Below are 121,276 nucleotides of genomic sequence, written 5' to 3'. Positions count from 1 at the left end.
GTAGGGCTAGAATCAGCAGACATGGTTGATTGGTATGGAGAAGTGAGGTATGTGCGGTGTGATTCAAATTGCCAAACTGAGATTTTGGCTGCTTAAGACATATACAGAATCAGTGGTAAGCCATGGCTTGGTCAGCTGTAGTCTCTGTATTTGGAGTACCTCTGGAACATCTCATCATATAATGTAAATGTGATCTATGACATCACTTCCTTTACCCTCATACTAGATTCAGCTGATCTGGCTGACTGGACAGTCCCTTTCCACACTCACCACTCTTTTGTGTTCCTCCCAATTTTCCCAACATGCTGGAAAAGAACAAATTTCTCACTAGTGGAAAATTATTCTTTGGTCAAAGATATGAAACTAGTTCCATAAAAAATAATAGGCATTCTATACACGTTATCGTATATTCTTAGAGCAGTCCTACAAATTAGCTCTCATTTTCCTTTTCTTTTGGAAAAGACTGATGCTGGGAAGGATTAAGGGCAAGGAGAGAAGGGGGTGACCGAGGATTAGATAGTTGGATGGTATCACTGACTCGATAGACTCAAGTTTGAGCAAACTCCAGGAAATAGTGGAGGACAGAGGAGCCTGGCGTGCTGCAGTCCATGAGGTTGCAAAAAGTCGGACATAACTTAGTGATGAACAACAACATCCTGTTTAGTAAATGGAAACACTGAAGATCAGAGTGGCAACTGTCTTGCCCAAGGCTATACTAATATGTGCCTTTACCTTTCTGCACTGCTTGAAACTTCAAATGAGTTTACATTGTTTCTTAGTGATTTTTAGAAAAAATAAACTGAATGGCCTACATAATTTTTGGAAGAGAAACGCCAAAATGAGGGCCCTCACACTAAATATCACTATTCCATCGTGGCTTTGCCTCACCTGTATGAGCAGGAGCTATTAGGGGGTGAGGTGAGGCTTGAATGCAGTCTTTAATTAGTTTCATCAAGCTGTTTGTGTTGCATTTTCTTCCCAACTTACCTCTGCTCTTGGAGAGAAAAAAGGAATAAAATGGAAATGGCTCCAGAATCCTGATTAGCAGATCAGAAGGAAAGGAATGTTGCCAGAATTTTCTGTCATCCTGCCTTATGGTGGCAGTCATCTTTATTTTTAATATAAATTTTTTTAATTGGAGGTTAATTACTTTACAATATTGTATTGGTTTTGCCATACATCAACATGAATCCGCCACGGGTATACACATGTTCCCCATCCTGAACCCCCCTCCCACCACCCTCCCCATACCATCCCTCTAGGTCGTCCCAGTGCACCAGCCCCAAGCATCCAGTATCATGCATGGAACCTGGACTGGCGATTCATTTCATATATGATATTATACATGTTTCAATGCCATTCTCCCAAATCATCCCACCCTCTCCCTCTCCCACAGAGTCCAAAAGACTGCTATATATATCTGTGTCTCTTTTGCTGTCTTGCATACAGGGTTATCGTTACCATCTTTCTAAATTCCATGTATTGGTGTTTTTCTTTCTGGCTTACTTCACTCTGTGTAATAGGCTTCAGTTTCATCCACCTCATTACAACTGATTAAAATGGATTCTTTTTAATGGCTGAGTAATACTCCATTGTGTATATGTACCACTGCTTTCTTATCCATTCATCTGCTGATGGATATCTAGGTTGCTTCCATGCCCTGGCTATTAGAAACAGTGCTGCGATGAACATTGGGGTACATCTGTCTCTTTCAATTCTGGTTTCCTCAGTGTGTATGCCCAGTAGTGGGACTGCTGGGTCATAAGGCAGTTCTATCTCCAGTTTTTTAAGGAATCTCCACACTGTTCTCCATAGTGGCTGTACTAGTTTGCATTCCCACCAACAGTGTAAGAAGGTTCCCTCTTCTCCACACCCTCTCCAGCATTTATTGCTTGTAGACTTTTGGATAGCAGCCATTCTGACTAGCGTGAAATGGTACCTTATTGTGGTTTTGATTTGCATTTCTCTGATGAGTGATGTTGAGCATCTTTTCATGTGTTTGTTAGCCATCTGTATGTCTTCTTTGGAGAAATGTCTGTTTAGTTCTTTGGCCCATTTTTTGATTGGGTCGTTTATTTTTCTGGAATTGAGCTGCAGGTGTTGCTTGTATATTTTTGAGATTAGTCCTTTGTCAGTTGCTTCATTTGCTATTATTTTCTCCCATTCTGAAGGCTGTCTTTTCACCTTGCTTATAGTTTCCTTTGTTGTGCAAAAGCTTTTAATTAGGTCCCGTTTGTTTATTTTTGCTTTTCTCTCCAATATTCTGGGAGATGGGTCATAGAGGATCCTGCTGTGATTTATGTCAAAGATTGTTTTGCCTATGTTCTCTCCTCTAGGAGTTTTATAGTTTCTGGTCTTACGTTTAGATCGTTAATCCATCTTGAGTTTATTTTTGTGTATGGTGTTAGAAAGTGTTCTAGTTTCATTCTTTTACAAGTGGTTGACCAGTTTTCCCAGCACCACTTGTTAAAGAGATTATCTTTAATCCATTGTATATTCTTGCCTCCTATATCTTGCCTCCTTAAAGATAAGGTGTCCATAGGTGTGTGGATTTATCTCTGGGCTATTTTGTTCCATTGGTCTATATTTCTGTCTTTGTGCCAGTACCATACTGTCTTGATGACTGTGGCTTTGTAGTAGAGCCTGAAGTCAGGCAGGTTGATTCCTCCAGTTCCTTTCTTCTTTCTCAAGATTGCTTTGGCTATTCGAGGCTTTTTTTGTATTTCCATACAAATTGTGAAATTATTTGTTCTAGCTCTGTGAAAAATACAGTTGGTAGCTTGATAGGGATTGCACTGAATCTATAGATTGCTTTGGATAGTATACTCATTTTCACTATATTGATTCTTCTGATCCATGAACATGGTATATTTCTCCATCTATTAGTGTCCTCTTTGATTTCTTTCACCAGTGTTTTATAGTTTTCTATATATAGGTCTTTAGTTTCTTAGGTCTTTAATTTCTTTAGGTAGATATATTCCTAAGTATTTTATTCTTTTCATTGCAATGGTGAATGGAATTGTTTCCTTAATTTTTCTATTTTCTCATTATTAGTGTATAGGAATGCAAGGGATTTCTGTGTGTTGATTTTATATCCTGCAACTTTACTATATTGATTAGCTCTAGTAATTTTCTGGTGACCTTCCAGAGGCAAAGTTGCTGATTTCACAGCCACCAGTGGAGGAGGATGGGTGTGAAACCCTTCAGTACTACAGACTATTTGAAGAAATAAGATTAATCAAGATGGTTTTTAAATGACTTTTAAATGCTCCATTACGCATAGTTTATGCTTTATTTTTGTGCAATATACAAAAGCCGTATTATTTGATGCAATCAGGGCTAGTAGTTGGTGAATCAAAAAAGTAGGTCAAGAGACAAAATCAATATATTTAAAACATATTTTAAAAGAAGCATATATTCACTTACTAACCTTTTGATATAGGGTCAATAATTTTTTTTTTTTAACCAAACCCCAAGAGTTTGAAGTAGTAAACCACAATTACAATGAATGCCTATTACTTGAAGTTTTCGGCTAAGTGGAAGTTCTTAAAAGCTCTTGTCAAGCAGTTTGAATGCCAAATCTTTCTATTTGTAATTTCTCTCCAATTTTACAATTTCCTCACCCACTTTTTTTTCATAGAAAAATATACTTAAATTTATATTTCATCCATTCCATGTAACACATAGAACTGCCAAAAAAAAAAAATTGTGTAAACAAACATAACTGACTTTCAGCATACATACAGGCCAACTGATGGGGACAAAACCAAGTAGATGCTGACAAAGGGGTGTCCTGCCAACTGCATGTACTATACCTGCCAGCCAGTGTGTTTTACAAATGGATGGAAGGTGCTAGTTAATCTAGGAAATTATTTTCAATTCTTAATCCATGATACTGTTCATGTTTATGGTGTTATTCAGTCACTAAGTCATGTCCGACTCTGCGACCCCATAGACTGCAGCACACCAGGCTCCTCTATCTTCCTCTCTCTTGGAGTTTGCTCAAATTCATGTCCGTTGAGTCAGTGATGCTATCTAACCATCTCATCCTCTGCCACCCCCTTCTCCCTTTGTCTTCAATCTTTCCCAGCATCAGGGTCTTTTCCAGAGTTGGCTCTTTGCATCAGGTGGCCAAAGTATTGGAGCTTCAGCAACAGTCCTTGCAATGAATATTCAGGGTTGATATCCTTTAGGATTGACTGGTTTGATCTTGCAGTCCAAGAGATTCTCAAGAGTCTTCTCCAGTACAATTCAAAAGCATCACTTCTCCAGTGCTCAGCCTTCTTTATGGTCCAACTCTCATATATAATGTAATCACTAATGTTAGAACTTTGTTTTTATAAACATACTGCAGGAGCCATCAGAAAGAGTATAATACCATACATATTCTATATAATAATTCTTCCCTGCTTAAGATCTCCTGGTACTTCACTATTGCTCTTAGCAAAATATCCAAAATCCCCAACAAATTGACAAAGCTCTTTACAATATATCCTTTGACTATGCACAGAGATGGGGGTTCTTGGGAGGAGAGAAGGGAAGGGAAGGGTATATTTTATTCCCTTGAGCTAGAACTGAACTATTTGAGTTGAAGATACTTATTTCCTCTGCCTAGACCTCTACTCCCTCATGTCGTTAACTGACAAGCCCCCACAGACACTGAAGGTTAGCTTATGTATTACTTTCTTGAGGCTACTTTGCCTGATATCCTTAGCTTTGATTAGGAACCCCTGCTATGAACTTTCACAACACCTCTTCTTTCCCCTTAGGATTCTTGTTACATAAAATGGATATTTTCTTGCCTGTATCCTCGCTAGTGTAGGTTCCACAAGACCAGGGCCATCTTGTTCACAGCTATATTTCCAGTTCCTGCCACAAGGCCCAACACTGACTGTTTGATAACTTGGTTGATTAAATCAACAAATCAAAATTTTTCTTACTTGAACATACATGTTTATTACAGAAAGTTGATAGGCAGGTAGATAAATTTCAATTTTTTATGAATTTTTATTGGAATATAGTTACTTTACAATGTTGCATTAGTTTCTGCTGTACAGCAAAGTGAATCAGCTATACGTTTACATATACCCCTCCTTTTTTGGATTTCCTTCCCATTTACGTCACCACAGAGCACTGAGTAGAGTTCTCTAAGCTATACAGTAAGTTCTCATTAGTGATCTATTTTATACACAGTGTCAATAGTGTATGTATGTCAACCTCCACCTCCCAACTAACACTGCTAAGAATTGGGACTTTTAAAGAGATGTGCCACCTCTTTGAGGTCATCCTTTTAGTGCATTGTTGCTGGCTCCTGTGATTAAAAAAAAGCAACATCACAGAAGGAAAATAGAACATCCACGCACAAAAGTGGCACCACATGCTCAAGTTTATTGAACAGACACAAGTTACACATTGGAAACTAATAAGAAGAACACTGTACCAGTTTTCACTAACTCAAATCAAGTTAGCAAATCATAAATTTTAGAACACACTCATTTTATGCCTCACCCAATGTGGGTGATCACAAGAGAGCTAAAGAAAGAAAATGAGTTTCTATGTTACCTAGGTAGGAAATTAATTGATATACACAACTTCCAAGTAACTTTAAGATACTGTAAAGTGTTTCAAAACTAGCAGGGAACAGTTCACATCCAGCCTGAAATAAAGTGTAGAATGAATAAAGGGTAGAATGACCTTTTAGGGGCAAATAACTTCATTCATATATCCATCTCAGAATCCTTCCTTCCTGCTTACAAAAATACTAATAAATTCTTTTAGATTAGGTTTACTAAATTAGACTTTGAAATATCTAGGTTTGGTTACATTGTTATATTGCACTTGAGAAGAACAACAGCAAAAAAAAATCAAAGATTCAGTACCTCTGCCAAAAAATTCATTATGTATGAGAAATTACAATGAAATACAAGCATACATGCATGCTACATGATACGTTCATTGGCCAAACTAGCCTACCAACAAGTTAAAAGAAATACTCTCTACAACACTGAGCACTACATCATTTCATTCTCTATTTTTGATCTTATATTCAATTTTCAAATTTTGTATTTTTCTTATTAATCAAGCTATCGCATATATAAGCTATCCAAGAGCACTAACACAGTGATACTGAGATAAGCAACAGTTGTACACAAATATTCCAAGAATGGCTTATTCTTTGCAAGCTCAACACTACATTCTGTAACACAGGGACATCTATCAATTTACAGACTGTATGCCTTATAAAAAACCCGCTGATCTTATTATACACTATACTTTTGCCACATACATCTCTCTTAGGGTTATGATTCACTATCAGAAACCTTTCACATCCTCTTAAAGAAGTCAGTAGAGCCTCTAACACTTGAATTTTCTCTTTATATAAAGTATTAATGAGAATTTACTATGAATAATTAGTTTCAAAACATGTAGAATTGTGGCACTAATATTTTGATTAACTGTTTTACAACTCAGTATTAAGAACTTAATCAGAATTATAATAATCACTAATTACAACAGAAAGGTAAAGGGAAGAAAAGGAAAGAGCATCCCTCACACAAATGTTTCGCAAAATATTAAGTCTGAAATAAATGCCTACATAAGAAATCAACAACATAATCAATTTCTTACCAATATCATATATTTTATGATATTCCCAACTCCAACGATATGTGATTTCTTAAACTGAACCAGATTATAAGAATTTTACAGTCAAAACAGCTTTCAGTTCTCAATAAATCACAAATACAGCAGTGATTATTTTTTGACATTTTAACCAAACATTTACATTACTTTAATCCCAACATTTTGCCAAATATTTTCTTCAAAGACTAGGTTTTTAGTCTTCAAAGTCTAGACTACCATATTTTTGTAGAGATAAAAATTTTTTTAAAAAAGAAAATACTATTGCTTTAAATTACAGTTCATAAGAGCAATTTAAAACATGTTAATTTTCATGACAAGACCCTTCAGTCTCCTCTAGTCTAATGCTCTCCCAACTGAGCTATCTTGGCTCCTCCTTCAATCGCTCATAAAAAATTATATCTTGAGAGAAAAGGCCATGAAAGGAACAGATTGTGCAAAAGCAAATAGTAACATTTAACTTTTTGAAAGAGTGACTTTCTATCCAACAGATATTTCCAGGAATGACCGCTAATAGATGGGAAAACAGGTGAGGTAAATGCTGTTCTAGACCAACTTAGCAACTGTCTTGGGGCAGGCCCTATGATAAAAAAATTTTTATTTAAAAAACTTTAAATTTATTGGTAACAAAAGTACTTATTGTGTATGACTACCTACGATCTTTTAAGCTACTAGTAAAATCTATATTATAACACCGATTTTGAAAATCACTAAAGCTAAATATAGGGTCTTGTCAATGTTCTAACTTGTTTGTACAACTCACCTACATATGCCTCTATTTTATGAATGTATTCTAGTTTAGCCACTTGTGTAGGGAGTTATAACACAAGCCATGGCAAGAAAATTTCAATTATTTTTAAAACATGGAGAAATATTCAATTATCTAAGGGAAATATTTATCATCACCTAATGAAGGCAGTAGTTAAAAAGCTATTGAACTCTCAATTTGTAATGCACAATATGATGTAATTACACAAAAATAGGTATAATTAACAGTTATCCCCAGGCCTGGAGGAACTGTGAATAATTCACATAATCTTCTAGTAAGATTCATCACCCTACAGACTTAAAAAACTACAACTTGCCACCTGTACAGCTTTTATTTAAAAATCCTAGAAAAGTAGTTCATATTAATAAAACTAAGAAAATTTTAAAAGGTTTCCAATAACTTGAATTGCCTATAAAATAACCTCTAAGAAGTTATTATGATAGCTGAGACTGGTTTTACATGTTATACCTGGTTTCAACTGAGGTAATATCCATGTGAGTAGCATCATGCTATTGCTAGAAGTAAACCAGTGAGCTACCTTAGCATTTCTTGTGGGATTCAGAGGTTGAGTGCACGTTCTTATAAACTGTAAAGTTTTCTCAATGATCTTGACACATTCTCAATAACAGTTTTGAAAATATAAGGAAAAATACATATATAGGAGGAAAATAAATTAATCCCAACTTAAAAACTCTTGCTCTAATCTAAGAACAAACTATTCAATAAGCAACTCTGTCAAAGAACTACATAGCCTTTTAATTTAAATGCTTTTTTTTTTTCCTGGTATTGTCTACAGCCAGACTAATGCAATAGAATATACTTTGGAAACAATTTCCAATTCCATCTAACTTCAAGCATCATGATGTTTAGCAGAAATTAAACAATTACGCAAAAGAGGCAATTTTGATTATAAAACTAATTTTTAGTATAAGCTGACTTAAAGGATTTGAAATATAACTTGTGTGTGTATTAGTCGCTCAGTCAAGTCCAACTCTTTGCGACACCATGGACTGTAGCCTGCCAGGCTCCTCTATCCATGGAATTTTCCAGGCAAGAGAACTCCAATACTGGAGTGGGTTGCCATGCCCTCCTCCAGGGAATCTTCCTGACGCGGGGATGAAACCCGCATCTCCTGCATTGCAGGTAGATTCTTTACTGCTGAGCTACCAGGAAAAACTAATTTTTTAGTATAAGTTGACTTAAAGGATTTGAAATAGAATTTAAACTTATACAAAATAAAATGTAATCAAATGGACTGTGGATAAAAATATAAATACAAGTTTAATAGCATGTACTCAATTTTCACATTAAAACAAAAATCTGTACCTTTGCAGTTACAAGAAAGAGTTTTGATGGGATCATGCGTTTTTCTTTTTTAAAAAGTCCTACCATATAGGTAATATTAAAATCCAAGTTTATACAGCTATGAAGTTAGCTTGAAAACTCAAGTGTAGTGTAACGTGTATTAACATCATATATCTGCACAAAAGATGTGGATCCTAAGGTCCAAATTTGGATTGCTTTAAAACAACAAAAAAGACAAACAAAATCCAACATACAAAATCAGAAACAGTAATTGTAGGAGGTACTATTTTAGATAAAGTGGTAACTCAGGCACTATCTTATGTACACTGAAGAAGACCTATCACTTGAAATGTTATTATTTAAATACCTAAAAACACAAGTCAGTAGGGGTATTAAATGTATGTATGAACTTAATCATAATGAAAAGGATGACAAATATTGCTCTCACTTTGTGGTTAACACCAATGGGCACCATCAGCAGTACGGTCTTGGAATTTTATTCCTCAGGAAGGAAATTAAAATCTAAACTGAAGTTGGAACTTCTAATGGATCAGGATGTAGCGTAACTTAAAAATTACAGTTAAGTTTCTGAGTTTCCTTCACCATTTTCATGAGGCTGAAGCTGTTCCCTTTCTTGTTCTTCTTGAGGTGGCCGTACACGCTTAAAAAAGCCCATCTGTCAGTTAAAAAAAAAAAGAAGAAATAACATCACTGCTACAATCATCACTTCATCAATGAAGAATACAGAAAGTATTCTGAGTGGCCATAATATGGCCAAGAAAATTTAACATGGTACTTAGTTCAACTTTTCTTCCTTCAAACAATAAGGAGTGCTCATCATAACTCATTATTAAATGTCCAACTCCTCTGTCCCTCCCTTTTTTCTCTCCCTTTTTTCTTCTCTCCCTTCTTCTTTTCTTCTGCTTCCCCTCCCTCCCTCTCTTCCTAAGTCCATCACTTACCCTGTACATTACAAAGACTAAAACAGCCAGTAACAACAATCCTGCTAGAACAGCTAAAATGATCACCCACACAGGTACAGGCATGGGTGCCGGCTGAATGCCCCAGGTGACATTTGTGGTGACCTGTTGAGGAGAAAAAGTTCTTGAGTCTTAAAAATAGTTCACTGAGTTATTCAACAAATATCTGAATATATACTGCATTTTAAGTTAATGTTACTGACATTATTTTCTAGTATAAGTACATTTCTTATACATATGAGTACATATGTATAAGTACATTTCTTATATGTATGAGTACCTATGTATAAGTACATTTCTTATACATAAGTACATTTTCTAGTATAAGTACATTTCTAGTATAAGTACATTTCTAGTATAAGTACATTTCTAGTATAAGTACATAGTATCATTACACATCTGGCATCAATAGCATATACACACATGAAACTCTCAACTTCAGGTTAACTTCTGACTGTCTCTGAAATGATTTTTTAAATAATCTGACCACCCACTTTATGATGCATTGGTTTCATTTTAATCCTCAAATTAAAGATCTATAAAATGCCCTCACTTACTGCAGTTAATTTCCAACTTTCTAACTTTGTGGAGAGAGATTCCCCAAATTTTCCCACATGAAATTCAGTATATGCTAAGTATATTACACACAATAAGATGCTAAAGTCTACCTTTAATAATTCTGGGATGGGGGAGTAAAATAGTATTAAACTAAGTTATAATCCATTCAAATAACTCAATTACTTTACGAAAATAGCTAACTGCTAATACTTAAAATAAAAACAACTACAGTATTTAACTGAATGCACTTATTTCATTTCCCAAAATCAATGACTTACCAATGTGGAGTTGAAGATGTCCTCAATTGGAAGGTTTTTATAAGGAAACTCTATGACATTAAATGAAGCAGATGACTTCAAAGAATATGAATGATTCTGGTTTTCCTTCTATATGGGAATAACAATAAGATGATTTTCTAGATGTCAGGCCTTTTTATTTCTTTGAAAAAGTGGATAAATTTGCTGAATGCCGCCTTTCCCCACTTACATTCATAAAGGTCTCGGTCCACAGGAGAGACCTCACATACAGGATTGCACTCTTTCCTCTGTCTAGTCGCCCCACCTGGCAGACAATCTTCAAGCATTCAGCAATTCCACAACCCTGCCAAAAAAATTACTTACTTAAAAGAAAAGATCATTCCATCATCTCTTCAACATATAAAAGTTAGACATTTGTCTTGTTTTATATGAAAGCTAAAGAGATCTAGATTCTTTTGCCTTACAGCAATAATGTTCAAAATGAGCAGGCTAACAGCTGAACCTATGAATGTTTCTTGTTATGAAGGGATTGGTTTTACTGTGATTTGTTATGGAAGGATAAACTTTATAATATTAAAATATTTACTTTTATAGCTAGAATTTAACATTCTAAAGAACCCAGAGCATGGTTATTTTAGTAAGACATGAAAATCAGATCACAATATGCCTGTGGAAAAGAAAGAGAAATGGGGTGAATCTTTAGTAGTTATTCCATGTCACATCTGTAGAAATCAAGTGGCATGCTGATGGTCTTTGCCACATTTGACGTTTTTAACGGTAACTTGAAGGCAGACAGAAGTAACAAATATTCACCACCTTTCATATGCTGGTCAACCTGCATTAGACATAAACTGTAATGTCATATGCATACACCTCACAACAGTGCTATCCAGTAACTGACCCCTCCGGTTGATGATAGAATTAGAAGCAAACTCCTCTGACCTGATAAAAGGTATCTATGAAAAGCACACAGCTAATACCATACTTACTGGTGAAAGAATGGATGCTTTTCCCATAAGATTAGGAACTGTATGACAATGTCCGTTCATGATACTTCTACTCTACACTGTTCAGAAGGTTCTCACCAGTGCAATTAAGCAAGAAAAAAAAATTTAAAAAAAGGTATCCAGATCAGAAAGAAAAAAGTAAAACTATCTCTATTCAGATGATAGAATACTTACAGAAAACTTTAAAGAACCCAAAATAAAACTACTAAAGCTAATAAACAAGAATAGAAAAGGTACAGAACACAAGATCAGTATACAAATGTGAATTATTTTTATATAAACTGTCAATGAAAAATAAAATGAAAAAAAAATTTAAATTCTATTTTAAACAGAATTCAAAAAGAATAAAATATGTAGAAGTTACTTAACCAAGGAAGTGTAAGATTTGTACACGGAAAACTACAAAATATTTTTGAAATAAAGAAGACTTAAATAAAGAAGATAGCTCATATTCAAGGACTGAAAGACTTAACATCAAAATAGCAATACTCTCAAAGTGACAGAGGTAATAAAACTGCTATCAAAATTTCACCAAGTGTTTTTATAGAAATGGACAAGCTGGTCCTAAAATTCACATGGAATTGCCAGGAACCCCAACTAGCCAGGGCTTCCCTTGTAGCTCAGTCGGTAAAGAATCTGCCTACAAGGCAGGAGACCTGGGTTCGATTCCTGGGGCTGGGAAGAGTCCCTGAAGAAAGAAATGGCAACCCACTCCAGTATTCTTGCCTGGAGAATCCCATGGACAGAGAAGCGAGGCAGGCTACAGTCCATGGGGTCACAAGAGTCGGACATGAGTTAGCGACTAAACCACCACCACCAACAACCAGCCAAAACGCTCTTAAAAAAGAAGAAATACTGTGCAGGGGGCGCTCACACCCCTCAACTTCAAAACTTACTGCAGAAAAACAATAATCAAAAAATTTTGATACTGACATTAGGATACATGTGTAGATCAATGGGACAAAATTAAGAGTCAAGAAATAAACCCATATATTCACAGTCAATTCATTTTCAACAAGGGAGTCAGGACCATTTAAAGGGAAGAGCTAGGTCTTTCCAACAAATGATGTTGCAAGAACTGGAAAACCACATGCAGAAGAATGAATCTGGGCTTCTATTTCACACCATATACAAAAATTAATTCTGTATGGATCAGAGATATAAAAGTAAGAGCTAAGATTATAGAACTCAGAAAACCAGAAAATTTAGGTGTAAATCTCCAGGACTCTGGGGTAGAAAATGGTTTTTAAAATATGACAGTAAAAATATAAGCAACACACAAAAAAAGTATACTTGAGAAATTTGGACTTCTTCAAATTTAAAAGCTTTTTTGCATCAAAGGCTACTATCAAGAAAGTAAAAAGACAATTTACAGAATGAGAGAAAACATCTGCAGGGTAGCATCTAGAACACTTCACAACTCAACAAGAAAAAGCAAACAACCCCATTTAAATATGGGTAAGCGGTTTGCATAGAGATTCCTCAAAAGAAGATACAGAAATGAAAAAATGCTCAGCACCATTAGGAAATCCAAATAAAACTACAATGAGGTACTACTTCACTCCAATAAGGAGGACTACAAAATAAATTTCTTTGAAGGCAATAGCAAGTGAAGGCAAGAATGTGGAGAAATTGGGACCCTCTTATACTGCTGGTTGGGAATGTAAAATGGTACAACCACTTTGGAAAACAGTTTTGCAGTTCTTCAAAAGTTAAATCAAGTTTGGCTGTATGACCATATGACACAGCAACTGGACCCCTAGATTTATTCTCAAAAAAATTAAAATATATGTTCACACAAACGTTTACAGTGGCACTATTCAAAATAGCAAAAACCGGAAACAACACAAACACTCATCAACTGATGAATGCATAAACAAAATGTGGTATTATCCACAGAATGGAATATTATCCAGCCACAAAACGACTGAAGTACTAATGCATGCTTCACGATGAACCTCAAAAACACTATGCTAAGTCAAAGAAGCCAAACACAAGAGGCCACATTTTATATGATTTCGTTGATAGGATATGTTCAAAACAGATGAATCCTCAGAGCGAGCAAGCAGATAGTGGTCTCCAGAGACGGGTGGTAGGCAAGAAGGCAGTTGGCTGCTTAGTGCATAGTGTTTCTTTTTGAAGTGATGAAAACGTTTTAGAGTTAGATAATGTACAGTGTTGTGAATACACTAGAGATTACTAAATCATGTATTTTAAAATGGGTAAAATGGCAAATTTTATCTAAGTTTTATCTCAAATATTTTAAAAATGTGATTCTGTACGAGGCCAGAAAGAACAGGATCAAAAGTGGGATGAAGGTAGAAGGTAACTTCGAATTCACATGGGTTGGTCAGGCAAGTCCAATCTGCCACTTAAGAACAGCAGGATATGGGGGAGTAAGCCACAGAGAGAGTTGGGCGAAGAGCATTTTAGGAGGAGAGCAATTTTCAAAATTAGGAGGTAGAAACAGGCTTGGGGCTGTCTGTTCAATGAAAAGCAAGGTGACCAAAATGGGAAGAGCAGAGTAAGGAGAGGAAATGCAGGCAGCAAGGCAGAAGGACCCAGATCCTGTTTGCCTTGAAGGCTTTTTAGGCTCTGGTTTTCTCCTGAGTTAGATGGGAAGACACAGTAGTAGTGTTCATTGCTCAGTCATACCTAACTCTTTGCAATCCCACAGACTGTAGCCCACCAGGCTCCTCTGTCCATGGCATTCTCCAGGCAAGAATACTGGAGTGGGCTGCCATTCCCTTCTCCAGGGGATCTTCCCGACCCAGGGATCGAATCTAGGTCTCCTGCATTGCAGGTAGATTTTTTTACTGTCTGAGCTATAGGGAAGTCCTTGGGAGTGACATGACTTGAACAATTTTTAAAAAGAGTCACTATGGCTCCTATGTGGCAAATACACTGTCATGGGGATAAGGGCAGAAACATGGAGTCTAACGGGAGGTTTGGCAATAACAGTTCAAGTGCAAGAGGAAGGTGGCCTGGGTTAGATTGTGGCAGTGATACAGATGGCAACAAGGGGTCACTTTCTGTGTGTTGTGAAAGTAGATAATGACAGAATTTGCTGATATGTCAGATATGAAGTTTGAGAGAAAAAAAAAGAGTCAAGCACAACACCCATGTTTTGGACAGAGATACGAGCTGGTATTTACTAAAACGTGCGACATCACAAAAAGATTAGCGTTGGGAAAACTCAAGGGTATATTCTCAGCATTAAGTGTAAGATTCCTATTTAAGAAGAGTTCCAGTAGATAGCTGGATAATAAGAGTCTGGAGTTCAATGCAGAGGATTGGGTTGGAAATATAAATCAAAGTCATCTACACAGAAACAGTACTTAATAGCCCTGAGAATGATTAAGGTCATCTCACATGGAACTGTGGGATATAACCTCTACAGTGACAGAAATCATCAGTGTGGATATACCTGCACTTCTCTAAGTGGTAGCCACTAGCCACACGTGGCCAATGAATACCTGAAATGCGGCTGCTATTTACAAAACTGGACCACATAGATCTAATGAATGACTGGAAGTGGATCAGCAAGAAATCTGAGCCCTGAAAATCCTCTCGGGAGCTTAAAAGCCTAGATATGGAGAGTAAACAGTCGAGAGTTGTGGTAGGAAGACAACCAAGAGAGTAGTGCTCTAGAAGTAAGACAGGAATGTTTCATTACGGAGGAAGTGCTTAATGTGCCCAAAAATCACTGAGCAGTTAAACTGAAAGAGAGCTAAGAAGAACCATGGAATTAGGAGATATGAAGGTAACTGGTGATTGCAAGTGAACAGAAACACTATACCAGGTGCTCTGCTAGCTGTGGTTTGCAGCTGTTAAATTTTAACATCTTTTAACACATTAAATTTTAAGGACTGGAGTGACAAACCTCTCTATAATATTGTAGTCATTAGGCTGACTCAACAAAAGATGATCATAATGTTAATTATTCTCACATTTTTGTTGAGGCCTTCTGGGTTTTTCCTACAGTACTGCACATAAGTTGCAAAGATTAGAATGAGACGGAGAAAGAGGTCAGTTAAAGGAGTGCAGTCAGAAAAATAAGTTAGAATATAAAACATTTTTATTAGCAATCTATAAAGACAGATCCTTTGAATAAAATGTGGTGTTAATCCAGTTAGGAAGAGGAAAGTAAGAGGAGTGAATGGTATTAAAATATATAGCTCTTTCCAGCACAGCTGTTGTTATTTTTGAAATGTTCTTTGGCATCAGTTCTATAATCACTTATTTTAAAAACATTTAAAGTGCTTGTTGTTGGAATGGCACTTACCAAAGTGTGAACGTCTCCTTCATTGAGGGTGAGATCCCGCTTCGTGATGAGATGGTTCCGGTCGCCTTGCCCACCAACTGTATCATTCTTTTCACTTGTTTGTGAATTTGAGATCTAGGATTACATTAATAAACTGGTGGTAAATAACAGTGGAAAATATTTTGCATAAAAATTTTGGCATAAACTGTTACATGTGATTAAAATACAAAGCCACTAAAAATTTGGTATGATAGAAAATTCACCACTTACTATATGGCTAACACTAAGCACAGAAAATAAAGATGAGTCCTTAATATGTGGGGAAAAATTACCTCTGCCTAGCCATCATTTTCTCCCCTTGCTTAGTGAGAGGAGAAACTGATAAAATATACAAAACAGTCAGAAATTTCACAGTGTACATCTGTGATGTGTGTCAAGAGTATACATTTTTTTGTTTTGTTTTCTTAACCCTTCTTTTTCCCAACTGCAACAGCTTCCTATCCAAAGATACATGCTAGGATGGAGAGGACTATACCTAAAAGTAAATGGAATTCCATAAAATGAGATTTTCTAGGTCAAGTCAAAAAAGCCAAGAGTAAAATGTTACATCTTACCCCAAAGACAAAAATTTGGACATCCAAACGTCCTTGATATAATATCACATGTGGATAAAACCACTCTGTGATGAAACCGAAGTCAAACTGGATCACTTAAGAATATCTCCAGAGGCTCACTAAATACTACATAAACAAATGGTTCAGTAGAACGTCATAGAATTCATCCTTACTCATTACACAAATAAACAATCTAATCCATAGCATACTGGTTATGAACTAAAATATTTTTGCAGAATGGATTTATTACTAAAACAATTGCTTTATTTTATGCATTTCTTTTATAGATTTAGAAAGAAAAGCAATAAAACATCAGCATAATAAATGGCTGCTATGAAGCATATTACCTTAATTCTCAAAGGGTTAATCTCCATATCTGAAGTGCAGTTCATTGGCCCATCAATATCATATTGAAGGATGTACAACAAGGTGTTATTGTTATATCTGTAAGGCCACTGAAGATGTAGCATTGCCTTGCTGAATGAACTCGGACCGTTGTTTCTCAGCTAATGAGGAAAAAAAAAATGTAAATACTCTGGGCAAAAATCTATAATCCGTCCCCTACATCATCTTTAGGAATCCTAAAGCAACAGCATTTGACTAACAGCAGAGTTTCCATAGTGACTCTAATATTACATCATGATCATTAATATGCAAAAGAATCAAACTCAACATCTGCCTCCGAATAGGGCAGTATGTGTTAGGATAAGAATATAAACAAAAGAGGAAAACATGAGAAAGTTACTGAGAAGTGGCATAGAAAATTTTCTTCCCACAGAATCAAAATTTTACTCATCGACCTATTCCTTTTACCCAAGTACAACTAATTGGTTTTAAACAACAGTTTGTATAAACAGCTTTCTTTTACCACTTGAAGTTACTTGTCTAATGGTAATGAGCTTCAGAATGGGGAAAAAATTCTAAGAAATCTCTGGTACAAAATTAAACTATGCAGAGTTCACATAAAAGTTACATAGATTTGTTTTCTTTTTGTTCTTTGGACTTGTTTTTTAAAAGCAGCCTATCTGTTCCTCCCTCTGTTGTCTCTCTACCAGGTATCAATTAAATCCAACGCAAACCTCATAGATGTGCTGAACAACTGGCCCAACATCTTCTTCAGTCTCAGGGTTCTCTTTGTACTTCCAATTTGGAATCGGAAGAAAGATATGATCAGGACTTGAGACTCTAAACAATGACCAAAGAAAACCTACCATGAATATCAAAATGATATGGTCAGTTCATTTTCAAAAGTACCTAGTATCCAAATGAATAAAATCAGAATTTTTAAAAAAACACCAAAGACAAGAAAAATTATACTTGTATGTGTACATGCACAGCTGGACATACAAACTCTTCTTTACTGAATCCAGTGTAACAGATGAATTGGTAATAGGCAAACATTTCTGCATTAAAGTTCAATAAATTTACTTTATGCTGCTTTTGCCATGTCTGGTTTATTACCAGAGAATTAGCAAATAAATATTTGGGGCTTTGGAATAAACCCAGAGCCTTCTTATTCCTACAGAAGCTATAGTTCTAGCTTCTGTAGGAATAAGAACATATACTATCCAAAAGAAGTTAGGTGGCCTAAGACTTGGACATGAGTTATGTGCTGCGTTTAGTCGCTCAGTTGTGTCTGACCCACTGTAGCCTGCCAGGCTCCTCTGTCCATGAGGATTCTCCAAGCAAGAACACTAGAGTGGGTTGCCATGTCCTCCTCCAGGGGATTCTTCCCAACCCAGGGATTGAGCCCAGGTCTCCCATATTGCAGACGGATTCTTTACCGTCTGAGCCACCAGGGAAGCCCTGGACATATCTATGCCTATGGCTGATTCATGTTGATATTTGGCAGAAAACCACAAAATTCTGTACAGTAATTATCCTTCAATTAAAAAATAAATAATTTTTTTAATGTAAAAAAAAAGTAACTACTTTTTAAAGTAGTTTAAATCATGAGAATAAGATACTCAACTGGGTAATCATACTGACCCTCTTATCTCAACAGCAGCTAAAACAGCAAGGTCAACTTTGTAAGATACAACCGGGCTTACTTTATCAAAAAGATTGGAGCTGAAAAAGAAAAAAAATAAATTTAGGACTGAATTTATTGATGAGCATAATTATCATCAAAATCATACAGAGGCAAAGGCAGTGAAACTAAAAGTGAACAAATGAAAAGCAATAAAGAAATGACAAAGTGCACAAAATAATTATTTTCATTAGCATTTAATTCTAAGAAGATGAGTTTTATTTAACTTTTATTTTTGTCTTAAAACTCAAAAATAATAAAATTATTCTTATCATATAAATATTGTTCTTAAAATTTGAAAACTAAGTACTAAAATTTTAGTCTACCTTATTCCATAATACTTAAGTATACTGCAAAATATATTTATAACAAACGCTATTTCCTCAAAAGTTATTATAGACAGAAAAAAGTTGTCTTCACACCTTTGAATTTGTAAATCAAATTTCACAGACGTATCCATCTCTGATTGCTGGTGCACACTGAAACGGAGACCAGCTAAGAGCTAAAGGAGGAAGAGAAGGTTAATGTTAGTTAGAAACATGTCAAACAAGTGAAATTTCAAATCCAATGTCCAAAGAAAAAAGAATGGTCTAACACAGGGTTTTTCTGAACTTAAAACTGAAAGTACTCTGGCAAAAATAACTAAGCCTGCTGCTGCTGCTGCTGTTCAGTCACTTCAGTCATGTCTGACCCTCTGCGACCCCATGGACTGTAGAATGCCAGGGCCCTATGTCCGTGGAATTCTCCAGGCAAGAATAATGGAGTGAGCTGCCATGCCCTTCTCCATAGGATCTTCTTGACCCAGCAATCGAACCGCGTCTGTGTCTCCTGCATTACAGGCAGATTCTTTACCAGTGAGCCACCAGGGAAGCCCTAAGTCTGATCTTCTATTAAGATACTCAGACCAATCCATAATGGAGCCTGTTTAACAACAATGATTAATCATATCTCCTTATAATATTAACTTATTATCTCCTTATAATGTCAACTAATATTAACTTTCTGAAAAATGCAAGAGGAACCACTGATCCAATGAAAGTACAGTAGTTATGCACAAGATTTAGTGACAGGAAGCTAATACCTGAACTTGTTTTAATAGAGCAGGAAGAAATAGATGGTTTACAAGACTCAGAGAGCCTGACTAAAAAGGAGAGAAGTAGGGCCAGAAGCCGAATTTCTCTACGCCACCCACAAGTCCATCAGTAACAAACATCTTAACTTCTGCGGGCAGAAAATTATTTTAAAGAAAACAACTGAGCTACAAAGTTAGAGAAAGCAGGCTTCTTGGAAGTCATATAAAAGACATCTAAAAGTGGCCCTTCCAGGGGACTTCATGAAACCACCTCTCACTTTACAAAGCCTGGAGCCGGCCGTAAGAATTAACCTGGAATTATCTTTCCTGAATACACAGGGAGTAAGAAAGTCAGAGAGAATGAGTGTATGAGAAAATAAAAGGCACGTTCACTTCTTAATAAAACACTGCATTAAACACAACTTTGAAATGTAACTTTGAGGACTCTGTTCAAGCCATCTTCCCCAAGAGACCATACATCTAGAAATAATTATGACTTTTAAGGGGAAAATATATTTAAAGAAATACGGAATATTTATTTTTTATTGAAATATATTAATATTTGACACACAACGCTGTGTAAAGTTAAGATATACAACATGTTGATTTCATACATTACATGATTACCATTGCAGCAATAACTGTAACTCTGTCACATTACAAAATTATAACTTCTTTATTTGTGGTCCGAAGAATTAAGATCTAATCTCTCACAAGTTTGACACCATACTCTTGTCTATAATCATATACCGCACATTAGATCTCTAGGACTTATTTACTAGTCATTGAAAGGCTGTACCCTTAAAAACACCTAATAGGACACTGTCTGTAAGGGTAGATATGGAATTTGCAGTCCCATATTATCACAGATAATGCCAGGCTGGATGAAGCTCAGATTGGAATCAAGATCGCATCCAGTCCCATCACTTCATGGCAAACAGATGAGACAAAAATGGAAACAGTAATAGACTTTATTTCCTTGGGTGCCAAAATCAACTCAGACAATGACTGCAACCATGAAATTAAGACACTTGCTTCCTGGAAGAAAAGCTATGACAAACCTAGACAGCATATTAAAAAATCAGAGACATCATTTTGCCAACAAAGGTCCCTATTGTCAAAGCTACAGTTTTTCCAGGAATCATGTACGGATGCGAGAGTTGGGCCATGAAGGTGGCTGAGCACCTAAGAATTGCTACTTTTGAACTACAGAAGTGCTAGAGAAGACTCCAGAGTCCCTTGGACAGCAAGGAGACCAAACCAGTCAATCCTAAAGGAAATCAGCCCTGAATATTCATTGGAAGGACTGATGCTAAAGCTGAAGCTCTAATACTTTGGCCACCTGATGTGAAGGGCCGACTCATTAGAAAAGACCCTGATGCTGGGAAAGGCTCAAGGCAGGAGGAAAAGGGGACGATAGAGGACGAGATGGTTGGATGGCATCAGTGACTCAATGGACATGAGTTTGAGTAAACTCCAGGAGATAGTGAAGGACAGGGAAGCCCGGCATGCTGCAGTCCATGGGGTAGCAAAGAGTCAGATATGACTGAGCGGCTGAATAGCAATTATCACAGATCTTCTAAGAGAGTTCCAGAAAAACATCTATTTCTGCTTTATTGATTATGCCAAAGCCTTTGACTGTGTGGATCACAATAAACTGTGGAAAATTCTGAAAGAGATGGGAATACCAGACCACCTGATCTGCCTCTTGAGAAACCTATATGCAGGTCAGGAAGCAACAGTTAGAACTGGACATGGAACAACAGACTGGTTCCAAATAGGAAAAGGAGTACATCAAGGCTATATATTGTCACCCTGCTTATCTAACTTATATGCAGAGTACATCATGAGAAACGCTGGGCTGGAAGAAGCACAGGCTGGAATCAAGACTGCCGGGAGAAATATCAATAACCTCAGATATGCAGATGACACCACCCTTATGGCAGAAAGTGAAGAGGAACTAAAAAGCCTCTTGATGAAAGTGGAAGAGGAGAGTGAAAAAGTTGGCTTAAAGCTCAACATTCAGAAAACTAAGATCATGGCATCTGGTCCCATCACTTCATGGGAAATAGATGGGCAAACAGTGGAAACAGTGTCAGACTTTATTTTTGGGAGCTCCAAAATCACTACAGATGATGACTGCAGCCATGAAATTAAAAGATGCTTACTCCTTGGAAGGAAAGTTATGACCAACCTAGATAGCATATTCAAAAGCAGAGATATTACTTTGCCAACAGAGGTCTGTCTAGTCAAGGCTATGGTTTTTCCAGTGGTCATGTATGGATGTGAGAGTTGGACTGTGAAGAGGGCTGAGTGCCGAAAAATTGATGTTTTTGAACTGTGGTATTGGAGAAGACTCTTGAGAGTCCCTTGGACTGCAAGGAGATCCAACCAGTCCATCCTAAAGGAGATCAGTCCTGGGTGTTCTTTGGAAGGAATGATGCTAAAGCTGAAACTCCAGTACTGTGGCCACCTCATGCGAAGAGTTGACTCATTGGAAAAGACTGACGCTGGGAGGGATTGGGGGCGAGAGGAGAAGGGGATGACATAGGATGAGATGGCTGGATGGCATCACCGACTCAGTGGACATGAGTTTGGGTTAACTCCGGGAGTTGGTGATGGACAGGGAGGCCTGGCGTGCTGCGATTCATGGGGTCGCAAAGAGACGGACATGACTGAGTGACTGAACTGAACTGAACTGATGTGTCATTATTAATAAATTAAATTCTACTGAAAAGGTAACAAGAAATATACTGCTTTCTTCCCCCTTGATACTAACAATTCAAAAAGGTATATTTTGTCTCCTTTTTTAGAAGATTTGGGAAGCAATCCAGTGAGTGCTTCTTCTCAAGCTTCTGGGCTCCCTTCTCCACCACCTAAAGAGAAGTCTGATCCAACCAATGTGCAGTTTGATCCTAATGGGATGACCTTACAGGTTTCATGTTAATAAAGTGTGAAGTGAAAGTGTTAGTCATTCAGTCGTGTCTGACTCTTTGTTACCCTACGGACTGTAGCTCACCAGGCTCCTCTGTCCATGGAATTCTGCAAGGAAGAATACTGGAGTGGGTAGCCATTCCCTTCTCCAGGGGATATTCCCAACCCAGGGATAGGACTTGGGCCTACCTGCATTGCAGGCAGATTCTTTATAGTCTGAGCCACCAGGGAAGCCCCAGTTAATGAGATCACTCTAACTCACCTAATAACAACAGTCTCGGTATTTGTCAGAGTAGCTTTGAGGATGCATTAAAGCATCAGTTTAAAACATCAAAGTTACAATCTATCCTTAGTTTAAACCATGTTCTCATCCATTCACCAAACTGAAGGCAAAGAGGAGCTTACTGAATACAGGTAATAGCACAACTCACTACTCTGGTATCTTAATCAAAACTAAGCTCTAATAATCGTTACATTCTAAATCAAAACCAACTGAAATACTATTTTGAAGTTTTTATTTAAAAAAAAAAAAAATTACTATGGGACTTCCCTGGTGGTCCAATGGTTGAGAATCTGCCTTGCAATATAGGTGATACCAGTTCAATCCCAGGTCCCGGAAGAGCCCATATGCTACAGAGCACTATGCACCACAACTGCTGAGCCCATGCTCCAGAGCCCACGAGCCACAACTACTTCTCCCACGTGCTGCAGCTACTGGAGCCCAAGCTCCGCGACAGGAGAAGCCACTGCAGGGAGAAGTCCGAGCACCACAGAAAGGAGTGGCCTCTGCTCATGACTGGAGAGGGCCACATGCAGCAACAGAGACCCACCATAATCAAAACATAAATAAAAAACAATCAAACAAATGACTGTGGACAAACCCACAGAAAAATATGCTAATCTCTATGAAAGAACAAAAGAGACCCATTTAATTAAAATGTCTTACTTGAGTTCCAGCCTTCATTGGGTTTCCAAGGTCACAAACCACCTGGCGGGTTTGGTTTTCTGTCTTAAACGCACAGGAAAGTCTTGCTAAGGCCTTTGATAGACGAAGAAAGAGGATTGAAGGGAAAATAAATTAATCACTAAAAAAAAAAAAAAGCAGAAGTCATACTAAAACTGTAAAGTTTCTAGACAATATCATACATTTGGATGTTTGGGTTTCTTGCTTTACAAAGCAAACAGATCTATTTGAATAATGAGGGATATGGGGGAACCAGAACTGTGTTTAGTTGCCACATATACATGCAGAAGTGTTTCTGAACGATCCCTAGAGGACTCAGACACATAACCATATTATTTCTGACAAATTATTTGATGGCCAGGCTTAGACCCTTTATCCATCTGACCTTGTGTCAGGCACTTAGCTAGCAATTTTTAAAAAGTCATATCAATGCATTATGCAAAGTACTAGGCTTGAAAAGAATTATGTAAGACAGGCACTCTATTGTCTAGCAATTTAGCCTTAGGTAGAACAGCTAAGCTGTAGTATAATAAATAGGGTAGCTGCTCATTAATGTTAATGTGAACCATGAGTGCATTTCGATTTTTAAAGAGGCAGCTTGCTTACTTCACTGTTACGGACAACCCCGATGAAATCAGCCTGCAGTGGGATGGAAACGATGAGCTCGGCTTCATAGGCACCTTCCCCCTGATTCTGAGCCTTAACAATCAAGGTCAGAGGGTTGTCGTCCCCAATATAGATCTTCTTTTGATCACTACAAGTTAATATAAATCTAGTCAATGAAGAAAGACTACATAGCAAGAGCATGACTGTTCAAAGCACTGATGATGTTCAACAGCATCTCAGGATATTTTGAGACCACTGCACAGATCAACACTGAACTGGAAATAGCACACTGGGTGCAAACTCAACGTTTCTCCCAATCAAAGAAAACACTGATGCCTTTCTCATATCACTATCACTCAAATCTACTTATGGAAGTAATTTTATATCCCTTTGTACTTATTAATTTCCTGATTTTTTTCTAAAAGTTGAACTAATCCCCTGGTCATGATACTTTGCTATAATTTATACATCATATAAAATGGTAATACGTCCTTTAGTCAAGAGACAATCTTTAAGAGAATACAATGCTACTTTGTGACACTACTCCATACTGATGAAAAAAGATCTGTTAAACTAGGCAGCTGGTGAAACATACAGCCTATTTTTCTAAAGCTCAACATTCACTCCTTTACTGAAAATCATGCATTATCCTCCAGTTTAACTAATTCTCATTGCTATTACTTTAATAGAAAAATGTGCTCTTTCATTTCAATTTCTTATTATACAGTCTATTATTTGGAACAAAACTTACCTATCTACAGAAACCTCCAGTTTGGGCTTACAGACATTGTCTTCACCACAGTCAAGTAGAATATGAGCCTAGAAAAAAGTTTTTTAATTTTTTCTACATGAATAAATACCAATACAGGTCACACACAGTGTATATTAATATATATATGGATGTATATGAATATACATGTATATATTTATATACACTCAACTTATATATACCTGAATGCAAAAGGGATCATGGCTGCCTGTTTTTAAACAGGTCAGTGTTAGCTAGTAAGAATGAAAAGGAAGGAAAAGATTCATAGGGTATAATACAATTAGTTGGAACCTTTTAGGTCTATCTCGAATTAAGCTGTTATGACTTTGGAATGAAGTGTAGAATAGAAAGTAATACTGAATTTAGAGTTTAGCTTTAATCTGCTACTGCTAAGTTGTGTGATCCTGGGCCAAAGAAGCTCCTTTACAGAATTTCTCATTACAGACTATGCCTCTGGAGAGCACAGAATAAGGAGTAAAAGAATAAGGAGCTGTGGAGGCATAGCAGCAATTCAGACAGACAGACCAAACGGAACAGAAACTGGATGAAAGGAGTTCCGTGTTGGCATGGCCATCTGGAAAGAGATAAAGAAGAAGGACCCAGAAGCATTAAGTTAGCAGATCCAGGACAGATACAATAAGCAAAGACCTCAACACTTTCTCCCTCTAGATATGACCATATGACGTGTCAGCCGGAACACTGTGGAAAACCCAGCAGAAAGACACAGTGGAGGAAGCAGAAGAAGTTGGGCAGGATGTGAAATAAGAAACATAAAAATTAATAAAAGAGGAAAGAAAAAAATGATTAAGCCATTCTTGGTTTGTCTATTGTTAACATCCAAAGGGCTTCAGGTCCTAAGGCAAACAGAAAAGAAAAAGATTTAAAGGGGAAAAATAGTGACAGGCTTTCTTGAAAACAACAACAAAACTGTATGCTTTCAAGTTACAGGGATGTATGGCTTCCAAGAATAAAATTATATGATAGAGATCTTAACTGACAACGTAACTGGGATGAAACCCAACAATACATGTTAACTAATTCACTGACCTAGATGTAAACAGCTGCTATGTGCTTCAAGAAGTTGGGGGGAAAAGGCCAGGATCATTAGAAGAACTTTGAGGTAACTGCACAAGTCATATCAAAGACAATCAACTGCTAACTTAGTTCATGAACTAAGACTGGATTTAATGATATGTGATAGTTGGCCACCTCATGTGAAGAGTTGACTCGTTGGAAAAGACTCTGATGATGGGAGGGATTGGGGGCAGGAGGAGAAGGGGACGACAGAGGATGAGATGGCTGGATGGCATCACTGACTCGATGGATGTGAGTCTGGGTGAACTCCGGGAGTTGGTGATGGACAGGGAGGCCTGGCGTGCTGCGATTCATGGGGTCGCAGAGAGTCGGACACGACTGAGTGACTGATCTGATCTGATCTGATCTGATCTTACACAGTTAAGAACTTAATACACATTTGAATTAACAACCAGGAGGCGGTGGGGGGGTGGGGAGCTGCTAAGTCGCTACAGTCGTGTCCAACTCTGTGCGACGCCATAGACGGCAGCCCACGAGGCTCCCCCGTCCCTGGTATTCTCCAGGCAAGAACACTGGCCTGAACAGTTCTTGCCAACACAGGCAAGAACATTGCCTTCTCCAGGGCGGGGTGGGGGGGTGGGGTGGTTAAAAAGCACGTTTTCTGCAGAAAGCACTAACTCCAAGGGATAAGGGTACAGAAAGGAAAACTCAAGAGCTGCTTTGTCCAATAGAAAAGCCACAGCAAGCTGCACGTGGCTTTTGAGCACTTGAAATGTACCTAGTATGACGGGGCGTCGTGGGGGCGGGCGCGGGAGGGAGTTGTTTGAGTTTTACATTTCATTTAATATTAATTTATTTAAATTTAAAAACTGATATTTGATTCTGCCACTGGAAAACTTTTAGTATAACTTTTAGAATAACTTGCCTATGTTATTCTAAAAGTTATACTAAAAGTTTTCCAGTTGCAAATTCTATGACTTCTAAATGCAGAAAAAATATCTGACGAAGCTTTAGCATCCGAATTGAGATGTGCTATAGTATAATAAACTCTGGATTTTGAAGACAGTAAAAAACAATATAAAGAATTTCATAGAAAAATGTGACTATTTGGAAATATAGTTTTTAAAGGGTAATTAAGTTAAAAAGACATCGTTAGGGTGGGCCCTAATCCAATATGGTGGTGGTGGTGGTTAAATCGCTAAGTCATGTCCAACTCTTGCAGCCGCATGGACTGTGGCCTGCCAGGCTCCTCTGTCCATGGGATTCTCCAGGCAAGAATATTGGAGTGGGGTGCCATTTCCTTCTCCAGGGGATCTTCCCAACCCAGGATCGAACGCAGGTCTCTTGCATTGCAAGCAGATTCTTTACTGACTGAGCTATGAGGGAAGCCCTAATCAAATATGACCAGTGCTTTATAAGGAGATTAGAACACAGACACAGAGGGGAGACCACATAGAGACACAGGGAGAAAGTGACCACTACAAGCCAGTGGGAAAAGCTTCAGAGGAAACCAATAACCCACACTTTGATCTCTGACTTTAAGCCTCCAGAATTGTGAGAAAATAAATTTCCATTATTTCACCACCCATTCTGTGGCACTTTGTAATAGCAGTCAGTCCTAGCAAACTAATACAGATATATTATTAAAATTACAGTCACCAGTTTTCTATTTTTTTTAATGTTACTGATCAGTAAATTTAAATTATGAATGTGTCTCACATTATATTTCTACTAGAAAGCAGTACTTTAAAGAGTGTACAGTAAAAAAAAGTGAGTAATATGATCAGGGAAATAAAGGGCCATTTTAGAGAGAAGTAAATAAGCATGGTGGGGTAGGTAATTAACACAGAAATGAGAGTTTATAATAAAACTAAGAATAGAGAAAGAAAGATGCCTGAGAATAGGTAATGTCCTTGTTGAAACAAAAGTAGAACACAGAGGAAACAAAGATTCAAATAATGAAGAAATGGAGGTAGAGAAAGGGAAGAAAGTCAAATATTAAAGTTATTATTTCCCTCAAATCAGATTCCAAAGTTAGCCAGTTTGATAAGCTGCCTTTAAATTATATTGGTATCAAAGAGATTGGTGATCCCAGTAAACTAATGTTAACACTAATAAATAGTTTCCGAAAAAATTCCACAATTATAAACAGAAAATAATCATAACCCATATATCAAAATGCATAATGTAAAATTAACAATTAACTTTTTTAAAAACTGTAAAACTGAACAACAGACTATAAGAGGCTCATATGTTCATTATTAAATTAATCAAAGTAAGACTGTGCATCCCCTAAAAATATAAATTGTAAAAAATACGAACTAAGAACAATGTTTGTAAGTTCTATACTAATGGGTAGTGGAAAGCAGCATCTGTACTATTTACATGCAAAATAAATATAAGATAGCTATATAAAATAAATTATAAAATTAAAACTATAAAATGTAGCAAACATATAAAATATGTTCCTTATAAAATTCTGTGTTGCTGTATTTGATTTTATCAAAAGAATGATTTATATACTATATATGCATATGTGTGTATATACACTAGCTTTTAAAATATAAATCAAAGATAACATAAACTTGTTCAGCAAAATACTAAAATACTATGTATTACTTAGCATCTTGTTGTTTTCCTTGAATTACTTTATTGTTTTATGTATTCAAAATGCGACCTTGTCTTCCTCTGCATATAAGCTGAGTGGCTTTGAATGTCTCCTCCCCTCTGACTTCTCTGACTAAAAAGGCAACATTATAGAAGCAATCTTTGTACAGCTGAGTCCCTTTGCTGTGCACCTGAAACCATCTCAATATTGTTAATCTGCTATACTCCAATGCAAAAAGATTAAAAATATAAAATAAAAGCCATCCTTTATGCTATTTAAAAAATGAATTATAATATTTTTTAAAAAGATAAAAGAATAAAAAAGTACAGTACCTGTCGACTAACATTGGCAGGAGTAAATTGGTTAAGAATAGGTTGCAACCCTGTTGCATCAGCAGCTGTTCTATAATCCAACCAATACTCCATAAAAATAGTAATTGGAGTGAGTTTGTCTCTAAATTCAGATTCATCCTAAAAATGGAAAAGCTTTGAATTAATTACAACATCAACCTAAGTAAGACATCAAGCTATCTGTAGAAATCCGTAAGCACACAATACAAAGCCAGCTGTACTCAGCCCTTGATCCAGTTCTACCAAAACTCTCTGTAAAACTACACTTACATAAGAATAGGATATCCATAAAGAAGACTATCATTATCCATTGAGAATCCTTAACCAACTTTGTTTTGCAATGTAATATTTGATTCACACAAAAATATATGAGACCTGTTAATAAAATGAGCACTCTGACACACACCCAATATAAATAATAACTAGGACATTACCTATATTGCTTAAGCTACCTACATGCTCTTTTCATCCCTCTGTCTTCCTTCCAGAGGTAATCATTCCATTAGCTTGCTCACAGTAGTGTATAGGTCTCTAAAACAGCATGTTCTTCAGATTGCTTTTCCTGTTCATTTTAAAATGAGACCATACGTATTCTTCTGTTATTTGCTTCAACACTTTTTTAGAAGATTCATTTGCATTATTGCATGTAGCAAGGTTAATTTTTATTGCTGAGTAACTGGAGTGGGTAGCCTTTCCCTTCTCAAGGGGATCTTCCCAACCCAGGGATCAAACCCAGATCTCCCACGTTGCAGGATTCTTTACCAGCTGAGCCACAAGGGAAGCCCAAGAATACTGGAGTGGGGTAGCCCATCCCTTCCTCAGGGGATCTTCCCAACCCAGGAATTGAACCGGGGTCTCCTGCATTGCAGGCAGATTCTTTACCAACTGAGCTATCAGGGAAGCCCATGTTGAGTAATACTTATAATAAATCCACAATTTATCAATTATTTTTTGGATTTCTTTGGGTTTTTGGTTTATTTTTGCTATTACAAAAAAAAAATGTATCATTCTACACAGTGGAAAGGAGATTTGTCGGCTAAGATAATACCATATTATCTTCCAAAATCTTCACAGCATTTACACTGCCATCAGCAACACATAAGAATTCTCATTAATTCACAGCTGGACCAAGCAATAGGTACTGGTAGACTTTGCGTATAAAATGGTATTTCTTCATAGTTGAAGCTTGAGGTATTTGTCTTGTTTGCAAATATCATGAACAGTTATTTAATCAAAAACCTTTCCTGCACTTCAAGTAAGATGCCCATGTTTTCAGTCTATTCATGTATGAAGTTGTACTTCTATACTTTTAATGTTAACCCACTCTAGGATACATGCAAGTTGGTCTGTTTTTTAATCTTCTTTATAAACAGCTTGGATTGAGTTTGCTTATATTTGGTTAGTAATTCTTTATCTATGTCTTTGTGTAAGACTCATGAATTCTTGTTTATACTATCCTTGGCCAGTCTAGGTATCAATTACACTAGCTTCAGAGAATAAACTGGAAATACATCTTGTTTTTCTATTCTTTCTAAGAGCTTAATATTGGAATATCTCATTCCTGACAGCTTAGACATTATTGCCTATAAAATTATTTAGGTCTTGTGATCTGTTTGTGTAAAGACTTTTAAACTGCCAGTTCAATTTTCAGAATGGTTTATATGGTTAGTTTATATGGTTAAGTGGATTGTTTGGGTTTTCTATTTCTTCAAGTAACAGTTGTATCATGTTTTTCTAAGAATGTTTTTGTTTTCTTGGTACAAGGTTGTTCATAATATTCTATTATTTTAATTCCTCCATTATCTATGTGCCTGCGAGCAAAGTTGCTTCAGTCATATCCGACTCTTTGCTGCCCCACAGACTGTACCCCTTCAGACTCCTCTGTCCATGGGATTTTCCAGGCAAGAATACCGGAGTGGGTAACCATTCTCTTCTCCTGGGCATCTTCCCAACCCAGGGATCGAACCCAGGGTCTCCCACACTCTAGGTAGATTTTTTACTGCTGAGTCACCAGGAATGTCCTTTTTTAATTTTTAATTTTGTGGAGGTTTTTGGGTTTTTTTCCCTTCATTTTTTCCCTCAAGCTTTCATTTAAACAGCATTTAAGGCTATATACATTTACCTCTATATTATGCTTTTGGGATATCCTACATATTCTGATATTTCCATTATAATTTACTTCTAAGTAAATATCTAGTATGATCTTTTTTTTAATCCATAAGTTGCTTAAAATCACAATTCCTAATTCTCAATTTAAATTTGTTACTGATTTCTAAATATTGCACTATAATCAAACAGCATATATTCTATGATTTCAATTTTATTAAATTTGTTCAGACTTCCTATATGTATATTGGGAACTTTTATATTCTCTAAATGTTGGATGCCAAGTTCTATATAGAGTTTATTAATTATGTTGAGTCTTCTATATCTTTACTGATATCTTTGTCTTTTAAATCAAAGTTCACCCTTTATTTCTTTCAATATTTTATATACATTTATACTTTGTAACTGATAATTCTAAATCTCAAGTCTTTCCATGGGGTGGCAAAGAGTCGGAGATGACTGAGCAACTTTCACTTTACTTTTCCAGGACTAAGATTTGTTTGCTGTGTCTTCTAATGGCTTACTCTCTGTTTCTTTAGTACTTTAGAAATGAATTCCTATTTGATTTGAGCTTAACCTGTGGGACCTGTACTAGATTGTTCCAGTGAAAACTTGCATTTACTCTTGCAAGAGTCAGGGGCATCTTTGTTTTGGGGACACTTTAGCCCTGTGGAAAAATCTAGACCTAATACAGAGGTTCAGGTCAGACCCCTAGCTTGCAACAGGCCCCAGGTGACTCTGAACCCCCATAATGGTGTTGGCAAGTACTGCTCCCCTCTGCCCAGGTTCCATCCCTCCCTCTCTAGCTACCCTGACTCATACACTTGCTTACAACTCACAAGTCAGGTTTGCCAATGGAGTTTTTTAATTGATTACTTGGGGAGGGGTAGATTTATTTTACGGTCTTGAGAGTCCAGTTAATACGTTTGTCATAATTTAATAAGGCCACCTGACAAGAGTAGATGTCCATTACTCAAGTCTGACTCTTTAAAAAGCCCTGTTTCCTCAACTGCATTTTTCTGTTTTCTTGTTTATTCACCACCAAAAAAACTTTTACAGAAAGGAAAAATCATTCAGATGAAAAAATAATACATAGAAAGATAAGAAACATAAAAGTATGTCTTACCCGCAGATATGCGATCAGCTCCTCACACTGCATCTGTCCCCCCCTTGAGATGGTCATGTTCTTGGAGTGACCCGGGGACCTGTTATGGAGAAAGAGTGCTCGTCGAATTGCTCCTTTCTGCTTGAGTTTATCCAAAAGAAGCTCCACCTGGAAGTCTATACAAACCAAAGGATTTATAACCAACATAATCTTTATGGACACCTACCTGTCCTAAATATCTCAAGTTTTCATGTAAAGAGAGATATACAGACATTTCTTAAGAAGTAACTTCCTTCTAATTCATTCTTAAAAAGTCTATCTGGTATAGTGAGACCACAACATATTAATTCTGAATAAATATTTAATAATTAATTAATCCAACCATTCCCAGCTTAATGTCATCTAATAATTCAGACACTAGATAATGATAAAACAACTAGCAGATAGAAGGGAATTTCTTTTTCTTTTCACTTAAGCTGAGAGGAGGAAGTTCAGAAATAAGATATGTGAATAATTAAGACTTCCACCACTAATGCAGGTAGCAGCACTCCTGCTGATTGTGAGTAAGAAATGTTTACTAATCTGCACCCATACATTCACTACCGTGATGAATGAGCAGTTTGTATCAATTCCAACTCCTACTTCTAATAAAGCTACCATATCAAACTATCAGGTAAATATGTCTCTTGTGAAGCAAATGACCAAACAAAGCTGACCAGGTCAGGAATCATCTTAAAAAGAATGTGCAGCCAAGAATCAAGCATAGTTGCTAGATTACTAGCTTTTAAGATTCAGTTCTTCTTAAATAGTTTCTTCAAAGGAGATAAGAATGTAGATCTTTAAAACCACAAGTCTCCTTTCAAGTTCCTCTAAATGCTCAACTTCATAACAAATCTGAGTGAAAAAACCCAGGATTATTTTGCTTCCAGTTCTGTTCCATCCACTCTTTGAGAGACAGCAAGCGCCTGCCTCTAGCCTCTTGAAACTGCCATTTCCTCCGCAAAATACGTGTCCAGGTAATCCCTTAGCTCCTTCATTTCCTTCAGGTCTTTACTGAAAAATTACCTTCCTTGCCACCCTATGTGAACTTCAGACACAAACACACCTCCCAACAGACTCAGTCCTCTGTTAAGAGCTTCACTGTTATTTCTTAGCATTTACACTGAAAAATCTCCACAATAGTTACTGAACTCTCCTACCCTGCTTTCAGAATCACATAAACAATTTTTTGGAAAAAAAGAGTGAAGTTAGTATTTTCTGTGTGGGTTAAACTTAGTGGTCAAAACTTTTTCTCCTTCTCTCTTTCTAAATTTCTTCTCTCTTTCTACTCCTGAAATTACCAGGGTTTCTCCGGCACATAAAATATAAACTTCTCAGTAGGTAACTGACTTTATAAGCAATGATATTCATTTTTCCTGAAGTTCATTTGTCTCACATTTGTAACTTTAACTTTCTCAAGGCCGTATTTATCACTAATTTTTCAGAATGCCAATAAATAAATGTATTATCTCTGAACTGGCTTAAGAGCTGCCAAACAAAATAATTATGTTGTAATTTTAAATGTCTTTTACATAAACATTCAAATAAAAAAAAAATAACAACTATCTGAATAGTTATTCAGATATCCTAGAACTTTTTTAAGTGCTGCATACGCAGCACCATTATATATAATTTTTCCATGGAACACTTACCAAGCTTCGTAGGAAGTGCTCCTTTGCCATCTGCCTTTAAGCAGAACCTGACATTAAAACTGTAAAAAAATAAAAAATACATACAAATCCCATAATCCAGTTTAAACATTTTTTAATATCATCCAAATCTCACATTTCTTCTTTTTTAAATCTCACATTTCTAATACTTAGTTTACACTGTGAAGCCTTGTATCTTTCTTTACATCTTAATATTATTTTTATACATTAAACTATACAGAATATTCTAACTCATTCTTCAGTAACAGGCACATTTCCTTTCACAATACTTTAATGAGACAAAAAAGAAAAAAAGTTCCTAACCTCCTCTCAAGTTTATAGAATCTCTTTGACAAATCTAAATGAGGAAAATGACAGTCCAGATTTAAAATAAATATCTCACTTATTTAAAAGCCCCGCAAAGCTCCCTTTAATTAGTGAGCTCCTCTAGAATAGCATTTTTCGCAGCTTATTACTAGGTCATGACATCAGTTTACTGGGCTGTGGCCAGCATCTTAAAAAAACGAATGTATGTGTAAAATTGATGTAAGTATCAAGGGTAAGATTTCATGAAACTTAAGTTTAAAAATGTATGTTTACTGGATTATGATGTAAAATGTGTTTCATCCTATAATCAAAAACATGTGAAAGCTACTGCTCTAGTTAATGTATTCAAAGCCTTCACACTGTTACCAGAATAAGCAAAACCTTGAAAATGTCACTGCCAATCAATGAAAATGAAGACCAAATACTATTGAACTTTTAAAGCACTCTGATGAAAGAAATAAAATTTTTATTGTATACATGTTTTTTTATATATTATAAACAAAATTTTGAAAAATGATTTTAATAATAACAATACTTCAAAAACAAAATCAGGAAAAATATCTTTCCATTAGATCATTTGAAGTAAAATTTTCCCAGCTTCCAATCATTCAACCCTTCATATATAAGTTCTCTTTGATTTTTCTGTGTAAATAAGAAACACGAACATTGTTTCCCAAAGTTGGGTACTTATAGTCAGTTTATATGGATCAGGACTTTTCATTACTAATTTTATATTTATGTTGACATGCATGAGAAAGACTGGTTTCTCCATTTTATTTTAATATGTTTTAAAGTAAAACATGAGTCAGTTTAAAGGAAAAAAATCTTAAATTATAAATACAAATAAAATAAAAAATAGTAAAAAAAAAATCACATGATATAGTGAAAAGTAATAAAAAATGTAAACTTGAAAAATAGAGAAGAATTTCAGACATTAAGTTTACAGAAAAAGTTACATTTTTCTTCAGAAATTAGTAAAAGAACAAATAGAAGACCAATACCTTCAAGCAAAATAATTCTTTTCATACAATGAGTCACAGATACTAAATCTGAAAAACATCATTAGTTTTTAAAAATCAAAATCAAAATCAAAATGTTCACTGGTTTTTTTATTTTTGATATATTCATTTTTCAAAAATTAGTTTTATACTAGTTTATAGAATATTTCTAGAGGCTTATATGTACCCTCTTTGGAACAATATTTGTAAACTCAATCTATGACAAGAAAATAGAGTATATCCATAGAAACTGTTTTAGTAATATTTCAGCCCACTCCCCCATTTTCAATTAATTTTATAATGATTGAACCAATAATTATAACTATTATTAAACAAAAACCCTTACCAGGAAACTTTGAGATCTGTCCCAGGCAGAGGGCAGGTTTTATTTTCTTGATTTAAAATGCTAGGGTACACTTCAAGGCCAGCATTTACAGTGATAACTGGTCTGGCCCTGGTTTTAAAAAAAAAGAAAAAAAGTTATTTAAAATGATACACTGATCTAAGTACTTCAGGATCACGTTCATGGTGTATACAGCGCAATGTTCACTAAAGCAGTGTCTGTAATAGCACAAAGAATAGAAACAATCTAAACGTAGAAAGACCAAACAGCTCAGTTTGCCCCAGACTGTCTTGATTTTATCAGTGAAAGTTCCATGACCTGGTAAAGCCCCCTCAATTCCAGGCAAAGCAGGACCACTGGTCACAACCTATCTGAACACAGCCCATTAAAGCAGGATGATTAAACAAGTCGGGGGATAGCTACCTAATGCAGCTGCAATACAAGAGGGAGATGAGTGCTGTAAAGCCATCTGCACTAATATGGGATGATATTAGCCAGGAGAGAATTTTAGTATGACAGGAAAAAAAACCACCATGTAAAAAGGATGCGTGCACACATTTACACACAATTTTGTAATGCACAGAATGTTTCTGGTAGGATATACTAATGAACTAGTAACTGGTGTGAGAGGAAGTATATATTTTTTATTGTATGCCCTTTTTATATTGCTTGACATTTTACCACATGCCTGTATTACTGCTATTACTATTAATAGCAATTTTTAAAACTAAACAATAAATTAAAATAAATATAGTTTTCCAAAGTTCAGATGTACATGTTTATGCTCTGTAAAAAAAATACAGCAGGCTCAGGTCAGTGTGCTTGTTCCAATCATGACAAATCCAAGAACCTGTATGGTCGCAAGCTGCTCTGAGAGGCACAATCAAGTTGACCTACACTACACAAGAGTGTTAGTTTTCCTGCCAGATATAAGCACAGTCCATAGAAGTGTAAACATCTTAATCTACTTGCGAAGCCAGATGATACCGTAAGGCATGAGGAACTGATGAAACACAGAGAATTACTGGAAATACGGATGAAGCTGGGAACTAGAGACATGTAGATTTACACATATTACTCTGATAAAAATATTTATTTTGGGAGTCATTACATCCTTCCCCAGTGGTCTCAGAATACTGTGGCACAAATACCAAGTTAATTTCTTGTCTCTTAGAGGAAAATGTAACTTTTATACTTTTAAATGTAACTCATATACTTTTAAATTCATAAAATCTAAAACACAGGAGAACATCTTTGAACAAATTTAAAGAACAAAGATGGAAAATTCTTAATGCTTTTCTAATAAAAAACAATCTACTGCTTTCTCTTTTCTGGGGATCTCCTTGTATCACTCCTCCTTGCCTGAAGTGAATCTTGAATAGAAAGAACAAATTTTATCATTAATTCAAGAAAATTAAAATGAAATTTAAGCACTGGTACTTAACTATAAAACTTCCATATAATTCATAACACTCCTGTAGTATCAGATATGGAAAGTCTTACCTGTATAATACAGCTCTATCGACACCAAAAGCTCCTACAATTAAGTCTTAAAAGAGAATAGAAAAAATATGTTAATAATAATAGTTTTTTAAAATTCACATACCATTCTATAAAGCTCTCCATGTACATAATAAAGATTAGATTTAGACATAGACTCAAAGTTCTTCATCAGTGATTTTAAGACAACATCTAAAAGGCTAAAATTTATATGAAAACTTTACACTATTATCAATGACAAACACTTTCATAACACTAATTTTTTCATCCATCCAGGTAGATAAGAATCTTCTGAATAGATACTGAGTAAAAATCAGCACCAATGAAGAAGGATATACCACCCAAACACACATTCCCAAAGGTAAAAGCTTTATAGATGCCTGTGGATTTTTTTAATTTAGTTTTTATTTATTTCCTTTTAACTGAAGGGTAACTATAATATTGTGTTGGTTTCTGCCATATATCAACATGCATCAGCCATAGGGATACATTTGCCTGTGGACTTAAATTTCTCTTTCTCTGAAACAAAAAAATTTTTGAATTTTGTGTTTTGAAACAAAACAAAATTTTTTTCTGTTTTTGAAACAAAATAAAACCAAAATACAAACACAGTTGATTCTTGAACAACATGGGTTTGAACTGTGAAAATCTACTTATACATGGATTTTTTTTTTTTCACAGAAAGTACTACAGCACTACACAACCCGAGGTTGGTTCACAACCAGAACTGTTGATACAGAGGTCGAGTGTAGTCAGTTATAGATGAACTTTTGAGTGTGCAGAGGGTCAGCACCCTTAACACACTGTCCAAGGATCAACTGTACCTAGAATCCTTAGAATGACAGCAGATAGCATCCAAATCAACAAGAACAGAATGCGTTAGTCTTCACACGTATCTTTACACGTAGCTAGTACCACTGGTTCACAATCAGGAAAAATGAAATCAGAACTCTATCTCACAGTATATGCATGCGTGTGTGCTAAGTCACTTCAGTGTGTCTGACTTTGTGATCCCATGGACTGTAGTCCAATAGGCTTACCCAAGCTAAATTTGACAAAGCTCTTTCTAAGCAGAAAAGTACATGAGAAACCATAAAGACAGGTACAATGGATCACAAAAGAATTAGGAACTTTTTTATGCCCCTAAAGAAAACATCACAGGGAACAGAGCTGTCTGTGCTCCGTACCCCCTCAGTGATGACCATCTGCCTTGAACAATGGCAGGGCTTGAACAGCAGCTGAAATACTGAATTAAACTGACTTATAACATAGAATCAAGAGAGGAGTAATTAATATTAGGTTGGTGCAAAAGTAATTAATATTAGGTTGGTGCCATTTGATACTGGAATATATCCTTAAATGAATGGGGTTATGTTATACATCATTTCAATGTGCATTTCTCGCTTTACGTTTTTTTGCTAATGACTTAATACTTGCTGTATATTTTATTTTAGACTATGGAAATGATGTTAGACAAAAAGCAAAATTGAGTGACTTTCTTATTCAAGTTCAAAGTGGGTCACAGACAGCAGCGGAGACAATTCACAACATCAACAAAGCATTTGGCCAAGGAACTGTTGATGAACATACAGGCCGTTGGTAATTCAAGAAGTTTTCCAAATGAGATGAGAGCCTTGAAGATTAGGAGCGTAGTGGCCGGCCATCAGAAGTTGACAACCACCAACTGAAAGGATCATCAAAGTGGATCCTCTTACAACTACACAAGAAGTTGAAGAACTCAACGCTGACCATTCTATACTTGTCTGGCATTTGAAGCAAATTGGAAAGGTGAAAAAGCTAGATAAGTACGTGCCTTGTGAGCTGACCGAAAATCAAAATAATAGTTCTTTTGAAGTGTCATCTTCTCTTATTCTATGCAACAACAATGAACCATTTCTCAATCATATTGTTACCTGTGATGAAAAGTGGATTTTATACAAAACTGGTGACAATCAGCTCAGTGGTTAGACTGAGAAGAAACTCCAAATCACTTTCCAAAGCCAAATTGCACCAAAAAAGGTCATGGTCACTATATTTGGTGGTCTGCTGCTGGTCTGATCCACTATAGCTTTCTAAATCCCAGTGAAACCATTATATCTGAGAAGTATGCTCAGCAAATTGATGAGATGTATGGAGAACTACATCACTTGCAGCAGGCATTGCTCAACAGAAAGGGCCCAATTCTTCTTCACAACGACCCCTGACTATATGTTGCACAATCAATGCTTCTAAAGTTGAACAAATTGGGCTACAAGTTTTCCCTCATCTTCCATATTCACCTGATCTCTCACAACTGACTACCACTTCTTCAAGCATCTTGACCACTTAATGCAGCGAAAATGCTTCCACAACCAGCAGGAAACAGAAAATGCTTTCCGAGAGGTTCGTCAAATCCTGAAGCACAGATTTTTACACTACAGGATTAAACAAACTTATTTCTCACTGGCAAAAATGTGTTTATTGTAATGGTTCCTATTTTGATTAACAAAGATGTGTTTGAACCTAGTTATAATGATTTAAAGTCCACGGTCTGAAACTCCAATTACATTTGCACCAACCTACTACTACTGGCTGTTAGGACTGAAAAATCTAAGATGCACTATTTATTTCTAGGAAGCACCTGGATATCCATTCTTGTCTATATCCGTGGCTCCTTTCATGGAATAGCCAAAGCTTGGTGGCATGCTCCGAGCTGCCCACTTCCCTTCAAGGATCTGAGACGGTACTGCATTCAAGCCTGTGGGTCTTCCATTGAAAATATAAACAATTCCTTTTTTATCTTCACCCCCATATGGAGCAGCAATTGCAATATCTGAGGGGGAAAAGGAAGAGGGGGAGAGTAAGGAGGGGGGAAAGGGGTAGGGGGAAGGTAAAGAAGATATGAGAGTGGGAGGGAGGAGAGAATAGATGGAGAAAATAAGTCATAGTACTCATCATTATTTCTGTGGAGAAGATCCTAACATCTTTAGAATCCATGTATTGATACCATGATAAATATCAAACTTCAGTAGGGTACTCTTAAAAGCAAAAACCAAACTCAAGGAGATTCAAGCAAACAGTATGGAAATGACATTAACTTGGAGCCATATATTCTGGGTCTGATCTTGGACAAATCACTTAACTTTTCTTGACCTCAAATGACTCATCCTTAAAACAGAGAGGAGGGGACATGTCCAAATATTCATCTAAGGTTCATTCTAGCTCTCAAAATTCTTGTTAATTTAATTGGGCATGGTTTGGGGGTTTTTTGTTTTGTTTTTTGAGAAGTCAATCTGGTTCAGAGACATGAACGCTATGATTTCATCTCTATCTTAATCAATTTATACTGAAATTTTTTTTAAAGTTTGAAATTCTTAAAAAGAAAAAAAAAAAAAAAAAACAACCAACCAACCAACCAAATGGTCACTATAACCTTTCTTAACTCCAGAATATATTATGAATACTATATCCACTTCCCTCTACCTTTCTGGCCCCACACTGGACAAGCCATTCTCATCCTTTGCCTGGACCCCTAAAGGAGTCTAAGTGCCTCCCACTTCTACTCTTGCCTCTATAATCCATTCTCCTCAAGACTGCCAAATGTTAATATCATGTCACTTTCCTTCTTAAAAATCCTTCAATTATTTCCCCAAGCATTCAAATGCCACCTAGTTTGTCCATTCATCACCCCACCTCTAACCCAACCCCAGATCTTCCTACCAATCCTGGCCTTTAAACTCACCAGGTTAGCCCCCATCTCTGGATTTATACTTGCTGTGCCCTCTGCTTTATAGGCTCTTGCTCCAGAGCTTTTCAAGCTTTGCTCCTACTGTTTGTCCAAACTGGCAGAGCGTTCTTCCCTGGCCCGTCTGTGGAGTAACAGCTTCTCCTTCCTCTGTCTAGGCACTCTCTATCACATCACCTTGCCTTTGTTTGTCTAAACCCACGGCCTTTATCACTACCTGAATTTCCCCTTTATGTGTTTACTCTATTGGTCCTCTACAAAACATAAATTTCCTAAGAACAAAGATGTGTTCATCTTGCTTATAACAGCCCCTAAATACCAGCCATTTCAAACTGCCTCAGTTTTCTTAATATACCTGAAGTGGTTTCACCCCCCTCAACGTAACCTCCCGAGACATCAAAGACACCTCGTCACTCATTTTTTAAGACGGTTATACCCAGGAATATCTCAAACACTGTGATGACTACTTTCTAGTGTTTACTTGTTCATATTAAACTTTCTCCTATTGATGCTAAATTCCTTAAGGACATGGATGGGCTCTAATTCATCCTCTCATTTTTAGCACTTACTACAGTGCTTAGCTTGCAGTAAGCACCAACTAAGAATTTGTTATCCTTAAATAAAAAGTAGTTTTAAAATTACGTAAAAGTTCTTCTTTATCTTTCTTTAAGTTTTAAAAGATAAATATAAATTCTAAATTGACATATGCACTAAGAAAGTTTTTATTAAAATACAATTTTCCAACAGAAGATGGCTCTACTACTGAGAGACAGTTTAAAAAAAATTCTCTTTACCTTTCCTAAACCTTTGTTATTTTGTATATTCTAATCATGTCTTCTCTTGGCTGGTATCTGTCTAGTCTGGAGAGCCCTCCTTTTTCATGTAATCAATCTACTCCTTTGATCATTTTAGTTTCTTTTTCTGTGCTTTTCCCCCTCTGCCTTTCTGGAGAAGTATTGACAAAAACTCCACGTAATTGTGGAACATAATTTTATTATTGTTTTCAGTATCCCTCTTGATCATACCTAGGGTTTTCCCAGTGGGTGTTAAGTGGAAAGAGAGGAAAATAGGAGCAAAGACAAAAAAAGAGTCAATGTGATCAGGTCTGAATAAGGAAAAGATCCAGGTTATAACTAATACACACACACATACAGACTATATGGGACAATAAGACCTCAGGAGACACTTTGGGAGCAAAAAAAGAAAAAATCATCCTCAATGGTATCTAGCTCTAAAAGTAAAATCTCTTTGTAAAACTGTTATAAAACTTTGATATTTTTTAGCTATCACTGCTTATAATTTTTGTGTTCACAGTACATTTTAATAGGAATAGGGAAAGCAAGATGAGACGCTATCTGGATTACGATATTAAAGAAACGTTCTTTAAAGTGGCTGGAATATTCTCAAAACAGGGTGAAGGCAAACATGTCCAGGTTTTCCCAAAATGCCTGGAGACAGGCCCATCCTCAGCAAAGAACCTGTTAAATTTACTCAAGGTAGAACTTCGAATCTGGCCCTGTTTTCTAGGTAGTTTTTGTTATCAAAAGTTAATGATTTGATCTGTTCTATAGTATTCTTCTCAAGTTCTACATTGAGTTTTATACTAGAATTCCATTTATGTTCTCCTGGTGGTAAAAAACAACCTTTAAGATTATTTTAGGAGGCAAAATGTCCCCTTGAGTAGTTTTTCCACTAACAATGAAAACTTCTAGGGTGAGAGATGATACTTTCAGCACGTGACATAACACTACCCACGTGGCAGGAGGAGTCTTGAGGCCAAACAAACATTTTCCTTTTCTACTACTAATTGGGAGATTTGAGAGTCATCTGTCTTTTTTGAGGTTTTCATCTTAATTTATAACTTTCTTGTCATTTTGGGGGGGATATCCCTATATACTGTTGATTATACAAACAAACCCATGGTTCAACTCTCCATTTTGTGACCTCTGGGAAGATTATTAGTATCATTCCTTTTTGAAAAAAATCTTGGTGATTTGTAATCTACATTTCACTCTATAGCAGAAGCCAACTTTGATTTTTAAAGCTATCTATAGCTATTAATTAAATTATTAAGTGGGACTGTGATAAAAGTGAACGTATACCTTTTTTATCTGTCCCTGTGAAGGGAGATACAACCTCCCTCAGAATATTCTGGATAGCCACAACAAAATTACGGCTTTAAAAATATTAGTATCAAATCATACCTTTGAAGGAGGCATTAGGGTCAGCACTGCCTTGACAATAGGCCTGGGAGCATTTTTTACACTTGTATCTGAATGGACAGCAGAGGGCACTGCTGCTAAGCAGGACATAAACAAAAAAATCACCAGCTCACACTGGGCTCCCTGGGAATGCAAGTGCCTTTCAAAAATTAACCACTCTGATGCTCTAATTTGAGCTGCATGTATAACTCATGAGAGTCAGTTTTTGAAAATTCCCCTCTGATTTTTAAGGGAAATGAACAACCTGTCGTTGAACCTAGTGTGTCACTCAAATCCTTCCTTCCAGGAAGGAGGTTTGCTCGTGTGAGCTTCTATAAATAGGGTATAGGACTTTTTCAAGTGGCCACAGAAAATCAGGGACCTTCGGCTCTTCACACTCCTTACCATTGAAGCCATCCTGGTCTAGATCTCCCAAAGGGGCTATGGCGCTGCCGAACCTTGCAAAGACCTCAAAACCATTCAGCTTGATGGTCTGGAAGTCCCCCGAAGCTTTCTGCAGAGACACCGAGACCTGCCCCACCTCCTGGAGTTTGCCATCAGAACCGCGATCCATGAAGAGAGGTGCGCCGATAAACACATCTGCGTAACTAAAACAACAGAATCGTTTTCACGAAGGCAAGATCAAATTCCATGTGACTATTAATAATCATTTTCTTTCTTAGTTGAAACTCAAGTTTTCCTCTTTCTACCTCTCTTAAGGCCACATTTGAAATGACCATTTCTAATTCAAACCTTCCTTCAGTTCTTTTAAGAAACTACGAGTAATTCGTAAGATTATTTTATTCCTTCATACTATAAAAGCTATTGAAAGGAATTATTAACAACATAAAGATTTTCTAGTATTCGTGATTAAGGCTGCATCAAATTGGTTCCTTAAATAGGAAGATTAGTGGGAAGGAGACAGAGAAACAGAAGGAAAAATGTTTAGTTTTAGTAAAGCATTCATAAACACAAGAGGAAAACTGTTTCTGAAAACATTTTTTAAAACTTACTCATCCCCATTAATGTCAGTGGCAGCGACAGAAAATCCAAAATATGCAGCCATCTGGATAATGAGATGAAAATGAAATGTTTACAATTTCATCCAACTAATTTAGAAAATTAATATTTGTTGTGTATTTACCAAATAGAAAGGATTACTTTTTTCTCTGCATATAGTGTTTCAATCTAAGTTTCTTCTTTTGTTTATTCTACCAAAACAATGACCGTCAGTTAATGAGGCTTGTATACTTTCCTAGATTTACTGGCAAGACAGCAATGTGTCTTGGAAGACATTCCAGTGTCTTCAGCACACGCCATTCACAAGTCCAAGTACAATCAAGGCTCCTCCTGAGGCCTCACCTCCTATCTCCTGTCCTCTCTACTTACCCAAAGACACCAGACACACTACCAGAAAGACAGACAAGACATTTCAACTGAACACAAGAAGTTATAAATGATGCCAGAGCAGTAAAAATAATAAATACTAATTTTAATAGGTCATAAATAGTTTTGGAGAAGGCAATGGCAACCCACTCTAGTACTCTTGCCTGGAAAATCCCATGGACAGAGGAGCCTGGTAGGCTGCAGTCCATGGGGTCGCTAAGAGTCGGGCATGACTGAGCGACTTTACTTTCACTTTTCACTTTCATGCATTGGAGAAGGAAATGGCAACCCACTCCAGTGTTCTTGCCTGGAGAATCCCAGGGACAGAGGAGCCTAGTGGGCTGCCGTCTATGGGGTTGCACAGAGTCCGACACGACTGACGCGACTTAGCAGCAGCAGCAGCAAATAGTTCTTCCTATGTGAAACCACTACAACTCAAAAGAAATTACTGTTTGGAAAGATACAGAATGGAGTTCCTTTTTGTTTCACATCTCAATCAATTATGTGCCAGTGGTTTTGCTTTTAAATTGCATGTAGTACAAATGTGCTTGGGTTTATCATGGGCTTGTTTTGCAGAGAAGGAATGTCCTCTCCTCACCACAGGAGACTGCTGGCCATCATAGACAGAGCAGTCTGGCTGGAAATACATGTGAAAAAAAAAAGTTCTAAACAGATTCCAACATACAAAACAAAACTAGGAGTGATGACAGACTAAAGATGAACTAAAATGAAAGATGAATCAACAAACCACTTACTAAAAGTGGTTAGTAAATCTTCCAAAATTCGATTAGCTGAGCTATCAGGAGGGAGATTCCCAGGTTAATCTATTTTGAATTTATACAGTGTAACTGAGAAAATGAAAGACAAAGTCTGTGTTGAATCACAAGGTCAGAACATGTGTAATAAAGTGTGCTGTATTAGGGGTACCATGATAAAGTGCTGGCTGGAATTTAACAGAATACTACTCTTGGATTGTGGTCTCTCAGGTTACTGGGCCTGAAACTGCAAAGAAAGGATGTCACTGACTGAGAAAAGTCTTGTCCTGTGTTATTATCATTGAAGTTTTTCCCTTGGATTTTCACCACATCCCCATAAGGAAGCTACCAGGATCCCTATTTTTGTACGTAAGCCATCAGATTGACAATGCTAAACACTGTATCCAATGCAGTAAGACTGAGTAGTGAGAACCCAGGTCAGTCCTAATGCAAACCCTGCTTTCCTCCACAAAAGAGCTGAGGACAAAGAGAAAGCATCAGGGACCAAGTACAAGACCCAGAGACACACACGGGCACCCGACTGCAGAAGCTGCTTGAGGACAAGAAGCCACAACAGCACAAAGGGATAGCCGCCCCTGCCACAGCCGTAACAGCTGATAATTGCACATGTCAACCCTGACGGCCACACAAGCGGGACGTTCCTGGGGACCTCGAGTCTAGTTTCCCAGCCTATCAATCCTCTCGCAAAGCCAAACAGTCTCAACTGAACAAGAAGTGGGCTTAAATCCTAGATGTGCAAACTAGGAGATGCTTTTTTCTACCACTGATTTAAGTTTTCCTTTATTGTTACAGGTACACCTCGGAGATGCTGTAAGTTCAGTTCCAGACCAGACCACCGCAACAAACTGAACAGCCCAATAAAGTGAGTCACACAAATTTTTTGGTTTCCCATACATATAGCATTTAAACTTTACTATAGTCTATAAGTGTGCAATATCATTATGTCTAAAAAAACAATGTATGTATCTTCATCTTAAAATACTTTATCACTAAAAAATACTAACCATCATCTGACAACTCAGGGTTGCCACAAACTTTCAGTTTGTAAAAAAAACAAGCAGAATCTATGAAATGTATTAATAACGAAATGCATTTCATTATTAACGAAAACATGGTATTCCTATACTAACTTACCATTTCATTCTTTGAGACATACAAAAGAGAATATTGTAAAACACCTATAATTATAGAGAATGTCTAGTACTTAAAAGTACTAATTAGTAATTGAAGAATGTTGTATTTCATATAGTACAAATGAAGTTTACTTGTAATATCTATACTTAACACATCTTGGCCATGCTTTGTTTTACATCTAATAAAATTAAAAGGTCATTCTTTAGAGAGATCATTCTTTAAAAAAAAAAAAGCATAGATCATTCTTTAAAAGAGAATTTAATGTTATTAGCAAACAAAAAGGAAATTTTTTAGTTTTGTTATGTGTTCAATTTGATTTTGTATTTCCTTTTTTAAAAAACTATTGTTAACAATTACAAAAGGGTTTGCTTAAATAAATTACTCTGGTTAAAACAAAGGTGAAATATTTAAAGCCTATTTTATATTTATAATATCCACTATTAAACCAATAGTTACTATATATTAAATATTAAACCCTCGGAATATTACCAAGAAAAGTTGTTAAAGATAGTAGGAAGTGTTGGTGTCAAAATGTTAAGTGAAAAAATAAACAAAAAAAAAACAAACCCCACAATATTTCAAAAGCATACCTGTTCACCAGTAAAATTGTGTAAGGAGGACATGTTTTTCCCATCATAAATATAAACCTGTGCAAGAAAAACAAAAGCATATGAAATAGAGTAAAATACAAAATAACCCAGAGATTTTTTAGAAAATACCTTTTAAGTTTCCTACCATTCCCAAAGTCCTCGCTGCTCTTGGAACTCCTGAAACGAAGTCTGAAAAGAAAAAAATTACTTCTTTTTAAGACCAATACTGGCAACTCCAACAGTAAGTGGCTATGTCAGACAGCTTTAAGTTTTGTTATTTCAGTAGACAGTAAATATGAGATCTTAAAAACTTGGGACTCCATAATAAATGACCCAAGCATTGATTTTAACCACAAAATCAAATCTTTACAAAATATGGAAAGATTCTTGAAGACTTCAAATAAATGCATGTGTGCCCTTAAGGTATTTATAATCTTGTGAAAGAGAGCAGACAAGAGAAAAGGGCTTAAGGATGAAGAAAAGCTGTACATACAGTAATAAAAAATAATCCAGAGTCAAGTGAAACAAGGCTGAGGCTGCAATGATTCAGAAACGTGATCAAATCAGGCCAAGTCTAGGCTCCCAAGACTGAGCTCTGAAAACGGACAAAGAGAAGATATAGACAGAGCCCAGAAAGTTACAGATGATGTGTCCAAAGAAAGCAGGAACTATTAAACTGTGCCTCCCCAAGAGAACTGAACCCACCACACGTAAGAAGGAAAGAGCCGAAGAAACAGCTGGAACTGAGAGCAGACAGAGGTCGCTGAGGTGCTCAGCTCCCTTGGCTACCTAAAAGAGATTTACCCGGGACCATGCTCAGTTTCAAAACTCTTTAACTGCTGAAATTTTTCAGTGCCACCTGTTTCAAATGCGTAGTCTAAATTTTTTAAAGACGATTAAATCTAGTTCAAGCACGTCGTACCATCTATGCCATCACCGTTGAAATCTCCGACGGCCACTGAGTAACCTAAAGAGGAACCAAAGGTAAAACACCATCAGAGCAGAACTGATTATCTTCAACTTATTTGCAGGCTAAGCTTTCCTGGAAAATACCTTCAACTAATTCCTTTAATTATGTAATATTTTGTCCTCTAGGAGAAATGGGTTCACATGTGCATGATAAATGAATCTTGAAGAAAATAAGGGTGCTAAATACTCAAATAGTATATCTCTGTTAGAAATATAAGACTGTTTTATCAACTTTACAAAGGAGTCAGTTAAAAACAGGGCAAATTTGCAATCTGGCGTAAAGGAGTAACAAAGAACAGATTTTCTCAATCAGCAAAATACTATTTCTGTCATGTATACTTGGTTTAATGAATAAGAGAAACTTAGAACAAAAGTAAATAAATCCTAAACCAAAACTGTAGTTTAATACAGTGAATAGAAGTTCAAGAATCAGACTGCCTGGGTTGGAATCTGAGAAAAGCAAAGTTATAAGTGGAAGACTTTAGGCAAAGACTTCAGACTTTATTTTGCCTCTCTGTGCCTCAGTGTCTTTATCTATAAAATGGGAGTAATAACAGCACACTGTCACAGACTTGTGAGGATAAATGAGTTATTAACGATAAAGCTCTTAGAACAACATCCAGAATGCAGCAAGCACATCTTAAAGACTATCCATTATTATTATCACTGTGTAAATAATCATGCCTTTAATTTCAGCTACTGAAATACAACATAATCTAGGTACTCAATAACAATTTGAAATTATATGTTCCTTATTTTAAGAAAATCTTAATCTATTTCACAGAAAAGATTTTTCTACTGAAAGCAGCATATGCAAATATAGGACAAATCTACCGCAACACCAGAAAGTGAATCCATATTTCGATTTTACCTACCCAAATAACTGTCATCAAAAATAGCTTGTGCAGTCCGGGTTGCTAACTGGTTATTATACTTGATGCTGTAAACTTTGGGGTCATATTTAGATACAATTTCTGCTACTTGATCAGAAATGAGTTGACCTGAAAGAAATATATAAAATAAATTATAATTTAAAATGAGCTGTCCTGAAAACAATATATAAAATAATTGACAATTTTCTAGCAGAATCTTATGATGCAGATGATGGATAGCACCTGCATGAAAGGAAAGAGATTAGATATAAATATTTCTGCTTATTAGCCTTAAACAACTCTTCATGATCCTAAATCTGAAATTTTATTATTTTTAAGTCACAATTATTTCTATTCAAGGCTAGTATTTAAAGTTAATCTCTGCTAAAAAGCAAAAATTTATAAATACAGAATTTAATTCACTAAAAAGTCATTGTTAAATAAATGGAATCATAAAATCAAGGATTGTTTCCCAACCAAATTTCAAGTTAGAACTTGAAAAATCTACTGAAATTATTTTTACTTTCATAATTGGTTAAACCTGATTTTTCTTTTTTTTTTAAATTTATTTATTTTAATTTTATTTTATTTTTAAACTTTACAATATTGTATTGGTTCTGCCATATATCGAAATGAATCCGCCACAGGCATACATGTGTTCCCCATCCTGAACCCTCCTCCCTCCTCCCTCCCCATACCATCCTTCTGGGTCGTCCAAGTGCACCAGCCCCAAGCATCCAGTATCATGCATCGAATCTGGACTGGCGACTCGTTTCATATATGATATTATACATATTTCAATGCTATTCTCCCAAATCATCCCACCCTCTCTCCCACAGAGTCCAAAAGACTGTTCTGTACATCAGTGTCTCTTTTGCTGTCTCGTATATAGGGTTATCATTACCATCTTTCTAAATTCCATATATATGCGTTAGTATACTGTATTGGTGTTTTTCTTTCTGGCTTACTTCACTCTGTATAATAGGCTCCAGTTTCATCCACCTCATTTGAACCGACTCAAATGTATTCTTTTTAATGGCTGAGTAATACTCCATTGTGTATATGTACCACTGCTTTCTTATCCAGTCATCTGCTGATGGACATCTAGGTTGCTTCCATGTCCTGGCTATTATAAACAGTGCTGCGATGAACATTGGGGTACACGTGTCTCTTTCCCTTCTGGTTTCCTCAGTGTGTATGCCCAGCAGTGGGATTGCTGGATCATAAGGCAGTTCTATTTCCTGTTTTTTAAGGAATCTCCACACTGTTCTCCATAGTGGCTGTACTAGTTTGCATTCCCACCAACAGTGTAAGAGGGTTCCCTTTTCTCCACATCCTCTCCAGCATTTATTGCTTGTAGACTTTTGGATCGCAGCCATTCTGACTGGCGTGAAACAGTACCTCATAGTGCTTTTGATTTGCATTTCTCTGATAATGAGTGATATTGAGCATCTTTTCATGTATTTGTTAGCCATCTGTATGTCTTCTTTGGAGAAATGTCTATTTAGTTCTTTGGCCCATTTTTTGATTGGGTCATTTATTTTTCTGGAATTGAGCTGCAGGAGTTGCTTGTATATTTTTCAGATCAGTTGTTTGTCAGTTGCTTCATTTGCTATTATTTTCTCCCATTCTGAAGGCTGTCTTTTCACCTTGCTTAGAGTTTCCTTTGTTGTGCAGAAGCTTTTAAGTTTAATTAGGTTCCATTTGTTTATTTTTGCTTTTATTTCCAATATTCTGGGAGGTGGGTCATAGAGGATCCTGCTGGGATATATGTCAGAGAGTGTTTTGCCTATGTTCTCCTCTAGGAGTTTTATAGTTTCTGGTCTTACGTTGAGATCTTTAATCCATTTTGAGTTTATTTTTGTGTATGGTGTTAGAAAGTGCTCTAGTTTCATTCTTTTACAAGTGGTTGACCAGTTTTCCCAGCATCACTTGTTAAAGAGATTATCTTTAATCCATTTATATTCTTGCCTTCTTTGTCAAAGATAAGGTGTCCATATGTGCGTGGATTAATCTCCGGGCTTTCTATTTTGTTCCATTGATCTATATTTCTGTCTTTGTGCCAGTACCATACTGTCTTGATGACTGTGGCTTTGTAGTAGAGCCTGAAGTCAGGCAGGTTGGTTCCTCCACGTCCATTCTTCTTTCTCAAGAAAGCTTTGGCTATTCGAGGTTTTTTGTATTTCCACACAAACTGTGAAATTATTTGTTCTAGCTCTGTGAAGAATACCGTTGGTAGCTTGATAGGGATTGCGTTGAATCTATAAATTGCTTTGGATAGTATACTCATTTTCACTATATTGATTCTTCCAATCCATGAACATGGTATATTTCTCCATCTATTAGTGTTCTCTTTGATTTCTTTCACCGGTGTTTTATAGTTTTCTATATATAGGTCTTTAGTTTCTTTAGGTAGATATATTCCTAAGCATTTTATTCTTTTCGTTGCAATGGTGAATGGAATTTTCCTTAATTTCTCTTTCTATTTTCTCATTATTAGTGTATAGGAATGCAAGGGATTTCTGTGTGTTGATTTTATATCCTGCAACTTTACTATAATCATTGATTAGTTCTAGTAATTTTCTGGTGGAGTCTTTAGGGTTTTCTATGTAGAGGATCATGTCATCTGCAAATAGTGAGAGTTTTACTTCTTCTTTTCCAATTTGGATTCCTTTTATTTCTTTTTCTGCTCTGATTGCTGTGGCCAAAACTTCTAAAACTATATTGAATAGTAATGGTGAAAGTGGGCACCCTTGTCTTGTTCCTGACTTTAGAGGAAATGCTTTCAATTTTTCACCATTGAGGATAATGTTTGCTGTGGGTTTGTCATATATAGCTTTTATTATGTTGAGGTATGTTCCTTCTGTTCCTGCTTTCTGGAGAGTTTTTATCATAAATGGATGTTGAATTTTGTCAAAGGCTTTCTCTGCATCTATTGAGATGATCATATTGTTTTTATTTTTCAATTTGTTAATGTGGTGTATTACATTGATTAATATGCGGATATTGAAGAATCCTTGCATCCCTGGGATAAAGCCCACTTGGTCATAGTGTATGACCTTTTTAATGTGTTGTTGGATTCTGATTGCTAGAATTTTGTTAAGGATTTTTGCATCTATGTTCATCAGTGATATTGGCCTGTAGTTTTCTTTTTTTGTGGCATCTTTGTCAGGTTTTGGTATTAGGGTGATAGTGGCCTCATAGAATGAGTTTGGAAGTTTACCTTCCTCTGCAATTTTCTGGAAGAGTTTGAGTAGGATAGGTGTTAGCTCTTCTCTAAATTTTTGGTAGAATTCAGCTGTGGAGCCGTCTGGACCTGGGCTTTTGTTTGCTGGAAGATTTTTGATTACAGTTTCAATTTCTGTGCCTGTGATGGGTCTGTTAAGATTTTCTATTTCTTCCTCGTTCAGTTTTGGAAAGTTGTACTTTTCTAAGAATTTGTCCATTTCTTCCACGTTGTCCATTTTATTGGCATATAATTGCTGGTAGTAGTCTCTTATGATCCTTTGTATTTCTGTGTTGTCTGTTGTGATCTCTCCATTTTCATTTCTAATTTTATTGATTTGATTTTTTTCCCTTTGTTTCTTGATGAGTCTGGCTAATGGTTTGTCAATCTTAATGAGCTATTTGGACACCTTTATGCAGCAGCCTGAATGAGTGACTGCATTTTCTTCACAACCTTAAGTTATCGAGTACACAAGAAAGCCAGACACCTACATGAAAGTCAGATTGCCTCCTTGTACCCAAGAAAGGCTGTTTGATTTATTAAATGCCATCTCCGTAACATATAGAAAACAATCTCTTCATTTCTGCTATTTCAGAAAGAAAATCGTAATAGCTAAAGATTATCAGTTTAGTTCCAATTTTTCCAGTCACATACGCTGAGTTTGTAGGGCAGAACACTTTCTGTCCGGATCTCTAATTTATTATCTTTGCCTGCGTGTGTGTGTGCTTACTTGTGTCTTGACTCTTTGCGACCCCATGGACAGCAGCCCACCAGACGCCTCTGTCCATGGGGTTTTCCAGGCAAGAACACTGGAGTGGGTTGCCATTTCCTTCTCCAGGGAATATTCTCAACCCAGGGATCAAACCCACATCTCCTGCATCATTGCAGGTGGATTCTTTACTGCTTGAGCAATTGGGGAATCCCATCATCTTGCCTAAATGGTATCTAACACACAGGAGAGATTCCTTAAATATTTGCTGAATCAAAGAACACAGGAACATTTATCATGTCTTTGGAATAAAACATCATTATCATTTTCTCTATTCTTACAGAGACAATTCTGAGATCTATGGGAAAATTCATCCTAATATCTTATGTATTCCCAATGAAACATGCTGATTTTAATCTTATTAAAATATTATCTGCCCAGTCACTGAGTTTTTAGTAACATATTATATACCATTTATAATAAATCAATAGTATCTGTGCTAATTTATAATAAACAGGAATGCCTGCATTGTGCAATATTCAAAGTATTAAAAGAACAAGTAATTTTAATATATTCACAATTGTGTCTCTTAAAAAGTCCTGACCGAGAATCAAAAAATCCATCTTTGGTTCCCACACATGCCCATGAGACACTTCCTTCTCTTCCACTGAATGATATACCTAGCAGCAAAGAGGAAAATGAACCCATGTTTTATAGCTAACTAGAAAGCATTAATATATATTTTCTTACATATAATTAGAACTGCTATTTTCATTTTTATTGTAAGGCTGCAAAACTCAAGTATAATTCTCCTACATCATTTCATCTTCCAATAGAGGTATAATTCACAGAAATTCAAATCTTTCAGTTTTAGTTAATATGTGTCATGTTGATCCTCTTTGCCTGATTTTTCTTTTTCTCCTTTGCCATCCCTTCCAATTTCTCACTTATTCCCACTTTTCATTCCTTATTTTCCTTCCACCTTGTTTTTCCTTCAGCAAATCTCTTTCTTTAGTTCCCTTTCTATAAAGCAAAAGCACAGGTTTTCCTATAAGGAAACAAGTAAAGAAAGCACAGAGCAGAATACAGAAGTAAAATTCAGAATCAGAAAGTACTTGCAAATCAATATAGTCAGAGATTTTCCAGTTCTTCCAAATATTGGCAATGCTTGAATAACAGAATACCAATAAACAAAAAAGTCTTGATTTGGTAAATGGTACTTTTTAACAGAAAATAAACATATGAATATATTGACTAAATAAATAATTATGTTTCTAATGATAAGTGAAACATAAATCAAATAAGCAGATATAGTTAAGAAAATAATGACCTGTTATACATTTGTTCAAATGGCAATTTTATTAATCCTCTGGAAATGACTAAAGAATGCAGATTTTTACTTCAATCACCAATGCTAATATATTCTTTTGAAATTTAGTAAGATCCTCTATTTTTACAACTTCCCAAATACAAAGAAATCATTCTTGATGTCAGTGGTTAATGAGAAAATAACCACATCAATAATCTAATGTGCAAATTAATTTTAAAACCATGAGCTTTTGGAAGGCCACAATTTACCTACAGCTCCTCATACTTCCTAATGATTAATTATATAATTTCCTCTAAAGTACAGAGATGACGTATATAAGCAATAAAAATTAATTACTTTAAATTACTTTATAATTTACTTTTAAAATATTTAGTTTATTTTCTACTAGAAATGCATATGTCATATATTGTTATATATTTTACATATACCTTATATGATGTTGCAGTCCTTTTTAAAATAATTATATATAGATAGTGGTTATCCATTTAATTTTTTCATTTCTTTCTTTTAAATAATTTGAAAAGTCTCAAAGCCTGGTGGGCTGCTGTCTATGGGGTTGCAGAGAGTCAGACATGACTGAAGCGACTTAGCAGCAGCAGCAGCAGCAAAGATACATGATAAGCCAGATGAGTCTGAAATATAGTCATTACTGGGTAATTTTTAAAAAAGATTAACCTACCTTGCCAATAAAAACTACCAGGACCACCAAGAAGTACTCTGTCAGCCTAGATTAAATCAAACAAAAAGATATATATTTTAAAACAGATAGCTTTAAAAACTGAGAGCAATATAATAAACATAAAAGCTACACATTCATGTATATATGACATATATATGCATATACATTAAAGCAAACAAAATCATAAATCTTAAACCCAGGTGATTCCATAATTTTCACTGTACCTTTTCTAAAACACAATACAATAACTATTAAAAAGGAGGCCTATATTCATTTAATATATGAAAATATACAAATACATATATACATACAGATTCTGTAGATCTTGACTGCTTCACATACTTGGTATGAAGTACTGTCAGCAAAGTATTATTAGTTACAGTAAGAAAAAAAGTCACTCCTTAATTTTGTTTATTACATTTGTGACTACACTGACAAATTTCCTTTCTAATAATCATTAAATTTTTTTTAAGCTAAAGCAAAATTTGTAGTGTCATGTAGATCTAAACAGGAGTGAGGTTTGAGGGTACATTTTTCAGGGTATGTTATGTATACAAATTACACTTGACTAACATTTCTTATATCTGTAATAATTTACAAGTATCTAATTCAAGATAGTGTTTTGAGCATATTTTAAAAATTTCTTCTCACTGGAGAAAAGAGAAAAACTTTCTCCAAATACACATACAGCCTTTGAAGTTTTCAACAATCTCCTGCCTTGGCTATGTAAAAGATATTTCTAAGTTGTCTGCTTTAAAATGACACCACTTTTCGAAATGAGTTGAAGACAGCAGTTAATTTAGCAAAGACTATTCATGGTATGGGAATATTTCTGGAGTTATAGTTGTATTGGTTTAAGTACAGAAACTATGAACACTTCTTGTTTTAATACATCTATTTGAAAATACATCATCCAAGTTGAAACCTTTTATGTGTTAATACACTTTACCTCTCTTTGTTCTGCTTCCTTAAATTTTAAATTATGAGTAATTATGAATAAATTTTGAATTATGAGTTTCAAACTGAGTGAATTAAAATTAACTGCTTGATAAGGAGAGTTAACTAAAATTATTAGTACCTAATATTTAAGATTAAAAATACAAATTTATAAAAATAAGAAAATGCTTTATTAGTTTCTCTGAACCATGATTATAGTTTCTGTGCTTTTAGTAAATTTAAGGTACTTTTGCTTACATTTTCTAAGTCATATTAAGTTTTCTAAGAAAGCTCTACTTTTATTCAAGCAATGTGTTTTTGAGACTTCTCTAGGAGTAATTAATTTTCTCAATTTGTTATTCAAAATGCTCATATATCCCACAAAAAACCACACAAAGACAAAAGTAAATTATATAAAATATTTAAGAAAAATTTCCTTTGAAAATATACATGGAATTCTTATTTTTAAAAAAATGATGAAAAATTATCAACTCTAGAGAGCATATCAGCTTAGTTAAAAATACATAAAGCCCTATATATGAGATTTCTTACAGTAATTAAACTTCTTCATCTTTATTTATTGCCTATGGGCACATAATAGATGGCAAACATGCATGTTTTTCAACTTTTATTAACTAAACCCTGATTTGTAAAAAACTCCCATTGATAGCTTTTATGAAAACTCAATTTCAGGCAAAAATAGAAAGCTTTACTATAACAGTCTGTAAATCTATCCAACTGGAAGTTTTAATATTAAGTCATAATTGCTGTCTATCTTCTGCTAAGGAGATTTTCTACTATTTTCCATTCCCTTTTTGATGAATATTTCAAATAAGCAACGTCTCCTAGGGAGAGAACAGTATCAAGCAAAGGATATCAAATGCATGGGTAATTTTTATTAGATGTTTCCATAAAACAGGTAATAGTTACAGAGAATACGAAGTATTATCCAGTAATTTTTAACCATGGTTTAGATAACAAGGTAGATCTGAATCTCATTCAGTCTTAAATGAGAACTTACTTTAGTAAAATCAATGCTGAATCCTCCTTGACAAAATCCCTGTCCATCAGCATCAATATTTTCTAAAATAAAAAGATTGGAAATATACACAAACCCAAAAACAAACAAATAACACAAAACAAAACATGAGAAAAATCTGATATCACTGTAAGATAATGTACTAGTCTCGGAGAGTGTTCATTCATTCAGGTTCTTAATGGGTTATTAACACATTCTTAAAAAGTTAGTAGGCATGTTTATCAACACCCATTCATCAGAAATGGCAACACAGAGAGATGAAAGTAACTAGACCAGTCAGCAAGGGGCAGAAAGATCATCTAAGATAGTGGATTTCAAACTTTATTTTTATACAGAAAGATTATAGTTTATATCATAGCTCACACAACCCAACATAACACGCATTGTATTTCATTCCATCTTTTAAAAAACTGGTTATGACCCATTCTTTGATTTCATTTAACAATGATGAGTCATGATCTTTGAGTTAAAAACTCCAATCTGAAATTTCTAATTCTTACTATTATTCCCCTACAGTTGCTAGGTCTTTGCTAAGTTATTATGAAGACTAATAAGCAGATATCTGCATTCCAATACATTTATAGCCAACAACAACAACAAATCTGAAAAAAACATAGTTCAGAATTTAGGGAGATGGCCTAGTTGAATTTTCTGCAGAGAGCAAAATATACCCTGAAAACACATTTAGAAAGCCAACTTTTTAAAACATGACACTTTTAAGTATATTCCAAATGATGACAGACTCAACTGTTTTACTCTTTTACAATTACCCCTTTCCCCATAGTTCTCACAAAAGGGGACAATTAGCCAATTAATTTAAATTAGCTCTAATCACTAGTAATACTGTACCTAGAATAGAGGTAACAGTGAGCAAGTCTTTTCCTTGTTTTATTTTGAGGATAATAAGAGCAATGAAAAACAGCTACTCTTTAGTCATCAAGGAATTATTGTAGTCAATGCCACAATATCTAAATAATTATGATATAATATTCCTGTATTTGCCACCCAAATACAGTAACCAAAAATACCTACTTTCAGTCATAAGGACAACTTGCAAGAATTTTTGTCAAATACTCCCATCAAAATTTTTGAACCCATTTTTAAAACCTGGGAACTGCCCTAAGATTACACACTTAATATCTAAATTTAGAAATTTTTTTAGAAAATAGCCTCAAGAGTATAATGCTCCCCCAATGTAAATTTTTCTAACCAAGAGGGAATGGGAAAATGTAGGGCTGGGGTTTCCAGTGTCTAGTGAATCATAGTAAGGAATTCTGCTCTGACCTCAAGTCAGCCTTTTATTTCCTTTATTCGAGTTGCATCTGGGGAACTCTTTTAAGCTATTTATAAAGACATCCTTTTTTGATTATCTTACTGTACAGTTATCTACTTTATTTGGTTTCCCAGAACATCCAACTAGAAAACATTACTGTCTTTTAAAAATGTAACAGGTACATATTAAACAGTGCAAATGTAAAGAATTTTCTGTTGACTATAACCTATTTCAGGGAAGGCTTTTGTTTTTATTTGTATGGACAGTTAATATTTTTCCTAATTGTTAAGCCTGACAATATTATATTTAATGTTACTGATCGTGATAGTAAGAGCAGCTAGTGTTTATCAAGCCCTTACTGTGAGTCCGGTACTGTACTAAAGCACTTAAATTCTTTTCAAATTTACACAGCAAAATTCTATGAGAATAACAGTAGCCCTATTCTATGAGAGATAGTATTATTAGTCACCACTTATATCTAAGGAAATTAAGGCTCACAGAAATTAAGGAATTTAACCATGGCAAACCTGCTAGTAAATAAAAGAGAGTGGATCTGAGGTGAAGAGTGGCTATACGATTAAGGCTGCAGTATCTCAAACCAGCAGTGTATTTGTAATTCCCCAAGCAACCATCAAGGGAAAGAAAAGAAAACTAGAAATGATACCTGAGAAAAATCTATGTGCAAATAATATTATCATCAGAAAGTAGAAAGAACAAAGACTCAGTCTGAGCCTGAAGCTGAAAGACTATTTAAATCATATGATTTGTGGTTCAGGCACTTTTAGAACAGAAAGACATTCAGCCTTTTGTGCAATGCCCAAGAACGGGCATAGATATAATAATGAAAAGCCAAAAGCAAACATAATCAGTAATAAGGTAAATTTTTACAGAGAGTAAAGTTCCATAAATTCACATAGGTCACAATAAAAATGAAAGCAAATAAACAAACAAATGAACAACAACAAACCCACAAACTACCACCACACCAAAACAAGCAGTTATCAAGAAGTTGGCAGTGTAGCCCTACAAAACTGGCATTCCCATGTAAAATCAGTCATAGGGCTAGCTTACATAATTTATTGAAGTATGAAGAAGCCATAAACTACAAAAATTGCCTCTGAAGTCTTTTGTCTAAATCAGTGTTTTATTAATGATCAATCACCCACGACTGTAGACAAGCAGGTTGTCGGCAGATAAGAATACAACCCAAGTTCTCAGATTCCCACTCTTGAGTGTGTTCCTCTGGGCCGTTTGCCTTTTGTACTTTAGGCCTGCATGTAGCTTAATATTTTAAAGGTTGAGCCCAAAAGTACACACAATGATCAAGAGATACTGAAAGCCAGACTTACTAGGAAGAAGGCATTCACTTTGATTTTTTTTTTTTTTTTTTTAGATTTTTCTCTGCTTTTTCTCATACTTGAGGTATTATTATCGGTAAAGGGCCAGGTAATAAATGTTTCAGGGGCTAGACAGCCTCTGTGGCAAGAATTCAACTCTCCCATTGTAGATATTAATAGCATGTGAACAAATGGGTGTGGTTATGTTCCAGTCAAACTTTATTTACAAAAACAGGCTCACAAGTCATAGTTTGCTGACCTGATTTGGATGTTAAATACTTTGGAAAGTAAGTTTAAAATGTCTGTGCTTAAACCAAATAAGTGAAGGCATTATGCAGCAGCTACATCATGCAAACAGTCTTAATCGTTTAAATACATGTTAAGAAAAGAACTGGTCATTAGCGAAGAGGCAAAATGACGAAAAATACTAGCCAAACATCGCAGTATATCCTCAAGGGACCATCATCATTAGAATGCTTGTTTTCAGAAGGTTTCTTGTCCTCTTACATCAGGAATTAATTCAAACCTGCACTTGTGAGAGCAGAATGTACTCTCTATAGAAAAGCTGTGCTTAGTACAAAGGCAGCTGAAATGGCAAACGTTTCCTATTGCTAGTAATACAGGGAAAAGGTTCCTCTGGAATAAGACAGACCCGGGTTTATATCCTCATTAGATCACTCAGCACCATAACATGCAGGAAAAAACCGTGACTTCAATTGTCTAGATCTCGGTTCCCACATGTATCGGAGGAGAATAAGGATGATTTTACAGGTGTGCCCACCACACAAACAGTAAGTTACAAGTATGGCACACAATGGTTAGTTCATCCTTGAGAGCTACAAAATTATCTTTTCATAATAGGAATATTTTTGCAATACAAAAATTAAAAACACAAATTTAGTCCTCCCATTTTCCACACGCCACCAGAGAACAGTACCGTGACCAAAACACCGACAAAACGTGGCAACACAGATGGCGTCAGGAACTGGGGATAAAGCTGCCTGTTCCCTCCATCCTGCGCACTGTGCGCCTCCTGCCCTCCCAGAGTAAACGACGTGGTTCCACGTACATATCATTCTTTTCATGTTTGCCTCCCACTTACAGAAGTAGGAGCAAGGCAGTAGGCCAAGAAAACAAGCATTTAGCAAAGTGATCTGCAGTTTCTCAGAGGTTCAACTGCTTAGAATTTTGAAGACTAAGTTGATCCTTTGACCTGATGTCCGAAGTCGCCTGACGAGGAAAAAAGAGTCCAGCAGTAAGAATCTTACATGTTGTGCCTTTGTTATTAACTTTCTCTACTACACTACCTAGTCACCAGTGAAGCAGAAAGAGTAAAGGCCTAAAAAGTGCTCCAGGTATAAACACCATACTGCATTTCAGTAAGAGATTTTTATGTTTCTGATATGGAGATCTGGGGTGGTGGCCAACTCAACGATGGTGGAGAAGCTAAAGCACTGCAGTCTCCAGGAAGGAAAGAACATACAGCGTTTGGAAAGCATAATTAAAATTATAAATGCTCAAAGTCATCTTTAGTCACAATATAAATTTCACTGGAAATTTCAAATAATATTAGAGAACAGGGTGAGATCTTTTAGATCATCAAGAAGAGTGAGTCTAGTTAACAGACTGACAAAGAGACTGATTAAAGCAAGGAAATTCACACTCTGACTCCTGAGCCCAATGTTCTATCTTCCTATAAAAAATCTGGCTTCTTAAGATATAATTTTTTTTTAACTTTTAACACCATTATTAATATAAAGCTGTGAGCTCTCAAACTTTGGTTTCCATCAGAATTACCTCGTAGAGTTTGTTAAAAATGCAGGTAGCCAGGCCTGATCTAGACCTGCTGAATCAGAATCATTAGCTGTGGGGCCTGCATCTCTGATAAAGTTCAAGAGAGCACCTTTTGACTAATAGTGACTAAAAATGCAGGTTTCCAAAATCAAATGTTAATTGTTACTGACCAAGGAAAAGGAAAACAACAGTTCTTAGGAAGAAAAGATAAGCCTTTGACTGTTTTTTGACATTTCTTTACATTAATAAAACTGCTTTCATTTTGCTCTCTCAAACATCATGGTATGTCTACAAATTTTAACACATACACACACACACATTTTTAACAGCCTAGGCTTCCCAATCCTCTTGGTAAAAGCTAGTACAACTTCCAACACATACTTGATCTGCATGGAGCATACTCAACAGTCTTTGTTCCGTCCTGAAGAAAGCATGTTCCCACAGGCTCTCTTTCCTGCTTCATCTCAGTCCTCCAGTGATACAGTGGGGCACAGGCCTGGAATCAAAGGGGGGAGTCCATGCATAAACATTTTCTGAAAAAAATTAGTGTTTCAGACAATATATAACATCTTTTTATAAGCATTAACAAAAATTAATCAAACCTATACTCTTAAATTCCTTATCATAGTAGTGGATAAGATTTTTATAAGTACTCTTCTCACATGCTTCTAAAGGCCGTATATGTAGTCTAGGTTTTGATTTTGTTTTTTTCCCAAAATAGTTAGCAAAATCATTATTCCATGCAGTACCTTTTTGATTTTAGGTACAGGTCACAGACCAACTCAATACTTTAACTAAATAATATATCTCTAACCTATAAAACAAATAATTTATCAAATAAGGGAGTAAAAGAATTTGCAGCATTTATTTTACTTACTTTTCAAATAGACTACGACCTTTTTGCTTTCAGGGCTATAGATTTCAACACTACGTATAAGTGGCAGAACCAATGTTTGAATAGCATAGTAATCTACCAAAGTATAACAATTCAATTTGCTGGAAAAAAAAAAAATCAATAAATTTTCTATAATATCCTTTGAAGCAAAACATTTTAAAACAAACACCGCAAACAATGCTGAGCTATATTTACCCGAAAAACTGGAAGTAAGCAATTGTACTACTTCTCTACGTGTACCTGACTTCCAGGGTGGAGTATTACCACTTCTGCGTATTCTTGCTTGCCTCTACCTCTTTCTGCCCAGAATGCCACTACTCTCAACTCCTCCCCTCACCTCTAACTGCAATTTGACACATTCCTAAGCGCCACTGAAATATTACTTCCTAAATAAACCCTTCCTTGATGCCCCACAATCCAATGGGAAAGAAAGAAAATACTAAATACTATGCAGCTAATTAAAATAGGGAAGGGCTGTCTGAGGAAATGAAAGTAGAGCTGAAATCAGACTGACAAGGAGCCAGCTCAAGTGAAAAGCAGTAAGTTACACATAAGATAAGCAGAGGGACAAACACTAAGGAACTAACTGAAATGACTTGGTATGGAAGGAATCAAAAAATTAGTGTACTACACATGTAAGATGGAGTGAGATGCTGGCAGAGAGACAGCAGCCAGTGACTGGACTATGAAGATGCTGATAAAAGCAAGGATGAACAGATTTTTTTTTTCTGAGAGTGATGAAAAGCTGCTTAATTGTTTGAATCAGGAAGGTAAAATGCTCTGGTTCACTCTGGTCCCTCTATAAAGAACGTGTTGTAGCTGGGGCAAGAGAGGAAGCAGAGAGGTGAGAGGTGCTACTACACTGGCCCAGGAGAGTAATGATGGGGGCTTGGCACAGGACAGAAATAGTGGAGATGATGATTTATTGAGGGGTGGAATCCTGGAAGGTGAAGGCAGAACCGACTGGGGTTGCTGAGGAATGGCGTAGAGTCATGCTTTTAAGATGAGGATGTTTTATATGGAAACAGTTACTTCCCTGGTTTTTCCTTTATGACAGAGGGTAAGACTTCTGTTTTGGTTCACATTTATTTTGAGTAATAATGAGATATCTAAATGGAAATGCCAAATTGGCAGTTTGGAAATACAACTTGAAAGATACAAGAACAATTAAGAGCTGGAGATGTAGATTTGCAGATTATGATATACAGATTGTATTCACAGTCACAGGATAGGTTAGGAGCTGCTAGATAAAAGGTACAGTTCAAGAAAATAGGAGCCCAGACCAAAGCTCAGACACCCCAACATTTAGAAAATAAGCAGAAGTAGAGCTACTAAAGGTGATGGAAAAGGAGCAAGTGGTAAGGGAGGAAACTGGAAGAGTACAGTCCCAGGAGCCAAGGAAAGAAAAGTATTTCAAAAAGTGTGGCTCAAGTGACCTTGCTGAATAGTGTTGAGGGGCCAAGAAAAATATTCTTGACCTGAAAGTCAAAAGTGACCTTGCCCATGCCTACCTGAGCCAGACAGGAAGGGCTGGGAAGAGGAAGGAAAGTGAGAAAGTGGAGACAGTTACTACAGAAAACATTTCAACAAGTCTTCAAAAAGATGAGCAAAGGAAGGAGACTATAGCAAAGAGGAAGATGAGGCAAAGGTAAGGGTGTTTTATTCGTAAGGAAAGGAGGTACTAGGGCATTTGAGTAATCAAAGCCACACTGTTCATAAACCTTGCTGGAGAGAAACAAATTCCCAGGGAACTACCAAATGGGGCAGAAAAAATGTCCAATGTAGGAATGACAGTGAAAGTAGCAAAAGCCAAGTCTATGAAGGGTGAAAGAGAAGGTATCCTTAGAAGGGGTTCAGTTCAGTTCAGGCGCTCAGTTGTGTCCGACTCTTTGCAACCCCGTGAACCGCAGCACGCCAGGCCTCCCTGTCCATCACCAACTCCAGGAGTCCACCCAAACCCATGTCCATAGAGTCAGTGATGCCATCCAGCCATCTCATCCTCTGTCATCCCCTTTGCCTCCTACCCTCAATCTTTCCCGGCATCAGGGTCTTTTCCAATGAGTCAGCTCTTCGCATGAGGTGGCCAAAGTATTAGAGTTTCAGCTTCAATAGCAGTCCTTCCAATGAACACCCACGACTGATCTCCTTTAGGATGGACTGGTTGGATCTCCTTGCAGTCCAAGGGACTCTCAAGAGTCTTCTCCAACACCACAGTTTAAAAGCAACAATTCTTCAGTGCTCAGCCTTCTTTATAGTCCAACTCTCACATCCATACATGACTACTGGAAAAACCATAGCCTTGACTAGATGGACCTTTGTGTACAAAGTAATTAGAGCTATGTTATCGGAATAGACTCTGTGCCCCTGAGCACACTGAATTTTACTATCAGCTTTCAAACACAAAACTTCCTGTGTTTTCACATAAATTGACTAAATTTAACCTGTGAGTAAAAGCGTAAAACTTACCAAAATTTTATCCTGTTTTGACCTCACAGATGCTCCAAACCACTGATGAGACTTAAACTCCAATGGATCATCCTTGGCATAATCTCTGTTGCCTAAAATAAAATAAAATAAAATTTAAAACTTTTTTTAAAAGCATGAGGGTGAGAATCAAAATATGCTTTCTTTGTATAACAGAGTTTATTTCAACTCAGTGAGGTTTACAAATAGCATGCCTCTGATTAATCAAATTTGGCTACTTATTTCATACACTTTAAAACATTATATACTTTATACTTTCAACTAGTCAGAAAAATAAAATGCAAGATGACTTGGAAGTATATCAGATTTGTTACTTGCCCTATCAATGATCATAATATAGATGTGTAAAAGTCACAATAAGTGAAATTTTCCAGTTGCTTAATTATAAGATAATTAACTATTAAATACCTTTTGTATTCCCCAAAGTTCTTTCTGTAGCATAAAGATATTTCTAAAAATAGAAAGCTATGAAACACCTTTATAGAACACCAACAGTTAAAGACTAAAGTAAAAGACTAAGATCTTGCAAATGACATTATACCATGAGTCAGAGTCCAGGAGACATTATTTGGCTGGTAGGAAAAAGAACTAGATTTGGCACACTACATGCAAACATTTATTTTTCAGCCTACATTATTGAAAAAATTATTTCCAGTATACCAAGTACTCGTAAAGCACTATAGATTTTAAAAGAAAAAGATAAAAATATTTTCTACAAGAAAGTTCTTGATCGGCTCAATGAAAAAGAAATTACAGAAATAAATCCATAAACTATTAGGAGAGACTATTCTTAAAGACTAGTCTGTTCCTCTTAAAATCTACTTATAATAATCATTCCTTATAAACAGATATTTCAATAACTATACTGGAGAGATATATCAGACCAGTGTCAGCTTTAAGAATGCCAGCCAATATGTAAATATCATCAGGAGGTTTGATTAAATCTATTCTCTAAATCTCAACCTTCTAAGATAGTGCTTATGGTTATTCAATTCCATTTTGAGGACTTTTAAGATCAACTGAAGAATTATAAATAATTAATGATCATTTCAATAATGCCAGACATTTCATAGGCAAGATGAAGGACATATTAGCTATACAATTCTTTTAACTTTTTTGTTGTTTTTGCAAAAAAAATAAATAATTTGAATTGTCACTCTCCAAAGTCCTCTGCTGCTGCTGCTGCTGCTAAGTCGCTTCAGTCGTGTCCGAATCTGTGCGACCCCAGAGACGGCAGCCCACCAGGCCCCACAGTCTCTGGGATTCTCCAGGCAAGAACACTGGAGTGGGTTGCCATTTCCTCCTCCAATGTATGAAAGTGAAAACTGAAGTCACTCAGTCATGTTGGACTCTTAGCGACCCAATGGACTGCAGCCTACCAGGCTCCTCCATCCATGGGATTTTCTAGGCAAGAGTACTGGAGTGAGTTGCCATTGCCTTCTCCGCCAAAGTCCTCTATCTATAGTCTAAACACCACTCACTTTTGTCAGTGGTCACAAAGCACCTTTTTATTGGTAAAGGGAGGGAGGAAGGATGAATGAACTAACTAATATATGCCTTTTACCAAGAAAATCAAGGTTTCCCAAGAGTGGTTGGCTTGCCTTTGATGCTGATGTTCACATGCTGACCTCACTGGCAATAAGACACATCAGTGACCTAAAGGTCCCCCAACAGTCCATGTGCTCCCTTACATTTCCCATCCTCCCAGTTAGATTAAAGCCACACAACTCATTTTAATCAATAAGTTAAGTGCAGAAGTGGCATGTGTTCCTTCTAGCTCAAGTCAGTTAAGAGTGGATATGACTTCAGCAGTCATCAAGTAAATGCAAATCAAAACTACAATAAGGTGTCATCTCATACCAGTTAAGAAGGCTATTATCAGATGTGGAGAAAAGGGAACCCTGATACACTGCTGGTTGGCAATGTAAATTGGTCCAGCCATTATGGAAAATGGTATGGAGGCGACATAAGAAATTAAAGATAGGACTATTATTGTATGATCTGGCAATTCCACTCTAGGAATATACCTGAAGGAAATATACCACTATCTTAAGGCAAAATCTGTACTCCCTTGTCACTGAAGTATCATTAACAACAGTCAAGACATAGAAGCAACTTAAATGTCGATGGTTGAATGAACTAAAAAAAAAAAGAAAATACAGTCTATAATTAAAATGGAGTATTGTTCAACCTTAAGAAAAAAAAATCCTTCCATGTCCACCAATATGGTTGGATCTAGGAGGCATTATGTTACGGGAAATAAGCCAGACACAGAAAAACAAATGCTTCATTGTATCACTTATATGTTAAATCTCAAATTGTCATTTCATTTTAAAAAACAAGGCAAAACAAAAACAGTGGATATAAATTCTCCATGTTTTTTTTCTCTCATCTATGAAACTGAAAACAATAGATGGTGTGGAATTCCTTAACGAAAGAAGCCATAGTTCAAGTTTCCAAACCATCAAAAACAGCCAAATGATCAATACAAATAGATGACATGAGCAAGAACTTATCCTTTTTTAAGTGAGTAAGATCTGGGTATTTGTTTTAAGGGAAAAAAAAAATGTTGTTATTGCAGTACAGCCTAGCACAGTTTGAGCAACATATATTCTAAAAACAAAACACTAAAAATGGCCTGACCTACAACTGCAAAGAGGCTTTGCCCTTGGAAGAACTGGATTCAATTAATAGTTTTTTCTAGGATTTTAGCCAATAAATGTATGATTACAAGCTATGTAATAGGATTTTTAAAAAATCCACTGCAAGCTGAGTTCTCTCACTGGCTTTCTATTCTATTCTTTTCTGCAAAGGAAATAAAGGCATCGCCCCTCCCTGACATTACTGAGAAATACAGTATGAAACTGAAACAGTTGGTGCCTGGAGGGATACACTTCCAGTCACCATCACCTGATAAACTCAGGTAAGCTTAGCCTGAGGGAACTGACGTTATGGACTTATGTATCTGAACAGAAGGTACAGCATTATCACAATTGCTGCCTTCTACTTCTGCTTTCATTTAAAACAGCCTTTTCAGCAAGACCCTAAAGATATCCAAGCAGAAGCACAATTTTTCTGTATTTCTGTATTTTGTTCTTTCATGAACCAAAGTACCACACTGGAGAGGTGCAACTCAAATTAATTCAAATTATGGCTCTATACAGTTCCTCATACTCTAATAAAACTTCAATTAAAAAAAAAATGCAGACCCAACATCACTATATTCTTGCAAATATAAGTATTCCTGCCTAAAGATATCTGGTATAGCTTCCTCAAAAATGTCAATGTCATAAAAGACAAAAGAAAAATAGTAAGATTCAAGATTAAAAGAGAACAATGAGACATGGCAACCCAATGCAAGATATGATCCTTGACTGACTCTTTTGTCTGAAGAAATTTTTCAAGTTACATAGGACTTTATTCGGAGAAGGCAATGGCACCCCACTCCAGTACTCCTGCCTGGAAAATCCCATGGACAGAGGAGCCTGGTAGGCTGCAGTCCATGGAATTGTTGAGGGTCGTACATGAACGAACGACTTCACTTTCACTTTTCACTTTCATGCATTGGAGAAGGAAATGGCAACCCACTCCAGTGTTCTTGCCGAGAGAATCCCAGAGACGGGGGAGCCTGGTGGGCGGCCGTCTATGGGGTCACAGAGAGTCGGACACGACTGAAGCGACTTAGCAGCAGCAGCAGCAGGACTTTATTAGATACCGTATTGTAATAATGACACATGTCTAGTCTGTGATGATGACAGTGCTGTGGTTATAAAAGGGAAGGTCCTAGTTATGGGGAACTATCTGCTATAGGAAGTATTCTGGGGGTAAAGTTCCACAATGTCTGCAAGAATACTTGAATCTAGGTGAAGGGGATACTGTTCATTACATTACAGTTTCAAATTTTCTGTAAGTTTAAAATTTTGCAAAATAAAAGTACAGCAGTCAGCAAGTAAAATTGTATGTACTGTAGGCCAACAACAGAATATCTTTTATTTCCACTCTTTATCATATTTACTCTGGGCTTCCCAGGTGGTGCTAATGGTAAGGAATCCACATGCCAATACAGGAGATGTGGGTTCAGTCTCTGGGTCATGAATATCCCCTACAGGAGGAAATGGCAACCCACTCCAGTGTTCTTGCCTGGAAAACTCCACGGACAGAAGAGCCTGGTAGGCTACAGTCCATGGACTCGCCAAGAATTGGACACGACCGACCACAAACATATACACACACACACACACACACATACACACACACATTTACTCTAATAATACCATTAAAAGTATTATAAAACAAATGAAAAAAATAAATATGAAATAAATAAAGCCATATGCAAAGACAAATCTGAAGACTACAATCCTACCATGAAGAAACAAAACAGCCTCTGCTTACATTTTGGTATCTATCCTAAACATCTGTTTTAGGAATACATGCATATTCTTTTATGTAAAATAGATATTTTAAGCCAGTATTTAAAAAACACTCAGAGAACAAGATGGCAGAGGAGTAGGTGGATGTGGAGTACATCTCTCTCCACAGATACATCAGGAATACACGTTCAGACACAGAAGTGCACACAGAACACCAGCTGAGAGCGGACAGGAGTACCTGACAAGCAGAAAAGAACATATAGACCCAGGCAAAACTCAGTAGGATGAAGGAACTAGGTGGGAAACAGGAGTGCTAGTAGGACTGGACCTGCCCTCGGCGGGTAGGGGAAAGAGCAGGGGTCCGATCCCCACATCAGGGCAATTGTCTGAGTCAGAGGAGACACATTTAAGGCTGAGAATGAAACAGCTGATCTGTGGCAGCCTAAATGGAAGGAAAATAAGACAGTCCTTGCCACAGCCATACATATCCCGGACAAGGACATATATCCCCTGGAAGGCGCAGTGGCTGGCAGCTGGAGTTTAGGGATTGCAGAGCAATCCCAGGGCAAGAGCTGTCATTGACTGCAGAGAGATGGATTGACGGGATGTGAGGGAAGAGATCGTGGTGGGAAATGCCTGTGGAGGAAAGCCAGGCATCCATGGAAGCAAGGTGACACTGCTGAGTCACACGTAGGGAGTGAAGTCACCATAGCCTCTCTCCCCCCACACAACAGCATCAGCAGCTGAACAATACAGAGACTGGCCCATCAAACGCCTGATGCACTGAAACACAGCGCAGGACCCCACCCTGGGTGCCCCTTTAAGTGCCTGACCCGTGGATCTACAGAGTAGGACCCCAGGCAGGGGGGCCCTTCTATGTGCCTGACATGCCGAACAACAGAGGACCCCGGGCAAGGGAGCCCTCTAAGTGCCTGAACAGGCGGAGCAAGGGAAAAAGACTGGCCAAAGAGGCCTTCTGATCACCAGCTACAAGAGGCTTGAAAAAGACTCTGATAGGGCCATAACTCCTTCAGTGGAAGCAGTCCCTGTCCCTACACACTTGGCACCACCAGGGTCCCTGCAAGCCAAGCAGCTATGCCACCTTCTTGCTCAACTCTCACTGGGGCAGAGCTGCCACAGGAAAAAAAAGTCTTGCATCTATGCTCACAGGGTTGCTTTGGTATTGTCTGACTCTTTGTGACCCTGTGGACTGCAGCATGCCAGGCTTCTCTGTCAGGAACGGGGGTTCTCCAGGCAAGAATATTGGGGCATACTGGCCAATACTGGTTGCCATACCCTACTACAGCATCATATTTCCTGCTGCCCTAGCTGCCAACTCCCCTGAGTACCCGGTGCTGCCAGAACCCCTGACGCCCAAGCAGCTGTACCACCTCCACACCTGGCCCTTACAGGGGCAAATCCAAGACCTTCCAGGGCATCCTCAGGACCAAATTCCAGTGTACGACCCACATGCAGAGGTGGAAATAAAACCACAATTGAAACTCAGGGGCAGTGTGACTGAGGAAAAAGAACCAAAACCTTCCCACCAGCTGTACAAGCTGCAGATTAAATCCACTCAATCAACTAGGCAGGCTCTGTGTCTACGCAATATATAAAAGGTCATTGAGAGCTCCCACAAAAGAAAATGCACTAGTTCTGATAGCTGTGGACACTGGAGGCAAGAACACACAGGAGTAGGACCAGATTAGCATCTGAGCTGCCCCCACAGTAGGTCCAGAGGCCAGCAGAGTGTTGGAGGGCACCCTAGGGAGGTGAGGCGGACTGTGACTGCCAGCAAGGGAAAGCACTCTGGCAGCAGTGACTCAAGAAGAACATTTATTATTCTTATGTTTCAATTTGTTCTGTAGACTGTTTAGGATATTTTTTTCCCTTTTTTCCCCTCCCTCTGTTGTACTTGCCAACTTTATTGGCACTATGAAATTAAGCTTTTGAGCTTTTTTTTTCCTCAGTCACATTTTTTATTGTTGTGACAGGCCTCTGCCTTTGCATTGGGCTTTTGCAGTTCTGGGGGGGTCTCCCTTTCCCCCCCGCCTTTTTTTTAGTTTTAATTTTTAATTTTTTAAACCTATTATTACTTTTTCTAAATTTATTCTCTTGTTTGCTTTTCCTACTCTTCTTTTCCCCTTGCACTTAATCTTTAATGTATATAAATCTTCTTTATATATCTCTATTTAACTTTGCATATCTATTCTTTCTTTCTTTTCTTTCTTTCCTTTCCTCTCAACATATTTGTTTTATTTTCATTGCTTTACTTCCCAATTGGCCCCTTGCTTTAGTTTTGTTATCCGATTTATGCCTTTCAGTTAATTTTGTCCTGGCAGATAAACATTTTGTTCGCCAGGCCTATCTATTGTACTTTATTTTTGTTGGACTGTTTTAATTTTGCTTATGGGTGGATATGTATATGTGTATATTCAGTCACACTTTTTATTATTGTTATAAACCTCTGCCTCTACGTTGGGCTTTTGCAGTTCTGTGGAGTTTTCCTTTTTTTTTCTTTCTTCTTCAGTTTTTTTCTTTTCTCTTTTTTGTAATTTTCATTTTTTTAAACCTATTTTCTTTTTTCTACATGTATTTCTTTGTTTGCCTATCTACTGTTCTCTTCCCCTTTCAGTTAATCTTTAATGTATATAAATCTTCTTCATCTACCTCTGTTTAACTTTGCATATCTATTCTTTCTTCTCTTTAAGTTCCTCTCAACACATTGTTAGTTTTTTTTCATTGCTTTATTCCCCACTTGGCACCTTACTTTAATTTTGTTTTCCACTTTCTGCTTTAGCTAGTTTTGTTCTTAACTGGTAAACATAATTTCTTATTTCCTTTGTTCGCCGGAGCAATCAATTGTACTTCATTTTTGTTGGGCTGTTTTGAATTTGCTCATGGGTATATATGTATATGTGTATATCTCATTATTTTAATTATTATTTGCCTGATTTTGGAACTGCCATTTGTCTGGGTTCATCTTTGGTTTCTCGTTAGGGGTATTTGTTTTCATCTCACTCAATGATGTAACAAACCACGTGTGGAATCTTTGTTTCTGACCAGAGATCAAGCCCTGAGCTTTTGGAGTGGGAACAATGACTCCAAGACTACCAGACAACTACAAACGCTAGGGAGTATCAGATAGTGAGAACTCACACAAAGGACCACTTGAATATAGACCCAGCACCACCCACCCACCAATAGGACCCTGTGCAGGACACCTCATCTAAACAACAAACAAAGCAAAAATACAAACCCAGTCATCAGCAGACAGGATTGCCACCTCACCCAGTCTTGCCCATCAGAGGAAAAACGAACAAAAACTCAGCACAAATCTCACCCTACTGCACCAACCTTAGGAGGGCAGAAACCAAAACGAAGAAAAATTCAACCTTGAAGCCTGGGAAAAGGAGACCTCAAACACAATAAGTTAAAAAAATAATGAAAAGGTAGAGAAATACAACACAAATGAAGGAATAAACTAGACACACAGAAGTCCAAATAAATGAAGAGAAAATACGCAAACTCCCTGAAAAAGAATTCAGGATAATGATAGTAAAGATGATCAAAAACCTTGAAAATAAAATGCAAGAATCAATTAACAAAGACCTAGAATTACTTAAAAATAAACATACAGAGACAACACAATTACTGAAATTAAAAATACTCCAGAAGGAATCAATAGCAGAATATCTGAAGAAGAAGAATGAATCAGTGAGCTGGAAGATAAAATGATGGAAATAACTTCTGAAGAGCAGAATAAAGTGAAACAAATGAAAAGAACTGAGGACAGTCTCAGAGACCTCTGGGACAAGATCAAACATTCAAATTACAGGGGTCCCAGAAGAAGAAGAGAAAAAGAAAAGGTATGAGAAAATTAGTCAATCAAGTCCAAGAGGCGCAAATAGTCCCATACAGGATAAACCCAAGGAGAAACTCGCCAAGACACATACTAATCAAACTAACAAAGACTAAACACAGAGAAAGAATATTAAAAGCAGCAAGGGAAAAGCAACAAGTAACACACAAGGGAAATCGCACACACTTAACAGCTGATCTTTCAGCAGAAGCTCTGCAGGCCAAAAAGGGAATGGCAGGATATACTTAAAGTACTGAAAGGGAAAAATCTACAACTAAGATCACTCTACCCAGCAAGGATCTCATTCAAAATTGATGGAGAAATCAAAAGCTTTTCAGACAAGCAAAAGTTAAGAGAGTTCAGTACCACAAAACCAGCTTTACAACAAATGTTAAAGGGACTTATATAGTCGAGAAATACAAGAAAAAAGATCTAAAAACCAACCCCAAATAATTAAGAAAATGACAATAGGAACATATATATCAATAATTACTTTAAATGTAAATGGATTAAATGTTCCAACCAAAAGACACAGACTGACTGAATGGATACAAAAACAAGACCTATATATATGCTATCTACAAGAAACCCACTTCAGACCTAAAGACACATATAGACTGAAAGTGAGAGGATGGAAAAATATATTCCATACAAATGGGAAGCAAAAGAAAGCTGGAGGAGCAATCCTCATATCAGACAAAATAGACCTTAAAATAAAGAAGATTACAAGAGATAAGGAAGGACACTACATAATGATTAAGGGATCAATCCAAGAGGAAGACATAATAATTGTTATATCTATGCAACCAACACTGGAGCACCTCAATACATAAGACAAACATATAAAACAAAAAAGACACAAATACATAAGACATAAAAGGAGAAATTGACAGTAACACAATAATAGTAGGAGACTAACACCCTACTCTCACAATGGACAGATCATCAAAACAGAAAATTAATAAGGAAATACAAGTCTTAAATGATACATTAGATGAGATGGATCTCATTGATATCTTCAGGACATTCCATTCAATTGCAGAAGAGTACACCTTCTCAAGTGCACATGGAACATTCTCCAGGATAGACCACATCTTGGGTCACAAATCAAACCTCAGTAAATTTAAGAATATTGAGATCATATCAAGCATCTTCTCTGACCACAACACTATGAGACTAAATATCAATTCCAAGAAAAAAACTGCAAGAAACACAAACACAAGCAGATTAAAAAACACATTTCTAAATAACAAACAGGTTGCTGAAGACATTAAACGGGAAATCAAAAAATTCTAGAAACAAATGACAATGAAAACACAACAACTGAAAACCTATGGGATGCAGCAAAGCAGTCCTAAGTGGACAGTTTACAGCAATACAACCCTACCTCAAGAAACAAAAACATCAAATAGACAACCTAACTTTACACCTAAAACAACTATAAAAAGAAGAACAAAAAAACCCAAAATTTATAGAAGGAAAAAAATCATAAAGATCTGAACAGAAATAAATGAAAAAGAAATGAAAGAAACAATAGTAAAGATCAATAAAACTAAAAGCTGGTTCTTTGAGAAAATGAACATTGACAAACCACTAGCCAGACTCATCAAGAAAAAAAGTGAGAAGAATCAAATCAATAAAATTAGAAATGAAAAAGGAGAGGTTACAACAGACACTGCAGAAATACAAAGGATTATGAGAGACTATTATGAACAACTATATGGCAATAAAATGGATAACCTGGAAGAAATAGACAGATTCTTAGAAAAGTTCAATCTTTCATGACTGAACCAGGAAGAAACAGAAATTATGAACAACCTAATTACAAGCACTGAAATTGAAGCTGTGATCAAAAATCTCCCCCAAAACAAAAGCCCAGGACCAGATGGCTTCATAGGAGTATTCTACGAAACATTTAGAGAAGAGCTAATGCCTATCCTTCTAAAACTCTTTCAAAAAACTGCAGAGGAAGGAACACTTCCAAACTCATTCTACGAGGCCACCATCACCCTGATAACAAAACCAGACAAAGACAACACAAAAAAAGAAAACTGCAGGCCAGTATCACTGATGAACATACATGCAAAAATCCTCAACAAAATTTTAGCAAACAGAATTCAGCAACACATCAAAAAGCTCATACACCATGATCAAGTGGGTTTATTCCTGGGATACAAGGATTCTTCAATATATGCAAATCAACCAAGGTGATATACCACATTAACAAATTGAAAGATAAAAACCATATGATAATCTCAATACATGCAGAAAAAGCCTTTGACAAAATTCAGCACCCATTTATGATCAAAACTCTTCAAAAAATGGGCATAGAAGGAATCTACCTCAACCCAGTAAACGTCATATATGATGAGCCTACAGCAAACATTATTCTCAACAGTGAGAAACTGAAAGCATTCCTCTAAGATCAGGAATAAGACAAGGGTGTCCACTCTCACCACTATTATTCAATATAATTCTGGAAGTCTTAGCTTCAGCAATCAGAGAAGAAAAAGAAAGAAAAGGAATCCAGATTGGAAAAGAAGAATTAAAGCTCTCACTGTTTGTAGATGACATGATACTATACATAGAAAACCCTAAAGATAATATAAGAAAATTACTAGAGCTAATCAGTGAATTTAGCAAAGTTGCAGGATACAAAATCAATACACAGAAATCACTTGCATTTCTATATACTAACAATGAAAAATCAGAAGAGAAATTAAGGAATCAATCCCATTCACCACTGTAACAAAAAGAATTAAATATCTAGGAATAAACTTACCTAAGGAGACAAATTTTCTGTACACAGAAAATAAGACACTGATGAAAGAAATCAAAGATGACATAAACAGATGGAGAGCTATTCCATGTTCCTGGGTAGGAAGAATCAATATTGTGAAAATGACTAGGAATAAACTTACCTAAGGAGACAAATTTTCTGTACACAGAAAATAAGACACTGATGAAAGAAATCAAAGATGACATAAACAGACGGAAAGATATTCCATGTTCCTCGGTAGGAAGAATCAATATTGTGAAAATGACTATACTACCAAATGCAATCTACAAATTCAATGTGATCCCTACCAAATTACCAATGGCATTTTTCACAGAACTACAACAAAAAATTTCACAATTCATATGGAAACACAAAAGACCCCAAATAGCCAAAGCAGTCTTGAGAAAGAAGAATGGAGCAGGAGGAATCAACCTTCAGGATTTCAGATTATACTACAAAGCTACAGTCATCAAGACGGTATGGTACCAGCACAAAAACAGAAATATAGACCAATGGAACAAAATAGCCCAGAATAACCCATGCACCTATGGGTACCTTATTTTTGACAAAGGAGGCAAGAATATACAATGAGACAAAGACAGCCTCTTCAATAAATGGTGCTGGGAAAACTGGATGGCTACAGGTAAAAGAGTGAAATTAGAACACTAACACCATACACAAAGATAAACTCAAAATGGATTAAAGACCTAAATGTAAGACCAGAAACTATAAAACTCTTAGAGGAAAACATAGGCAGAACACTCTGCCTTGTTTTGATGACATAAATCAAAACAAGATTCTCTATGCCCCACCTCCTAGAGTAACAGAAATAAAAACAAAAGTAAACAAGTGGGATCTGATTAAACTTAAAAGCTTCTGCATAACAAAGGAAACTATAAGCAAGGTGAAAAGACAACCCTCAGAATAGGAGAAAATAATAGCAAATGAAACAACTGACAAAGGAGTAACTTCCAAAATATATAAGCAACCCATACAACTCAACACCAGAAAAACAAACAATCCAATCAAAAAGTGGGAAAAAGACCTAAACAGACATTTCTCCAAAGAAGACATACAGATGGCTAACAAACACATGAAAAGATGCTCAACATCATGAATTATTCAGTTCAGTTCAGTTCAGTCACTCAGTCGTGTCCGACTCTTTGCAACCCCATGAACTGCAGCACACCAGGCCTCCCTGTCCATCACCAACTCCCGGAGTTCACCCAGACTCATGTCCATCGAGTCAGTGATGCCATCCAGCCATCTCATCCTCTGTCGTCCCCTTCTCCTCCTGCCCCCAATCCCTCCCAGCATCAGAGTCTTTTCCAATGAGTCAACTCTTCGCATCAGGTGGCCAAAGTACTGGAGTTTCAGCTTTAGCATCATTCCTTCCAAAGAAATCCCAGGGCTGATCTCCTTCAGAATGGACTGGATCTCCTTGCAGTCCAAGGGACTCTTAAGAGTCTTCTCCAACACCACAGTTCAAAAGCCTCAATTCTTCGGCGCTCAGCTTTCTTCACAGTCCAACTTTCACATCCATACATGACCACAGGAAAAACCATAGCCTTGACTAGATGGACCTTTGTTGGCAAAGTAATATCTCTGCTTTTCAATATGCTATCTAGGTTGGTCATAACTTTCCTTCCAAGGAGTAAGAGTCTTTTAATTTCATGGCTGAAGTCACCATCTGCAGTGATTTTGGAGCCCCAAAAAATGAAGTCTGACACTGTTTCCACTGTTTCCCCATCTATTTCCCATGACGTGATGGGACCAGATGCCATGATCTTCGTTTTCTGAATATTGAGTTTTAAGCCAAGTTTTTCACTCTCCTCTTTCACCTTCATCAACAGGCTTTTTAGCTCCTCTTCACTTTCTGCCATAAGGGTGGTGTCATCTGCATATCTGAGGTTATTGATATTTCTCCCGGCAATCTTGATTCCAGCCTGTCCTTCTTCCAGCCCAGTGTTTCTCATGATGTACTCTACATAGAAGTTAAATAAGCAGGGTGACAATATACAGCCTTGACATACTCCTTTTCCTATTTGGAACCAGTCTGTTGTTCCATGTCCAGTTCTAACTGCTGCTTCCTGACCTGCATACAAATTTCTCAAGAGGCAGGTCAGGTGGTCTGGTATTCCCATCTCTTTCAGAATTTTCCACAGTTTATTGTGATCCACACAGTCAAAGGCTTTGGAACACATGAATTATTAGAGAAATGGGAATCAAAACTACAATGAGATATTACCTCACACTAGTCAGAATGGCCATCATCAAAAAGTCTAGAAACAATAAATGCTGGAGAGGGTGTGGAGAAAAGGGAACACTCTTGCCCTGTTGGTGGGAATGTAAATTGATACAGCCACTATGGAAGACGGTATGGAGATTCCTTAAAAAACTAGGAATAAAACCACCATATGACCTAGCAATCCCACTACTAGGCATATACCCTGAGGAAATAAAAATGGAAAAAGACACATGTTTTCCATTGTTTACTCCAGCACTCTTTATTTACAATAGCTAGAACATGGAAGCAACCTAGATGGCCATCAACAGATGAATGGATAAAGAAGTGGTGGTACATATACACAATGGAATATTACTCAACCATAAAAAGGAATGCATCTGAGTCAGTTCTGATGAGGTGGATGAACCTGTAATCTATTATACAGAGTGAAGTAAGTCAGAAAGAGAAAGATAAATATCGTATTCTAACGCACATATATAGAATCTATAAAAATGGTACTGAAGAATTTATTTACAGGGCAACAATGAAGAAACAGACAGAGAGAATGGACTTATGGACATTGGGAGAGGGGAAGTAGGGTGAGATGTATGGAAAGAGTAACATGGAAACTTACATTACCATATGTAAAATAGATAGCCAACAGGAATGTGCTGTATGGCTCAGGAAACTCAAACAGGGGCTCTGTATCAACCTAGATGGGTGGGATGGGGAGGGAGATGGGAGGGAGGTTCAAAAGGGAGGGGATATATGTGTATCTATGGCTGATTCTTGTTGAGGTTTGACAGAAAACAACAAAATTCTGTAAAGCAATTATCCTTCAATAAAAAAAATAAAAGGTTAAAAAAAAATTCTATTATTCTGTATAAATGTATATACTTTTTTCCATGTCACAACACGTCAATAAAAGTAGACCTATAGCACCATTTTCATTGTTATGTAATTTACAACTGCACAGCAGTTTATTTAATCCACCTCCTACATCTCCTTTAGTTTCATGTTCAGTAACATTTGTATTTTGATTTAACAGACTTACATATTCTCTCAAAGTCACATCCATTTCCTCTTGAATTTCAAGAAGCTCAGCATAAGCTAACTGAGCATGACCTCATTCCTAAGTGAAGATAATTCCTAAATAAAGGTTCCTAATCCTTCTGGAATATGGAATGTAATATAGAATATTATTCTAATGGATAAATTTTTATTCAGTTTCCCAGATAAACGTATTCTTATATGTAAGAGTTCCCTTACTCTGAGCCTCTAGTGCCTTATACAAACACCACTCATTCCCACCTGTAGGCCTTTTTACCCAAGGCCCTCTGACCTGGAATACCTTATTCCTTCCATGCTTGATCCAAACCCTAACTGAAAATTCAGTTGCAACCGTCCATGACTCTAACACATGATGAAATGGTAGTCTTCCCTGAAGGAAATATCTGACACACAAAGCCCAGTCATGGGGACAAGTAATTACAGTGGAGGGATGGCAGAGGAGTGGAAAGAGCACTGGGAAAAGGGTGGCAGCGTACAGGGGAGGGGTATGCTTTCTGGGTCAAGAGAAAACCCTGTGCAAAGAAAGAGAGCAATGGGTATTCCTGGATTTTTAGAGACTCGTGAGTTGTTCACTGTGACTAGAGAAAAGAGTCTCTAGGTGGTCAAGAGCTTTCACACAATGCTAAGAATGGGCTGCATGGCATTTTACAATTGCCCTCTGTGCTAAGCAATTTTTCTTCAATTATACTCCTGAAAGATGGAAGAGAAGTTTCCTCCGTAAAATGATACCAATTCTCTTCCTACTACTTTGAAAAACTGCCTCCATATATATATTTTTCCCTAAACAAATGGACTTTTCTCTAAATTTGTAAGTGGTAGCACAGGACACTGCAATGACTGTTAAGTAATATGTGCTTCTCATTGCTACCATGTTCTGTGTCCTATTTTTTTTTTTTTTAAAAAAAAAGCTCCTATAGCACCCCTACCATTATGATTATGGATATCTGCTTTTGTGGACACCAGGTTAAGCTTAAGCTAAAAAATGCCCAAGAAAATAAGTATTACATATACTTCAATTTTATTTTTATCATCAAGTATTATGGTACACAAAAATCCACAGTTCTTTCCAATATGGCAAGCAATTTGCCCACAGGATTTTTTAAAAAATAAGAAACACCAGTCAAAGGTAAAAAAACATCAGGCAATATGGCTTTTTTCTTTGTTTTTTTTAATTAAAAAGCACATTTGAAAAGCCCTGCTGCTGCTGCTAAGTCGCTTCAGTCGTGTCCGACTCTGTGCGACCCCATAGACAGAAGCCCACCAGGCTCCCCCACCCCTGGGATTCTCCAGGCAAGAACACTGGAGCAGGTTGCCATTTCCTTCTCCAATGCATGAAAGTGAAAAGTGAAAGGGAAGTCGCTCAGTCATGTCTGACTCTTAGCGACCCCATGGACGACAGCCTACCAGGCTCCTCCATCCATGGGATTTTCCAGCCCGGAGCTTATTTAAAACTTAGATATGCCCCCAATAATTACATCTTAAGGCATCAAGTTATCAACTGTGTTTTCAATCACATTACCACACAAAAGAAGTCAAATATATTTGGCTATAATGTATCAGCATGCATTAACATCTAAAACTTAAGTCAACAGTTTTCCAAAAAACATGTATTAATGCCACCCATTGCTTTGAATGGCTTCAGCTTCAACAGGTTCACAATCTCAAATTACCATTTCTTTAAGAAGTTTGCTCAATGGGAAGTTCTTCTTTACCAATCAGAACTTTTTTTTTTTTTTTTTCAGAGACCAAGTCTTAAAATACCCAATTCAATCTCAGGCAGAAGTTTAACTCAGATGCAGTGTGAATAGAATTGGGTGGGGAGAAAGAAAAGGAAAGCCTGCTCACCAAACACACGGACAAGAAGTTCATTCATGACCTGGCTGAAACTGGCAGCTAATCCAGGGCGCATGAGGGAAGTAAATATTTTGAGTCATGGCCTTGAGTCACCATTTCGAGTGATGCCGGAACTCCCCAGGCTGCTTGGACTATGCCACCAACCTTGAAAGGGAAATCTAATACAGACAAACTGCAGAAATTCCAGTGCTGGAGGAAATGCTACCTCAGGCAACAGTCAAGAAAGAACAACGATTTCTGTCCACAGTTCTGTAAAACCCCTTGGAATATTAGCTCTGATCTCCCAAGTAAATTCAAAGGAAAAAGAAAATCTCATGCAATGGCAAAAGTGAGAAGAAACTGCCCCATATTATTTAAATTAAGACTCTATACTGTCACTTTCAAAAATGCATAGAGGAAAATGTTGCTAGAGAGTCCTGAAGTTAATTAGCAAGTACATCCCCTGAGACTTGAAAATTTACTATTTTGGTTGGCTTTTGACCTTGCCATTGCACTTTATCAGACTTCCATGATTGAGGACTTCAGCACAGAAGCACACTGAACAACACAAACTATCACAGCTTTAGAATTGGCCTGCTGATTATAGTAACCAACACTTTTTTTCTCTCATTTCCTCCAAGTGTTTGAAAAGACACTGTTCAACTTTCAGGAGAATCAGAATTATTTTTAAGACAAAGTCACCTTATCACCCTGAAACTACATTTTGTTTCTTCTTTTCATGCCTAAAGAATCTCCTTGGGAACAATAAGATTACGTCACCTTTTCTGAAAAGGCCAAAGGCAAGAATGCCAAAGCATTAGAAAAGCAAACCAATGAAGCCCTATTTGGAAGTTATCTGTGTATTTAGTCATTTAGTTTCCATTACTTTACAAACAATGATATGATGTGGGTCCTCAGAGAGTTTACATTTTGCCCTTAAAAAGTGGCTATTAAAACAATATAACGTACAGCATGGTGACTTTATTACAGTTAATAGTAACATACTGCATACTTGAAAGTTGCTAAAAGGGTAAATCTCAAAAGTTCTCACTACAAGAAAAAAATATTTTGTAACTGTATATGATAAATTAATTAGACTTATTACGGTCAACATTTTGCAATATACACAAAATCAAATCATTATATTGTACACCTGAAACTAATATGTCAATTATACCTCAATTAAAAACAATAATGCCACTTCATATTCACCATTTAATGAGGCAATTTGGAATCTTCCTTAAGTAGCTTTTTACCTCAGACATCACTTTTGTTCAATCATGTTTCCTGTAACAAATCTGCCTGAAAGAAAAATCTCCCAATATGGCTTGCTTATTTATGTGAAAATTAACAGGGCAGAGAAAGAAATCTCTTTGATCATTCAGTTAAATAAATAAATCATGGGCAATTCCTACATCTAAATGCATGGAGTATAACAGTTAAATGAGACAGATAAGATCCCTGCTTTCAAGGGAGAGAAATAATAACCAATTACGTAAGATATTTTCAGACAGTTACAAATACTATAAAAGAAATACGAAAGAAAATGAAGTAATCAGACAGCTGCTGACTGACTATGTAAGTAAGATAATACTATTGGGAAATAATGTATTTTATTGATTCAGAGTTGCAAATATTCAGATATCAACATCTTTGAAATATGAATATGTATTACAGTCAATGGTGACATAATTATAATTAGCAGCACTTTTTAGTAGTACCTCATGAGCACATTTTAATATCAATGGGGGTGCAAATGGGCAGTGACTGATAATGAACATGACGTTTCTTTATAAAGGGTGATAGAAATGCTCTGGAATTCAATTTTAATAATATCTGCAAAATGCTATAAATATGTAAAATTATATCTCAATATTGTTCCTAAAAAATGACAAACTTGTCAGGCAGAAAAGTAGCTGCCACACAGTAGAAATGTATATATGTAATAAAGACTTTTCAAAATCAACAAAAAAACAGATGTATCAGTAGGAAAACAGACCAAGAATACAAATAGACAATACAAAAAAAAAAAAACACAGAAAGAGCTAATAAACATATTAGCTTAACCTAATATGACTTAACCTCGCTAGAAATCAGAAATGCAAATTGTTGTTGTCAGTTGCCAAGTCATGTCCAACTCTTTGCCACCCCATGGACTGCAGCAGGTCAGGCTTCCCTGTCCCTCACCATCTCCCGGAGGTTGCCCAAGTTTATGTCCATTGAATCAGTGATGCCATCCAGCCATCTCAATCTCTGTCACCCTCTTCTCCTCAGGCTTTCAATCTTAACCAGCATCAGAGTCACTTCCAATGAGTCAGCTGTTCACATCAGTGGCCAAAGTACTGGAGCTTCAGCGTCATTCCTTCCAAAGAGTATTCAGGGTTGATTTCCTTTATGATTGACTGGTCTGATCTCCTTGCTTTTCAAGGGACTCTCAAGAGTCTTCTTCAGCACCACAATTTGAAAGCATCAATTCTTCAGCACTCTGCCTTATTTATTGTCCAGCTCTCACATCCGTACGTGACTACTGGAAAGATCATAGCCTTGACTATGCGGACCTTTGTCAGAGAAGTGATGCCTTTGCTTTTTTAACATGCTGTCTAGGTTTGTCATAGCTTTCCTGCCAAGAAGCAACTGTCTTCTAATTTCATGGCTGCAGTCACCATCCACAGTGATTTTACAGCCCAAGAAGAGGAAATCTGTCACTGTTTCCACCTTTTCCCCTTCTATTTGCTATGAAGTGATGGGACCAGATGCCATGATCTTAGTTTTTTTAACATTGAGTTTTAAGTGGGCTTTTTCACTCTCCTCCTTCACCCTCATTCCCTGGTGGCTCAGAGGGTAAAGCGTCTGCCTGCAATGCAGGAAACCCGGGGTTCAATTCCTGGATCGGGAAGATCCCCTGGAGAAGGAAATAGCAACCCACTCCAGTATTCTTGCCTGGAAAATCCCATGGATGGAGAAGCCTGGTAGGCTACAGCCCATGGGGTCGCAAAGAGTCAGACACAACTGAGCGACTTCACTCTTCACTCTTCTTAAGCTGGCTTTTTCACTCTCCTCCTTCACCCTCATCAAGAATCTCTTCAATGCCTCTTTGCTTTCTGCCATACTACTTTAGAGTAGTATCATCCGCATATCTGAGGTGGTTGATATTTCTCCTGGCAATCTTGATTCCAGCTTGTAACTCATCCAGCCCGTCATTTCTCACGGTGTACTCTGTGTATAAGTTAAATAAACAGGGTGACAATAAACAGTCTTGTACTCCTTTCTCAATCCTGAACCAATCAGTTGTTCCATACAGGGTTCTAACTTTCGGTTCTTGACCTGCATACAGGTTTCTCAGGAGACAGGTAACATGGTCTGGTATTTCCATCTTTTATTTAAGAGTTTTCCACAGTTTGCTATGATCCACCGTCAAAGGCTTTAACACAGTTAATGAAACAGAGGTAGATGTTTTTCTGAAATTCCTTTGCTTTCTCTATGATCCAGCAAATGTTGGCAATTTGATCTCTGCTTCCTCTGCCTTTTCTAAACACAGTTTAAACATCTGGACATTCTCAGTTCATGCAATGTTGAAGCCTAGCTTGGAGGGTTTGAGCAAAGCCTTACTAGCATGGGAGATGAGTGCAATTGTCTGGTGGTTTGAACGTTCTTTAGTACTGCCCTTCTTGGGAACTGGGATGAAGATTGGCCTTTTCCAGTCCTGTGGCCACTGCTGGGTTTTCCAAATTTGCTGACATATTGAGTGCAACACTTTAGTAGCATCGTCTTTCAGGATTTTAAATAGCTCTGCTAGAATTCCATCACCTCCACTAGCTTTAGTGGCAGCAGTGCTTCCTAAGGCCCACTTGACTTCACACTCCACAATGTCTGGCTCTGAGTTAGAGACTACACCATCGTGGTTATCCGGGTCATTAAGGATGTTTTTTGTATAGTCCTTCTGTGTATTCTTACCATCCCTTCTTGATCTCTTCTGCTTCTGTAAGGTCTTTCCTATTTCTATCCTTTATTGTACCCATCTTTGGATGAAATATTCCTTTGATATTTCAAATTTTCTTGAAGAGATTCTAGTCTTACCCTTTCTGTTGTTTTCCTCTATTTCTTTTCATTGTTCATTGAAGAAGGCCTTCTTATCTCTCCTTGCTATCCTCTGGAACTCTGCATTTAGTTGGGTGTGTGCTGTGCTAAGTTGCTTCAGTCACGTCCAGCTCTCTGTGACTCTATGGATACGTAGCCTGCCAGGCTCCTCTGTCCATGAGATTCTCCAGGCAAGAATACTAGAGTGGGTTGCAATGCCCATCTCCAGGAGATCTCCCCAACTCAGGGACTGAACCCGAGTCTCTTGAGTCTCCTTTACTGGCAGGTGAGTTCTTTACCACTGTTGCCACCTGGGAAGCTGAGTGTGCCTTTCCCTTTCTCCCTTGCTTTTCACTTCTCTTCTTTCCTCAGCTATTTGTAAAGTGTCCTCAGACAACCACTTTGCCTTCCTGCGTTTTTCTTTAGGATGGTTTTGTTTGCTGCCATCTCACTAGAAAAGTGAGAAAAGCCTTACCCTCAACTAGAAGCTGCTGCTGCTGCTGCTGCTGCTGCTAAGTCACTTTAGTCGTGTCAGACTCTGTGCGACCCCATAGACAGCAGCCCACCAGGCTCCTCTGTCCATGGGATTCTCCAGGCAAGAACACTGGAGTGGGTTGCCATTTCCTCCTCCAATGCATGAAAGTGAAAAGTCAAAGTGAAGTCGCTCAGTCGTGTCCGACTCTTAGCGACCCCATGGACTGCAGCCCACCAGGCTCCTCCGTCCATGGGATTTTCCAGGCAAGAGTACTGGAGTGGGGTGCCATTGCCTTCTCCACACTAGAAACTAACCTCACTTAACCTCTTTTCATGAGAAAAGACTTAACCTCCCTAGAAACAAGAAATGCAAATTAAAACAATTTGATTCATCTGCCAGACTAAGAAAGATTACATCAAGTTTGGTTTAGAGAGTTTTCCTACTTCACAAATATGTATCAAGTATGTGTTAAAGGGAGTTTCCCTGGTGGCTCCCTGGTAAAGAATCCGTCTGCCAAGCAGGAAACACGGATTCAATCCCTGGTTCAGGAAAGTCCTCCTGCAAAAGGAAATGGCAACACACTCCAGTTTTCTCACCTGGGAAATCCCATGGACAGAGGAGCCTGGCAGGCTAGAGTCCATGGGGTTACAAAAGAGGTGGACACGATTTAGCAACTAAATTACAACAATGTGTTAAAAACACACATCCCTCTGATTTCCAAATTTCATTTAACCCTAAATAATAATTTAAAAGAACAAAAACATAATAAACAAGGTACATACACAAACATGTTATACACACACAACCAAACATATCCTATAACTACTGATTTCCTCGGTGGTGAGATTTGGGAGATTTTTCTTTTCTTTTTGCCCTTTGGAGTTTTCTCATTTTTTTAAATCAATGAATATGTATTGTTTGTATGTTTCAAAAAGTGAAAAAAAAGTAGTGTGGGTATATATTCAAAAACCTTCACATATAAAAGCTCTGTCAGGAGCTTATATATCCCCTTTTAATTAACCTAAGGTTTACATTTTTGTCTTCCATACATAAGAGTTTTAGCTCATGAAATTCAAGAACATTTAGGTTGAACAAGCTCTCCTAGCAATTTTTATAAGCATTATTCTTCGTATAGTCAGTAAACATTATATTTCCTAGTACTCAAACTACTGGACTAGAATGTTGTGAAAAATAATTCATTTAAAAAAAACCAAAATTCCAGATATTACTGATGACCAAAATGGAGGTTAATAAACTTCTCTGACTAAGAAAACACAGTTTCTTAATATAAGAAACTCTGGAAGACAATATGCAATGGTTATACTTTAGTATTAGTAAAAGAATTATTTGCTTTATAAACTTTAAAGTGTCTTTAAATATCTCTAAAAGCGTAATTGTACTGACTTTAAAATGAAAAGAGATAAAGATCTTTAAATCCAGTGTTTGGGGCCACAGACTACTGAAAAACTAATCACTTGCAAATGTAAAAATAAATCATAGTCTATGAACATGAGCAAGTATTACTAATTTACACAGAGCTATCCAAGAATATCTTTTATATATATTAGATACAGCTGTTTTTCAAAAGCAAACAAGAAGTGTCAGAAAAGTAGAGCCAGAAGAAAATATGATAAAGCTCATTTCACCCGGGATTGGTATTTATTTACTGACTGATTTATTACCATCACGGGGAACAGAGAATCAAAATCTCCCTCTCCTTCCATGAGCAATTCTGATGCTTCTGATGGAGCCAGCACAAAGAATACAGGCCCTTTGAAAACACCCAGTGCACTATCAATGCTGGTTTGTTTCCTCCTAGAGATGAGAAGGAAATGATCCTGAAAGCGTCTAACATTTTAAAACAAAAACTCTTTACCAAAGATAAAAAAAAAAGTCACCGTTAAGTCTTAAAATAATGGGGACGAGTCAGGTCCAAACAGGCTGGGAAGAGGATGGTCTTTAAAGGACTACACGTGCTCAGCTTCAGTAAAAATTTAAAGTGTTAAAACACCAACTAACTGCATGAGTAGTAGTCAACTAGTAATAAAAGAACTGGATTCATTGATTTCTAGGTTGTCTGCCAGTTCTTCAATTGTGTAATTCTCTACTGGGGAACAATAGAGTACATTAGGAGAAACAGTTTCATTAAAAAACAACATATGTGAATAAACACAGACACGCTAAACAAAAAGTAAAAAAACCCACATATGTAATTCTTTAGTATAAACTTATTTTGTAGTAACAAGGGAAGGGAGACTATTTTCTCCGTGTTTTTTACCTTTCTAATTTGCAGGACTATTGCACCTGGACAGGTATCTTGACACCATTCTGAGACAGAAAATCCACCAGGAGGACAAAGGCAAACAGGTGGCTTTTGAGTCAGCCTGATTGTTTTAATTGCACTGAGTTGGCAACTGTATGACGCAGAAGCCAGAGAGCGGCTCAGTTTTCTACTTTCTATTAAATACAAAGCACAGTAATTTTCAGAAAATACTCCACAGCATTTTTCTTGACTGGAAAATTGGCATAGCCAGGGTTTGCCCACAGTCTACACAGCCAAGCCCTTCTGGGAACAGGTGGTAAGTGTTCCAGCAAGTCACTTGGATGGAGGGCAATGACCTAATGACCTTCTCTAGGACAGACATTGTTGGTGAAAGGTGCCACCAATTCCCTGAATGTGGGACATAAATGTAGGTGCTTCTCCTTTTATAAGAGAGATGTATTTAACAAATCACGCAGGCAAGTCCACATTCCTAAACAAAGAGACTGCAACGGTGCCAGGTGCTACATGTTTTCCTGTCAGTGCTCATCATCTGTTTAACTTCTGAGAAAAGATTTACTATTAAGAAAACTGGGCAATGGTCAATCTGTCAGTAACATCTGCTTCCTGAAAAAGGAAAGCGTGTTGCAAGAAGATTTTCCTAAATGTTATCATAAGAGGTTACAACACAGACCAAGGATATCCACAGTTATCTTAATTTTATCCCTTTTCCATAATCATTCACTTCCCCACAGCTGCAGTATGAGCATGATGTCAACTATCCTTTCTTCATTTGTATCCTTCTTCATCATTTATGAAGAAGAAGGATGAAGACATTCTTCACAGACATTATCTCATTTGATCCACATACAAGTTTGAGGCGTAGGTCTTATGCTTATTTGACAAATGGGAAAATTTAAGGCTGGCAAACTTGAATCACTTGCCCGAGGTCACATCTAGTAAGTGTCAGGACATGGATTTGAGCCTTCACCTTCTAGTTTGCATTCCCCATAACAACAGAGCCAAAGCAAAAACAAAGAGGTAGAAAACAAGGCCGACTTATACAATCATGGTTGTGCCCTTAAAGTAGCTTATAGTATGGGTGTGCATGCGTGCTCAGATGCTTCAGTCGTGTCCAACTCATTGCAACCCTATGGACTGTAGCCCACCAGGCTCCTCAGCCCGCATTGCCATGTCTGGATCTTCCCGACTCAGAGATCAAATCTATGTCTCCTGCATTCCAGGCAGATTGCTTACCGCTAAGCCACCAGGGAAGCCTCTAACCAATATCAAACAAAATATTTAAAAGGGCTCTGTGACAACAGAATAATCCCCACTACCCCCACTTCGCCACCAAAGACGTTCAAATCCTTATCCCTGGAAACTTCACACCACGTGAAATGTCACACCTGGATACAGGACATTACATAAAGGAACCTAGCAGGTATGATTCAGTTAAGGACCTTGCAATGGAAAGTTACTCAGGATTATCTCAGTAGGCCTGAGGTAGTCACAGCAGGGCGGAGAAGGCAATGGCACCCCACTCCTGTGCTCTTGCCTGGAAAATCCCATGGGTGGAGGAGCTTGGTAGGCTGCAGTCCACGGGGTCTCTAGGAGTCAGGCACGACTAAGCAACTTCACTTTCACTTTTCACTTTCATGCATTGGAGAAGGAAATGGCAACCTACTCCAGTATTCTTGCCTGGAGAATCCCAGGGACAGAGGAGCCTAGTAGGCTGCCGTCTGTAGGGTCGCACAGAGTCGGACACGACTGAAGCGACTTAGCAGCAGCAGCAGGAGCAGCAGTCACAGCAGGGAGGCCGGAGAGTCAGTATCAGTGATGTGGCCTGACAAAGACTCAACCAGTCAATCCTGGCTTTTAAAACAGAGGAAGAGGCTACAAGCCAGGGAAGATGAGTGGCCTCTTCAAGTTAGAAAAGGCCTGAAAATGGCTTCTTCCTTGGAGCCCCCAAGAGCAATGCAGCACTGCAGACCTTGATTTGGGCCCCATGAGACATCTGACCTTCAAAACTGAAGATAATAAATTTGTGTTGTTTTTAAGCCTCCAAATGTATTTATAGTAACTTGTGATAAAAAGAATAAGAAATTAATCAGGCATGAAGACAAAACTGAGATAACAGACTAACCCTATCTTGCTACATAATATTCTTGATAATGTTTTGCATACCAACATAACACAATTTTAGAATACTTTCACTTCTTAAAATACACAGATCATTAGTCCTTATACTAAAGTAGACTTGTTTAAGTTCTACTTTTCCACATCTGTGTGCTGTGTGCTGTCGTGTCCGACTCCTTTGCGACCTCATGGACTATATAGCCCACCAGGCTCCTCTGTCCATGGGATTCTCCAGGCAAGAATACAAGTGGGTTGCCATCTACATTCAGATAAATTATGGTTTCTACATAACAATCATTTTGTTTTTTTAGAAGTAGGGGAATAAGAGATAACAAACTACTGTGTATAAATAAACAAGCTCCAAGGGTATATTGTAGAGCACAGAAAATATAGGCACTATTTTATAATAACTATAAATGGAGTATAATCTTTAAAAATTGTGAATCACCATGTTGTATACCTGAAATGTATAAAATATTGTAAATCAATTATATCTCAAAAAATTTTTTTAAAAATCATGTTAGAAAATAAACAAATCATACCCCAAAATGACCTTTTAAATTTCAGTAATTCAACCCATGTCTCAAAGTTCAGATTATTCTATCAATTTAGGGAAAAATCAGTTTCCAACCATTATGCAAACCTTGGTTAAAACCTACCAATTTTGCTGAGTCACTAGATGAAAGGGTTTAAAAACCTAAGTGGGTAACTACCATTTCAAAGTAGCTGAAATCACTGAACAGGTATGTAAAATAAGACACGAGGTTTTCCTTTTTACATACTAGTTGTGGTTTTATTTACATATTACATCAAGGAAATCAGCAGGAAAAAGAAAAATCAAGACGACAAATCACACAAAAGGACACAACTAGAAACATAATAAAGTTTATGTTTAGAAGTTAACAAAAGAAAACAAGGAAGACAAGCCAAAGTCAAAAGCTTAAAAAAAAATTAAGAGAGCATGTTTAGGAACTAAGTTTAACAAATCCATGAAATAAGGAAGTTTAGACTAAGGTTTTCTTTTGTTCCTGCAGGATCAGTAATGCACAAATATCATTCAAAAATCAAAGCAGTAAATAAGCGTACCATCTCAGACTGAATTTTCTACTAAATTAAACTTTTCATCACAGAACCCTACATTTTCCTTGTTTAAAAGACACGTCTACAGTATTTTGGAGCTATCCATATAATATTCATTATTTCATGTAACCTGTATAATTCTACCAAAAATAATGACTAAGAAAATTAATAGACTAGGTATTGAAAATGTTACTTTCTCTGTAAAGTTCACATCAAATCTACTTAGCCTGGCAAAGAACCAAGAGCTCTACCCACTGGGTTTTAGATCCTTTTATTTTTCATACAATGCTCTATGTGTGTTAGCCTCGATGGTGAATTTATTTGGTTAGACTGCTGGCTTGAATTATCTTTTTAAAGTTCATTTAGATCCTCCCTCCATTTACTTCCAGCTTAATTTCTCAACATGCCCTCAGACACTCTCACCCTATGCATATAAATCTTATAGAAAAATGTACACATGCAGGTCACATAGAATTATTTGATTTTCCTTCAAAAACACTTTTACTAATCTATGCATATTTTGTTTCCTCTGCCCTGGAACTCTCTTTTGCCTCTGGTGAATTCTACCTTATCTTTTATTAGCTACCTAAAATACCAGCAACTGATCTGGGAAGCCCTTTCTCTGCAGAGTTAAGACTTTCTGGGTCTGCCTCCTTTATTTCAGTATAAATCTACTTGTGTCTACTGCTCAGACATAAAGTGACATAAATTTAGACTAGTCTTCCAACCATAATTTTTAAAATCTTTCTTCCTCTTCCACTACCAAAAATCATGCCCTGGGATAAGAAAAAAAGAAAAACACTACAAGTATTCATCTTTCCTCTTTAAGAGCTAAGAAACTAAGTGTTACACTATTCTAATACCAAACTCCAGATTTTCTTTCTTAGCTACTGCTACATGTCTTAATGCATGTGACAAGTCACACTAAAATGGCCTACAAAGTTATACACTGTTTAATATCTAGGTATATCTTTGGTAAAGAGAAAATAAAATTGGTTCATGAATTACTGATCAGCAATAAACACACAATGAACCTGCGCAAACTCCAGAGATAGTGGAGGACAGGGAAGCCTTGCGTGCTACAGCCAATGGGGTTGCCAAGAGCTGGACATGACTTAGCAACTGGACAACAACCACAGATACACACTGGATGTTTTCTTACTATGACCTTGTTTTCCAACCCAAAAGAGAAAAAGGTACTCTCTTACTGCTATTCTTTTTCTTCATTTGAAAACTGTAATTTTAGTTCTCTAAACAAGCTCATAGTCTATCATTTCTTAGCTGTGCTAGGTAAGACAGACTTTCTGACACAGGCATAGGCATATTTCTTAGAGTCAGTCAGATACTACCATAAAAGCTTTGAATCTCTAGCAAGTGATGCCAAAAGCCAGAGATGGGTAAGAAATTATTCTCATGGTGTTGTCCCATAGCCAGTACCAGCAAGTCCAACAGCAGTTAAGACCCTGCACTACTAGTTCCTCTGTTAGCTTCTCTTACCCATTATTCAGAAAACTATCGAGTTACCAATATTCTGCCAATAAATTCCTATTCAGCAAAATTTAGCCAAAGGCAGTTTTTATTGCTTTACATGAAGAACCCAACACCTGCAGGCAATAAATACACACACACAGCCTACCATATGCCAAGCACATCTCTATTCACTAGCACGCGATGGTGAGCACAAACAAATTTGTCTGGAGAATTTACAGTCTAGTCTGGAAAACAAACACAATGTAAGACAACCAGAAAGAAAAGAAAACAAGTGTAAATTTTAGCTAAATAAAGAAAAAGAGCTGTACCTACTGCGTTGACAGCCTGCATAGCAGAAGCTGATCTTAAAGGAAGACAAAGGGAATGGGAAAGGACATTGATAATACCTATTTAACACCAAGTATTTGTAGTATCTCCAAAAAGCACCTTACTGTAAAAAAACTTTATTGTGATTCTGGAACTAGCTGATATTTGTTCTTACTACAAGAAGGGATAAGTCACTGTTCTGTTTTTAAAGAGACAGCCCAAGAAATAAATGAGCCTAAAAAGTAAGTACTTCATACAGTTACAAACATCAAATGTTGATACAACTATCAGGAGGGATTCTCAGGACTCAATTGAATGGTCAGACTCACAAAACCACCAGAGGCCACACTCAGCACCAGTCTATTTCAAGGCTTTAGAACAGAACTGGACATACCTCCCTAAGAGAGTCCTCACATGAACTTTCCTCTGCAGCAGTACACACAGCTGTCCAGAGCATGTCTCTTTGCCTCACCAGGACACAGCTCAGACATGAACGAGATCTGGCGGATAAAACAGCTACCAGTGTGTCAGGTCTCATGCCCCATGGGAATGGTTATCTCCTATAAAAACCCCACAGCCAGCACTTTCAGAGTTCCCACAAAGGACATGCCAGTTATGAGAGTCAATGCACTCAGGGAACGCTAACGCTATGGCTTCCCCATCAGGTACTAATAGTCTATAGTTTCTCCTAAACTAAATTCAATTTACCAACCAGGGGCCATTCTTAGCAAAGCAACAATATCTATTTACTTAGCCACTCAGGACCCAATAAAATAGAACAAGAAACTTAACAGGAACTCGGGTTGGCATGCAGAGTAGGAAAGGGTTTTAATAACCATTTTCCAAAAGCTGACTACTGATAATTTTACTTAGTTTTAATATCCCTACACGTATTATTCAGTTAGGCTGCATTATGCTAAAGTAACAAGCATCCCGAATGTCTATTAGTCAAAAATAACAAAAAATTATTCTATATACATACATTGTGGGTCAAAGAGCCTAAGCTTCACATCATCCTCACTCAGGAAACTACGCTGAGGGAGCCTCTAACATTTAAACTATCACCACTCACTGCGGCATCTGGCAAGAGGAGGAGCAGAACAATGTCCCGACTCCTAAACCCTTCCACCTACACTGCTGCTCATGTTTCATTGGCTAGCAAAAGTCACAGGGGCTTACCTAATTCAGGGGCATTCCTAGAAGTTTTAGAAATATGATACTAATCACTAGTCGTAATATTTACTATACATCATCTAAGAGCTAATGTAAATAAAACAATTTTATAAATTCAACATCACAGTAATTTTATAAATTCAACCATTCAACATGACAGTAATCCAAGTCTATGCCCCAATCACTGATGTTGAAGAAGCTGAAGTTGACCAGTTCTATGAAGGTCCTACAAGACTTTCTAGAACTAAATACCAAAGGGAAAAAAAAAACAGATGTCCTTTTCATCACAGGGGATTAAAGTACAAAAGCAGAAGTCAAGAGATACCTGGAGTAACAGGCAAGTTTGGCCTCCAAGGACAAAATGAAGCAGCCTTGAACAGAGTTTTGTCAAGGGAACACACTGGTCATAGCAAACACCCTTTCCCAATAACACAAGAGATGACTCTACACATGGACATCACCAGATGGTCAATACAGAAACCAGATTGATTATATTCTTTGCAGCTAGAGATGAAGAAGCTCTATACAGTCTGCAAAAAAAAGACTGGGAGCTGACTGTGGCTCAGATCATGAGCTCCTTATTGCAAAATTCAGGCTTAAACTGAAGGAAGTAGGGAAAACCACTAGGCCATTCAGGCATGACCTAAATCAAAAATCCCTTAAGATTATACAGTAGAGGTGACGAATAGATTCAAGGGATTAGATCTGGTAGACAGAGTGCCTAAAGAACTATAGACAGAGGTTCCTAACACTGTACAAGAGGTAGTGACCAAAACATCCCAAAGAAAAAGAAATGCAAGAAGGCAAAATGGTTCCAAATTGGGAAAGGACTACAACAAGGCTATATACTGTCACCTTGCTTACCTAATTCTTATGCAGAGTACATAATGCAAAATGCCAGGCTGGATGAAGCACAAGCTGGAAGCCAGACAGCTGGGAAAAATATCAACAACCTCAGATATGCAGATGATACCACTCTAATGGCAGAAAGTGAAGAGGAACTAAAGAGGGTGAAAGAGGAGAGCGAAAAGCTGGCTTAAAACTCAACATTCAAAAAATTAAGATAATGGCATCCAGTCCCATCACTTCATGACATATAGAAAGGGAAAAAGTGGAAGCAGTGGCTGACTATTTTCCTGGGTTCCAAAATCACTGCAGATGGTGACTACAGCTATGAAATTAAAAGACGCTTACTCCTTGAAAGGAAAGCTATGATAAACATAAACAGCATATTAAACAGCAGAGACTGTTTGCTGACAAAGGTCTATACAGAAATCCAGGCCGCCCCCAACTACAGCCGTGTCCCAGAATCTGCACACTGCTCTCATTTTCGGGAGCTTCATCTCCCTGATTGGTGCCGCCCTCTACCTCATCTACTTCCAGACCCTAATGCGACTGTAGGAGTAACAGAAGCAACAAACCATAAATCAAGCTGGCACTGTTCAAGAAGACATGCAGCCACCATGGCTGAAAGTGTGGTTGGATCCATTTGGTAGGAAATGAGAAGACTATCACCACCTTTAATTATGAAAGAGAAAGAGACTTCATGCTTTCAGTTCTACAGCAAGTATAATCAATCACCTGGCTAGAGAATGATGGCTGGAGAGGAAAACTCGAGAAAGCCATAAAGAAGAGTACTGTGCACAAGGATTAAATTCCCTACTTAAGTTCAAAAGAATCCTGGAATAAATCACACCATTAGGAAAGTTTTCATGATTTGGCTTCCTTTCTAAACATGAAGCTCTCTCACCCAGCTGGGATTGGAGGCAATCTATTTATCATTCAATCTCTACCTCTTACCCACCTGGGTTGTGATATGAATATAAGCAACCGATAGACTGGGGAAGATCCTAGTCTGTTTTGCAATCTTCCAAATGGGAAGTTTCAGGGGGAAACCACCATAATGAGCACCCTCATAGGGCTCTTTGAAAATGTTAAAGTTGATAAAACTCTTTGAGGACAAGGTACATTGTACTCTTTAAAAATAAATAGTTCAACTCAACTATCTCATTAGGAAGGTGGCTCTATGTTGAAGAATAAACTTGAAGCAAAACTAAATGGATGAGCATGCCTATCAGAAATCACTGTTGAATTAATGAAGTGAAAGTGTGTATATTAGAATGATTTCTTTTCACTTCAAAAAAAAAAAAAAAAGGTCTATATAGTCAAAGCTATGGTTTTTCCAGCAGTCATGTGTAGGTATGAGAGCTGGACCATAAAGAAGGCTAAGCACCATAGAACTGATGCTTTCTAACTGTGCTTTGGAGGAGAAGACTCTTGAGAGTCCCTTGGACTGCAAGGAGATCAAGTCAGTCCATCCTAAAGGAAATCGACACTGCATATTCACTGGAAGGACTAAAGCTAAAGCTGAAGTTTCAATTATTTGGCCACCTGATGCTACGAGCCAGTGCAGTAATAACAGGAGAAGTAGTAACAATATGGTCTTTCAGTGGGAAAGACCCTGATGCTGGGAAAGATTGAATGCAAAAGGAGAAGGAGGCGGCAGAAGAGATGATTAGATACTGCCACCAACTCAATGGACATGAATTTGAGCAAACTCCAGGAGACAATGGAGGACAGGGAAGCCTGGCATACTATAGTCCATGGGGTCACAAAGAGTTGGACACAACTTAGTGACTGAACAACAATAAATTTTATTTCCCAAATATTCAAAAAAATGAGGATGGAGCCCTTTAAAGCACTGAAGTCTCCTCTGGACTCAGAAACACAATAAAGCAGAGAAAATAAATTAAATAACTGAAACATTTCATGATCACCCCTGGAATATAGTACAGCTGTGGAAAGGTAGGCAATCTTTCCAAAGTAACATTGGGAACCCCTGGAAAAGGGAATGGCAACCCACTCCAATATTCTTGCCTGGGGAATCCCATGAACAGAGGAGCCTGGCTGGCTTCAGTACATGGGGTCACAAAGAGTCAGACGTGACTGAGCAACTAGAAAACAACAACACTGGAAAAAATGGCAGAGCCTGGATTTGAACGCAGGTCTGTGTGACTCCATGGTCTATTTCCTTTTCATGATATGACGATGTATAACAAATACAGATGGAGAGAGCGAAGAAAGAAGAGTCAAAGGGCAAACTCCACAAGAGTCCCAAGAAGGCTAGGAGGCAGGGAACTATATTCAATATCCTATGAGAAAACATAATAGAAAAGAACATGAAAAAAACACATATATAACTGAGTCACTCTGCTGTATAGAAGAAATTAACACATGATAAATCAACTATACATCAATAATTTTTTTTTTAAAGGTCAGGAGGAATAAGAGGACAAGATAGTTCCAGACAGGCACAAAGTGGCAACTTTAAATAAGACAGTGGTGGATGAGGGATCAAGTGTCCACTGAGGCAGAGCTGCCACCAGCGATTTGAGTTTGGGCAATGCTGGGTTGGGTTCAGGGAGCCTCCAGATTGAAGTAGCTGAGCATGGGAGGTGATAAACGGAGGCAGAGTGTTCAGTATATTGCTTGTGAAGAAAAGGAGAAAGGAAAATGGCTAAGAGAAGACACAAGCTCAAGGGAAAGCTGTTTCAATTAATTTTTCAGGTAGGAAAAAGTAAAGCATGTTTGAAAGTTGTTTTCTTTTTAAAAAAATTTTAAAAAGGAGTACGGGGGAAGGGCGGGATCATAGAGACAAATGAAAGTAAGCAGGGTCCCTGAGAAGGGAGAAGTATTAACAGTACAAAGCAACTTGAAGGGGAGGACAGAGGACAAGACTGTTGGCTGGCATCACCGACTCAGTGGACATGAGTTTGAGCAAACTCCAGGAGATGGTGAAGGACAGGGAAGCCTGGTGCGCTGCAGTCCACCAAGTCGCAGAGCTGGAAATGACTGAGCAACAGAACAACAACAGATACGAAGTGAGTGACTGTAGTGGGCCTGGCCCTGCACCAAGTAGGTCACATGTTTTAACATTCCATTTAACTCCATAGGAATCAACTCATTCCTTTTAACACATGCCTGCACTGTGTCAGGGAGAGGGTGGTAACCTGTTAGTAAACTGTGAAAAGTTTAACAGCAGTAAATGACAGGGCTGGGTTAAGCCCCAGGCGGTTTGCTTCCAGAAACCACATTTATCCCCTCAGCTACTATCTCCCTGGGAAGTCAGCAGGACTTCAATGTCTACAATGCAGCAGACCAGGATTCAATCCCTGGGTTGGGAAGATCCCCTGGAGAAGGAAATGGCAATCCACTCCAGTACTATTGCCTGGAAAATCCCATGGCCAGAGGAGCCTGGTAGGCTACAGTCCATGGGTCGCAAAGAGTCGGACACGACTGAGCAACTTCACTTTCACTTTCACTATCTCCCCTGACTCAAGACTGAGGATGAGGGAAACAGAAATGCCACTATCTCTCTTGAGATAATGAAAAAGATAAAAGACATCAGTGGTGCAGAGATGGTGAGGTATTTGGGCCAGGATGGGACAGAGGTGTGAGGAATGTTAAGGAGGATGCTGTAAGTTGTAAGCATTTCTTTCATAGTCAAGATACAGTCTGATGGTGCTAGTTCCAGATAATACATGTTTATGACTAGATTACTGAAAACCATATTGTCCTGTTTTCTTAAATTCAAACACTATTTGGATAAAAACTGTAATGGAAAAAATACTATTTGTATATTTTTTTCATAAGAGAAGTCTGAGAGGCTATACAAAATGATTGGAGAACTATCATAAACAAGGGCAAAAAGAATAGAAAAAGTCCATACATGTCAATGTACAACTGAAGGACTTTAGCAATTTCCTCACTATAGAAAAAGCTCTTATGACTCATTCATTCATCTACTTAATGTATTGGGTACCACTGGTGTCAGGCACTGTTTTAGGCCCTGGGATTGCAGCAGTGACCAAAACAGATAAAAACAATCCCCATGGAATACATATCCTAATTGAAGGAAAGGATAACTAAAACAAATTAACTAAAAATAAATTGTACAGCAGCGTGAGTACTAAGGAAAAAAATAAAGGGGAGAAGACGATGGGAGCACACAGTGGGAAAGGGGGAATTGGAATTTTAAATAAGAAGGTTAGCACATAACTGAGAAAATGACATTTGAGGAATTCCCAGAAGAGGTGATGGAGGGGCACCCAATGTACATTCGGGGAATCAATGTTTCAGGCAGTGGAAATAGTCCAGGCAAAGGTGAGGTGAGAATGTGCCTACTGTTTACAAACCTCTGCAAAGAGACCCAGTGAGGCTGGAAGAGCATGAAGATAAAGACAGAAACAGTGGGCTGGAATACTCAAGAGTCCTCTTAGCTACTGTGAGACAGATGGAAGTGGAATCTGTCCATTCAGTGGAATCTGAATGGGAATGTTACAATCTGAATATTATTTTAAAAGAATCACTCTGGCTGCTCTAGAGAACAAACAGCAGGGCTACCGGGGGCAGAAGCGTGGAGAACTGCAGAGGGTGGTGCTGGCTCTTTTCCATCTGCCCCTCCAGGTCTCCTCTCCACCGTTCCCCACGCTACTGTGTGCCGAGAATGCCTAGGATGCTGACCGGGGTGAACCCATGGACTGCCCTGCCTGCTGGCAAGAGATAAACAATATGGACTGTATGTACATAAAACTGAATAATCACCATGATTGGCAAAGAATGCGGTAAATCTATATATGTCTATAAGAGATTATATTAGGAGGCGGAGGGGGTTGACTCAGGTGCCTTAGTAATATATAGAAGACTCCTATTTCGTGAGTTGCTTTTTTTTTAAAAGGATATATAGATATGTAAGAATAAGAAAATTCTAAGAAGATAAAAGAAATTGTTTCAAGTGGTAGCCTCTAAGCAGGCTGATGTGAGCAAATCCATTTCTCACTGTCTACTCTTTTAAACTGTTTGAAATTTTTTCAATAAACAAATTTCAATAAAGACCAGTTAATAAATTACCTTGCACTGCACAAAACCTATGGTGTTGAATACAGAAATATATCTGAACATTTCAACAGTTTTATTCATTAATATGCATATTTTGTCAAAAGACATAAAAGCCCTGACCAGTAATACCCTGAATCACAGATATATTTCTCTATTTGTGGTAAAACTGAATCTTTTACATACTCCTAGAGTTTTCCAAATGCCATATATATGGGGAAAAAAACAAGGTTTAATGCAGATGGTTTCAAATGGAAAAAAGCAAACGTGACCTGATTCCTATAAAGAACTGGCTTAATGACATTCATTTTGGCACTGATCATGATATCAAATGGAACAGTCCATATCATGATTTCTGTTTAATTGATAGTATAATTCCCAGAATGAATTTTAGAACTAGCAGTAAATAACAATATGGAAAAAAATATTAATTTTCTTCAGACTTATCTTAAAATATTCTGTCAAAGCCAGCAAATCAACATTGTTAAAAAAATTATGCAGACTATTGCACCTGAAGAATGTCAAACTCTTTCTTTAAGGATTCTCTAAGCTTTCACAAATGTAGATAAATATACCAACAGAAATATATATAGGATTATGCATATTTTATTTTACCTATGTAAGTGAAAAACTTACAATTATTTATTTCTCATCTTATCCTATCTTTCTCCTTACCACCACAGTGGAATTGTCCCTGTAGAGAAAACTTTAATGTTATCAGAATCATAACATATTATTTCCCCAATAAATTCTAGAAAAGAATTTTTTTAAGTCAACCAAATCTACTTGAATACAAAAGATTACTCAACTGGTTTTTGATAAAAAATTTTTGCACCTCTTCAAAGAAAGCTTTTTGTCCTTTCTCTGTTGGCAAAAATATTTTAATAGATTTCCCCAGACTTCTGCAGGTTACATTACCAGTTAAAGTTGGAGACATCTAAAGCAATAGAAACACAATGTATTAAGGCTTTCACATGCCACAAAATTGTACAAAAAACAAAAAATCATATAATAAGTCATTTGTCTTTAACTCTCTGGGGATCTGAAGTACTTATATATATATGTCATTAAATTGTTACATTTAAGCTAATGCAAGTACTTTCAAAAATTAAATGTTTTAAACTATGTCAAATGGAGGGAGGTAAAGATAGGGGGAAAATATAAGTAACAGAAATTAAGAAAAGGGGCCACCATATAAATGCTTACCTGTGGCATCAAACTCAATTGGCTGGCACCTACGGTGAGAAGACCAGTCACACTTAAGGACTTGCCCTCCTTCCACAATCCCAGGCTGGGTAGTGTTTGCTTTGGGCGCTCCCACCAGAAGAAACATCCTGCTAAAATACAAACGGGAAGACAAAGACTTTAAGTCACACAAAGCATAAACCATCTCTTGTGATTTAGGAAAAGCAATCATTCTCCTTATTTTATCCACAAACATTTTTAAAAAACCACTCACTGAGAGCATAATCCATCTTCCTTACTCATTCGGTGCTCTTTTACATACATACATTATTCAGTATGGTTTATTCAATCCAGTAACACATTATAGGGCAACTTCAGGGTTGTCGCTGTTGTTGTTCAGTCACTAAGTCGTGTCAGACTCTGCTGCGATGCCATGGACTGCAACACACCAGGCCTCCCTGTCCCTCACTATCTCCCAGATCTTCCTCAAACTCATGCCCATTGAGTTGCTATTGCCATCCAACCATCTCATCCTCTACTGCCCCTTCTCCTCCTGCCCTCAATCTTTCCCAGCATCAGGGTCTTTTCCACTGAGTCAACTCTGCATCAGGTGGCCAAAGGACTGGAGGTTCAGCTTCAGCATCAGTGCTTCTAATGAATATTCAGGGTTGATTTCCTTTAGGATTGACTGGTTTGATCTCTTTGCTGCCCAAGAGACTCTCAAGAGTCTTCTCCAGCACAATTCAAAAGCATCAATTCTTTGGCACTCAGCCTTCTTCATGGTCCAGCTCTCACATCTGTACATGACTACTGGAAAAACCACAGCTTTGACTACAGGACCTTTGTCAGCAAAGTTATATCAACTAAAAATTTATGCCAGCCAAACTGTCATTTTAGATAGGTACAGTTTATCATGTCAGTTCAGTCAGTTCAGTTCAGTCGCTCAGTCATGTCCAACGCTTTGCGACCCCATGAATCGCAGCACACCAGGCCTCCCTGTCCATCACCAATTCCCGGAGTTCACCCAGACTCATGCCCATCGAGTCAGTGATGCCATCCAGCCATCTCATCCTCTGTCGTCCCCTTCTCCTCCTGCCCCCAATCCCTCCCAGCATCAGGGTCTTTTCCAATGAGTCAACTCTTCGCATGAGGGGGCCAAAGTACTGGAGTTTCAGCTTTAGCATCATTCCTTCCAAAGAAATCCCAGGGCTGATCTCCTTCAGAATGGACTGGTTGGATCTCCTTGCAGTCCAAGGGACTCTCAAGAGTCTTCTCCAACACCACAGTTCAAAAGCATCAATCCTTCGGCACTCAGCTTTCTTCACAGTCCAACTCTCACATCCATACATGACCACAGGAAAAACCATAGCCTTGACTAGACGGACCTTTGTTGGCAAAGTAATGTCTCTGTTTTTGAATATGCTATCTAGGTTGGTCATAACTTTCCTTTCAAGGAGTAAGCGTCTTTTAATTTCATGGCTGCAGTCACCATCCGCAGTGATTTTGGAGCCCAAAAACATAAACTCTGACACTGTTTCCACTGTTTCCCCATCTATTTGCCATGAAGTGATGGGACTGGATGCCATGATCTTCGTTTTCTGAATGTTGAGCTTTAAGCCAACTTTTTCACTCTCCTCTTTCACTTTCATCAAAGGCTTTTGAGTTCCTCTTCACTTTCTGCCATAAGGGTGGTGTCATCTGCATATCTGAGGTTATTGATATTTCTCCTGACAATCTTGATTCCAGCTTGTGCTTCTTCCAGCCCGGTGTTTCTCATGATGTACTCTGCATATAAGTTAAATAAGCAGGGTGACAATATACAGCCTTGACGGACTCCTTTTCCTGTTTAGAACCAGTCTGTTGTTCCATGTCCAGTTCTAACTGCTGCTTCCTGATCCGCATACAAATTTCCCAAGAGGCAGGTCAGGTGGTCTGGTATTCCCATCTCTTGAAGAATTTTCCACAGTTTATTGTGATCCACACAGTCAAAGGCTTTGGCATAGTCAATAAAGCAGAAATAGATGTTTTTCTGGAACTCTCTTGCTTTCTCCATGATCCAGCAGATGTTGGCAATTTGATCTCTGGTTCCTCTGCCTTTTCTAAAACCAGCTTGAACATCAGCAAGTTCACAGTTCACATATTGCTGAAGCCTGGCTTGGAGAATTTTGAGCATTACTTTATTAGCGTGTGAGATGAGTGCAATTGTGCAGTAGTTTGAGCATTCTTTGGCATTGCCTTTCTTTGAGATTGGAATGAAAACTGACCTTTTCCAGTCCTGTGGCCACTGCTGAGTTTTCCAAACTTGAATACACAGAAGAACTATACAAAAAAGATCTTCACGACCCAGATAGTCACGATGGTGTGATCACTGACGTAGAGCCAGACATCCTGGAATGTGAAGTCAAGTGGGCCTTAGAAAGCATCACTACGAACAAAACTAGTGGAGGTGATGGAATTCCAGTTGAGCTATTTCAAATCCTGAAAGATGATGCTGTGAAAGTGCTGCACTCAATATGCCAGCAAATCATGTCAATTATAGCTCAATAAATTTGTTAAAAATATATGCTGGCTGAAGACAGGGACATTTAGTTTTAATTTGTGGGTTTTGGGGGTTTTTTTTAATGATTTACTTTATACATTCTATATCCTGAATGGTCAAAAAATAAATAAATAAATGATTTCTATCGTATGGTAATTCTAAATACTATCATTTCCCCACTGGGAAAACTTATCTTGTCTTAAAACAACATATTTTAATTTTTTTTTTATAGCGACTAACAAATTTCTCTTTTCACTGGATTAATTTAATCAACCTCTGGTCAAAGAACAAAACCACTATTCAATTTCCTAAAAGGGTAAAATTAGCAAAAGATGAAAATAATCAGGAATCAGATTTTTAAGTAAAAGAGGTCTTTTCTTTAGCTGTTTTTCTATTCATTCCGAAAAAGATAGATTGAGTGTCTCCACTACTAAGGCACAGATCTGGGCACTAGAGAAACCAGGGTGAATAAAACCATCTTGATTCCTGCTCTCAGTGGAGCTTACATTCCTTCGGGGGAAAATTAAGACACTAGCAAAGAAAATTAGTCCCTGTTACAAGTGCTAGGAAAGAAACCAACAATTGGCTGAGAGACATTATTTGGGTATGGGGACAGGACACCTTTTTAGATAAAGGAAAGTTATCTCTAAAGAATGCAGAGGAGAGATTTTCTTCAGATAAAGGGATATCTAAGGAAGTTATCTTTAAAGAACTAGGAGAAAAGACTTCTTGTAGGTAAAGTCACAAATGGATTTACCTGAATTACCTGGTGGCTCAGACGGTAAAGCATCTGTCTACGATGAGGGAGACCCGGGTTCGATCCCTGGGTTGGGAAGATCCCCTGGAGAAGGAAATGGCAATCCACTCCAGGACTATTGCCTGGAAAATCCCATGGACAGAGGAGCCTGGTAGGCTACAGTCCATGGGGTCGCAAAGAGTCGGACACAACTGAGCGACTTCACTAAGACTCACTAAGACACTGAAGTGTACATGATTAGAAGGAAGTTGCCAAAGAGCGTCTTGTGTATTGGGAGTAAGGGAATAAGGGACTGGAATGCAGAGGTTGAACAAGTCAGTCAATCCTAAAGGAAATCAACCCTGAATATTCACTGGATGGACTGAGGCTGAAGCTCCAATATTTTGGCCACCTGATGAGTGGCTCTACTGAACAGCCAACTCAGTAGAAAAGACCCTGATGCTGGGAAAGATTAAAGGGAAAAAGAGAAGGGGGCAACATAAGAAGAGATGGTTAGATAGCATGACCGACTCAATGGACATGAATTTGAGTAAACTCTAGGAGACAGTGGAGGACAGAGTAGCCTGGAGTGCTGCAGTCCATGGGGTCACCAAGAGTCAGACACGACTTTGTGACTGAACAACAACAATAGAGAGGTGGAAGGGAACATCCCAGGCAGAGGTACAAAGTCGCAAAGCAGGAAAGACTTACAAAGAAGAGGAGCAGCTGAAGGAGAGCAAACTGAGAATGGCACAAAATAAAACTAGGGCGCTTGGCCAAAGCTGAATCACGCAGGGTCCTTCAGCCAGAGGAAAACTTTCAGGTTTTCTCCTAAGGTCCATATGAAGCTTCTGAATGTTCTTTTTTAAAGCAAGAGAAAGACATAATCTAATAAAGAAAATGAAATTTGGTGCCTTAGGGGAAACAAATAAAGGAAGGAGGGGGTAAAAATGGAACAAGAAAAGTGAGAGACTTTCAGCAGCGGAGGAAGGAGGTGACAGTAACTGAGATTGGGAGGGTAGATGGAGAAAGAGACGGATGGGCAGATTTGGAAAATATCTGCAGTAGAATGAACAGGAAGAGCTCATGGCTTGACTAAGGTAGAAAGAGAAGATGAGATGAAAGAATAATACCTCGGTTTCCTTCTGGAGCTCAGGAGTGGGAGAACCATACACAGTGCTAGAAAAGCAGAGAGAGTAGGGAAGCAGAAGGCAGACTGAGTATTTTACAGAAAAACCAAGAATTCAGTTCCCAACATGTTAGCCTGCAATACCTGTGAGACACCTAATTGGTATCTGTGGCTCTAAGGAGACTTCTGTCTTAGAGATAATATGGTGGGAATGTCAACTAGGAATGCAGAGTTTCGCACAGAGAGGAGGACCAAAGAGAGGAAGCAACAACATTTAGGAGGCAGAGAAAGAGGCCAGCGTAAAACGGGCTGAGCAGGACGGAGTCAAGCACAGAAGGCCTTGGATAAAAGCTACCACCGCTATCATTTCCTTACTAAACACTAAGTCACTTACATTCTTCCAGCAAAGAAAATACTCACAATTGCTTTTCACTTTTTTGTGAAGTTATGAACAAACCTACATCTTAAATATGGAATGCTCTGATTTCTTTTTTTTTTTGAGCTAAAAGATATTTTATTGTAAGGTAATCATGGCATCAAAGGAAAAGTGATAAAGCTGATTTGGGGGAAGTACTGGAATGCTTTGATTTTAACTTTTATTTATCAATTTCATTTCTTCTGGATGGTAGCTACCAAATCCTATTTAGACCAGTCAAGAGCTGGCTGCATGAATTACTTGAATCTTGCTTTCAGATACTTATCTTAAAACTCCACACTCAAAAGACAAAATTCCCAACCAAGCCACACCCTGCTGAATAAAGTTTTATGCAGTCATATTTGGCATCAGTAAAACACCAATGCTGGCTCTTTCTCCTCATAGCCAACTAAGTTTTCATTCAGCAAGGAAAAAAAAAAAGCTGAGTAAGAGAACCCTTCAGTTCAGTTCAGTTCAGTTCAGTCAGTCGTGTCCGACTCTTTGCGACCCCATGAATCGCAGCACGCCAGGGCTCCCTGTCCATCACCAACTCCTGGAGTTCACCCAGACTCATGTCCATCAAGTCGGTGATGCCATCCAGCCATCTCATCCTCTGTCGTCCCCTTCTCCTCCTGCCCCCAATCTTTCCCAGCATCAGGGTCTTTTCAAATGAGTCAGCTCTCTGCATCAGGTGGCCAAAGTATTGGAGTTTCAGCTTTAGCATCAGTCCTTCCAAAGAAATCCCAGGGCTGATCTCCTTCAGAATAGACTGGTTGGATCTCCTTGCAGTCCAAGGGACTCTCAAGAGTCTTCTCCAACAACACAGTTCAAAAGCATCAATTCTTCGGCACTCAGCTCTCTTCACAGTCCAACTCGAGAACTCTTAACCCCCATGAATAAGAGAGCAGCTCAGTTATCATCCTACCCTACATTTCTACAGCAGAGCTGGTTAACAACTAAATTACACACACACACATCCGTACACACACACACATATATATATATGAAATCTGCCTTTCAACGGGTCAAAAATTTGGCTACAAAATTATAAAACTGCCCCTCCTTATCTGAATTAAATGATTCTTGAGTACAAGATAGGGAAAAAAATAAAGTATTTCTGAGAAGTATACTTTTCAGATCTGTACCTAAAAAGGCATAGGATCATTCCTGCAGTAGCCCTAATAAGGGTAATACAAGCACAGGTGTGTGTTATGATTTTTGTGTTGTGGATAAAGGACAGGTTCCAGGACATCAGGACAGAAGAGCTGGTTCTCAGAATCTATTTAAAAACCTACAAGCAAACTCATTTCTGAACTGTCCTCACACAGCACAGTACAGTATCTTTAATAATTTTTTGTCAAAGCACTTCTTCCTACCTTATAATAAACGGCTTCCATGAATGAAGGATACCCTCATTCATCTTTGTACTGCCACATAATAAGCGCTTTAAAAAAGCTTATTAAATTGACAACTGAGTGGCAGGTACATTTGATAGTTATAAGTCTCAGTTTTAACAGCCATAAATAAAAAGCCACCTCCACTATCATCAACCCCTGCAGAATGCAGAAATCATCCTCCAATAAACATCTGGTTAAGTTATCCTTAAAATAATTTCTTTCTGTAACATATCGCTTCTTAATCTTGGATTTCAGATACTTTCTTTACTTGGCACTAGAGACAGAGAAGGCTGGGAAGTTGGTAGGGGACACAGGCTTCAGCAAAGACAGAAAAAAGGGCTCTGCAGGAGAGTTCTGAATGGAAATTGCACTCACTCTATTGGTGGCACAGAGCTCGAGTTCCTTGGATAAGACCAGGAACAAGGCTGCTGCTTTTCATCAGACCATTTGCACATTATGGGCATGAAATGACGGTAATTAGATGTGCTAACCAGGGTGTTCATCAAGTTTTCCTAAGCATACCTTCATGTGCAGTCTTGCACATTGGTGAAATGCCACAGAAATGGTAGAATAATATAAAAGGAATGTGTGAGCATTCTCAGCTTCTAAGTGCTAGGTTAATGGGAGGAATGGGAGGGAAAAAAAGCTGAGAAATGAAGTTCTTTGTGCAAAGTGTCAACATGATGTTGAAGTTACTTGTAAAGAGTGTTAAGAGAAAGTTCTACAAGAGAAAAATGGAGAGATAAAAACAGTAAGACTGCCTTAGACAACTGTTAAGTTCTAAAAGGGAGAGAAAAATGTAAGCATTTGTAGAGAACAAAGAGTACAGGGTGGCAAAAGATCCTATATGAGAAAATTAAGACTATAAGAGCAACACATATCGCAGAGAGGAAAAGCCTGCTAATGTGTTGGGAGGACAAGTTTGTGTCTTTCTGCCACAGTAACAAAAAACAGCCTGTAAATAAATCACCTTATAAACAATTAAATCGTTTTTACTAGAGTTCATCTAGGAATATCTAATGAATGCCTACAACAGCTTAATTAAAGTCAAAGAAGTGACAGACCAGAAAAAAAAAAAATGTGATGTAAGCAGCACTGTCTAATGGGCAGTTTGGGTCTAAAGGTTCTAATCACCATATAAATCATTCAAGAAAGTCACTGTAAATCTCTCAGCCTCAGTTTCCACTTCCATTGTATGGAAATAGTAATGCCCAGTACAATTACTTAAAAGAGAAATTTTCTGAATGTGTACAGATAAGAGCAAACTTAGAAAATGTGACCACTTCATAAAAATACAAGATGATGACATCAGAACGAAAGACAACTATTAATAAAATGATTCCCTAATAAAACAAGAAATAAAAAGTTCAAACCTCTTTTTAAAAGAGCTTTTTCTTTCCTCAATTTTCTCAAAGGGTCATTAATTAACCCAAAGGCAAGCTCTCAGAAGAGAGGTAAAAAAGAAGGCAGAAAATGGTTGGCTTGCAACATTTCCTGACAACGGTGGACAGCTGGGGGAGATGCACAGGGTTAGTTGAGGCTGACAGAGATTTCTCTGAGAAGCACCAAAAATGTGAACTTGAGCAACTTAGTTTCACGTGCTTGCAGTTTCCTGACAGAATCCATCTCCCACCAGAAAGTTTGCCCCAAAACAGTATCAGAATCCCCATTTTCACTCAATGACTTATTTTCATTAAATGGCTTTAAAATTAAGGTTTACATATATGAGCAGGTTATTAATATCATGCCAAGAAATTCTAGGGTAGCAGGTGAAGAAGAAAGAGGGAGGGCCAGCAGATAGGAAGGGAGAAGGGAGATAGAAAGGGAGGGTCAGGATGGAGAAGAGAGGAGGGAGCGCAGAAGAGGGGGAGGAAAAGGAAATTTTAAAAAGGGAAGGGAAGGAGGAAGAGGGAAAGGGAGGGGAAGAGGATGTGAGACAGACAAGAGGATGTGAGCTGACAAGCAGGAAGATGCCCTGTGGACGCACTTCTAACCCAAAGTGTACTTTAGGGGCAGTTGCAGGGAATGGGACCTTGACCACCGAGGAGAGACAACCAGCCGAACAATGACAAGAACACTTTTCAAACCCTCCAAATGAACTAAGTTATTTGGCTGCTTTCAGCATCGACTTCTCCATGATAAAGCGTGTTGAACATATTTTGGCTGACTCTGGCTGACCAGTGAGGTTTCACCAAAAGGAACTTCCGAAAAATGATCATATACATATATAGAAAGAAATGTGTATTATATTGTCTGAATGTTATTTCAGAGCTATAATTCCAGTCACATTTACTTTTCATTTTTTTCATAAAAAAAAAAGCTACAGTCAATATTTATATGATGTAAAACAGATGCTTTAATTATAAATTCTATGTATTTGCTCTTTTTCTCCATAATATCTATCCTATAAACCTTGGGCCTTAATCAGGAGAAATCAACATAGGACTTGCTTTCTAAATAAAAATGACAGAACCTATGCATATATATTATTTATGATAAGAAAAAAGAACCAATATAGCCAGACCCACACTATGTTCAGTTCATGAAAATAACCTGTATTATTTGGTAAAGGGTTGTGAAGTGAAGTGAAGTCGCTCAGTCATGTCCGACGCCTAGCAACCCCATGGACTGCAGCCTACCAGGCTACTTCGTCCATGGGATTTTCCAGGGAAGAGAACTGGAGTCGGGTGTGATTGCCTTCTCCAAAAAGGTTGTGAAGATGGTTACAAAAACGAAGGGAGAAATAGGATGTAAGCTTTTAAACGTAAAAGCAGACTGGGACAGACTGAAAGGGGCCTTCATTCAGGTTAAGCAGTTTGGACTTCATCTCTGGTCATGAGAACATTGTTGAGGAAACTTAAACAGCAGAATACCAAGTTCAAAAGATGCTTCAGAAAGAGAAAACTGTTAGAAACATGTAAGATGTTTTGCAGGTCTAAGAGCTAAATGATGAGCAAAAGTGATGACCTGAGTACCACAGACCATGCTTGTGACAGCTCGTCAAAGTACAAGTGGAAAGCAGGGATGGATGCAAGGAACATTAGCAAGGAAGAACTTCTAGGACCTTCTGCCTGGTGACTAATCACTGGCTAATATTAGGGGTGTGCAGTAGGAGAGATAAAGAAAAATAGAAAATGAGAGGGCGGAATATGAAATCATTTCCAGAGCGACAGAGAGAATGAAGGTACCATAATAGAAACAGAGGTGCAATTGACATCACTTAGTGAAAAAGTTCCTTTTCTTTTTTGTCAAATTGAGGTAAGACAGTCTAGTCAAGGAGAAATGATCCAGAGGCTGTTGAATATAAAGTTTGAGCTCTGCTTTGAGATAGAAGATGCAGACAGGGAAGCAGTATGGTTTTAAAAGCTCTCCAGGTGTTGCAAACAGGAAGTCAGGACTGAGAATCATTTTGCAGGATGGCCTGTGACCAGGGCACACCCACCCAAACCTTGTCTTTGGGGTCACAGGACAAATAGTAACTGTAAGGCTCCAATCATGTTTAATGGGGGGAAGCCTTATAATCTAGTGTTGCTTATTAGTTTCGTAGCCTTATTAATTGTTGCTTTTTAATAGCCTTATTAAGTGTTGCTTATTAGCCTTAATAATCTAGTGTTAATTATTAAGCCTTATAATCTAGTGTTGCTCATTATAGCATTATTTCAAAATATATGTAAAATGAGAACTGTATAACATACCTTAAGAATAAGAAAACTGTTCATTTTCTTCTTAAAATTTGAATACAAAAATTAAATGGAATTTGGATTTCATTTCTTCTGCCTTTTGTTCCCATCTTTTCCATTTTACCCCACATCATCCCACTCAAACAACTTAAGGCTACAAACGCTTCTGGCCTCAGTTCCCTCATCTGTAAGAATGAGTTTATCTGCTTCCCTTCTTCCCCTAGAGGTCTGTGGTGTAGAGCAAAATGAGAAATCACAGCAAAAGTGCTTTGTAAATTATAAAATAGGTCAACCAATGTAAAATACCATTATTATAACTAAGCCTAGGGTGTAATTTTTAACTCTTTCAATTACTCTCCATAAGAAAAACATGCCTTTGCTTCTTGGCCTGTATACACTATTTAAACTTTATGTAAGTTTGGCAATACAGTCACCATAAATTAATGCATACAGGAAAAAAAAATAGGGAGTGCCAATGTTTTATTTTTCCTAATTACTTTTCCTTTTCTTCTGAATCATAGCTAATTTACAATGTTGTGTTAGTTTCTGGTGTACAGAAAAGTGATTCAGTTTTACATATATATGTATGTGTGTGTGTGTGTGTGTGTGTGTGTATTCTTTCCTATTATAGCTTATTACAACTTATTACAAGACATTGAATATAGTTTCCTGTTCTATACAGTAAATCCTTGTTGCTTTATTTTATATACAGTAATTTGCATCTGCTAATCTCAAACTCCTAGTTTATCCTTCTCCCCTACAATCTTTCCCCTCTGGTAATCATAAGTTTGTTTTCAATATTTTTTATAATTTTCAAATCACAATTTTTCTGACTTTTCACTTTAAACCTAAGACATTTCTGGAGAAATTTTACTGAAGTCACTTTAATATTTTTGCTTATTATGAACACTGATTCATTAGTTTTCATTAGGGTATGGATATAATTTGGTAACAATTTTCTGTAACAAGAAAAATGAGACATAAAACAGTCCTACAGCTTGCCAAAGGTATTTAGACACCTTCAGAAACCAGAAGCAGCAGGAGGAGACCTCATTGCTTCCTCATTAATCCAGGCACTCTTCCTTCAGAAGAAAGGAATTTTTAATTAGCACTTTTTTTAACGTGAATTTTATTTCCCTTTAGATGTTTATTATCACACCAAATGACAACAGTAAATGCAGCTGCTGATACTGTAAACGGCATTCTCGTGCACCTGGGATTCCAATGCTTGTTAAACTTTAGAAGTACCTCTCTCCAAAATTAAGCACATTGTTGTTCAGTCATTTCAGTCCTGTCTGACTCTTTGCAACCCCATGGACTGTAGCCACCAGGTTCCTCTGTCCTTGGGATTGTCCAGGCAAGAATCCTGGAGTGGGTTGCCATTTCCTTCTCGAGGAGATCTTTCCAAGCCAGAGATGGAGCCCACATCTCCTGCACTGGCAGCGGATTCTTTACCACTGAGCCACCAGGGAAGCATAAGTTTGCATCAATCTTTTTTAAATCTGAAATGCTCAGAAGTAGACACCTTTGTTTATATATATTTTGGGTTTTTTTAATCTCAAAGATAATTTTATATTTTTTTAAGTAAGGCTTTTCTAGAGCTCACTAGTCTATTAATAACAAAGTTAGTGAAGAAAGTTTCAAAATGTTATATGAAACCAAATCAACTTCAGTTTTACCTTACCATTAAAGGCCCAAGTGGGAGATCATGTAAACCTGTGAGGTCACAGTGTATTCAACAACTACAATGGCTAGTCACAAAGTAGACATCCACCCTCGCAGCCAAAAAATAGGAAATACGTCAGGCCAACAGTCAACATTACTGCATTTTCCATGGTAAAAACACTAAGTTTATCATTCTGTCACATATCTTTACACCACTAAACTCAGAGGGTTGCCACAGAGTTAAGAGCAACATTTGCAAAACACTCCATCAACTAGAAAACATTTAAATGCTAATTCTTGTTTCTGTAACTCTTGACAAAAAACAGCACGCATTTTCAAAACTATTAGAATTATTAAGAGCACTCTGAGAGCAACTAAAATCCTCTGCAATATAAAGGCATACACTTAAAACTATCTGGAGACAAAAAGAAATTTAAATAACAAAAAAGGCTGAAAATATGATTACATCAAATGAGAAGGCAGTAAATGCTTCCTGAAGTTAATGATTATTTTTATCACTTTGGAAAATCTGTGCTCAGGTCTCATAAAAAGTAATGATGCTGGAGAAAGCAAAACTGAGTTCACTACAGAGATCGAGGTCTAGTTTCCACCAACTGCTTCCAACAGATTTTCCAAAGTGCTGCAAAGGTTGTCACCAAAATGAATGATAATCAACAACTCTCAGAAAGAATAAATCCTGATGAATATTATTAAAAGTCAAGGAAAAATACTTAATCATCTTCAAATTAGGTATGTATGAATAAGAAAAAATGGTTCTAAAAAGCACTGACCATTAAAATTATCCTCCCTCCCCTCCCCAAAAAACAATACTTTAAAATACAGAAAAAACAAAAAAACAAAAATATGTTGCTACGATTTATAAGAGCTAGGAACAGTTCTCCCTGTTGGAAACAAGATTTAAACATCAAAAGACAGCCAGTGAACATTGATTAAATCAGTATTTCTAACGCTAAAAAAGGTGGTGGGTGGTGAGAATGATGTCAGCGTTTGGTGACGTGAGAGACAACTTTTAATCCAATAATGACAATAACTCTGTTCCAAATCCTGTGCAACGCGAAACGTTGGTAATTTGAAACATAACTGAAAAGACCTGTAGTGAGTGAAAACTCAGCAAACACCCTTGTTCTTTCTGAACAATGATCCAAATAATGGATCACTATAAAAAGAACAGATGACACATCCAATTCATCTGTTCAGCCTCCAATGTACACAGGTTTGACAGTCTCAGAGATAAGACACAATGAATCTCCTACGACAGAGTGGTCATTTTAGTCATCAGAATGTCTGGAAAAGGAGCAGACGAGGAGGGACAAAATCAGACTGAGAGGCGTAAAGAATGAGGGAGGGCTTTGGGGAGAGCGAAAAACACGGGTGTTTAAGTAAGTCTGTGAAGCAAAAAAGACGACTACAGGAAAGGCTAACTTTAACTGGTATAGGAGAGAAAGAAGTTCAGAGATGAAACTGACCAAGTCCCGGGAGCCCGCAGAGGCTGCGCGGTGTTCCGCCGGACTAGCCTTTGTTGATTTCCCTCTTTCCCCTAATTTTAAGCACAGGTCTGCTTCAAAGCGCTCCCTATGAAGAAGGGAGAAGGGGGAACTGGGTGATGAGCAGTGCAGGGGCTCACCTCCCCCAAATATTTCATCCACCCAGAATCTAACTCGCCCAGTGAGGGGGAGGGAAGGTTAGAAGGAACGGATAGAAAGACGCCGGGATCTTTTGCAGAGGTCGCTCCCTATGGGAAATCGCAGGGTGGGTGCGCTTGATGGCGGAGGGGACCAACTCCCCTTCCAAGGGTGGCCACTTACGAAGACGCGCTGGGCACGAAGAAGTCCACCGCGAAGCCGAAATAACTTCCCTCTGGGCCGGAGTACTCCGCAGGACTCTCCACATCTAGATTGAAGGCGCCGCAAAGAGGCAGCAGGATTCCGGGGAGAAGGAGCAGGAGGCGGCGGGGGCGAAGGCGCAGTCGCCGCCGCGGCAGAGAAGCCATCGTCGAAGTGCGCGCGGGGCGCCGAGCCCGGAGCCGCGGCCACCCCTCCCGGAGCGCACGGAGCCCGCGGCCCGCCGCCTGCGCGCGCCGAAACTTGCCAGCTGCTCGCTTCCCCGCGAGTCCCGGACAGCGCTGGGGGAGGAAGGAGGGCCGAGCTGTTGAGCGGCCGCCCGGGAAGTGGGGCGCAGGGCGCGCGGGGCGGGGACAGCAGCTCGGGCGGCCCCCGCCTCCCTCCCGCTCGGCCGCTCAGCGTCGCGCCTCGGGCTCGGGACTGCCGGGACGGGCGCCGCACCCCCGGCCGGGGTCCTGCCTCGGCCAGTGGGAGGAGGCAGAGCAGGAGGAGGAGCCGCCCTGGAGGCTGAGCCATCGCAGGAGGAAGTGGGGGAGGAGAGTCAGACTCGGACTGGGACGAGCCGAGCACACTTCCGTGCGCGCTGGCTATCGCCTCCTGTCCCAAGAACGGGGCTCGAAGATCGAGGCCCCAAACCCTCAGAGCCCGGGTCAGCGGCAGCGCTCCTAGACTAGGGCCTCAGACCCACAACCGGAGTAGCCGGGTGAGGGGTGAACGATGGTCGGTGGAGGAGATGCTCGAGCGTCCCAACCCGCCCGCGCCCTACGGAGTGCCAAGGGCAGCCGGATTCCGTCGGCAACTCTTGTGCGACGTTTATTTAAAAATGAGTAAAGCTTTGTCCGTTTTTCCTGTTTCTGGTACTTTAAAGCCCTCAGGCACCCGCAGACGAAACTCTGTAATTAATGGTCGTTCTCCTCCCCAATTCTAGCCCGCACTCAAACACTGAACTTAATTATAAACTTTCAGAATGCTAGCACAGCCTCTTCCAGGCGAGTCGTGTTAAAGCTGATCTTCAGCCGACCCCGAAAAGATGGGCAGGGCAAAGAACCGCACTAACCGTTTTAAATTACGTCAGATTAGTCAAAACCTTATTCCTAGTTTATTAGTGTAGAAGTATGAATGTGTGATCACTGACCTAGAGCCCGACGTCCTGGAATGTGAAGTCAGGTGGGCCTTAGGAAGCATCACTATGAACAAAGCTAATGGAGGTGATGGAATTCCAGTTGAGCTATTTCAAATCCTAAAAGATGATGCTGTGAAAGTGCTGCACTCAGTATGCCAGCAAATTTGGAAAACTCAGCAGAGGCCACAGGACTGGAAAAGGTCAGTTTTCATTCCAATCCCAAAGAAAGGCAATGCCAAAGAATGCTCAAACTACGGCATGATTGCACTCATCTCACACGCTAGTAAAGTAATGCTCAAAATTCTCCAAGCAAGGCTTCAACAATATATGAACCGTGAACTTCCAGATGTTCAAGCTGGTTTTAGAAAAGGCAGAGGAACCAGAGATCAAATTGCCAACATCCGCTGGATCATCGAAAAAGCAAGAGAGTTCAAAAAAAAAACCATCTATTTCTGCTTTATTGACTATGTCAAACCCTTTGACTGTGTGGATCACAATAAACTGTGGAAAATTCTGAAAGAGATGGGAATACCAGACTACCTGACCTGCCTCTTGAGAAACGTATACGCAGGTCAGGAAGCAACAGTTAGAACTGGACATGGAACAACAGACTGGTTCCAAATAGGAAAAGGAGTACGTCAAGGCTGTCTATTGTCACCCTGCTTATTTAACTTATATGCAGAGTACATCATGAGAAACGCTGGGCTGGATGAAGCACAAGCTGGAATCAAGATTGCCAGGAAAAATATCAATAACCTCAGATAGGCAGATGACACCACCCTTATGGCAGAAAGTGAAGAACTAAAGAGCCTCTTGATGAAAGTGAAAGAGGAGAGTGAAAAAGGCTTAAAGCTCAACTTTCAGAAAACTAAGATCATGGCATCCGGTCCCATCACTTCATGGGAAATAGATGGGGAAACAGTGGAAACAGTGCTGCTGCTGCTGCTAAGTCGCTTCAGTCGTGTCCGACTCTGTGCGACCCCAGAGACGGCAGCCCACCACGCTCCCCCGTCCCTGGGACTCTCCAGGCAAGAACACTGGAGTGGGTTGCCATTTCCTTCTCCAATGCATGAAAGTGAAAGTGAAGTCACTCAGTCGTGTCCAACTCTTAGCGACCCCATGTACTGCAGCCTACCAGGCTACTCTGCCCATGGGATTTTCCAGGCAAGAGTACTGGAGTGGGGTACCATGGAAACAGTGGCTGACTTTATTTTTCTGGGCTCCAAAAATCACTGCGGATGGTGCTTACTCCTTGGAAGGAAAGTTATGACTAACCTGCTGCTGCTGCTGCTGCTAAGTCGCTTCAGGCATGTCCGACTCTGTGCGACCCCAGAGACGGCAGCCCACCAGGCTCCCCCATCCCTGGGATTCTCCAGGCAAGAACACTGGAGTGGGTTGCCATTTACTCCTCCAATGCATAAAAGTGAAAAGTCAAAGTGAAGTCGCTCGGTCGTGTCCGACCCTCAGCGACCCCATGGACTGCAGCCTCCATCCATAGGATTTTCCAGGCAAGAGTACTGGAGTGGGGTGCCAACCTAGACAGCATATTAAAAAGCGGAGACATTACTTTGCCAACGAAGGTCCGTCTAGTCAAGGCTGTGGTTTTTCCAGTAGTCATGTATGGATGTGAGAGTTGGACTATAAGGAAAGCTGAGTGCCGAAGAATTGATGTTTTTGAACTGTGGTGCTTGGACTGCAAGGAGATCCAACCAGTCCATCCTAAAGGAGACCAGTCCTGGGTGTTCACTGGAGAGACTGATGTTGAAGCTGAAACTCCAGTACTTTGGCCACCTGATGCCGAGAGCTGACTCATTTGAAAAGACCCTGATGCTGGGAAAGATTGAGGGCAGGAGGAGAAGGGAATGACAGAGAATGAGATGGTTGGATGGCATCACCAACACAATGGACATTGGTTTGGGTGGGCTCCGGGAGTTGGTGATGGACAGGGAGGCCTGGCGTGCTGCAGTCCATGGGGTCGCAAACAGTCAGACACGACTGAGCAACTGAACTAAACTGAAGGATTTTAGACTTGGAAGAAGGAATATGCACCTGAGGTCCCTTGGGGCTAGCTTGCTATTGGTGTTTTCCACCTCGCCCAGGCCCTGGAGCAGGATTGAGGACTAAACCTTGACCTTTTCTTTTGTATTCACAACTCTTAGCACCTTAACAAGCAATCAATTGCAGTTAGCAAGCAATCAATAAAATGTTGAAGGAATGAATGAGATGAGATGAAATCTAAGATGAAATCACCAGTAAACTTTGCCCAGAGACGTGACTTCCTCATATTGTGTATCATGTGCTATAAAGAATTTGGTGAACAAGATAAGAGTATAAATGCATTGTTTGGATTTTTAAAACAGTTTAAAGAGTACTAAAACAGTAATTTTGAATTTGAACCTAAAAGCTCTTAATCCTGTGCAGGGATATGTATGTAAACTGAAATATCTAATTTGAATGTATTACTTAATTGCATCATATACTTTGATTTTTAAATGTGACTAATATTTATACAACACAACCTTAAGCATGTTTTATAATGTAAGATCCAACACTTGCCTAAAGGAAATTACTATGTGAGATTTCCTTTAGGCAAATGTTGGACCACATGTTATAAAACATGCCTAAGCTTGTGTTGCATACTTGTACATAAATATAAATGTACCTTTTTCCTTGCCGTGTTCTCTGGTACACAAATCAGGCCATGGGTATGTACACACAAACCCAAAGGATCATCTATGCCTTAAAAGCCTGAGAATCAGTTCCCTTGGAAATCCACCGAGATAGGGAGAGAAGCTGAAGCTTGAGTGAATGAAGACCACATTTCTATGAGGAGACGAACAGGGTAAGCCAGTACCTTAACCCTCAGGGTTGTGAATGCAGACATCTTTGTTACAGAGTAGTCAAGCTTGAGCAGTCATCTATCCAGCACCTTGCAGACTGAGGAAGTTTATTATGTGAATGAAGCAACTAAGTCACTTTAGTCATGTTTTACACTTTTTGACCCATGGACTGTCCATGGGATTCTCCAGGCAAGAATACTGGAGTGGGTTGCCATGCCCTCCTCCAGGGGAATCCCAACCCAGGGATCAAACCTGTGTCTCCTAACGTCTACCTGCATTGGCAAGGGGGTTCCTGACCACTAGCACCACCTGAGAAGTGTGTATACCAATTCAGCCCATGCTTATTCAGAATCCACAATGTGCCAGGTATTGTGTGCACAGGAGAGGGCAAGAGCATATTTTATGCTACAAAGAAAAACTGTGCTATCCCCTTTCCCATAGCATTCTTTAAAACTACATTATAACAGTTTTCCAACTTAAGAGAACTAGATATCAACATTAAGTATAATCATTTTTAAATCAAGAAAATTAAATAGTAAAAGTATATTTACTTTGAATTTACCCCATACTTCTTTGTCCTATGCTTAAAATCCTGAGTCCACTGACTTCTGTAAATTCAAATGCCTGAGTTCAACTCCTGGCTTCACCAAATACTAGTTAGTTGTGTGATGCTGGGCAAATCACTCCCATCATTATATGTCTGTTTTCTTTTCAAAGAAAGCTCAGTTCTGTTACCATAAAATAAAAGGAATTTCAAATTTTTATCTTTCAACCAACATCAAGGAGGATTCAGTTCATAATCCACAGAAACCCTTTTGAAATCCTCTTTTTCCGCCCTCCATTTCTCGAGCCCTTAATCCACTAAACCCAACCCTACAATGTTTGTTGCTATTGCTTTCCAGCTATTTGTTAAGGAGATCAACTTGGCCTTGGCCTTTCCAGCTGCACTCCCTTCTGGGTGAAGGCATTCATTTCTTTTTATTGAGATAACATTGGCTTATTACATTATACAAGTTTTATGGGTACAACATTTCATTTCTACTTCTATATACCCTACAGAATTGCCTTTTCCTATCTGTATCACAAAAGATCCCCAGCTAGCACTTGGGTGTGTGGAACAGAAGAGAAGGAAGGCAAAAAACTTGTCTTTCTGGGCTTTCTTTCCTAATCTGCTCCCTCAGGGTTAGGGTTGCCCAGGTCTGTTTGATTCATTGCATTTCTCATTCTACACATCACTAACATTATCTTACTCATTGTCATGATCTTACCGCTCTGCACCTCACAAAGTAGCTTTAACTATATTAAATCAATTACTCAGTGTCCCCAAAGTGCCATCTTTGTTCACAGGGTCTCTGTCTTCCTAGAAAACATCAGATCTCATCAACCAGCCTACATCCTTCTGCAGCTTCAACCTACACAATGTCCTCTCTCTGGCTGCTTCCTACTCTTCTTTCAAGATGTGTATCAGTCATCATCATGTTCTCAGGAAGCCTTCTATCAGGAACCATGATTTTTGTTTTTGTATCCTCTGAGCTCAGTTCTGGAGAAGGCACTGGCACCCCACTCCAGTGCTCTTGCCTGGAAAATCCCATGGATGGAGGAGCCTGGTAGGCTGCAGTCCATGGGGTCGCTAAGAGTTGGACACAACTGAGTGACTTCACTTTCACTTTTCACTTTCATGCATTGGAGAAGGAAATGGCAACCCACTCCAGTGTTCTTGCCTGGAGAATCCCAGGGACAGGGGAGCCTGGTGGGCTGCCGTCTGTGGGGTCACACAGAGCCGGACACGACTGAAGTGACTTAGCAGCAGCAGCAGCAGCAGCTAGGCTTGTCATAGCTTTTCTTTTAAGGAGTAAGCATCTTAATTTCATGGCTGTAGTCACCGTCCACAGGATTTTGGAGCCCAAGAAAATAAAGTCTGTCATTGTTTCCATTTTTTTCCCCATCTATTTGGCATGAAGTGATGGAACTGGATGTCATGATCTTTGTATTTTTGAATGCTGAGTTTTAAGCTATCTTTTTCACTCTCCTCTTTCACCATCAAGAGGGATCAAATCCCACCAGGGAATTCCCAAAACCTCTAATTCTTTTTTCCTTCAGCTTTATGATAAATTAAATACTCATAATCAGATGATCTTTAAAAAATAAAGTCCACAAAGTCATGCATATTTTTATTTTTTCCTTGGAAAAAATGGCAAGAAAATGTCATTAATGACAAAACACAGCATTTGTATAATGTATGTATGTATAGGTCCTGAAATTTTTCCTTAGATACATGATTTAATCCTACTATTGTTTAGTACTATGTTACCTAAATGATTATTAAAGTATTTTCTTATAAAACATTATCTCCAAAAAATGAAAAAAATTATCTTGTGTCCCAAAAAGACATGGCTAGACATATGTCTACAAAACACAATTTTGCAGAAGAAATTTTAATATATAAAACTTTTTCTTGTTCTATTAAATAAACAGCTAAAACAATCTGATATATAACTCAAATAAAACATAAATTTATTCACATCACATTTTCTTTCCACTTACAGAAACACTCCACTTAACTACTTTATTAAGGAATATGTTAATCATTCACTTATTCATCATATAGATGTTGCCTCTTTGTAACAATATAGTTACTACATGTGGGTAATTTTACCCCATTTTACAGATGAAAAGAGTAAGTTTGGAGATGTTAAAGTATGCTCCCTTCAAGAGGTGGAGCCCAATTCCTCTTCCCTTGAATGTGGACTAGATCTCATGAATTACTTTCAAGGAATAGGATTAAAAAATTTTGTGACGGTGCAACTTTGTTGACTAGGTCATAAAAGGTGTCCTTTTGCTGTTCCAGATGGGAGGCCAGATGTCTTGAGGTGGGAACTTACAAGCTGCCCTGTGGAGAAGTCCACATAGTGAGAACCTGGGGCCTTTTCCTAACAGCCATGGGAGTGAGTCCTCTTCAAAGTGGCTCCTTCTTCCCAGTCAGGCCTTCAGATGCTAGCAGCTCCTGCCAACATCTAATCTGAAGAGAGACGCTGAGCCAGATACTATCCATCTAAGCTATGGTATAATTGTTAGATAATAAATATTTGTTGCTTTAAGCCAGTACATTTTGGGGATATTCAGCAATAGAAAACTAAGACAAAGAGTTTAGAGCAGATATGTAATTTGCTAAGGTCACAGAGCCAGGAAATGTAAGAGATGTGTCAGCCAGTCAACTATAGCTAATCATGTAATTTATTGTCGAACTGGGACACTTTAGAGAGTAACAGGGGATAGTGATAATAATTATATTGGTACAACAGCTATATACTGGAACTATCTAGGGCAAACTGGGACATAGATTCACTCTATAGAGCCTATGCGCTTTACTGCAACAGAACATTGTCTTCTGTGTAAATTACTGGATACAGTGTGACTTACCCAACAATGGAAGTATAGCACAGGGAAGGTATAAAGCAGGTACTCCGACAGAGACTACTAGCTGTC

At 37.8% G+C, this 121,276-nt stretch overlaps 1 protein-coding gene and 1 pseudogene across 2 annotated transcripts; one reads left to right on the top strand and one right to left on the bottom strand.

Annotated features, from left to right (window-relative positions):
* Positions 1-5,368: 5,368 nt before the first annotated feature.
* Positions 5,369-114,851, bottom strand: ITGAV (integrin subunit alpha V). Of its 2 annotated transcripts, none has more exons than XM_086371335.1 (30): positions 113,792-114,851; positions 100,426-100,556; positions 64,164-64,255; positions 61,184-61,298; positions 56,381-56,442; positions 54,424-54,469; positions 48,483-48,608; positions 47,561-47,605; positions 46,784-46,827; positions 46,639-46,695; positions 43,766-43,818; positions 43,158-43,360; positions 39,448-39,639; positions 36,831-36,876; positions 35,331-35,438; positions 33,663-33,721; positions 31,993-32,147; positions 28,743-28,880; positions 24,750-24,817; positions 23,999-24,146; positions 23,375-23,467; positions 18,845-18,924; positions 18,383-18,463; positions 17,473-17,578; positions 16,741-16,899; positions 15,801-15,914; positions 10,738-10,851; positions 10,530-10,637; positions 9,676-9,798; positions 5,369-9,389 (listed from the first exon to the last, which is right to left on the bottom strand). In XM_086371335.1, the coding sequence occupies exons 1-30, from the start codon at positions 113,974-113,976 to the stop codon at positions 9,294-9,296; spliced, it is 3,147 nt and encodes a 1,048-aa protein (XP_086227461.1). In that variant the 5' UTR covers positions 113,977-114,851; the 3' UTR covers positions 5,369-9,293. The 2 variants fall into 2 exon arrangements, with proteins under 2 accessions (XP_086227461.1, XP_086227472.1); XM_086371346.1 differs by having other exon boundaries at positions 100,426-100,553; positions 113,792-114,257.
* On the top strand, positions 88,536-94,897 carry LOC147378715 (small integral membrane protein 20 pseudogene; annotated as a pseudogene).
* Positions 114,852-121,276: the final 6,425 nt, after the last annotated feature.

Source organism: Bos grunniens, chromosome 2 (genome assembly GCF_055505025.1).
Source record: "Bos grunniens cultivar Pamir isolate PY7600 chromosome 2, Bosgru_T2T1.0, whole genome shotgun sequence".
Taxonomy (NCBI): domain Eukaryota; kingdom Metazoa; phylum Chordata; class Mammalia; order Artiodactyla; family Bovidae; genus Bos; species Bos grunniens.
The sequence above is the reverse complement of the archived record's forward strand: the minus strand, read 5'-3'. Positions and strand labels throughout refer to the sequence as shown.

Excerpts from the sequence above, each read along its gene's own strand:
- ITGAV (XM_086371335.1), bottom strand. The coding sequence starts at position 113,976 with ATGGCTTCTCTGCCGCGGCGGCGACTGCGCCTTCGCCCCCGCCGCCTC. Across the intron at positions 23,468-23,998 it reads GGGTTGTCCGTAACAGTGAA|GCCTTAGCAAGACTTTCCTG; the intron begins GTAAGCAAGCTG and ends CGTCTATCAAAG. Across the intron at positions 18,464-18,844 it reads TTTGATTTACAAATTCAAAG|CTCCAATCTTTTTGATAAAG; the intron begins GTGTGAAGACAA and ends TTTCTTTTTCAG.